General features: G+C 41.1%; 5 protein-coding genes and 1 long non-coding RNA gene across 13 annotated transcripts in view; 3 read left to right on the top strand and 3 right to left on the bottom strand.

The window, feature by feature from the left end:
• The window catches only part of LOC131686141 (rap1 GTPase-activating protein 1), a 521,880-nt gene extending 456,357 nt beyond the window's left edge, over positions 1-65,523 (bottom strand). Inside the window, exons 1-3 of one of the 2 annotated variants that reach the window (XM_058970317.1) lie at positions 64,562-65,523; positions 29,746-30,059; positions 29,202-29,557 (exon numbers count right to left, since the gene is read on the bottom strand). In XM_058970317.1, coding sequence (XP_058826300.1) covers positions 29,202-29,395 — 194 coding nt within the window. In that variant the 5' untranslated portion in view covers positions 29,396-29,557; positions 29,746-30,059; positions 64,562-65,523. Of the gene's footprint in view, positions 1-29,201; positions 30,060-64,561 lie in introns of both variants that reach the window. The other variant, XM_058970318.1, reaches the window with a different exon arrangement.
• Positions 65,524-82,589: 17,066 nt separating this feature from the next.
• On the bottom strand, positions 82,590-84,194 carry LOC131686144 (uncharacterized). Its single transcript, XR_009304940.1, has 2 exons — positions 83,365-84,194; positions 82,590-83,135 (listed from the first exon to the last, which is right to left on the bottom strand). It is a non-coding gene; the product is annotated as an uncharacterized LOC131686144 (long non-coding RNA).
• Positions 84,195-107,228: 23,034 nt separating this feature from the next.
• Positions 107,229-108,741, top strand: LOC131686140 (cytochrome c-like). Of its 3 annotated transcripts, none has more exons than XM_058970314.1 (2): positions 107,229-107,369; positions 108,020-108,741. In XM_058970314.1, the coding sequence occupies exon 2, from the start codon at positions 108,035-108,037 to the stop codon at positions 108,356-108,358; it is 324 nt and encodes a 107-aa protein (XP_058826297.1). In that variant the 5' UTR covers positions 107,229-107,369; positions 108,020-108,034; the 3' UTR covers positions 108,359-108,741. The 3 variants fall into 3 exon arrangements, with proteins under 3 accessions (XP_058826297.1, XP_058826298.1, XP_058826299.1); XM_058970315.1 differs by lacking the exon at positions 107,229-107,369 and adding an exon at positions 107,378-107,712; XM_058970316.1 differs by lacking the exon at positions 107,229-107,369 and adding an exon at positions 107,760-107,954.
• On the top strand, positions 107,232-109,806 carry LOC131686139 (cytochrome c-2). Its single transcript, XM_058970313.1, has 2 exons — positions 107,232-107,369; positions 108,748-109,806. The coding sequence occupies exon 2, from the start codon at positions 108,769-108,771 to the stop codon at positions 109,093-109,095; it is 327 nt and encodes a 108-aa protein (XP_058826296.1). The 5' UTR covers positions 107,232-107,369; positions 108,748-108,768; the 3' UTR covers positions 109,096-109,806.
• A 68-nt stretch (positions 109,807-109,874) lies between these two features.
• Positions 109,875-111,380, bottom strand: LOC131686138 (uncharacterized). The gene is made up of 4 exons (XM_058970312.1): positions 111,242-111,380; positions 110,556-111,188; positions 110,268-110,493; positions 109,875-110,207 (listed from the first exon to the last, which is right to left on the bottom strand). Exons 1-4 carry the CDS (start codon positions 111,275-111,277, stop codon positions 110,161-110,163), a joined length of 942 nt encoding a protein of 313 aa, XP_058826295.1. The 5' UTR covers positions 111,278-111,380; the 3' UTR covers positions 109,875-110,160.
• An 11,094-nt stretch (positions 111,381-122,474) lies between these two features.
• On the top strand, positions 122,475-141,811 carry LOC131686137 (AP-2 complex subunit alpha). Of its 5 annotated transcripts, none has more exons than XM_058970311.1 (8): positions 122,475-123,029; positions 123,131-123,440; positions 123,795-124,006; positions 124,061-125,742; positions 125,802-125,948; positions 126,003-126,419; positions 126,548-126,752; positions 126,826-141,811. In XM_058970311.1, exons 2-8 carry the CDS (start codon positions 123,377-123,379, stop codon positions 126,901-126,903), a joined length of 2,805 nt encoding a protein of 934 aa, XP_058826294.1. In that variant the 5' UTR covers positions 122,475-123,029; positions 123,131-123,376; the 3' UTR covers positions 126,904-141,811. The 5 variants fall into 5 exon arrangements, with proteins under 5 accessions (XP_058826294.1, XP_058826293.1, XP_058826290.1 ...); XM_058970310.1 differs by having other exon boundaries at positions 122,476-122,941; positions 123,134-123,440; positions 126,548-126,758; XM_058970307.1 differs by having other exon boundaries at positions 122,476-122,941; positions 126,548-126,758.
• Positions 141,812-144,179: the final 2,368 nt, after the last annotated feature.

Here is a 144,179-nt window from a genome sequence, read left to right as displayed (position 1 = left end):
GAGATTTTATTCACCAAAAAAAGGAGTTTGGTAGACTAATCTCTACTTCGATCGACGATTCCCTGGTCATCAACGGCAAACCTACAAATGTTGCGATTCGCGATGAGTTAACCCCACTTTGCTTAGAACTATTGAACGAAATGCGCGAGCGTCAGGAGTTTCTCAACATTAAATATGTCTGGTCCGGTCGAGGAGTTGTTCTTGTTAAGAAAAATGAAAAAGCAAAACCTGAAATAATTAGAAACCGGAATGATCTAAACCGCATAACTAGCCTATATTCAAATGGTTCTTCTGACGCTGCAGACTCGCTACCTGCGAATATTTCTCCATCACCCAAAAGAAAACGAACAAACAATATCCCGAGGGAATAGTGCTTCTTGCTTTTATAACATTTTGCTCTTTTACATATAATTTACATTTCATTTCAATGGCTTATATAGAAAATTTCTTTCACGATGATATAGACAGTTATAATGCGAGTGTTTCAATGAATAATAGTAAATCGCTGAATATTTTGCAATGGAATATAAGGGGTATGAATGAGCTTTGTAAATTTGATCAAATCTTGCAAACATTGGATCGTTGCAATAAATTAATTGATGTGCTTGTTATCGGGGAAACGTGGATCAAGTCGGGCAATGAAGATATCTTTAAAATTAGGGGCTATAATGGGATTTTTTCCTGTAGAGAACAATCGAACGGTGGAGTAGCTATCTACGTCAGGAAAAATATTTCTCATAGAGTAGTGCTCAACACTGTTGTTAACGGTTTTCATCATGCTCACATCGAACTCTGCATAATGCAACATTATTTCGATGTGCATTGTTTTTATCGCCCTCCATCTTACGATATTGGTCAATTCCTTGCCAAGCTTGAAAGTGTTCTCGCTTCCGCTTCAAATTCGCGCCCCTGTTTCATTGTAGGAGATCTCAATATACCGGTTAACCTATCGAATAACAATGTCGTCTCACGTTATAAAACTCACCTGGAATCGTATGGTTTCATATGTACGAACACATTTCCGACTCGCCCAGCTAGTTCAAATATTCTTGATCACGTTGTTTGTAGACTGGAGGATGCTGCTCGCTTACGAAACGACACGGTTTACACCATAGTTAGTGATCACGTTCAAATTATATCTTCATATAAACTTGCAGTAAAAAGAGAACCCGTTAATTTGACGAAATCAATAATCAATCATGAAAAACTCAATAACGACTTCCAAAATTTCATAGAAAACATCGAGTTGATTGATGATGTAGATGTATGTCTTTCAAATATCATCACAACCTACAATTCTTTACTTGCGGAAAACACTAGAACGGTCTCCAAAACTTTTAAATGTAAAGGCGTTTTTTGCCCCTGGATCAATTTCGATTTGTGGACACTGATTAAAATCAAAAGTAATTATCTGAAACGAGTAAAAAATAACCCCAATGATGAAAACCTCAAAGCTCTTCTGCAACACATAACTAAAAAAGTAAATGTAATGAAAAAGCGGTGCAAAAAGGCCTACTTTGAAAACCTTCTATCCAACACAACTCATTCAAAACTTTGGAAAAATATTAATACCATTTTTGGTCGTTCAAAGTCGGATGTTCCCATCAGCCTAATTTCCAATGGTATCAGAGTCACTGAGACTAAAGAAGTATGTAATGTTTTCAACGAATATTTCTCTAGTATTGGCAAAAATTTGTCTGACAATATTCCCACGAGTCCCAACTCAAATCCTATTACAAATATACAACACGTCCAAGAAACAATCTTCTTGCGTCCTGCAACCATAAACGAAGTGATCCTTTTGATTAAAGGCCTCGAAAAAAATAACAGTTGTGGTCCTGATAAGATCCCCGCTAGTGCTCTTAAGAGTAACTGTACCACTTTTGCAAATATCCTAACCAAAGCTTTTAATTTAATAATTCAAACCGGCAGGTACCCAGACTGTTTAAAAATAGCCCGAGTAATTCCAATTTTCAAAGCTGGTGATCCAAACCAACCTTCCAACTATAGACCAATTTCAACATTGTGCGTTTTCAATAAAATTCTTGAGAAATTGCTCATCACTCGACTACTCGAGTTTTTGAACAAACACAACATAATTTACAACTACCAGTATGGGTTCAGACAGGGCTGCAGCACTTTAATTGCAATGACCGAACTAATTGACTCCATCATTAGTCAAATTGATAGCAAAAGAATTGTTGGTGCCCTTTTTCTGGACCTAAAAAAAGCATTCGATACTCTGGATCACTCAATCCTGCTTAAGAAGTTAGAATGCTATGGTATCAGGGGATTGGCAAATCATATTATTCGTAGCTATCTGTCGCATAGGAACCAATTCGTATCTATTGGAGACTCGTGTAGCTCTTATAGACCAATAGAAATAGGAGTGCCCCAAGGCAGTAATATTGGGCCACTGTTATTTTTATTGTATATCAATGACCTAGGTAGACTCGGGTTAAAAGGGATTCCTCGTCTATTCGCGGATGACACCGCGTTGTTCTACCCGAACAACAACTGCCTGGATATTGTACGCGGCATTGAATCGGATTTAAAAACACTAACGACGTATTTCAACGAAAACCTTCTTTCCTTGAACCTATCAAAAACTAAATATATGCTGTTTCGTTCATCTAGAAGAGCTATAGGCGTGCATCCAGACCCAAGAATGGGACAGTCTGTAATCCAGGAAACTAACTGCTTCAAATATTTAGGACTTCACTTAGACCCCACACTCTCCTGGATTGAGCATATAACATCTATAGAGAGAAAAGTTGCATCGTTATGTGGGGCTATGCGTAAAGTATGCTCTTTTGTTCCCCAGCATGTACTTCTAAAATTTTATTATGCGCACATCCACTCATTGCTGAACTACCTTGTATCTGTGTGGGGCCGTGCCAGTATCTCGAATCTGAAAAAGCTACAAACGGTTCAAAACAGATGTCTTAAAATTATTTATAAAAAACCATTTATGTACCCTACTATTTTGTTATACAATAATAATGCCCATAACATTTTACCTTTGCTTGGGTTGACTAACTACCAAACAATAATGTACATCCACAATGCTTTGCATAATACTATTGCTCATAATAATCTAGAATTTACAACAGGCATTCGAGCTCACAGCACTAGACAAGCCAATCATTTATTATACTCCAGAGTATCCACGAACCTTGGTCAAAGACGCATTTCTTTCATCGGACCTAAGTTATTCAACCAGCTTCCTACGGATTTAAAGCAAATAACATGTCGCACTCGTTTCCAAGCAAAATTGAAACTAATTTTAAAAAATAAAATAGGAGAATTTTTAATATAAACTTCGTTCACCACCAATCGAGCTTATTCCTTTAGCTATAATTGGTTAACATTTTTTAAATAAAAACAATTGATAAATGCATTTTTTATAGCAATAAGTAATAAATAAATTTAAATTATTATGAGCTTCCTGCAAAGCTACGATGGGACCCTTAAAAGGATTCTTTTCCGCTGGGTACTCGCCGTAGCTTCTTGTCAAATTTTGTGTTTTGTCGGTCTCGTATTGTTTTTTTTTTGTTCTCAGCGTTTCCGCGATTCGTAACTTTGTTTTATTGTGCTGACCTTTTTTTTGTACGCTGAGAACTGATGTGTCCACTACCAGGGGGCTCCGTTTGTGAGCTTTTTGGTGTGGGGGTAAGAGGCGGGCTATTTAAAAAAAAAAAAAAAAAAAAAAAAAAAAAAAAAAAAAAATTTTAGATTCCAACCAAATGTGCAAAAAAATTCATTGAACCATTAAATATCCCAGTACAGTTTTCGATATAATTGAACTATATGAAAAATCTCTTGTCAAATATATCTACACATTGAGCAGGATTCAAAAATTTGATTGAGTGTAATTCTTGTATAACATTTCGAGACTACCTTAGAGGTGTTTTTCCACTTAACTCAATTATATTGGACGCTACCAAAACATTTAAATATGGACAGTTCAAGTTCCTCCAGGCTGTGGCACTTCTCATAATTCTCGTTCTGCAGCAACAACCATCGTAAGATATCGTTCAAATTAGACAGCCGTTCGTCAACAACAGGCTATCGCACTGTTGATCGACTTTTCAACTATAAAATTCCAGATTGGCTGCCACGTAGAAATGTATACGAAAAGCACCGTTCTTTCTCGCTTGTCGAATCTGCTCGGCTTACTTGCACCAATTATCGTGAAGCCCAAGATTTTCATGTCGACGTTGTGGAAGGCAACATTTCTGTGTGACTCCAAACTGTCCAGCACAAACCTGTGAAGTATTTCAGAAGCATGTTACACTGTTGAAGAATCTACCTCGGTATGTCCTGTCGTTCCGGAAACCTCAAGCAGTCGAGATGTAAGGATTTTACGAAGCATCTTAACTAGCGTTACTGCTCCCTTTTTCATCTTAGCTCCTCTATTCATCCCACCCATTTGAACACATTAGTTAGAGCAGTATCTGCTATCTCTATTCAACGCATTAGCTCAAATGGTAGGATGAATAAGGGTACGTTGTACTCGACTTTTCACATCGCTCAAACGCGAGCATTTTGCATTTTCCAGGCAAAATTTTTAACTGTGCTGCTTCTTAGAAACGAAACAAAGATGATGATAGCTATTTAAGCGCAATCCAGTCACTCAAAGTTGAGTTATCAACGAAATAGTGTGACATCCTGACTAATGAGATGCATAAGGGCTCGTCTACCCTATATCCGTTCCATTGCCTATGATGTATACTGTACACATCGATTTTTCGCAGCAAAGTTACGTATAGTTGTGAGAATCTCGTTGATCTTATCTCATCTGGATGCCAAGGACTTCTACAATAGTTTCCTATGGTGGAACCGCCCTCTACATCCAAGTTCTGGCTCGAGATTAGCTGTCTGAAGAAGTATTGGAAGTCTGGAAGCTAGTTTTGCTTTTGTTGCAATTGTCATAGAAGGTTTCGTAAAAAGCTGCTCATCCTAATACACAGGGCCGGCGAATAGCGTGGGTAGTATGGGTAGTACTACCCACTCAAAAATAACCGAGAGGGGAAATACCCACTCAAAAATTTGGGACAATCTAAAACCTGAAATTAACCCCATATTTGTCATGCGCACAAATTGCATGCATCTGAAATTTCCAGATGCACAATAATTTCATTTTTTATTGAGATACTAATGTCTTTTGGATAATAATTTAATTTTTTTTAAATATGGTATAATATCTAGGATTTGCTTAAAATTTAAGCTTATTTTTTTAGTAATACTAAGGGGAATATATTTTAACACATCTACATCTTAAAACAAGGAATTCAGATCTATATGTAGAATAATATATTAGTGCATTTTTATTCAGAATAATGGATGCAGTTAGAAATATTTTCAAAAAATAGATATACAATGTGTTTTTTAACACGAACTATTATTTGATTAACAATTGAAACAAGGAGAAACACAACTAGGCTTATTATAAGGAAGGCAAAAGAGGAATTGATTTCAGCATCAGAGTAGAGTACCGTATCAGGGAAAGTGAGGAGAGTCCGGACAACAATATTAGGGAAAGGAGAAATTAAATTTGCAGCTTTTTGGCAAACGGAATAATACTACAGAACATCATGAACCGGATCGCCGACTGCCCTCTTTGGATCCGCCAGGAACTTTGTAGCTGATAGCATATCAACGAAATGAGAAGAGATAACTAAATTTGGCTATCTATCGTGTTTAAAAATCTGTATATGAGAGACATATACGGATATCGACTATAGCCAGCACATCTCGGACTGGAACGAGGCCGAAGGGATTCATTTAACGGAGATCTGGCGCTGGGGCACTAGGCGCACGACCAGACAACATGTTTAATGTTGCGATAATCGTCATCATAAGCGCAGAAACCGCTCTCCACGACTCCACTACACCGGAGATGCTCATCCAATGTATAATGACTGGACATGACCCGAGATATCATCCGAATGAAGTCACCAGCCTTATCCATCCCCTTGAACCAAAGCTTGTTTGTGTCTTTGGGATTCCTAACCTTCCGTTGTTCCATGAAATTTCGAGCATCCTCTGACAAGAAGTACTGAAAAACGCATTGAAGCTACGTGATATTTCATGAATATCATCTTCTAATGCCTAACTGTACGCCTTTTCTCATTACCATTCTAATTTAAGTGTCCGCCTTCTCATTACCCGGAATGAGGCAATGCAAAAAAAACAAACTTAGGTAATCTGATATGATTTATCAGATAAAGAACTACGAAACTCCCATGTCTTCCCTAGAAAATACAAGGAGTGCATTCCACGCTCCATCGAATGGAGAGCATTCTTGGAATTCTAACAATGTGGACATGGTCGTTGATGGGTAAATAGAAAACCATTGGTTTTGTGGGGAGAATATATGCAGCACAGCTTCTTTTATGATCACCCTCATCACTACTGCAATAATAATTAGCATAGAAGCGATGCATATATGTCATCATCAAACGAACGCTACTGTGATATGCGCACTACAATGCTTAGCGCGAGCATCTTTACTGTCAGATAAATTTGGATGTTCAAAGAGCATTACGTTTAAATAAAGTAATATCATTTCATTGCGAAACATCAATTGTTTGAGTGTAGATCTATATGGAATGCGGTTGTCGCCGAAAAAGGATTCTTGGGTCCGTGCATTCCGGTTGAATAGAATACACAACGTAGGACCTAGCCACCAGATGAAACATTATTTCTCTCGTTAAACCTTCGACAAACCGGTGCCAATAACCGCGTTTCTAACATTGCGTATATTCGGAAAAAAATCAGGCGTTCTGACATTTAAAAAATCCTTATAGGAGCCTGTCACGTACAATTCTGAGAGCGAAGCGAGAGACCGTTCACTGCTGTTTGCGCGGATCTCGTTTCGTCTGATCTTTAATTGCAGTGTCGATAATCAAGTCAGTTGAAACCTTGTATGCTTCCACCAGAGGAATTTCTTGTTTTGATGTGATTTTTTTCGGATATGGTGGACGCGTAGCTGTTCCAATCACTAATTGAGGTCGAATACAATGCTTGGCCGCGGTGGTGGAGTAGTCATGATCATATTGAAATTGTCGCGAATACATTGCAGTAAGATAGATCGGTTATCAACGTGAAGACAATGCTATGACATACCGTGGGAGTTGAAGTCGTCTTGAACCAACTGAGGTGCGATGTATAGGGGTACAATGTCTGCCTTTGATTCGGACTTGACAACCGACAACTTCAATATCTGGTAGCGAGGATTAGCTCGGCATGCTTCGTGTTAAACCTAGGAAAACCATGGGAATGAAATATAGACACTTGGGCTTTTTGATGTCCCATGAAGAAATTCCTGTTAGTTTCTAAGATTTCCAAGACGAGGAGCCACCTACTTCGGTATTAGCACCCTTCAAATGGCACTCTCAGACCTTAACGAGGCAGTTTAGTAGAGGAAATGATTTTCCTTTATCGAAAATTTATAGACACATTGGAACATGTACCCTCAATGAGATTGTCAGACTCTCGCTCTTTAGTGGACAAGGGAGCGTAGAAATTAGTCGTGGTTTCTACGTTTCTACATTGGGTAGCTGTATGGCCTAATCGTTCGTAATGACGGCATACCCTGAGGCACAAAAAGGTGAACAGGTAGACGAGCCCTGATCAAAGGAACAAAGTTTAGAAGAGTAGATGCGGCGAACGTCTTGACTGATTGAAAATAAGTTATTATACTCCTCGATTTATGCTGAACGCATTTGTTTGCAAACCAGAATTTTTACTGACTGAAGCAAAGGGTTCTGGAAGGAGCCATTCCCCATATTTCGCAATTAAGACCCCTCCGGGAGACTACACCATCAATCTTTACTTCCCAGGCGGGTATGGAGACAAAATACTCCTTCGTACACGGTCGAGTGTTGTTTAGTTAGTTTACGCGATATACCGATGATGTTAAATGGGTTATATTCGGTCCTGAAGTAGACCTTCCGGGGGCCTGTTGTATTAGTTGAATATAATTTATATCGAAAAGAAGATTTATCAGCATTATTTTGCCACGGGATAAATATTCAAAACGACCTCGATTGAGCCAGAGAAGTTGTCTCTTGTCGGAGATACCTTTCAATTAGTCAACACTATCATGCGGGTTTCAGTACCTGTGCAAAGAAGATTTTATCGGAGGAAACAGAAAATTAATGCAACGAAATTTAAAAGAATAGAGTAATTGGTACTTAGCTGTGGAACATTTGTAGTATCAGTAATCAATAAACACATTTTCGCTAATGCGTCGGTCACACAGCCCGTTAACAAAGGGTGTTTCCAAATATCCAGGTATTATAAGGAAATGTTCACTTTCACTAACATACACCATGTCTGAACTTTCGTCACTACGAGTACAAATCACTCCGAATCTTACTACCCACTCGGGAAAAAAAGTGTTTCGCCGGCCCTGCTAATACATAACTAATGCGTATCAGATCACTCTGTCCACGTTTTCCTAGCAACAGTTGTACGAGTAGAGTTTCTGACTTCGGATCAATGTTTAACCTTGAAACACGTGAAACATTTTCGTTACTACTTCAGCAACGGAGCCCCTTGTTTCTGAATATCTCCAATAATCGTTGACCTAACTCGACGTTGAAAATTCTGAGCACAGAGGTTTCGTCAGCAATTTCCGCTAATTGTGATATGTCCACCAAAAGATATACTCATACATCACCCGGAACCAGCCACTCGTCTTAGCGGTCAAGCAAGACGTGTTACTTTTTGAGTTTAGTGCCTAACTGGCGACAAGACATCTGTCAGTTACTGACGAGGAGAATCTGAAACGCAAAAATTCAAGTTTAAATCAAATCCTTAATCTCAAAAGTGTGGCGATGGATTACATCATTGTTCGTTAGTAGAAAGTTTCAATCATTGTTCGTTAACATGAGGCCAATCTATGTCGCCATTCACCTCTGATACATAAATCCTATCCCTTACTTCTCCAACGGTGCCAACCGGGGTACAGGCCACCTTTTGCCGTTTTTGCTTTGCTCGGGACTGGTTCGGGTTCTATCCCGAACCGCTATCAATTCGTTCACTTCGACAGGTTGACGGATTGGAGCCTATCTCAGTTTCGTTTCGAGCGGGAGAAGCATTAGTGAAGATCGTCTAGAATCTGTGGTCGTATGCTGACAGGAAAGAGGGACAAACGACGCGCGCGTGAAACTACTAGTGTATCCGTCTTGCAAAGTGAAGTGGTTATTTTGGGCAGCTCAAAATCATTTCTTAGTTATTTTTGTAAGATCGGTATACAATCTTCGATTGATATTTTTTCACAATAAATAGCTCCAATAAGACTTTAATCTGACTAGTATCGATGATCAAGGCTCAATACGTATTGAAAATTCGAGGCGTCTGTTTTCATGAATCAAATTTCGAGTTCCGCTAGTGCCAACAAGCCCGTGCATCACGTAAACGATCCTTTGTTTTTCCCGTCAATGTTCGACATTATCGTTCGTATACGTGTATTTCACAAACAATCCGATTTAGAAAATATGAAATCCTTGATTTATGACATCTCGAGCTATTATAACTCTGTCTGTACAACGTGTCACTCGGTAGTTTTCAACCCAATAAATATATCGTAGAAAAGGAATAGCGTTTTTTTTTAATTCTGTCGCAATAAATAGTGATCCGGCCCATTACGCAGATAAGATTAGCTTTCCTAGGCAATACTCCCACGGTCAGCTGTGTGGAGTTCAAATTGCTCTAGTTTAGAAAAAAGGATACTCTCGGTAGCCGGCTGCCCAGAGTTTATAAAAGAACCAAAAACTAAATAAGATCTTTTATTTTTCGAGTGATCGTGTACTCGAAACCAACTAAACTACTACCTAATATACCATGATTTACAGGTCGCATCGCTTGCTTGAAGCGAATCCTGGACCTGATACCCTTCCAAACCACCAACTCCGCGACACCTATGGAAGAGCCTGATGAGTCGTCTACCTTTCGTTAAGTAAGTGGAGCATCAACACTTCCCGTCTACCTTATCCTTTATCCTTCCCCGTGAACGATGGAGATGGGGGCGGCCGGCAATGATGGCTATTATGCTGTTGAGATTTTAATTTGGGTCGGATTGGTATGAATTCTTACTTACCACTTCCTAAGCAACTCTTATTAGATAAGCAGCAGTCAAACATGATGAAGTCAGTGTACAATCCACCAAAATCATCGTCACAATGCAACGCAACAAGATACGAGACGGGTTTCATCCAGAATTACTCCCTCCAGCTCAGCATAAAAAAACGGTTACAAAAATACATGTTCATTCAAAATTTGATTCGTTGAATCATTCGCATGTTTCGTTCTTAACATATTACAAGACAGTGAGCATTGTTTTTATTTGTTCCTGAGTCAAGAAAATTACGAAAATAGTCCGACCATCCGAGCAATGTTGAAAAGCAGAATTTATCGCAAGAATTTACTATTTATCGGGGCAAGCACAATACCATTACTTTATTGAAAACGTTTTTAGAACATTAAATCTATGCTTGAACATAAGTGTCACTTGTAAAACGATTGACTTTTTTATCAAAACTTGAGTTAGTCATGTAGTGTGGTCAATTTTGTATTAGGTCAGATCCGTAGATTTTGAATCTTAATTAACCAATGTGAGTTTTGAATTTCTATGTTTCGGGCCTTTCATTTTGCCTTCTCACGTCAGAAAATCGTTAATATTTTGTTTATGAATCAGGAATTAGTTTTTCCTGCTTTAGTGGTATTATTACCAGTTCAATTAATTTCCTTTTATTATCGTGATTGTTTGGAAAAATTCGTATTTGTGCGATATGCAATATTGCCCCCTAAAGAGAAAAATTGATTTAAAAGCACGTTGTGCGTAAATGGCACAAAACCTAATTACATAAGTCAGGGGGTTTGCGTTTTGACTTCATCTCTTCAGAATCATGGCACTTGACTACTGCACAACGCTGACACTAGTCCAAAATTTGAAACACTTATGAAGACACCAAACGACTCTCAACTTACAATGTCTCATAAGGAAAGAAGTTCTGTTTGCTGTCTGTATTGTTTTTTTCATGAAATATAACACACAAACAATCGTTTAAATTAATTGTATTTTTTATTTATTTTGGTAGCGTACGGCTTGAAATTAATTAAATTAAAATTAATTAAAATAATTTTGGAAACGTCAATCGCGACTACGTTTTATAAAACGTCAATTTTAGCCATTTTTTTTTTTGAGAACGACTGGAGAAATTTCGTGTATAACGATAGATTTGACGTAGTTCAATAAACAAATTCCAAAGACATCTTGTTTAAAGCAAAGGTCTTCCAAATCTTGTGGTACAACATCCTTCCCTCGACAATGTCTCGATTTTGCTAGGCAGTTATTTTAACGTTGCCTTCAGCAACATTTTGAAGAAAACTGAGCCCAGGATACCATTCATGATCAATCCGCATAACACAGTCACTGTTTTAGCATGCAATGTGGTCTCTAGGATCTGTTCTGGATACTCCTCACACTCAATAGGCAGATTTGTTTGTTTACGTACCTTTTTAACCAAACATGAGCCACGTCTGAAAAGATAATTCTTTGGCAGAAACCTGCGAAAAGTTTGCTTGACCAAACGGTCATTTTTTATCCAAAATTCCAGAATTTGGAAGCGTTGTTCATGCGTATATTTTTACATGATGAAATTGCAAAGAAAACAGAAGTATTTAAAAGAACAATTAAGATCATGCGTCAACTCAGTTGTCAGTAAATCTCACTTGAAAAAATAAATTAAAATTTTTTTTTTTTTTTTTTTTTTTTTCGAGAGTTGTCCTACTGGAGCTGTAGAGCTAGGTTCTCGGAAGGGCTCCCCGTCAGAATCACATACTACAATTTGCAGACGAGACAGGCAATGTCGCCCAATAAAACACTGCAATAGGCCAATTGTAGCGGGCCGTGATTCTGAATGTGATATTCATTGTACGGTTCAGGCATGTGCGGGCGTAGGGACTCGGAATCGCGTGTATCATCGCGAAGGGCTCGAACATTTGTACGTTAATGTGCTCGATCGCGTGTGCGTTTGTATGTCGCGTGTGCTAACGTGTAACTTCGCGTGCATAAATTCTATTTCATTACCGTGTGCCTTTCGCATATTCGCGTGTGTTCTAGAATGATCGCGCGCGGACCGTGAATCTGATACTTAATTTTTGTGTACGGTTCAGATTCCAGAAGGAAGTGGGTTCTTCCATATCATTAGAGTTCCCAATCATGTCGTCGTAGAACGCGTGGTCTAGTGGATATGAGCTTTTTTTTTTTTTGATTGGTCCAACTGAATGTATGGACCTAAGTTGCTAGAATGAAGGTTAAAGATTTCCGGACGTGACCGATTCATGATCGCACATTTGCGGGTTGGCGTTTGAGATCGCGTTTGTAACTTCGTAAGTACTAAAACGTTCACACAATTGCCGCAGTGTTATCAAGTTTACGCGATCGCGGGCATAGGTGTGCGTAGATGATCGCGAAGGGCTTAAGCGTTCGTATGTTGACGTGTTTGTCGCGTGTGCTCGCGTGTATGTGACTTCGCGTGTATAAATTCGATTTTGAAACCCTGCGGCGATTCATATATTCGCGGACCGTCATTCTGATCTTTAGTTTTCGGTGTACGGATCACATTCTGACAGGGAGAGAGTTACCCCATATCACTAGTGTTTCCGGTCATGTCGCCATGGAACGTTTTGTCTAGTGGATATGGTAGTTATTATTCAATTTTATTATTTTTTTAATAATTAACAAGGACCTAGATTGTTTGTGCCGAGGATAGATACTTCGCGACGATCCCGATTCATGATGGCGCGAGCGCGGGAGTTTGTAGGTTGACACTTGAGATCGTGTTGGTAAGTTTATGAGTGCTGAGATTTTCACCTTATCACCGGGGTGTAACCATGTTTGCGAGTTCGTATGTTGCTTGGAAAATCGCGAGGGGCTCTAACGTTTGTGCGCTGACGTGATTTTGTAACGTATGTTCTTGAATGGTCGCACGAACCGTGAGTCTGATATTAAATTTTCGGTGCGCGGTTAGGATTCTGGCAGAGAGTGGGATCGTTTATATCGATAGGGTGCCCGGTCATGTCGCCATGAGACGTGTTGTCCAATAGGTATGGGCGTATTTTCTTAAATGGTCCAGCTGAAGGCATGGACCTAGGCTTCTAGGATCAAGGATAGACTTTCGGACATGACCGATTCGTAATCGCGTGCACGATGGCATTTTTGTAGGTTCCCGCTGAGACCGCGTTTGAGAATGTGTGAGTGTTAAGACGTTCACTATCACCATCTTTGTTGACCCAGCTGAAGGCGGGTGTAGAATGGCAGTATAGGACTCGAAAAGAAGAAATAAAAGACAATATATGAGAGACGTAATAGATTAGATAGGTACAAGATACAGCTGAAGTTATGATCATCACATGAGACATACATTAGTACTTCAAACACTACTAATACTTGAATAGCCAATCACCACACATAGCACATCCTTTCTCAATTATCTATTTGTTACTGGTTGATTGTTGGTTATGAGCTGGTGAATAGAGGAAAGGTATAGAACAGACAAAAGGCTCATATCAGCCCTCCCGGCCTCCTCGACACACCACTATCGAGGCGTATTGTAATCAACAACTTGAAGCGGGCTTCTTATATAAATCAAATCCTCAGTAGTCATAATGTTTGGTGGATTATTAACATGAGAACTAATTTTTTTTTTTTTTTTCAATTTGTTTATTTGATAAGGCACGTATGCGTTAGCTTAAAGGTGCCATTTTTTCATTGTTTTACATTTTGAATTTCTTAAAACTAGGGGGTTACACATTTCAATATTATTTTGTTTTATATAATGAAACTAAAAAAAAAACTTTACAGCTAACTTATACATATAAAAGAGGGTATAATATAATATTCGTAAGATTTGGGGGACGGGTCATTTTGTGTGTTCTTTGTATAGTAATTCACTTTATGATTTTTAGAAGGGAGATTGTAGGAGAAATTATTTATTAACTAAGCGGAACATTTTACAAGCTTATTAACTAGAAATAACTAGAAAGAGTGGTTCAAGATTAAGGGGAATTAATTAGGGCTATTTTAAAGTAGTGGTACTGTTGGGCATTTCTTAACGAGATTAAATATTGTTCAACTAAAACTAAGCACTTAAGTTTTGGGAAGATATTCAAGGGGAGAAGGGGTGAAGTCATACATCTGTGTATCAGAGACATGGGAGAGAGGGTGGACAAGGCTGAACAGGGGGGGGGATATAAACTTTCAGTTTCCGGCATCAGGAATCAACGACCAGGATTACAGATTCGAACGGATGTATCAAGTATTGGGACGCCGGGCGGTTTTCCTCGAGCCGGCAGGGGTTCCTCCAGACGATTTCGTAGTACGGCTCAGATACGGATCGGGAACACACCGCGCTGCGCGTGTGATGTTGTACTGTAGATCTCGTGTTGTTGGTTCATTCGACAGATGTTTTGTCTCGTCTTGGAGTCGTATCAAACCATCGTTGGGGTACGGTAGGCGGAAGAGGGCACTTCTGGGAATGATAAGAGAAAAGATAGGGGCATTTAAATTTGGATATTGATGGTTTTGAGGAACGTGTATATAAGGGACATGTAGAGAATATCGCGGCTTGCTAGTACATCTCGAACCGGGACATTGGGTGATCTTCCTCGGGCCCGAAGGGAATCGAATAGTTGAGATCTGGCAGAACAGTACTCGGCGCATGCCCAGACAACATGTTCGATTTCGTGATAACCGTTGCCACAAGCGCAGATACCGCTATCCACGAGCCCAATACGCCGGAGATGTGCGTCCAGCGTGTAGTGATTGGACATGAGCCGAGACATCACGCGAATGAAATCCCGACCCACATCCATCCCTCTGAACCAAGGTTTCGTCGATACCTTAGGGATTATCGAATGTAGCCACCTTCCCAGTTCACCATTGCTCCATGAAGTTTGCCAACTTTCGAGGGTTCTCTGATGAGTGATACTGAAAAATTCGCTGAAGCTAATTGGTCTTTCATATATGTCACCTTGTAAAGCGCCCGCCTTAGCTAAAGAGTCCGCTTCTTCATTACCTGGAATGGAGCAATGCGAGGGAACCCAAACTAAGGTAATCTTGTACGATCTTACAGACAAAGCACGCAGGCGCTCCCAGATTTTCCCCAGAAAATATGGACTGTGCTTTCTAGGTTTCATTGAACGGAGAGCCTCGATTGAGCTGAGGCTATCCGAGACAATAAAGTAATGATCGGTGGGCAAAGTATCAATGATCCCAAGGGTATACTGAATAGCAGCAAGTTCTGCGACGTAAACTGAAGCAGGATCATTGAGTTTGAATGAGGCGGTGAGGTTTTGATTGAATATACCGAAGCCAGTGGAGCCGTCGAGGCTTGACCCGTCGGTGTAAAACATCTTGTTGCAGTCGACTTCTCGAAATTTACTATGAAAGATGCTTGGGATCACTTGCGGACGTATGTGATCCGGGAATGAGAACTAATTAACCTCTAGTAGTAGAACTTGGTGCAAATAAAAACTAAAAAGAGCGAAGGTCCTTATATTTAGATAACTCTATTGAATATATTGTGGCTTGATGATGTTTACAATACCGTCAATCCCATCAACCTGCGGGAGGGAAAAAATAAATTAAAAAATTAAAATTAAAACCACCCTTTAGAAGTTGTTTTTTTTTTCGAGAGCTGTCCTACTGGAGCTCTAGAGCTGGGTTCTCAGAAGGTTCCCCGTCACAATCACTCTCTATAATTGCAGACGAGACGGGAAATGTCACCTACTAAAACCCTGCTTAAGACTATTTGTATAAGTGCTGAGACGTTCACCTAATCACCGGGATGTTATCATGTTTGCAAGCTCGCGCTCAATCATTGGTATGTTAACCTGTTTGACGCGTGTATGTGACTTCACGTGTATAAACTCGATTTTTTTGTCGCCATGGAATTTGATCGTTATTGTTTGTTTGGTCCACCTGTAGGCATTGGATCTATGCTACTAGGGCAAAGCATAGGGACTTCAAAAACGTTTGCTTAGTCACTGCAGTGCTATCCTACTCTCGAGATCGCGGGCGTACGTGCGCGTGCATGATCGTGAAGGACTCGAGCGTTTGTATGTAAAACTTTTTGCCGCGCGTGCTAGCGTGTATAAATTATTTTTCTTAACCGTGTGGCTACTCGCATATTCGCGTCTTCTTGGATGATCACGCGCGGACCGTTGATCTGATTCTTAATTTTTAGTGTATGGTTCAGATGCTAGAAGAGAGTGAGTTCCTGGTCATGTCACCATGGAACGTGTTGTGCAGTTAATATGAGCATCATTTTTTTTATTGATCCAACCGATAGCATAAGTCTGGTCTGTTAGAATCGAGGGTAGAAACTTCCGGAAGTGACCGATTCATGATCTCGCGAGGGGTGGGTTAATGCTTGAGACCGCGTTTGTAAATGTATAGGTACTTAAACGTTTACTTAATTACCGGTGTGTTTTAATGTTGGCGAGATTGCGGGCGTAACTATGTGTGGATAATTGCAATTGCATGTTCGCGTTTGTGACCAGTTTGTGTTATCGCGAAGGTCACGATTGTATGTTTGGAGTGAGAAAGATTGTGAGTGTAAACGAGAGAATAAGCAATTTCTCGTGTTAGTGAGTGTTAGTTTGAATCTACTTTAATATTTAGTAATAAAATGAAAAATAGCATGCCGGATAAATATAAAAAGAAAGAAATAGAAGCGAATAAATTGACCAATATTATTTTTGGTATACATGAGTAGTGAAAAATCAAACCACTAGAAGTACAACGAAAACAGACTAAAGAAATAGAATAAAAGAACACAGGTAACATGTAATCAACCTACTTGAAATCCCAGTAAATTATTCATATTTCCCATTAACGACAATTGCATTTTGTTATAAGTTTTGTCGTGCTATGCTGAACGGGAATGGCTGATTCACGTGCGTCAGCAAATTAATCGTACTTTAATTTATCCAATCCGATCTTCCCGAATGAATCGAATCGAATACACGAGTAGAACACCAAAAAATCAAGGATTACCCACTAATCTATCATATACGCCAGTTCTGCATCCATCCATCCAGCTGTCACAAATACTCAAACGAACAAATACACAGATAGATATACGACTAGCACATAACAATTGCACACTAGTACTCAAGACGACTTTGGTCGGCAATGACTGGGAAGTGCGTAAGCCTCTTGTACCTGAAGGCATAAAATAGACCCCACTTGCGGTCCTTAGCTTCCTGCCCAGTAACTCCTAGCCCTGGCTTCCCCGTGGCGTCGACTGGGATACGAGTAACCTTAGTGAAGATCGGGTAACCAACCCCGGTGGGAACTTTGGTCGTATGCTGATAGGGAAGGGGGGGTTACCCTTCTTCGGAAGGTGTAAACCTGTCCTGGTGTCCAGGTGGGACCTTAAGCAGTCCTGGCACGATGGCCCACCGGCGAGACAGGTGGTTGGCGTAGGCCCTATAAGCCGCCCCTTAAAAAACCCACATAACGAACAATACAGAAGAGAATACGACCCAGAACAATCGGCAACGACTCAGGCGACGAATAAAGGATCACGATTGGAAACTCGGAACATGGAACTGCAGATCGCTCGGCTTCGCAGGATGTGACAGGATAATCTACGACGAGCTACACCCCCGCAACTTCGATATCGTGGCGCTGCAGGAACTTTGCTGGACGGGACAGAAGGTGTGGAAAAGCGGGCATCGAGCGGCTACCTTCTACCAGAGCTGTGGTACAACCAACGAGATGGGAACCGGCTTCATAGTGCTGGGCAAGATGCGCCAACGTGTGATCGGGTGGCAGCCGATCAACGCAAGGATGTGCAAGTTGAGGATCAAAGGCCGTTTCTTCAACTGCAGCATCATCAACGTGCACTGCCCATACGAAGGGAGACCCGACGACGAGAAAGAAGCGTTCTACATGCAGCTGGAGCAGACATACGACGGTTGCCCTCTGCGAGACGTGAAAATTGTCATCGGCGACATGAACGCACAGGTAGGAAGGGAGGCAATGTACAGACCGGTGATCGGGCCTAACAGCCTGCATTCCGTATCAAATGACAACGGCCAACGATGTGTGAACTTCGCAGCCTCCCGTGGAATGGTAGTCCGAAGCACCTTCTTCCCTCGCAAAGATATCCACAAAGTCACCTGGAGATCACCGGACCAAGTAACAAAAAATCAAATCGACCACGTTCTAATCGACGGTAGATTCTTCTCGGACATCACAAACGTCCGCACTTATCGCAGTGCGAATATAGATTCGGACCACCACCTGGTTGCAGTATGCTTACGCTCAAAACTTTCGACAGTGCATAGCTCTCGTCGAAGCCGAACGCCGCGGCTAAACATCGAGCGGCTACAAGATGGCAGAGTGGCTCAAGAATACGCGCAGCAGTTGGAAGTGGCACTACCAACGGAAGAGCAGCTAGGCGCAGTTGCCCTTGAAGATGGCTGGAGAGATATCCGATCCGCCATAGGTAGCACCGCAGCCACTGCCCTAGGTACGGTGGGCCCGGACCGAAGAAGCGACTGGTACGACGGCGAATGCGAGCAGTTAGTCGAAGAGAAGAATGCAGCATGGGCGAGAATGCTGCAACACCGCACGAGGGCGAACGAGGCGCGATATAAACAGGCACGGAACAGGCAGAACTCGGTTTTCCGGACCAAAAAGCGCCAGCAGGAAGACCGAGATCGCGAAGCGATGGAGCAGCTGTACCGCGCTAAAGACACACGGAAATTCTACGAGAAGTTGAACCGCTCGCGCAGGGGCCACGTACCACAGGCCGACATGTGCAGAGATACAAACGGGAATCTTCTCACGGACCAGTGTGAGGTGATCCAGAAGTGGCGGCAGCACTACGAAGAACACCTGAACGGCGATGCAGCAGACGACGAGGATGGCATGGTAACGCACCTGGGAGCACGCGCGGAAGACATTACACTACCGGCTCCGGATCTCCAAGAAATCCAGGAGGAGATTAGTCATCTCAAAAATAATAAAGCCGCTGGGGTTGACCAAATACCAAGCGAGGTACTAAAACACGGTGGCGAGCCACTGACTAAAGCGCTGCACTGGGTGATTACCAAGATTTGGGAGGAGGAGATTTTACCGGAGGAGTGGATGGAAGGTGTCGTGTGTCCTATCTACAAAAAGGGCGACAAGCTGGATTGCTGTAACTACCGAGCAATCACCCTGCTGAACGCCGCCTACAAGGTACTCTCCCAAATACTATGCCGTCGACTATCACCAATTGCAAGAGAGTTCGTGGGGCAGTACCAGGCGGGTTTCATGAGCGAACGATCTACCACGGACCAGGTGTTCGCTCTTCGTCAAGTACTGCAGAAATGCCGCGAGTACAATGTGCCCACACATCATTTGTTCATCGACTTCAAAGCCGCATACGACACTATCGATCGAGATCAGCTATGGCAGATTATGCACGAGTACGGATTCCCGGACAAACTGACGCGATGGAAGGCGACGATGGATCGGGTGATGTGCGTAGTACGTGTCTCAGGGACGCTCTCGAGTCCCTTCGAATCACGCAGAGGGTTACGGCAAGGTGATGGTCTCTCGTGTCTGTTATTCAACATCGCGCTGGAAGGTGTAATAAGAAGAGCAGGGATCGACACGAGTGGTACGATTTTCACAAAGTCCGTTCAGCTACTTGGCTTTGCCGATGACGTTGATATTATTGTACGAGACTTTGAGAAGATGGAGGAAGCCTACATCAGACTGAAAAGAGAAGCCAAGCGCGTCGGACTTGCCATCAACACGTCGAAGACAAAGTACATGATAGGAAGAGGTTCACGAGAAGAGAATGAGAACCGCCCGCTTCGAGTTTGCATTGGTGGCGACGAAATCGAGGTGGTTGAAGAGTTCGTGTACTGGGGCTCACTGGTGACCGCCGACAATGATACCAGCAGAGAGATTCGTAGACGCATCGTGGCAGGAAATCGTGCTTACTTTGGCCTCCGCAAGACACTTCGGTCGAACAGAGTTCGCCGTCGTACGAAGTTGACCATCTACAAGACGCTGATTAGACCAGTAGTTCTCTACGGGCACGAGACCTGGACCATGCTCGTGGAGGACCAACACGCACTTGGTGTCTTCGAACGGAAAGTGCTGCGTACCATCTACGGTGGAGTGCAGATGGAAGACGGCACATGGAGACGGCGAATGAACCATGAGTTGCATCAGCTGTTGGGGGAGCCGCCCATCTGTCATACCGCGAAAATCGGACGACTACGGTGGGCCGGGCACGTAGCCAGAATGTTGGACAATAGCCCGGTGAAAACGGTTCTCAATTCCAATCCGACCGGTACAAGAAGACGTGGCGCGCAGCGAGCACGATGAATCGACCAGGTGGAAGACGATTGGCGGACCCTTCGCAGACTGCGTGGCTGGCGACGCGCGGCCATGGACCGAGTGGAATGGAGGAATCTTTTGTATACGGCACAGGCCACTTCGGCCTTAATCTGTTAATAAATAAATAAAAAATGAAGGCAAATTTGATTTGATCCCTTACGATGGACCGAAGGGATTGTGTTCCGAGTGTTTAATTGTTATGTGTCCGATGCGGTAACCGGGTACCTTTTCAGGTTTCAATTAATGAAATTCCATTCCATTCCACAGTGGTCCAGACTACAAATTTAGCAGGAATTTTGAGATTTTACTAAGACTAAACAACTTAGCCTTATTAAGTCTTTGGAGAAGTTTATGAGCCCCTCTTTTTGTTAAAACAACAGTTAGGGTGGTTCTAATTTTACCAAGATCAAAAGATTAACTTTTTAATCATTCTAGCTAGAGCCAAACGACCTTCAGCGAAGTTTTAGAACGACAAATTTTGGAAAAGTTTGCGGAAGACATGTAAGCTCTATCTGTCATACTTTTTATTTTGCAACAAATTTAAAGTTAGCTTAGGGTGTTTCTCAGCAATACAGTTTTATTCAAGTAACTTTTGCTGTATTCATTTAAAACTGAAGTAGTCTTCAGACATCGTTAAGATTGTTTCAAGGCGAAAAATTTGTTTCGTGGCACCATATATCTAACTATTTCCGTTGAAAAGTTATGAGAACTGTTTTCGCCAAAAATGGGGTTGTTTGGAATAACAATATCACTCATTTGAGGCAAATAAAAGATAATTCTTTTTGAACTATAAATAAGGTCATGATTAGAGTTATAAATGAGCAGAAAATGGCAAAAGCGATATTTTTTAAAATTTCATAAAATTGATTAAAAAAAATCTATATTTGAAATATTAAGTGCGTATATCTTCTGAACAATAAAAGCTAGAGTTTTGATGTATTAGAAGGAAATGTTCGTCTTGAAAACTGAAAAAGTTATATTAATTTTTTTTTTTTTTTAGGAATAATCTTTGTAATATGTTTAAATTACTTTCACCGTGAACAATATAAAAAATGTAGTTTCGTTTTCATGATACAGTATTGCACTTTACAATACTTTTCTATTATTTTAAATAGTGGTTCTAGATTTTTTAAAATCAGAAACTTTTTAATGGTTTGAGATAGAGTTTCGCTGACTTCCAGAAAATCGAAGAAAATTAAATTTAAAAAAACTTTGTCGAAGACACTGAAACTCTATGTCGTGTACTTTTGATTTTACAAGAAATTTACCAAAATTAGGGTGTTTCTTAAAAAATGGTTTTCTTTGTATGACTTTTGCAGTTTCGATTTTTCATTAAGATCACTTTAGAAATACTTTCAGATATTTTGAAGGAGAACAATTTGTCTTAATATATTGAACCTCTAGCTTCACTCGTTAGAAAGTAATATATACTTTTTACTAAAAATAAACTATTTTTTGAGTAAATATTGCCATGTAATTCATTTGGTTCCAGGGATACTATTTGTGACCTTCAATGGAATACTGGCAATATGGGTATCAAATTCTTGGAATTGCTTCAATAGGCTGTATCTCGTAGTTTTGGAACCATTTGGACATTCCGGAGCAGGTTCCCGTGGCGCCGTGAAGGACCATTCTGACGTCAAATTTCCATCTGGTCCCGTAACAATAAATAACAGACTTCCGAGACAATTTGAAGAGTTTTGATACTCATATTGCTAGGACATTATTAAAATTTACAAGTCATACCCTAGTACCCGAACATTACTCCGGAACATATCCGGATTACCAAGAACCAGATCCATTCATCCAGTTCAATTTCACAGCATCAAAAAAAGAGGACAAGTTCCTTTGATTTTCATTTTCATTTTGCAGTGTTTGGTGGGACAATGAGAGCGGAAGTCAGTCCAAGGTCGATGATAGGAGGGGTAATGGCAGAATGGTCCATGCAGACCACAAAAACGCCATGCGAGAGGATCAGGGTGTGGGTTAGGGTAGGGTTAATGAATTGATGCATGCTTCACGAATAATTGTTCTGCAGAATGTGATGAAACTGTGCATTGAACAGCACTACTGTTGGCTGTTCAGAAATAAATATAATATGTTTCTCCATAAGGTTTGATATCAAATGTATGTATTTCGTGATTATGTGATGCCAATTTGTAAGTGATGAAAGTTCACTTTATCCCGTGGTTTTATCAAATTTGTGAGACCGCGACCGTGGATGTGCTTGGAAGATCGCTAAAAGTTCAAGTGTTTGTATATTTACGTGTTTGTCGCGCAAACCAGAACGTATGTGATTTCGCTTGCATAAATTCGATTTTGTAACTGTGTTGTCATATGCATATTCGCGTGTATTCTTGAATGATCGCGTGGACCGTGAATTTAAGGTTTAGTTTTTAGTGTTCATGTACTAGATCGCGCGAGCAGTGGTTGTTAGCAAGATCGTGGGTGTAAGTATGTGTGGATGATTGCAATTGCATGTTCACGTTTGTACGTTTTGGATGAGATACTCTGAGTGTATATGAGGAATATCAAATTGATTGTGTTAGTAAGTGTTATTATGAAGATATAGTAATAAAAGGAAAAACATGCCGAATAAAAAAGAAAAAAATAGGAAAAGAAATTAGGTAGAAGCGTATAGATTGACTGATATTTTTTGGTATACATGCAGTCTTTGTATTTGTATTGTATTTGTATTTGTAGTTGTATTGACAGCAAAAATAATTCAATCTGCCAGTCGTCAGGATATCCCCTTGCTTCTATCCACCACCGGAAGCACGGCGCGTGTTGCTATTAGATTCTAGGGACCAACAGAATCTATGGTCTCTGTCTACGATCACGCCGATGCTAGGTCAACTAAACGAACGCAGCCAACACTACTATGATCATACTTATTGGTCACCCTATAATGTCGGAGCTCGTATACCATCTTCGGGATAACGAAACAGATGATCATCGCCATTACCTATCACTGAAATCGGATCAGTAGTCAGTCTCCAAACGATCACGGTCGGATACGGTCGATCAGGGCCAAGCCCTTTGCACGATTTTAAATTGTTTAGTTTTAAGAATAAATGTTAGAATAATGAAGTAAAGTAAATGTGTCTTTGGTGTTAAATGGAGTTTTAATGCTCCGAAATGCATGCGCGAATGAACGCTTGAAAAGCATCTAAGTGCCGTGGTGGTCGATTTCCCGTGAAGGTGCGGAGACAACGGAACGATCATCCATCCAAGAGAACCACGGCATCAAAGGTCGTCTGAAGGACATCGAAGGTAGGCTGCTGCGGAGCAGGATCCATCCCTTTAACGTACATTGCTGGTCCTTCGAGCCGGATTTCTCCGGAAAACGGTGGGATTGTATCCTTTTGGGACGAAGGCACGCCAGAAGGTCGCCATTACGAACGCCAGGACGCGGCGTCGGTACTATTGTGTCCCGAAAGAACAATCGGCCTTTCAGCAGCACAAAGGGAACCTATTGAGGCTATTGGGCGATCACCATTACTGTTGGCTATTGTCATCATTGTCCTGGACGGTTTTCTTTGTGGATTGGACCATCGTTACAACAAAGGGCAAGGAAGTGGCTCGGACTGCTGATTGGTGACATCACTGCATGGTCCGGAGAAACTCAACGCACGTAGAATAATCCGGAGATTATTCTACTTTTCCGTAAGGTTATTTGAAGGCGCTATTAACCAAGTTCAAGGGACAGCAAACTTCCTTCAATGTTGAGAACTTCCCTGAGGGTACCACCGCTAGTCAGATCAGTGTGCGTTTGGAACGGTTGGATGATTTATGGGAGAAAATCAGCGAATCCATATACGAAGTTGAAGCCCATGAAGATTTTACGGATAGCGATGTTTATTTAAAGGAGCGTACGGACTTTGAAAACCGTTACTACGATATGAAATCATTTCTACTCGATAAGGCAAAGGATTTGCAGGATGTCGTTCAGCTCGATCAATCAACCAGGGCCGCTGATGCGACACTTCATGGAGCCATGGATCATGTTCGTTTGCCACAAATTAAGTTACAGAACTTTGATGGCAACATAGATGAATGGCTCAGCTTCAGGGATCTTTTCACTTCGCTGATCCACTGGAAGCCAGATTTACCCGAGGTAGAAAAATTCCACTATCTTAAAGGTTGTCTAGGAGGCGAAGCGAAGGCACTCATCGATCCGCTGAAAATTACAAGAGGAAACTATTTGATCGCATGGGAAACCTTACTCAAACGCTACAATAACAGTAAGTTGTTGAAAAGGAGACAAATACACGCTCTTTTCAAACTACCTACGCTTGGAAAGGAATCCGTTGTCGAGCTACAAGGGTTATTGGAAGGGTTTGAGAGGAGTATTCAAACCTTAGATCAAGTAGTTCAACCAGCAGACTATAAGGATCTCTTGCTGATTGAAATCCTTCGTTCGCGACTAGATACAAACACCCGACGAGGCGGGGAAGAGCTTTCTTCTACGAAAGAACAGGACACATTGAAGCAGTTAACAGATTTCATTCAGAGGCGCATACGGATTTTGGAATCACTTCCTACCAAGACTTCAGACAACCGTCAAGAATCTGCAGCGACAATAAAAAAGAAACCGTGGGTTCGCGTTTCAAACAGTGCAATGCAGAGTACAACTGGAAAATGTCCTGCATGTCCGGACAATCATCTATTACATCTATGTCCGGTATTCCAGCGAATGGCGGTTTCCAGTAGAGAGTCTCTACTGCGTACTAATTCTCTTTGCCGTAACTGTCTTAAGCGAGGCCACCAGGCTAAGGATTGTTTGTCTAAATTCACATTTCGGAAATGTAAGGCGCGACATCACACCATGCTATGTTTCAAGGGTGAAACCGACACCAAACCGCAACACCCACAAATAGTTTTCAGGGAAGGTTCTGGGCACAGCGAGACGCCGAAAACTCCTGATGAGCGGGCAGCCAATACAGCTTCTACAAGTACGGTTTCCGCCAATATGGCACATGGTCGAAGCTCGAATATCCTTCTCGCTACGGCCGTTGTCCTTATCGAAGATGATACAGGTGCCCGTTATCCCGCACGCGCATTGCTTGATTCTGGGTCAGAATGCAATTTTATGTCAGAAAGATTGAGTCAACGATTAAGCATAAGAAGAGAGATGGTCGACGTTTCAGTGATGGGTATTGGCCATGCAGCAGCGAAGGCGAGACAGAGAATACAGGCGACGATTAAATCTCGGGTTTCACTGTTTTGTCGGTCATTGAGTTTCTTTGGTATTGCCAAGGGTAACAGTTGACCTTCCCACGGTGTCAGTACAGACAGCAGCATTGGCTATACCGGATGGTGTGGAGTTAGCGGAGCCAGAGTTCTTCAAATCATCTGTAGTAGATCTGATTTTGGAAATACAGGCCTTCTTCAGTTTCTTCCGCACGGGGAAGGAAATCACATTAGGTAACGGTCTCCCACTGCTCACCGAAACAGTATTAGGGTGGCTCGTATCTGGAGAGGTGGCTGACACAACTTCGTCTTCAAGAACTATGTGCAACATAGCTATCTCAGATAATCTGGAGAAATTAATGGCACGGTTTTGGTCCTGCGAGGAAGTAGGAGCCGTCAACAACTATTCTCCAGAGGAAGCGCGCTGCGAGGAGCAGTTTGGGCGCACGGTCAAAAGGGGATCAAATGGTCGATATACAGTAGCACTCCCAAAGGACGAAAACCTCCTATCGAAATTAGGAGAATCAAAGGATAGGATAGCTACCATGGGCAACTACAATCTTTAAATGAGCTATGCATTCCACGGTGTGCCATCATATCGAAGGCAGAAAACATACAACTTCACTGTTTCTCTGATGCATCGGAAAAGGCGTATGGTGCTTGTCTATACATACGTAGTGTCCCTACAAATCCCTAAGCATAAAAAAATGTAGTTTGGATTCCGCCGCCAAGGCTGCGGAGAATCAAAAAGTGGAAAGGTTCCTGAATTCAAAACATCTATTTTCAATTTGTGGGTACCCGGGTACCCTCGTCGGCCTGTTAAAGGTGTGTTTGTTGTTGGACACATAACGGTTAAAGAATACCGTTAGCAAAAAGTTCTTGGACCGGATTTGCATACTATGTTAGACCATCCCGACCCTCGCTCTGGACCAATCGAGCTACCTGCCTTCGTTTTTCGCACTGGCTAAGTGATCAGGGTTGATGAAGAAGACTCCTACAGTCAAACTTTGTATCTGCTACTACTGCTACCCATAATTTGTTTAGTTCTTTTGCTGAATTTCGAAAAACAATGGCTTTCAATTTTTATTGGTGGCTTTATAGAGGTTTTAACCTCTATAAAAAAGCATATTGCATTTAGCGGGAAAATCACAACCAACAGTAGTTCGTGGGCTCAAACACCTTAATGTGAATAAAGTTTCTGTTTATCGCACCAAATTTTTTTATAATAATGCTGACTACATTGTAGAACGCCATGTAGCTGGTCATCAAAAGATTGTAATGTTACGTGCCGACAAAGTGCCAATCAAATGGTTAAAGAACTGAAAATATCCGACCGCAGCATCTAACGCATATTGAAAATGAGCTCAAGGTCAAGCTTTACAAGTTCCAAAGGGCTCATGGTCTCACATCGAAGCTGCAATAAGTAAAACACGAGAGAGCGAAGGAGTTGCTTCCCTTGGCCGAAAGCGGTCAAATCGCGAACATCGTGTTTTCTGGCGAAAAAAATTCAAATTGAGCAATTCACAAACTCTCAAAATGATAGGGTTTACCTGACCGAATGAGAAATTGAAATTGAAACCACAAACAATGGTTTGGGTCGCTGTCACCGCAGATGGGCTGGAATTATGGGCCATAATGTATGGTTGTGTACTGTTCCCCAGTGAACCATTCTTCAGAACCAGTTTCCCAGATAAAATATTTTCCAAAAAACACTTGCCAGAATAGACCAATCCCAAAACTCTGATATCCATCATTGTTCAGCGAGAAAATGTTCAAATTGTCGAAAATATTGAAGTCATGTTTTTCTGATTCAAATATAATTTTATTGGATGTTTTGAAATCTTGCTTGCTCTCCTTGTTCTTTAATAACGTGTGTAATGTGCTTCCACCAGGATTCAAATTTATCTATGCAGATGATCTTAAACTGTTTCCCATTGTGAGATCTGAACTGAACTGCATTGAACTACAGCGGCAACTCGATGAGTTCTGTAATTACTCAAATACTCAGTAATTTCTTTCACACACAGATAAAAATCTAATTTCATTAAGTAACACTATCTCTAAAAAAATCACTTGAAAGAGAGTCAGTTGTTAGAGGCCTTGGTGTACTGCTGGATGCTAAATTGAAATAATGAATTAAGCAAGATCTTACTCCTTCTTATCTTAAAATGCGCCAAAAAAGACCAATCTACGAAAAATCTGATCATGATCACTTGTAATCAATATATTTGGTAACATTCAGTATCATTACTGCATTCTAAAGTAAATAAAATCAAAAATAAATACGTGAAGAAGCGAAGCACTCGTGTTTATGCGAAACAATACAAAATAAGTACCTCATTTCTCAACAAACCGTTTGAGCTAATGTGTAGTACAAGCAAAGCAGACACCGTTGTTCTAACCCACACGTTCTTCAGCAGATTTCCCGTTTCCTAGATCACATCAAGAATAACAAATCGTTCACATTTATTTTCCCTACCCTCGACACAAATGGAAAACAATCCGTCAAATCAGAGCAACACTCTGACGTCATCCAACATCCCAGCGCACCATGAAAATCTGTTATCTATCTTTTTGTCTAACCAAGCAGCCTTCGTCTTGCACCCTGTAAAACCAACCATACATCAACATTTTTTCCGTCATCCATCATTTTCCGAGTACCAAAAGCGCAAAAATATTTACTCGTAAACAAACCATTCTTTGTGTCTTTCGTCTTGGCACTCGGTGTACGACAATACCCGGGCGGGATTAGATGAAATCTAATCTGAAATAGCAACATCCAACTTCCATCCGTCCGTCCGACACAGATGCTAAATGCGTATTTTTAGCTTCCACCTAGGAATATTAACTTAAATATTTATCAGAAAATTCAAAATTCAGAACATCTACTCCAGTAGGCGAACGGACTGGGTTGACTACGCAAGGTAAGAAGAGTTATTGGAACGCATCCAAGCAAGCTTTGCTGTGTTGGACATCGAGACGCTTCCTATGAAACTGGCAGGCAGACAGCAGTCAACGATATGGATATTCGAATGTCGTAAAACACCAGTTTAGACACTAGAACCAGTCAAAATTGGCGAAGATCTCTGCAGGGTGAGGTTGGATACGTATGTTTCCAGACCACACCGTTGGAGACGGGGAAGAAATAGTAGAAAACGTTAGATAAAACAAACACATGTGGCGTGCTGCGTGTTTGTTTAGATCAGAATGTATTTAAACAAATCGTCGAAACGTACAAGAATCATAAAATCTGATGCCTGTGGTTTGCCGGTTTTTTGCTTTTTGTGGTCGATAGAGTGGGTTTCAATGTAAATAATATACGGAGGCTTTTACGATGCACAAAATATTTATACGAAATGGTGAAAATACTTAGAACACGAACAGTAGAATCGAATGCATCCGAAATCGATTTTTCGTCTACTCTATCTCTCTATCGAACTACATCCATCAGTAGTCGACATGAGAATGGTAAATGGGGAAAAAATAGTTTATTTTTATATGATGCGTATTCTAATCGAATCCAGATTTTCGAAAACGGGTAACCGTTGTCCAAATTGACAATAACAAGTAAACAACAACTTACCCTTGAGGTGACAGCCGGGTACCACTGTTCAGGCTTTTCGTCTCATCATTTTCATCCCTGGGACTGCTGGAGGGGCCAGCGCATTGACCACTACCAGCCCCTCCGCCCCTTCCGTTTCCACCGATCGCCAGTTGATCATCCTCGATCATGTTCTCGTTGGCAACGATTTGCTCCAGCATTTGAATTTTCAACATTTTCGCAGCTGCAATCGTTTACCCCTCTTTCCAGCGAACTGATTTTTTTTGCTTCTCTCTGTACTCAATTGATCTAATTTTCACTTCCCACCTGCTGTTTGCGCTTGAATCACATCGCACCTTAACCGTAATTCGAAATAATGGTCTATTCCTGCTCGTAACCTGCCAATACAACACAATTTTCCTCTCACAATCTTCCGTCACATGTTTCGCGTCGCGCCTCTTTCTCGCCAACCGGAGCGCGAAGCAAAATAAAAACCGAAACCCGCCTTCTTTGATTGGTTTTAAAAATGCGATTACACTTTCATTTCACTCTCTACGCCAGAAAACCGCAAAACAAGTTATATTACCGACTACCGTTGATTGTTGCAAACGACTTGTTTCAGTTTTGACGGATCGCCGCACCAACAATGCCGCGCCTCTTCATTACCATCTGCTGCTGAACGTCGTTCGACTCAAGTCGTGGCGCTTCCAACTGGAAACAACGGCAATACCACACTCATCACCTTCTTCATTTCTTCGGGCGGCATCAGCGCGGGCAGCTTCACAGTATCACTGCACGAATAGCCCATCAAAGAGCACATACACAGTTTTTGGAACACTAAAACATTATTGTATTGCAATTCGGGGCAGGCTCCGCTGCTGTTGGTGGTTTACAGTATCTCTGCAAGAAGGAAAACGAGAAGGAAAAGGTAATTTAAATCAATTCCGTACAAGGCATGCTATGTTGGTTCGGAACCGAGCTGCTATTCGTTATTTCTGTTTATGTTTCGACCAGTGAACGAATAGCGCGTGTCGATCGATCGATCGATTGAGTGTTTCGGATCAAACAACATTTAACTTTCTCGAATCGGTAACTAAGAGCGGAGACTTTGAGGTTAACAAAGCAAATAAAAACAACAAGTTGGTTGGTTTTACGTTGTTGATAATTGGACGTTGAACAAAGTTGAAAAAGGGATGCAGTGGAACATGCGAAATTGATTTGAATTCTGTTGGAGACTTGGTTGATAGAAAAATTGAAGGGAAATAAATCCGCATATTAGTGATGAATTGTCGCACTTTCCATCCAGAAAAAATAACTACCTGATTTTTAAATATTGGCATGACACTTGAAGAATTTTTCGGAGGTTCGTACAGCTTTTCTGTAATTCGTAAAAGAAATCCTCGAGATCGGTAAGACTTTTCTGAAATTGGCAGGAGTTTCACAAGTCTCTAATAAATGCTGAGATTTGGTAGGATATCCCTAAACTTTAGTTTTCAAGAATGATCTGAAATGTATTAAAAGTCTCTAAAGAGAGTATTTTTATGACTTCCCATTTGTATTTTGAGCTCGTTGGATCAGTATATCGAGTTCGAAGGCTTCCCGTAATGTCTATAGATAGACTCTGACGTTTAATAATTTAAATCCTTGAAATTTATTGTACTTCCCTGAATATTGTAGTAATGGCGTGAATATTATAGAAATTATCTGAAATTCTTTGGATCTATCTGAAATTTCGAATTCTCCTGACTTGTACAATTCCTCTGATAGGTTTCTCAGACATTTTCAAGGCCTCTTTGACGTCATTCTTTAAAGCTAGCTATAGTTTTATTCCATACCCAAGTTTACCATTTTCGGAATTGTTTGCTTGATTATTCAGCATGCCGCCTTACCAGGGTTGCGACACCTAACCTTGTGATGGAACTGCTATCGCAGATGCAGCGGACGTGGCACCATCAGCCACCTGTTTCGGGAAAGACGCTGTTTAGAGCCGCTCCTAACATGGAGAACATGCGTACCACGGAGGTGTACGGATGGGAATTCTGTATCAGAGGAGAATGGCCAAATAGTGGGACCTTCTGTTGCACAAGTTTTTAGCAGCTTGTAAAACCCTGATTACTATTGCGACCATTGAAAGGAACATTGTTGAATAATTCAATCCGATGTTATGCACTTTAACTTTAATAGATATATGAATAGCAGTAATTGTATTTGTATATCATTTCAGTTAGGATCAACTTATTTAATGACCTTACTAGGGTTTGATCTCCTAATCTCAGAGGGGGCTGTAGGAGCCTTTTTCAATTCATTGTATATCTATAACTAAGAAGTGTGCTGCAATCACAAAGTAAATGCACTGTGGTGTCATTTTCAAATTGTCAGAAACCGATCCGATTTGATCCGATTATAAGTGCAGAAGCGTTCATTAAATCGTCGGAGCATTTTTGTCTTAGCGAGATCTTCGACGTAGTTTTGCGTGGATGATTGCGATTGCATGTTTGTCTTCATTTATCATCGCCAGCGACTCGAGCGTTTGTGTGTTAACGTGTTCGATCGCGTATGCGTTTGTATGTCGCGTGTGTGTAACTTCGCGTGTCTAAATTGGATTTTATAACCGTGTGGCATTTCGCATATTCGCGGACCTTGAATTTGATACTTATTTTACAGAAGTTAGAAAAGAGTGAGTTATCCCGTATCACTAGTTTTTTATGCTGCTAGGACCGAGGTTAGATACTTTCAGACGTGACCGATTTATGATCGTGAGGAGCTCAAGCGTTTGTTTGTTAACGTGTCTGTCGCGTGTGCTAGCGCGTATGTGACTTCGCGTATATAAATGCGATTTTGTGACCTTGCGACAATTCGCATATTCGAGTGTGCTTTTGAATGATTGCGCGAAACGTGAATATCAGTGTGCGGGACAGATTCTAGAAGATAGTGAGCTATTCCATACCACTAGAGTGGATATGAGCGTTTTTTATTGATCCAACTAAATGCATGGATCTAGGTTGCTAGGACCGAAGATAGAGACATCCGAACGTGACATCCCTGATCGCCTGAACATGACCCTTTGTAGATTCACGTTTGATGCCGCATTTATAATGTTAAAAGTGCTAGACGGTTCACTTTATCATCGGGGTGTTATTATTTTTAGGGGATCGCGGGCGTATGATCGCCAAGGGCTGCCAAAGATCATCTGGTATATTATCATCATCGGGTGTTCTAGCATTAGAAAATCCAAGTTTAAAAGAGTTCCAAATCAGGGCTCATCGTCAAGCCTAGGGTACCCCAAAGCGAATTTGGCCTTAAACCAAGGGACGAGACGCTTAAAACAATGTGCCATACACACTATATCACCTACTAGAACACGATATAAGAATACAATGTACAGTAATACACAAACGTTTCACTCGTTATCACAATGTGTGGAACATTGAGGCACACTACTGTTAACCTCAAAACAGTCAACAAAGTCCTGTTAAATAATCATTGCAACAAGTAATTTTGTTATGAAGAACACCATGGCACACCGTGGCACATTGTGGCACAAACTATCACACTGTTTGTTTGTAAGCACAAATCGCTTTGCGCTAAACGATTCATCCCTTGCCTTAAACCAACTTTATACATTATTTCGACCATCGCATAAGTGGGTAACAAAAGTCGTCAAGTTAAGTACCTAATGTGATAACAATATAGCCAGTATCAGTATCATGCCGAAGTATAGCCATTTCCAAAGTTCCATATTTAAAGCACAGTTTGAGATTCCATAGAAATATTTCGGGTCTATGAACTCATAAGCTATCTGAAAAGCAGAAGATCGTGACGAATCTGTATTTCCTACTCAAATAAATATAACTCGTAAACGTACCCAAGAATTGCTTGAATGTTCAACTGAAACACAGCTGTACTATCTACTATTCTTTTTTGAATAATCTGTTAAAAGAATAGAGTCTGAACGTAAATTTGGCACATCCGTTTCCCACACGTGTCTGCTTGATACAGTCACATTATAGGGAATTTCGTAGTTTGCCTTCATATGCATCCAGTATATAACTATATGTGAAATAGGATTAAGGTTGAATCTTTCAAGGACCTCTGAATGTGCTATCATCATGGAGAGATGCCTGCAGCGAACAATGAATTAAGAAAAATATACACTGAATTCATTCATGTATGCATGCCAATGGGACACATGATTGAAGTGTCCGAGAAAGCAAATGAGTTGCAAACCTACTACATGCCCCATCATGCTATTTTTTTTTTAATTCATTTCGTTTATTTGATAGGCACAAATGCGTTAGCTTGGAGCTGCCGAATTGTTTTGTTTTTACATTTTGGATATTTTAAAACTAGGAGGTTACAATGTTGAAATATTTTTTTTAAAAGAGAAAAATTTTACAGCTATCTTAAGACTAGAAATAAGATTCTATGTACAAGAGAGGGGGCAAAAGATTTTTTTTTATGAAAAATTTTAAAACAAATTCAATAGTAATAGTTTTTTAGGAAATATTTACAGTTATCTTAAAACTAACAATATAGTTTGGTACACAAAGGGGGAACAAATATTTATGAGAAATTTCACAGGCATTTTAAAACTAGGGATACAATTCTATTTACAAGATGGGAGACAATAGTTTTAACAAAGAGGTAAAATTACAACTATCTTAAAACTAGAAATACAGAATATAAATTTAAACTTTTTTAGCGGAGACTTATGCTTGGTCAAGATATTCAGAGGGGGGCTGTAGAAGCAGTTGTATCAAGGACAGGGGAGAGAAGGCGTATATGGTGACCGGGAGAGAAGAGCAAAACTTGCAACTTTCGGGCAAACGGGAGATCAGCGAAATAAATTAGCGCCTCAGTCTAGTAGGTCGGATTGGCGGATGGTATTCTTCGGACCCGCGGCGAATCCTTCAAAAGTCATCGGACCTCGAGTCGCTCTCGCTTCAGTTTCCGTAGTGGTAAGTGCGAGGGCGGTTACATAGTTGCAGTCTGGAGCTGATCGGTCCCACAAGGCAGGAGAAAACTTCTAAAAACGAGAAATGAAAAGAGAGGAGCTAAATTGGGATATTTATCGTTTTTATGAAAGTATAAATAAGGGACATATAGGGGAAATCACGAGTTGCCAGCATATCTCGGACTGGTACATTGGGTGGTACCTCGGGCCCGAAGGGAATCCTTTAACTGAGACCTAGCGTCCAAGTACCCGGCGCATACCCAGACAACGTGCTCGATGTCGTGATAGCCCTCGTCACAAGCGCACAGACTACTCTCCGCGAGCCCAATACGCCGCAAATGCGCATCCAAAATCCAAAAATCTCGACTCACATCCATCCCCCCGAACCAAGGCTTCGTTGATACCTTTGGGATAATCGAATGTAGCCATCGTCCAAGTTCCCCATTGCTCCACGAGGTTTGCTAACTGTTGAGTGTCCTCTGACGACATATACTAAAAAATTCTTCGAAAAAGATTGGTCTTTCGTATACGTCACCATCTAAAGCGCCCACCTTTGCTAAAGAGTCGGCCTTTTCATTAGCCGGGATAGAGCAATGAGAGGGGACCCAAACGAAGGTAATCTGGTAAGATCTTTCAGATAACTTGCGCAGAGACTCCCGTATCTTCCCCCGGAAAATAGGGGAATAACATTTTAGGCTTCACCGCACGAAGAGCTTCGATAGAGCTGAGACTGTCCGAAATGATGAAGTAGTGATCTGTGGGCAATGTTTCGATGATCCCAGGGGTATACTGAATAGCAGCTAATTCGGCGACGTAAACTGAAACAGGATCATCGAACTTGAATGAAGCGGTGGCATTATCATTGAAGATACCGAAGCCAGTGAACCCATCGAGATTTGATCCGTCGATGTAAAACATTTTGTCGCAGTCGACTTCTCGTAATTTATTATAAAATATATTGGGGATCACTTGCGGGCGTATATGGTCCGGGATTCCACGAATCTCTTCCTTCATGGATGTATCAAAGAATACAGTAGAATCAGAAGTATCTAGGAGACGGACGCGGTTGGGATTATACGAAGAAGGATTGATGCTCTGTGCTATATAGTCGAAGTACAAGGTCATCAATCGGGTTTGAGAATTGAGCTCGGCTAGCCTCTCGAAATTTTCAATCACCAACAGGTTCAAGATGTCGCATCGGATGAGTAATCGATATGAGAGTTCCCAAAATCGATTTTTCAGCGGTAGAACGCCCGCCAGCACTTCGAGACTCATCGTATGGGTCGAGTGCATGCAACCCAAGGCAATGCGCAAGCAACGATACTGGATTCTCTCCAGTTTGATGAAGTGTATGTTCGCAGCGGAGCGGAAACAGAAACACCCGTACTTCATCACGGACAATATTGTTGTTTGGTATAACCTGATCAGGTCTCCTGGGTGGGCACTCCGCCATGTTCCAGTTATTGTCCGGAGAAAATTGATCCTTTGTTGGCATTTCTGTTGCAGATACCTAATGTGACATCCCCAGGTACCTGTAGAGTCGAACCAGACCCCGAGATATTCAAATGTGAAGACCTGATTGATCGTTACACCCATTAATAGAAGCTGGAGTTACGCCGGCTCACGCTTCCCAGAAAAACAACCAACTCAGTTTTCTCCGAGGAGAATTCGATACCCAGCTGAAGAGCCCAAGCAGACAAATTGTCCAAGGTATCTTGTAATGGTCTTTGCAAGTCGGCAGCTTTGGGCCCTGTAACAGAGACCACTCCATCGCCTTAGCGTGCATGAATTGGCAAGAAAATCGTCAATGTCATTCACGTAAAAATTATAGAGCAGGGGACTTAGACATGAGCCCTGAGGAAAACCCATGTAGCTAAATCGCGATGTTGATAAATCGCCATGCGAAAAGTGCATGTGCTTTTCAGACAACAGGTTTAGCAAAAAGTTATTTAAAATCGGTGAAAGACCATGCTGGTGCAGCTTCTCTGACGAATGTTGATAGAAACTGAGTCAAAAGCCCCCTTAATATCCAAGAAGACTCACGCCATCTGCTCTTTGTTAGCATAGCCCAATTGGATTTCTGTAGAAAGCAACGCAAGGCAATCGTTCGTCCCTTTGCCTTTGCGGAAGACAAATTGTGTATCTGACAGTAAGCCATTTGCTTCAACCCAATTGTCGAGGCGAAACAAGATCATTTTCAAGCAACTTCCGAATACAGGACAGCTTTGCAAGCGGCCGATACGAGTTGTGGTCGGAGGCTGGTTTTCCTGGATTTTGGATGGCGATGACCTTCACTTGCCTCCATTCATAAGGGACAATGTTACCCTCAAGAAACTTGTTAAATAAATTCAACAAGCGCCTTTTTGCAGTATCAGGCAGATTCTTCAGCAAGTTGAATTTGATTCTGTCTAACCCTGGGGCGTTATTGTTCATGACACCAACTTTCTACCTCGTCAGTATAAAAAGTTAATTTTTTTTAGTTCAATCATAGTAAACCATGTCTACTTTCAATTGTTATTAGATTGTGGGGAATATTCATATGAACAATTCCTCCAAAGACACCCTGTGAATATATTCGATGGTTTGGCCTCTAGTGAATTAAGTTCACGTTTTTGGCGTTTCCGACCACCGTGCAGTGGAGCTGGAGCTCTCAGAACAGTAATAGCGTTGGAAACCTCGTTGCTAGTGAAGCGAAGGTCCAAAAGCCGGTAGTTTCCATTCACTATTCCATTTAATTGCACTAAACCAACTGTGCAATAGTCGTCGAGTAACTGAGTGGCTGATGATCCAATAGTTGACCGGCCGACATCGGGAAAATAATGACCAGAGGAATGGGATTGCCATTTAACACCACTGAAGTAAAAGTCCCCCAAAACCAGCCTGTTATCGTTCGCTTGCATTTGAGATAAGGATAAGGATAAGGAGCACGAGTGTTCGCTAATAAGCTCGAAGTCATTGACGCGGTCTGGCGGGATGTAAACGACGCATATGTAAAGGATATGGTTTGGAAGGCTTTTTTTGCATATCATTTTCTATTTGATTATATTGTTTTGTTTGCATTACATTTCTAATTTAGTATATTGGGTGTTCAGCCACAAGTGGTGACTTTTCATCCCTATTGTTTACATGATTCGGTTAATTATTATTAAGATATAATATGCATCCGCAGTTAAGTATTTTTTTCAGTAGGATGTTGTAAACCTACTTGTCTTGTGAATAAGGAGCTAAACAAATCTTATAAACTAACTTATAAACTATAAAGAGAGCTAATCGTTGCAATTGAAGATTGCAACGATTTTTGTCGGAAGTTGCTTATAATACTGTTCGTCATAATTTCTAATGTTTCTATGTTTGCAAGTCTGTGCAACTCATTTGTGCTAAACCAGGGAGGACGCTTCAAAATCATTTTCAGAATTTTATTCTGAATCCTTTGAAGCGTTTTCTTCCTAGTAGCACAACAACTTGCCCAGATTGGCACTGCATATAGCACTGCCGGTCTAAATATTTGTTTATAAATTAATAGTTTGTTCTTTAGGCAGGAGCCTAGAATTCCTATTTATAAGAGGGTGTAAACATTTTATATATTTGTTGCAGTTTATCGTAAATCAAACCCAAGTATTTAACTTGATCTGAGCACGTTAAATTCAAACCATTAAATTTAATAATATGGTTATTATTTGGTTTAAGAGAAAAAGCTCTTGGCTTATGCGGAAACACAATCAATTGTGGTTTTGCCGCATTAGTGGAAATTTTCCATTTTTTCAGATAATCATTGAAAATATTCAAGCTTCGTTGCAGTCGACTGCAGATAATACGAAGACTCCTCCCAGTGGCTGAGATGCTAGTATCATCACAGAAAAGTGACTTTTTACAGCCTGTAGGTAGATTTGGAAGATCAGAGGTAAAAATATTGTATAGTATTGGTGCGACGCTTGATCCTTGAGGGACGCCTGCTTTAACGGGTAGCTTATTAGATTTATTCTGATAAGAAACCTGCAGGGTACGGTTAGTAAGATAATTTTTAATTATCTTTATTATGTAAATTGGAAAATTGAAATCCCATATTTTGGCAATTAAACCTTTGTGCCAAACACTGTCGAAAGCTTTTTCGATGTTTAGAAGAGCAACTCCAGTGAAATAGCCCTCTGAGATATTTGCCTTTATCATGTTAGTTACTCTCACAAGTTGATGAGTAGTTGAATGCCCAATACGAAATCCAAACTGCTCAGGAAAAAAATAGAATTCTCATTGATATGTGACATCATTCTAGTTACGATGATTCCTTTAATTAATTTACTAATAGAAGAGAGTAAACTAATTGGTGGATAGCTAGATACTTCTGCTGGGTTTTTATCTGGCTTCAAAATAGAAATAACCTTGGCATTTTTCCATCTTTCAGGGAAGTATGCTAATTCAAAACATTTGTTGAATATTTTGATCAAGTATCTCATGGTGATTTCGGGAAGGTTTTTAAGAAGAATGTTGAAAATTCCATCATAACCTGGAGCTTTCATATTTTTTAACATTTTCATGATGGAACAAACAAACTATGATGAGATCAATCATAGTTTGTTTCAACAATATCGTCTAGAGACAATACTTGATTTGAAACGTTTTCATATTTTTGTAAGACTTCGGTTTCAATCCTATTGAATCACAACGTTGAGATTAAAATTATGGACGCTTTCAAACTGCTGAGCAAGTTTTTGAGCTTTTTCTTAGTTTGTAAGAAGTATGTGGTCACCTTCCTTCAAGGCTGGAATTGGTTTCTGAGGTTTCTTAAGAACCTTTTGGAAGGCTAAGTGCTATCCATACTTGTTCAACAACCGAGCATTCGGGAGGAATGATTAAGCGGCTTTTGTAATGGGAGTGGACCGTGCGAACACCCCCACCACGACGTTTAAGACTGATAGAAGAAGTGCGACGGTATAAGTTGTAGCTGTTGTAAAGTTGGCTGGATAATGTGTCACTATTCAGCCACGTTTCAGTCAATGCATATATTTCAAACGCTTCGTCGAAGAGGGGCAGCGAGTAGTCAGTAACGGATGAGTTGATTCCATCTACGTTCTGATGGTATGTTGTAAGCTCGTCGACGTTCATGTTAGGGATGGAGTGAAAACTGTTGCTATCAGGAAGGAGCTGGACGTGTTCAGAGGACTGCAACTCTGAGAAACTGGGCTCAGTACCAGTGAATTGCTACTTGCGTTTTCTTGAGCTGAACGGTTTAACAACCCTAGTAACAACTGAGGTTTTATGATAGTTTTATAGCCACAGATAAAACTTAGATTGCACTTGTAGCGTGCTATAAAACTTCAATTGTGACTTGGGCTGGGATCCAGCAGCGTAAGGGGATCGCATTACTGCCCGATTTCCTGGGCGAAAGGGTATTTAGAGTTCCTTCACTCTGGCGGAGAAGGAATCTGGGTATTTCACGATTGGGATATCCTTAGTTTTTCTAGCGATTACTAAAGCAATCACAGCGCAGCTTTGACTGAAAAGACTAATCAAGCGGATCCCACACTCTCATCCAGCTTTGAGTCATCAGAGTGGATCCTGATGTGGTTAGGATACTTGCGATTCACTAGCTGATGGAATTGGGTTTGCGCTGTACTGGGTTGTGGTTCTGCTCTAATAGTACGGGAAAGGCTGGCGTCGAGATTCAGTTCACGGTTCCTGGCTCTATGATTTCTAGGAGAGAACGTTTGCAAAGGTGGCGTGGAGACTCCTGACCTCTTCGACAATTGTAACCGGTAATTTCTTCAAGGAAATTGATGGAAATAACCCTCATGGTCATATGCCAGCGACATGTGGGACGCCAGCCTCAACACAAGCGGCTTTTTCCGGGTTCTTGGGGCGAAGAATAGTTGCTTGTCGAATCGTCCTGGTTTATATTCGATGCTGTCAAAACTATATCTTCAATGCTGCTTCGGGATGCGAGTAGTTAGGCGCATTCTTTTTTTTCGGTCGGAAAGATTCCTGAAGGAAGTGGAGAAAAATAATTGTGTATGTTATTGTCGGTCAGGAATTTTATTTTCAGTAGAGGTTTCAATGTGACAGACACATTTCGAAGCAGATAGCCAATCTAATTTTGTTCCGTGACCATGAATAATAGTTCCGGGTGCCTAAATTATAGTATTTTTAACGATTTAAATGAGCCGGTAGGGTCGCGTTACGCCTTCCGAAGAGCTAAGTAATTGTGCAATGTTTTGAAGTGTGTGCATGTGATGAAAAATATATCCTCGAAATACGAGTGAGACAAAAATGCAGATTGATGGTAAAAGGATGACAACACCAATATGGAGTCCATAAATGACGGGGTGGATGTCGGTTGCATTTGAACACCTGTGACTGGAAATCAGTAGCAGAAAACTGACCGCGTTAACAGATCGGGTTGATAAGATAAGTACTTACTTTATACCTTTTGTAATTTCGATATCGATGCTAACAAGTTATTTTTGTTATTGTTTGATGCGTTAGTTTTATTCTCATTCATGCACGCGATTCATTCTAAAACATCGCATATTGTTTATTCTTGATATTATTTCTCGATCATTTCGCACTTTACTTAGTTTTTTTTTCACATTGCGCGCGATAGTACCGGTTAGCGATTATATCAGATTAGTCACTGTTTTAGCAATACTCCCACGGCTGGCTGTTTGGAGTCCAAATTTCTGTAGTTTAGGAAAAAGTAAATCACTCTCGATGGCCGGCTATCCAAAGTTTAAACACAAGAAAAACATAACTAAATATCTTTTTGCTCTGAGTATTCGTATACTCGGAAACTATCCATCCCACCGCATAAAAATGTATCCATTTCGTGGTCGCATTGCCTGCTTGTGGCGAACCGTAGACCTGTCCCTCAATCCAACTCCGTAATACTTATGGAAGCGTCGCTGAGTCGGTGGCCTTCCTTAAGTAGGTATTACATCAGCATTTCCTACCCATCCTAAGTATCGGTGAAGATGGTCGTGGCCGGCAATGACGACTCTCATGCTATTGGTTGACTGAACTCAAAAAGGATAAAGCTCATTTCCGATAATTCATCTCACAAGCAATATGAGTTAAACAACCTATAGGCAACATGATTATCGTTAGTATGCAATCTACGAATAGCACCGTGCTTCGCAATGCAACGCAACGAAAGATTCCTGAAGGAAGTGGAATATCTTCCCGTTGTTCTGCCAAGAGCACGCTACATAATCAGCTTGATCTTGGACTGGTATCACCGACAGCAGGGTCACAAGAATGGATTGTCGTGAATGGACTTTACCATTTCACGTCTGCGAATCGAAGCGCGACAAACAGAGAAATGATACCAGTACTATCGCGATTTCAATGCTATCTCCAAAGCTCCACAGATGTGAGCGCTTACGGAGTTTAGGGTGACACCTTTCGCCAAACCCTTTACATATACTTATCGATTATTTTGGTCCTTGACTGATTTAGATTGAGAGAAATTACGTCAAAAGGTGGGTTGCACTTTTCACATGTTTGTCGATTCGTGCCATCCACCTGGAGGTGGTCGTGAGCTTGACAATAGAATCCCGCAAAAAAAACAATACGAAGATGTGCAGCTCGTCGAGGAGCGCCACAGCAAAGATTCGGTGGTAGGGCGAAACTGTTTTGATATGTTATTATGCTGTTAGGTACCAATACTTCTGATAATTTTTTAACAGCATAATATCGTCTTGTTATATGAAAAAAATATTAACGTGTATACCAATTAAAAGTTATAAATATCAAAGCTTGTTACTTATGCTACTTATTATGATACAACTTAACATAGCAGATGATGGAAATTTATTCATTTCTGTATGATCAATAATTAACTATTGTCGACACGCTATGCCTCGACGGTAAAAATTGGCGCTTTATAAACGGTGTCACACCTTACTAATCGGGTTCGGATAATCTATATTAGATAAGTAGACGTTGTAGAGATACCGCCGTTTTGCATCGTATAGACTATGTAGTGAAATATCGAAGCCAGTGCAGGCAAAGACACCACAGACAGCATAACAATATAAATAGGGAAACTTGGCTCAATTCGACCCTAGTAAATTTATATGAGCTATAGAATTGAAACATGTCAAACGATTAGTCACGGTACGCCATGAATGAGACGGTCTAAATTAGCCGAGAAGTCCAAATCGAACCGGATTCCCCTACCTCATTCATCATTACCCAATATATTGCATTCAAACATACGAGTGGCACCCACTGCAATTATAGCGAACGGGCGTTATGTTACACAATAGCCGCCAATAGGCAAAAAGTGAGTATACCGACCGAATACCGCCAGTGATGTTAATGTGTGAACCATCAGATGACTGATTCCTGCCGCCGCGCCGGTGCGAGGTGATGCTAATATTCAGCCTTTGCTGGCGCTTAGCGTCACCTCGCCCTTCACTGAATTTTCCGGCAGCACCAAGCATGAGTAGAGAGGTATTTTTTAATAATTCGAATTTAAAAGAAAAAAAACTGCGCTATGCAGCTATGTGATCCCAGTTATGCCTTTCCCATCTAACGAGCTATAATGAGATGGGTGGTGAACGAACAGTTGATTGTCTATCTAGTAGGCATAAATATTGCTAATCTGTCCGCGGTCAGGTTGAATGGCGGTTCGTTTTGTTACGGGTGATATGAACAAGTACGCATGTCTTGCCTACTACGTTGAATGTGCACTTGTGCACCAACCAACGCGTTGCGATATTGCTTTCGCGTGCGAGTGAGCTGATGTTTTACATCTACTAATACCCATTTATGATTCGTCGAACCGTTTCACAGTCGCGAGGCAGGTTTCGAACGGTAGCTTGCTTGGTACAAAACGAATGCTGAGAGAAACAATTATTTAGTGTTTTTACTTTCGATATGCGGTGCAGTGCGTGCATATTTGTGGAATTTAAGACGCAACGATGAACACGGCTGTCGTTTAAAAAGCGCTTTTTGGGAGGGTTGGGGTGCGAGGGATATTCGAACGTAATTTAATACGATAATGCATTACAATAATCTGTCGAGAGTTAAATTATACTTTCATTGTTTTTCGTATCGAATTGCAATACATTTCAACTAACTTCACAACACATCTTGGTAAGTTAACTGTTTTCAAAAACTAAACTGTGAATAACAGTACCAACTACTGATCACCAAAAAAGGTTTCTTTACGTTACATAAATGAAAGTTCATGTAACTAAATTAAACCGATCTGCCTCGCCAAAGGTTTTTCCGTGTATCAAATTACTTTCGACTCAGCAGACAGCAGCACAGCACGGTTGCAGATCTTATCCCAAGTGACCATCGTGGGTAAAAAAATAAAAGCCTATTTTCAAAGAGCCGCTATATATTAGGTCCATTTAGGTTCCGCTCTCGGAGGCCAGCAAATTAAAAGATCAACAAAATTCACACCTAATTAAAGTTTTTATCGGCCCGCACTATCTCGCGTACCGTACACTATTGGCTAGTAGTATTGTTACCTTTAATAATATTTCGTTTCCTGTGCGGAGTGTGCCTTGTTCGTAATTCTTCGTTTCCTAGGATGTTCCTAGTTTTCTTTGCTATTCGCTTTGCTGATTTTTCGATGATTGTGTTGCTACTTGAAAATATCTGTAAACATAGTTTCACCTCGCTCGAAACGGCCTGCTGCGGTGGTAGGTACATAGAAAACCATCATCCGAGCATCGGTCGGTAATTGCTTTACGCCAGCTTTAATAAGCTACAAGCCCAGACTAGGTGCCGGCCGACCTGCTGTACCATGTACACCACTCAGCGAACAGCAAACTAGCAGCAACAATAACTCATTTTTTTCGTGTTACATTTTGCACGGGTTCGAAGTAATTTCGATTTCGAAAATATAGAAAAACAATATTCACTACATGGAATCGTATACGAGCTTCCATCGCCGGCTTCTTGGCCTGCTATTACAGAGCCCCACACTTGTTGGCGTTGGCCGTGTTGACCTGGTAAGTTCGGTCTTAGTAGGCTACAGTATCGATGTAACATCGTTTTTAAACAACGATTGCCGCCACCTTCTCGACTGGGGGGGGCAGAAATCCAAGAAGGCTTCGTGGTTTACTACGACCGACTTGGCGCTTCCTTGTTTGGCGAGCTACGTTGTTGCAGAAAAAATTCACGAAGTTTTTCTCGGTGGCATTTCATTTGAAGCTTGTTCGTTACTGTTCGGCTTGGAACGTGTGGAAATTCCGTACAGGGTGCAGTGTTTATTAGGTCTTCCAGCGAAAAGTACTGCGTTATATGTTTACCTTACCTAATTGTAGCTTATTATATAAAATTTATTGAAAATTATGATTTCTAAAATTTACGAAATTAAACAATAAAGCGATTTTCATCAATTCATAAATTGATGAAACAAATTATTTCAGATAACAGAATTTTTTTAATGAGCTCTTGTGAATTGGTGGACACTTCTTTTTGTTTTCCAATTAGAGTTCTACCTTCAAAAAAACACAACAGTATGACCGTCATCGTTTTAATCAAATTAAATCTCGACCACCACGGAAAATCATATACCTTGAAACTCCGCCAGCAATGCTCTCTCACACACAAACGCTCCACATTACGATCAGCCTGCTCTGTACGTACGCTGCCTAGCAACCTTGATGTGAACCGGAATCAACCATCACAGTAGGCCAGCGGCATGGCATACCTCACAGAGAACCGAATCGAGCAAAATTATGAAGATACGAGAAGCGTACCAATGCAAATTATTTCTGATTTATTTTTCAATTGTTTTAAACTTGCTACTGTGACGGATTCGTTGTAAGCTGCAGGGGTTACACTGTCAGCTGCGGAGTAGATTTTTAGAAACCAACCAACCGACCGGGTTGCTTGCGGTGGAAGGCAGAAGAATGTAGAGGACAACCGCATAAATCGCTGTGACTGCTAGCGGTGTGGTTTATGCTAAAATGCTTTCAAAATTGGCCCCACCCAAACCCTCCGGGTGATCTATCGGGGGTCAGTCAGCTGGTGGTATCATTCCGGAGCACGGAGAAGCTTGTCCGACGGTCAGTCCATAGTGACCACAATAACCGCTGCCACTCATGGACACAAATAAGTAATTCTTTTATTTTCGGCCTAACGAACGAACGAACGAACAAACGACAACGTAATTATTACCCACCACACCATTGCTTTGTTACATTGCAATTTATTGTCACCGGTCGCGGCGATTTCTTAGCTAACACAAACGGTTGTGCCTGCGGTACCGCGGCGTGAATTAATTTTGCACCCATAACAAAGAAGGCGGCGCGCGATGTGCGAATAACTTCACGTTTCGAACAAGCCGTGAAGCGGGTGTCTCTCCTTCGACTCCATCAATTTGTAGAGCGGTGGTGTATTAGCCGAAAATGAACCTTGGCAAAATGCGGTTTATATAAACGAAGGAATGTGAAATATTTTCCACCGTTTGGGGGTCGATTTCCGGATGTTGGGTAATAATCGTATCCATGGGAAAAGAGTTAGCGATGACAAAATACAGAAATCTAATAGAAATACTCCTTTACTTGTCCCCGCAAAGCGAAAATCCACGTAAAATAAAAATCTAAATCTTTAAGCAATTTTTTTCTGATCGATTTTAAATCAGGTTTAAATTTAACTCGGCATCGTTTTCAAAAAAAAATCCTGTTTTGACCTCGTTAAATATTTGATCAGCTTGATCAACGCATTTCTAAATTATCTGCAACAATTTTAACTTCATCGGTGTCGACCGAAGCACTCTCTCCTGTTAGTTTTGCGTTACGGATAGAGTTCTTCATAATAAAGCGGCAAAACCATACTTTGCTCGCGGTAAAACTTTTCGTTACTAGAACTTGTGTGTGGCTCCTCGTGCAGCAGACGGCTAAAAAATTGCAACTTTTTTTTCTTTCATAATTTCACCATCTAGAAGAATCCCCTTTTGAGAATAATCCATTATCCTTAAGAACAATCTCTTTTCCAGTTTACTTATTCCAGGATCCGCGGCGTATGATGAAAGTCTTACAAAACATCACAGTCATGTTCAACTGCTTTTGTTATTCTTCAACTTAAATACATAGTCGGTTCACGGAAGCTATCATTTGGCTGCCAGAAGTACAAACATTTTGATTATTATGTCCATTATGTTACCTACTGAAACACTGCTTAAGACCAGGTTCCGCAGGCAGTGATTCTGATTATGATATTGCCGTGTACGGTTTTAATGTGAGGACGTGGAGGTTTTATGATCGCGTGGGAACGAGCGTTTATATGTTCACGCTTAAGATCGTTTTTAAAAATTTATCAATACTAAAACGTTCGCTTGACTACCGAGAAGTGGTCGGAGGCCAAGCAAAACCTAAAACAGTTTTGTTTCAAGTATTAATAATTTAGACGCATATTCAGCAAATTTGGCTTTTCAATGCACACTGCGATGACCAAATCGACGAGCCGGTTTTTGTCGCGAAATATTATTTTACAGAAGTTGCTTCAGATTTCATCTACAGAATATCTCTAACCGGGTAAATTGTGGTACTAGATTCGAATAATCTTAGTGGCGAAAACGACCTATGCAACAAATCTTAAGTTTTCTAGCGTATCCAGTCCTAGAAGTCAACACCAATTCTCGAACGGTGGTAGGTTCACTGGATCCTGCCATTGTAAACTGCTAAAAGCTCTTATCACAACTTTTCTTTGGTTAGCTTCCATACTGTTTATCTAAGTCAAATGATACGGGCACCAAAACCACAACACTCGATTCTAAAATAGATTTAACTAGGGCGCAATATAGTGATAGAAAGCGCAGTCATCATAATGCATCCGAGTGCCTGCAAAGAGTGAGATTTAACACCCTGATTGCGCACATAATCTACCCATTACAATTTCTGACCCTGTATTCGTCTCACTTTCCCTATTCATCAACATAAAATAATCGACATCCTGAAGACAGAGCCGTAGCATGCGGTTGGCCGGGTTAGCCTCCGCCAAGGATGCCAAGCTTAGGGGGCTCTGAAATCATGATCTATTTTATCAAATACGTGAAGACAAATGATATGATAAGTCATGAGAGGAGTGCCATTTCCAAGCACACACTAACTTTTTGTTCAAAAATCGAACTGAAAAAGAAAGGCAATGTAAAGACCGAAGTAGTGCTTAACTGAGACCCCGCCAGAGCTTCCTCAAGCTGGTATATTTGACGGCCTCTCAAGAGAAAAATTTAAACTGTTATGAGAAATCTCACCTGCCATAGTTTTCGGAGCAGTAAAAGGTGCCCACACATGGAGATAATCAGAGTCACGCTCCTCCCAAGTAGCATTTAAAGTTTTATAGCATGCTACAAGTGCAATCTAAGTTTGAAGAGGCTCTTTAAGAGTACCTTAAAGTCACAATTGTTACTTGGGTTGCGTCAAGTGAGCATAATGATGTTTGGCCGTGAGTTGCGGAGCTCTATTTAGTATTTCTGTAAAATGAATTCTGAGAGGACACACTATTTTGTCCCGTCCAGTGCAGTTGCCATTCAAACTTTTAGCTCACCGGAGTAAGGAGTGTTTGAAACAACCCCGTACTTTAGTACATCCACGCCTGACAAACTCGAATTAGTGACTACACTGTCGATTTCAACTTTGTGAGCGGGCATGTAGACGTGGTAGTTCTTCTTAAAAGACAGAAAATCACAGTTCTGAGCTTATCTGGGCAAAATATCTGTTACCGATGAATAAGTCGTAGCTTTGTTCCACTTACATGTGCAAAATGATGGGTGGATAATTTCTGGCACATAACCGGAATGTCGTGATGGCACTTTGACTGATAATTCGAATGTAATGATATGCACCGTTCACAAACAAGCTCTTAATTTTTTGTATGTCTTAGATATGCAAGAAACTATTACACTAAATCTTGACGTTTTTTGACCATGTAAGCCATTTTGCATCAAGACTACGATTTTTTTTTTGAATATTCAAAGAGTGTTTTTTCACGGGTGAGTTAGTAAAATAATAGGTCTCGTAAGTTGATAAAATAACAGAAAATTATAACAAGTAACAACGCGAGAAATAATTTTGAAATCTTTTTGTTATGTGCTTCTGATCGGGATGCAATAACTAGATAGTTTAGCTGAGAGTTGTAATCGCTGAGGTTACAAAATGTTTTTTTTTTTTGTATAAATTTCATCCTGTATATCTGGATAATTTATATTAGTGCTTGTGCATGTAAGACATTTGTTAGGTTATTAGAAATTTTTTGTAGAAAACCGTATTGATTAGTGGGTACAACAGTGGATATATTTCTCAACAGGTGGTTATGTGGGTGGTTGGCTGCAGTTAGGCAAAACGGATGATCGCGGAACGGTTGTAAAATGGAATGATATGGGTCGAGTAAACATGATCGAGAGACGCTCGATCTTGAGGTTTCGATCGTGGAAGCGAGAAGCCGTATTGAAGTTCAGTGCGAGTTATTCGATCAAACCTGGATATGGCGAAACCGGCTTCCATAGCCCTGGTCGCTGGTTGGATCTTAGATGACCGGCTAAACGTTAAGGACCAGTCAAAAAGCGCCTGTCTCGCCCTGATCAGCTTTCAAGCTGGTACGGCTAATCGTAAGAGGAGATAGCAGGCCGTCGTCGCGGGTTCCCTGATTGTTAGTCGGTATTTGCTTCACGCGTTAAAAGCTAAGGACGACAGCGTGGCCCGTGAGACTGCAATCACAGTTCGATTGGTCTTACCGCAGAACGCATCTGCAACGTTACTGAGTTGTCCACCGAAATTGATCATCCCCAGAGAAAGCCACCATCGAAACCGCCGCCACCCCACCAGACCCGTAAAATAGAGTATAAACTAAATTGTGAGTAGGAATATATTATCTGTTCATAACCTTCCGAATCAGTTATCCAGATCCGAAAACCCTCCCTCAACTAAATACGACCCTGTGACCCGACGACCAAAAGAGGCCTTCCCTGCCCACCCCGGAACGTCCATATCAGGCGTTGGGGCTTAAGCGGGTTCCCTTCAGGAACTGCATCGACCATCCTCGGGGGCTGAGAGCAGCCGCGATCCCGTAAACGGAAACAGAGTGAATGTGAGCAAAGTAGAACATAAGCAAACCCTTTCTCGAGGAACCAAGCTACTAACATGTTTTAAGATTCCACACATAGACGAAATTTTTCTCGCAATTTCCTTGATATGTTTATCCCAAGACAAGGTACAATCTAGATGAACACTTAAATATTTAAATAATTGTACTTTCTCTATAACGTAATCGAACATCACTAAAATTGGAACACTGGGAAGGATTTTTCTTGGAGATCGAAAGATCATATATTTAGTTTTTTTTGCATATTAAGTGAGAGTAGATTATCGGAAAAATATTCCTGGAGATTTTGTAGATTATCATTCATGCTTGAAATAATCGATCTTGGGTTGACAATAGGACAAAATAAGGCCGTGTCATCAGCAAATAATCTTGGAGTTCCAGTAAGCCGAATTTTACCAATGTCTTTTATGTAAATGAGGAAGAGTAGAGGCCCAATATTACTCCCTTGAGGTACACCAGGTGCTTATTTGTCTTAGAGAACTAACGGATAATGTCGTTTGCAACTCATCTAATCCCGTAAGATTCCAATTTTTGCAGCAAAATACCATAATTCAGAGTGTCGAAAGCTTTTTTCAAATTCAAAAACAAAGCACCTACGCATCGCTTGGAATCTGTTTCCTCCGGTATTTTGTCTGCAAGTTCAGTTATAGCTATTGTGGTACTGCTCCCGTTTCGAAAGCCATATTGCATACTATAAAGTGTACAGTAACTGTTTAGGAAATGAACCATGCGATTTATCAATAATTTTTCTAACATGCTAAATGAGAGCGTTGATATCGGTCAATAGTTATCAGTTTTTATTGGATCTCCACACTTAAATATAGGAACAACTTTTGCTGTTCGAATTATTAGATTAAAAGAATCAGACAGAATACGAGCAAGTGACAGAGCATTATTATTAACTATTTTTGCTGGTATACGATCAGGACCAGAACTTTTATTTGTCTTCAATTCACTAATTAGTACTACAACCTCGTTTACAGATGATGCTTGTAAAAAAATTTAGTTTGCGATTGGTTCTATATGTCTCAATGGGTTTGAACCTGTTGGAATGATGTTTTCTGCTAGGTTGGTTGGTTCAACTGTTGCAAAGTGTTCATTTAATGCTTCGCAGATCATCATTATCAAGGATAGTTTTGATTTGTTTTGCGATTTCCTAAGAATGGTGTTTATGTTTTTCCATAATTTTAAGTGCGATGTAGTATTCATTGTTTGGATTTCGACGAGATTTTTTCAAATAATTGTTTTTAATTTTTATTAGTGTCCACAAATCAAAGCTCATTCAAGGGAACTGCATACTTTTGACGTTCACATATTTTTCAACTGTTCTGGTGCGTTCTTCCAATAATGTGTTGTACTTTGATATTATATTTTGCAAATGTGTGTTCACGTCAAGCACAGGTACAATACTATCAATGTATCTTTTGAAGTCGACCTCCAATTTATCATGGTTTATAACGTTTTTGTTCCAAATGTTGAATTCTGACAAAATCATGGAATGGTAACTTAAATCGCAATAAATAGTGCGTTTACATAGGCGATGAGCGTCTCCCATTTCACATAAAACATGGTCTAAAATATTTGAGGTAGATGATCTCGTGACGCACATGTAAAACCATACGACTCTGAAAAGTATTTATATTTCAGCACAAGATTGGTATTCGACAGATTCACTGGTACATTCATATCTCTGATAATTAAACAAGGATGATTGGTATTGTTTTTATTGCGCCAGTTTTCCATACGATCATGAAACATACTAAAATCAAATGACGGTGGGCGATACACACCATGAACATCTAAGGCTCCGCCGGACACAATTAGTTTAACATGAATATGATGAAATCCATCAATACATACATTTTCAATAATTTTATAATCAATAGTAGCCTTAACATACATTGTTAAGCCACCAATTAACCTCTCTCTGCTCGAGAATCTGCTTTTATAGCCCTTAATGTTATTCAGCAAAGTATTTTCAGTTTTGATCAATGCGGGTTGAAGTTATCATCAGTTGATTTCAATAACGGTACAGTTGAGTTGTATAACCTTATGCTTATTTATTTCACTGAAAAATGTACTGCCAAAATACTATTAGTTTGATGTAATGAAATCAATGCTTTATGCCTTTATGTAAATTCAAACTTTCTTGACATTTTCCTCGCGAAAAGGTATGAGGATCAATTGAATATTTAATGCCGCGGCCCATAATTCGCCTTAACGGTTGTCGTTTGTCCGTAAATTGAGGCAATGAATATAATACTATTTTTTTTAAATTTTTTTTTTATTTCGCAACACAAGAACGTTGTTCATGGTAAATTTCCCTTAATTCCAATATTCTCATATCTATATTTAATAAGTAAACTTCTAAAGCTTCAATATAGAAGCCTAATTTCAAAATGTCTGAGAAATTTTAGTCGGAAAAATGTTCACAGAGTTTGTATTTAATCTAGAAGTTTGCATATTTTGCAATAATAAAGCGAAAACTGATTTTTTTCTTTTTCGCGGAAATTCTAAAATCTTCAGCTTTTTCTTGGCAGTGCTCTCAATACGAAGCGTTATATAAAACCAACAGTTTCGTTCATTTTTAGTATAGTTAAACATTAAATTTATTAAGTATTTTCCGGTTCCAAAATTTTCAACAATCTTTTTAAATGCGACGAAACTACTGCTTCAGGAGAGCACACAAGTTAGATTGATTGCTGTTAAAATGTTGATGTCAATAACTTTGTTTAGTTCAGTGACTATGGCAGACCTCATATGTAATGCAAAGCATTCTTTCCGATTCAAAAAAAATCTGTATTAAACTAGAAAGCTAAATCGGAACTCTTAGAACATCAATTGTACCAATTTCAAAACATTGCATCTGTTGTTATGATGTGAAGTTGGGTTTCCTTTAAGTTAAATTCCACTATGAACTGCGACACCTCTTTTAGTATATGTTTATAGCAGTGTATCGGTTTGTGGTCTCAATTAGTTCCAAGAATCGCATTTTGGATTAATTGTACATTTACACCGTCCATGACTCTAGCTAGATCCAGTTTCATCGAGAAAAATCGAATTTTCAACTTCTTGGTAATAATTTCAATAAATTTCGATTTTGTTGATTCACGAAATGCCGAAAGGTTTGCGGGATTCATGGCCAGAAGCTGCAATTTAGTTCCGATTATATCCATGATACACCGCAAGCATTTCTTAGTGAACAGTTTAAACGAATAGTGGCATATGGTTACAAGCTCTACACGGTTTTGACCAAATTCCTGCCTTTAATTCATGTAGACAGCTTCTAAGGCTTCCGCAGTGAACCAACGACGATCTTTGGTCTCTTGTAATTATCGGATGTTGTCCGGCGTTCAAGGTTGAAAACAGCGAGGATAGCTGAGCACCCGCCATGTTCACGCTTTCTTTTTCCGTTACACAGTGGGAAAAAGTATCAAAAACGCGACTTTACTCAATAGCTTAATAGAAGGCTAAGTGTTGTTAACGAAAATGCATACTTCCTATGTAAAAATGTTTGGGAATCGATTGCAGGTATTTGAAATGACCGCAAAGTACGCTGTCATACCCGTTTTGCCCCTATTCCCCTTTTCATTAGAGTTTATGTTCAAAACTGATCATATAACTCGGAAGACAGTTGAATACCGCTGACGAAAATGAGTATTTTTATGGAAAAAAGTCCAAAGAATCGATTGAATATAATTAGAATAGTCTCACGAATCGTATACACACGTAATCCTGGATTTATATTTCGGTAAAAGAATATATGCGGATGATCAAAAGCGGTAATTCTTGTGTATTAAAGTTCAGGTTATAATTTTAATATAGTTAGACTGGCCACCTGAAACCTATATACCTGTTTTACCCGAATTCTTCTTATAACTCAAATATAAAGTTGAACTTGGCTCTACATTTCAGAAAGAGGCTGAATGCGGTTGATCAAAAGTAGTATTTCTTATGCAAAAAATTCTGAAGAATCGATTGAAGATAGTTTGAATGGCCGCACGAAACGTGTGTACCCGTTTTACCCTAAATCTTCCCATATCTCAAGTAGGAAGTTAAACCTGGCTGTGCTTCTCGAAATGAGGCTGAAGGCGGCTGATGAAAAGTAGTAATTCTTATGTTGAAAAATCTGAGGAATCGGTTGAAGATGACTAGAATGACCCCACGAAACGTTTGTATCCGTTTTACCCAAATTATTCACGTAATGTATATATGAAGTTGTATCTTACTCATCATTTCAGAAACAGGCATAAAGCGACTGAACAAAAGTAACTTTTTTATGTTAAAAAATCCAGGGAATCGATTGAAGATAGTTCGGATGACCGGACAAGACATGTATACCCGTTTTACCCCAAATGTCTCCCATATCTCAAGTGTGAAGTTAAACCTGGTTGTACTTCTCGGGAAGAGGCTGAATGCGGCTGATGAAAAGTAGTAATTCTTATGTACAAAATTCCGGGGAATCGATTGGAGATAGTTAGTATGATCTCACGAAACGTTGACCCCCATTTTTCACGTACTTACTCATCATTTCAGAAACAGGCTGACCGCGAATTTTTAGAGATGCAGCCAGATCTAACTGCACACTTGAGTTATGAAAGGAACTTAGGGTAAAACGGGTACACGTGTTTCGTGCGGATATTCTAGCTACCTTTATTTGAAGTATTTAACTTAAAAAAAAAACTTTTTATCAGCCTCTTTCTGAAAAATCGATTCCACGGAAGTTTTTACATAAGAATTGCTATGTTTTATTAGCCGTATTCAGCCTTATTCGGAGAAGCACAGCTACGTTTATCTACACGCTTGAGTAATGGGAAGAATTTGGGGTAAAACGGATTCACATGTTTTGTCCGGTCATTCGAACTATCTGCAATCGATTTCCTGGACAATTTAACATAAAAAATACTTTTGATACACCGCTTTATGCCTCTTTCTGAAATATTGAGTAAGATATATCTCCATACTTGCATTACGTGAATAATTGGGGTAAAACGGATACAAACGGCTTGGTACGGTCATTCTAACTATCTTTAACCGATTCCCCGGATTTTTCATCATAAGAATTACTACTTTTCATCGGCCACCTTCAGCCTCATTTCGAAAGACACAGCCAGGTTTAACTTTCCACTTGAGATATGGGAAGAGTTGGGGTAAAACGGGTGCACACGTTTCGTGCGGTCATTCAAACCATCTGCAATCGATTTCCCAGAATTTTTGGCATAAGAAATACTACTTTTGATCAACCGCATTCAGCCTCTTTTTAAAATGTGGAGCCAGGTTTAACTTCATACATGAGTTAAGGGAAGAATTGGGGTAAAACGGGTACACACGTTTCGGGCGGCCAGTCTAACTATATTCAAACGATAACCTGGACTTTTATACATAAAAATTGGCGCTTTTTACAGAAATATAAAGCCAGAATTTAGTTCAAACTTAAGTGTTGCGGAGAATTGGAGTAAAATGAGTGTATACGTTTCGTGAGATGATTCTAACTATATTCAATCGATTCTCTGAACATTTTTACATAAGAAATACTAATTTTCGTCAGCCGTATTGAACTTTCTTCCGAGTTATATATTCAGATTCGATCATAAACTCAAACGAAAGACGGAATTGCGCCAAATCCGGCATGATAGCGTACCGTGCGGTCGTTGTAAATACTAGCAATCAATTTTGCTGACCCTTTTACATAAGAAAAACCCTTCCTGGTAAACGTCATCCAGCCTTTTCAAACCTAGCGTCAACCTATAACGCGTTTTGGGTCCATTTTTCCCCACTGTGCGTTGTCTTAGCTGAAAATAACGACGGTAGTTGAATGTTTATGAAATTGAGAATTAAAATAAAAGGTTCAAAGTGAAATCCAATTCCCTCAAAATAACTGCTCAAGTAAAATAATGTTCATTGAAAAAAATGAGCAAATGAAATGATCGCGCATACAAAATCTATCAAGGACTACTAGTCGAAACACTTTTTATACATAAAACGTGAGAAGATACATGCGTAGATTGCCACGCAGATACGGAAAAAACTGGGTGACTAGGAATTCTTTACGCTGTTAAGCGGAAAACATCGTCAACTACAAGTCACCCCGAACCATTTTTGACTCGACAATTTGATGGAACCAGATGCATCGCCAGTCAGACTTTTTTGGCACTGATGGTTTAAACGATTGTTTCAAATCCCATTATTTTCAGTAGACCGATTGGCGGGATATCATTTGGGGGCGAATCTGTATTTTTATATTGGAAGTTTCTTATAATATTCACTTATTTAACAAAGTTTCTTGGTTGGAGAAAATGGTGAAGATTCATAAAATTTCCCATTATGCAGCATAGTTCTTTTGTATGTCGATTTATAAACCATGACATTTCCTTTCTTCAAATTTCTCAAAATATGCGCTTTTTACGCAATTTACTCGTTATATCACCCGCATGGAAAAGACTCGACTGTCATCCTCTTCAACTGCGCGATTCGTTCCGAGTGAGTGTGAACGCGTACATCGCAGCATGCCAAACCGGACGGATGTTGTTTACGACGAAGCGCCAATCGAGTTTAGCGGTACCAACAACAACAACAGCAATTCCTTCATATTGTAAACCCATCAGCGTGAGGGTCAGCAAAAGCCGCTGATAATTCTGCGGTTATTCATTAATACTAAATCCCATCAACGAAAATGTGAACGAGCGCTTTCAAAACATTACTGAGTCAGGCTGTGACATAGCGTTATCAGCGCAGCAGGCAGCAACCGATGCGAGCGCCGTTCATAAAGGACTAAACAGAATATTCCATCACTGAAGGAACTAAAAGTCCATGGATTACTAGGACGCTGCCTTAGTGACGAACCATTCTGTTCGACTCTACGTTTGATGAACTATGAACTGGCTACTAGGATTAGACGCAAATGTTATAATTTGAACCATGTATTTTGCAATTCTGGACATGTTCATTCTTGATTTTATTAGTCAATCGGTTGGAAAAGAAATCGTGGTTCAATTAAATACTACTACATATAAAATGTTAATGTTAATTCAGACCCATCCGAATTTCGGTGAAAGGTAAATCTAGTTGAATAAAATGTAAAGGGTTTACCACCAGCAAAACGACCCAGCATAATTAAGATGTTCCGAGAAACAACAAGAGCGTGAATTGTCATGAATGAGATGAAGGCAAAACAAAAAAAAACATCCACAAGGCCAGGGATGGCCGTAGGCCTTGCCTTAATTTTTCGGGTCACAACAGTAGAGGTATTCGGCCGTAGGCGATGCTTTCAGCAAACAACAAAATATGTTGTGTCAGCTCTGCTTTCTTTTCCGCTATAAATCGGTATGCTGATAGCGTCACACACTGGGTTACAATACCTCAGACAGACGATGACGATTTTGTTTCCGTGTTTGTTGCTTCTTTCCCATCGAATTTTGTCTACCTGTTTGGTTAGCATCGTTTACCGTCCGTCGTTGAATTGAATTTTGAAATTTTCATTTTCCATTTCCCTAATAAATGGCTCTTCACTCTTTCCCAGAGCTGTGATTATCAATCTACTCTGCCCTTCGCCTTCCTCACTTGTTACAACATCACAGAAATAGTTCCAATGCCGATGTTTAAATAACACAAAAGTCAGCCAGAGTACACCGCATCGGAAACGGCAAAATGAAATGCAATATTCATGTAAATGCAGAAGGAGAAAATACATAGAAATAAGTTACCACGAATCGGGTAGAGCGCTGTCACCGAATGAGCGCCAATCCGGCAATCAAAGCCAGAGAGCACATCAGATACAAAGTTATGAATTTATATGTACGTATCTATCACGGACTGTTATCGCATCAATCTGTCGTCCTCCGGCAGCGTTGTCATTCCTATCAGAGCGTGAACGAGTCCACGGGGTAGACGCAGAGAGAGGACGATAAAGAAAACCTTCCTTCCAATTTGAATATTCATGCGCTTCGCCTGCTTAGATATGGATGCATTTCAATCTTCATCTTTGTCTTCTCGTATCCGAGAAACGATGCTGCTGCTGCTGCTGCTGAGTAACGGCCGTGCGTGTTAAATTGTTTGTAAACATACATTTTTAAGTGGAAAATTTGTAGGCAGAAGAAAGTAATCACTGTTGTGACAGGGTACAGTGTTTTTTATGTTTGGCCTTCAGTGCTGGAATCTGACCTTCGCCAAGCGCTTACAATTCATGGATAACTTGATTGTTTCAATAATGTTTCGTTTCGAGTGATGCGCATGGGTACCTTTCCTGTACCGTCCATGTCAATTTACTTGGATTCGTCCAGAGATCAGAAAATAGATGTTCCAGCTATTTTCTGATCCCAATCGTATCCGCTCTACTACAACTCCTCTTCGTTGTCGGAGGGAATTATTGGAAACGGTCATCAGGAATTTCCTTTGACAATTAAGTGTACTTTCGTGTTACTTCGCTGATTCTGCTGGCACGAATTGTAGCCTTAAATCATCTTTTGAATATCCTTGTTCCTGTTAATTAAAAAAGTAATTATTTTGTTCGACTGATACAACTTCGAATTCCTGGGTGGTCACGGAGCACTGCTTCGAGCATCTTGTTTCTAAACGTGATTGGAATTATTTCGTGATTTGATTGAAAGAAACGTCCTTCATACACTGCTAGTTCATCCCCGAAGTATCATTACTTCGTAGAACTGGCAGAATATATTTATGACGATCACCATATTTGTCAATGATTGTATTTCTAAATCGTTATGAAGTTTTCTTTAACATCCGCAGTACTATATGCACCTATAACTTTGAACCTTGTCGCTGTTGTTTCCGTCCCAACTCAAAATCGCCGAAATGTCATATTCTTTCCTGTATATCACATTAGAGCTGTACTGGACAATTTCAAGGAGAATCCTTAGTCTTGGTGGTTCTCGGCTTCTTCAATATAGATTCCAAGGATTATTGGCAATTTCAGTTATATTTTAGCTATTTTCCACACAAATACTGAGGACTTCGCCTGGCGAAACTGATAGCGGTCACTTTCTTCTTAGTCTAACAATAAAGTTTTACTCGTATTGAGAGTTTTAGACGTGTACATTATTGGCTTTCCTGCACCAACATGGCTCTCAGCGCATTAGAGCTGGCGTTAACCGATAACACGAGAGGTGCGTTCACATCCTAGAAAGGTGGTGACCGGTGGTGACTACATTCAGGCCGTGCTATGTTACGTCACCCAAGAGCTTGATTTTAGGCACGCATATATCCTTATTTAGTTTGAAACCATTTTCATTCAATCTTCCAATAACATTTACAGTGATATCTTTCAGTCGGGATGAGTTCTCCGAGTAGGTAAGTACGTTGTCCATCGAAGATTGTTCAACTTGGGTGATTTTAATTGGTCGACTTGCTCCAACACTTTTGGAGCAATTGCTGGAAACGACCATAATATCCACACAACCTTTCGATGACACTCGAGACCGACTTATGACTTAGACTGCAGTCGCACCAGGTTTTCGTGAATCATATATCCGCAGGCTTCGATGAACTCTTTGTACAGTGCATAAAACAACAGCCACTACCTAGGCTTGCCCCGTTCGTATTGACTCACATCGACGACCTTGCTCTCGACACTCGGTGGTGTATTGTGCTCGATATTTTTATTCAGACTCGTCTGTTTCCACAAAATCATGCTTTCGTTGTAGTATGGGTATGGTAGTATGAAAATGTTTTAAACTGTACTGATTTTGAGAAGATCCATAAAGTCAGACATTCGCGGTCGTCGATATCGTAAGAATTCCTGGCATCTTGCATATACCGAGACAATATTATGGTTTGCAGATGGCTTTCAATCTACAAAGCATTTGATCTACGCTGCTTGGATCTTATCAGTACTGCATTCGTAGCCATCACTAAAGCAGTTTGTCGTGGTTTCCAGTGGCCATCTTAACTCACCTATATAGTCTTTAAAAAAACAGAGATAGAAATCATTATTGTTTACCTTGCTACCATCCATCACTTTGAAATGGTGGATTTTAAAATCGTATCCGAAAGCTGCAACAATTCGTCGGTTGTTTTTGAAGACATCCTATCGAACCACCGACTCAAATCTACTAAATAAACTGTCGTTATTACTTTCGAAAAGTACATTCAGTACTGCTGCGATAGAATAGTTACACTATTCGGTTCAGTTGCCAACTGTCATTTTGTCGTTCTTCGATATTTACGAATTTTTGAAGTCCACATCCGGAATGTTTTAGTTGTTTGTGAAAAATTCTAGAACTTTTTCAGTACTTATCTCGTCTAGAATAACTCCACAATCCATGTGATATTGTCACGTGAGATATTATATTAAGACGAGGGGTCTGGGCGCAATCCCAGCCGAGGTCGTTGAGATTTTCTGAGGTGCAAAACCTGTGTTCAAGTCTTCCTTCGGAAGGGACGTAGAGCCATTGGTCCCGATCCATTTGTTGATTAGCCGATATCTAGAGTCCAGTTGGTGGAATCTCCTGTTTACTCACAATCCAATGCATTGCCATCCAATACTGCAAAAGAACAAACACTACAAGCAGAATTCCTTCATTTGAAAACACATTATTAGGATCTGAAAAGTATAAAATTGCCATTATAGTACCTGTATCTAAAGGTGCCAACTTGACCTTCCCAAACAAGCATTTATAGCTTGGTAATGCAACATATGGCAGCTTTGGAACCTTGCCGTACCCTCGTTCACAAAGGAGCTCCATTTCCATAATCTTTCATCTAGCATTTCATTTGTCCATTTTCGATATTCTTTATAATCCTTAGAACAACGTCCATTTCAATTTTAATTCTTCAAAAGGGCTAATGAGATTTGTGTATTTTCGCTCTTTATTCCTCTGCCGAGTTAAATTTCATGAAAAATACACATTAATCAACATGTTTTCTCTTGATGGAATCAATTTCAAATGTTTTCTGTGTTGGAATTATAACAAATTAAGAGAAATCAGCAAAACAAAACTTTGTTTTCAAATCTAATTAGCCCTATTCTAAAGTTGATATGGATTTGATCTTTTCAGAATATCATTGGTTTTCAGTTTTGTTACCAACGATGCATTTTTTAACCACACTGTACTTTTTCTTTCTATAATAAGCATTCTATTTCCAGTTTGCCAGCTCTTGCTATTTGTTATCGTAAATTATCTATTTTTATTATATCTATCTCATATATCGCTCCAAGAATAGTAATTACCTTAGCACAAATTAGTTATGAAATATGCGTGTCGATTTAGTCTCATCAGAATCCTTCACTAACTTAGTGACGGGACTAAGTTGATGTTTTGCCTAGCGTTTTTGTTGATGTCGCCCAAAAAAAAGCACAAAACCACCACAACGATTCTGATTCCTATTTCTATAATTTTGTTTGCTTCCGTTTTTGGCAATTGGCTTGTGGGTGCTTCAATGGTTCCAACTAAATATTTCTTTAGTTTGTTTTGTAAGAAAAGATACTTCCTAATACATAATGTATCTGTTTATCTTTTAAGTAGAGCGAACAGTATTGCTTATCATTGTACTATAACAAATGACTATAGTGTATTATTCCAACAGTGACAGCACTGTATAAGACTTTGGAACTGATTGTGATGATCCTTAATTGTACAACCATAAGCCTGTGCAGCTATGTGTACCAAGGTAAAAAGCTACCCAAGTAACAATTGAAGTTTTATAGCACGCTACAAGTGCAATCTACGTTTTATGAGTGGTTATAAAACTATCATAAAACCTCAATTGTTACTAGGGTAGTGATCGGCACTCAAGCGCCATTGATGACTGTTGCAATGACTTCTTAGCCAAATCCAGTGGTAGAGAACCACACGTGTGTTTCTCCAATGAATGCTAGCTGGGTAAATACATCTGGAACTATCTCCAAACCGTAGATGGAAGCTTTATAGATAGGCGATTACCAGAATGTATGGACCCAGTCATTGGATATCTCACGATTCGCAATGCAACGACAGAACATTAGAAATCTACAAGCAATAGCATCTGATAAAAAAGATTGAGTATCTATTCGGTGGTATCGTGGATGGCCGCCCTGAAGTGAGAGGTTCAAGATACATATTCAAAGTAAGACAAGCTAAACAAGTGTAAGCATTGTTGAAATTTTATAAGCTTTTTGGTGGAAGGAAAGTAAATGTTGACTACCACCAAACTTTTAATATTAGAAAGTATACCCGAACATTCCCAACAATATTGATCACAATCCAAGGCACTGCAGAACCAGACTATCTTTACTTTGACTTCATAAGAATAAAGAGGAGATCGCACTAAAAATAATCTTTATAATCCGACGTTCAACGGTGGATTGGAGCCTTGCCAGGCCGGCACAAATTTCCGAAACATCATATTAAATTGAGCCGGAATATGGCAGACAATCCTCAAATTCGATATATCGGCTGATCAGTATACGTTAGTACCAAACCCCAGCATCGGGACGGCTCTGTCGACTGTGATCAACATATTCAAGGACCGCTTGGATAACCTCAGGATTATAATGGCAAGTTCTAAGCAGGCAAACGATATTGCTTGCTGCGAGCGTTGTGACTATGTTCCCGCTATGGAAGTCGAAACTGATGGCGTGGTTTCCGATAATTGTCGGACGTACGAGGATGCTGAAGTACGGGATTGATTGTTTTAGAGACCGCTTATTTCAACCGGTTAAAATACTGGATTGCAAGCATTTGTATTCGGAGCTAACCGCGAGGGAGGGAGCGAAATCATACCCCCAATGAAACTCTTATCGAGGGACCTTCGCTGGGTCCGCTTTGCCGAGCCACATCCTCTCGCACAAGGTTCGTCTACATGTCCGTCTGTCTGTACCGCGAGTCACGAACTGCGTTATTTGTAAATAATTTCACCATGCAGTCCCATACCCATTGTAGTAATAAGGCCGGTGGTGGGAAGCGCGGCGGGATTCATAAGGAGGGTTCTAAGAATAAGAATAAAAAGTGTCGCAGGATCTTTCGTAGAAATACTATAGTAAGCGATGTCGTCACTTTCCAAGAACCTCTGTGTTCTCTAGTGATTTGACGAGGGCAACTCTTACGACTCACAAAAGGAAACAGGAATCTTAGAAATTATATAAAGAGGAGAAACATTTCTGCCCTTAAACTTCCTTGTAAAGGTCTGAATTCCGGATGTACTACAAAAGCTCCGAAACAACTAGCTGCAAGTCTCAAAAAATAAGAGTTTACAAGGAATGTCCAGCACTTTCCGGAACAGCAAAAACCGCAGGTGTTTCTCATTTCAGTCCGAGAATTAAATCTTTGCTGGAAATATTAAAATTCTCTGACATTGTGGACTGAACACATTTCAATATTACCGAATCTAGAAATTTTTGTTAGTTTTTAAGCCTACAATGAGAACATTTTTGAAGCAGTTTACTGCAAAATACAGAAATATTTACTAAACTGTTCCACTTCGCTACAGTTAGATTTCACGAGGAAGGTAATTCTTGTTCCACACGGTAGCAATCATCTTCTAATCGTATTCTCATTCATCAACAGCTCAAGGCCGCCAAAAACAATCAATGTTTTGTAGGACCTCACACGAGTAATTCCTAAACTATTGTATTGAAAACTTTGGTGGTTTACCTTTTCATCTCGCACAGAGCAGAAGCTAACAGTATCAGTAAATCAGTAAATCACTGGGTAGGAAAAGTTATGAAAATTTAGAGCCATAATACTTGAGAGAAAGAATGTGAAGTATACAGATCGGAAAACTAGAAGTCATTAGAGACAGGCTTATCTTTTGTCTTCTGTTGGTGGCGGTCGAGCTTAGGCAGCATAACTACAAATCACTCAAGTCTAGACTTGTCTCTGCTTACCGTGAGAACCGACAAAAAAGCCACGTAAGATCACTACTGAAAACCTGTCGATTAAAATCGAGTTGAAATACCATTTAATATTTTTTAATGAGCGTTGAAAGTAAAAATGGCTGAGAATTGATCTTGGACGGTAGAAGGCGTTATTACTTCTCAAACCACGTTGTGTACATATGAAGGACAGATCCCTACGTGCCATTTCAGTAACAAGACACACCGTGGAAATAATGTCCCTTCTGCAACATTGATGTTTGAACATTTACTCCCTATCTAGCGCCTCTATTAACCATTATATGTCCGACGCGGTACCTGAGTATCTTTTTAAGTTTCAACTAATGAAATTCCCACGTTTTATCCATAACTGGAAATTGAAACTTGTTGATATCTTAGAACTTCACTAAGTCCAGCTTTTGGGTTAATAATATTGTTGATGTAGTAAGGGGGGAGTGATGAGGGGCTCCTGATTTTTTTATTGCCGACGTGGGTACCCGGGTACCCACAAAACTGAAATACCAATAACTTAGGTCATTTCCAACCGATTTTGATACTTTTTGGTTTCGGATTCAAGAACTCATCCACTTTTAGACTTGTTAAAGTGAATCGGGTTACTTATTTCCGGAAGTATGTTCCAGTGCTGGGATACTATTTATGAATTTATGTGGAATACTAGCAATATGCGTATCGAAATTCTTGGAATTGCATTAGTAGGTTGTATCTCGTGGTTTTTATACCATCTGCTGAAACAACCCGGGGACGGACATTCCGGAACAGGTTCCCGTAAGGATGTGAGTGGCAATTCCTTTCCAATTCATTTTTTCAAACTGGCGTAGTGTCGCGCAACAACAAATAATAGACTTCCGAGGCAATTTGAAGAGGTTTTATACTAATATAGCTAGGACATTATTAAAATTTACATATCATGCCCTAGTACTGGAATATTACTCCGGAAAATCTGGATTACCAAGAACCAGATCCATTCATCCGGTTTAATTTTACGGAATCAAAAAGTGGACGAATTCCTGAATCCAAAACATCTAAAAGTGTCCAAATCGGTTTAAGGAAGCCATAGTTATGAGCATTTCAATTTATGGGTACCAGAGCACCTTCGTTGGCCTGTTAAAGGTGTTTTTTTGTTAGACACATAACGGTTAAGGAATATATGACTGTTTCAACTCGCAAGTGAATAATTGTGGAATGATTCATTGATATCTTTTCCTGGAGTGGAAAACGAATGTTGAGGTTTTCTGTTAAATAAAGTGTTATTTAAGGTATAATCAAAATTAGATGAATTCAATTTAAATTTCAGTATAATTGACCCAAGGTAGAATATAAAAAACCCAGCATTGAGTTGTAATGTTTATCCTTTTTAAATGATAACTATTACCACCACAATCTGGCCAAATTTACCTTATTCAGCAATACCCCAGAATTGAGTAAAAAACAAAAAATCAGGCAAAATTTTGCATGCTATTACTTTTCAAGACAAGTAAAAATTGTCTAACTACTCAATGCCTACTCAGCACGGATCAAAATAGAAGAACCCCTTCCTCAATTACTATAAAATCATATACAAACCTTCAAAACATACGCACTGTTGTACTAAAACAACTGCTAACTTCGAATGACCCAATGATCAATATTTAAACCGGCTGTATGCCCGAAAAAGAACACTCAAACTGCACTCCTCTCTAATCGAATGCGACGATTATCAACTTCTTCGCGCTTGCTGTTTCTTTTGTTTTTCCTCCTCTCTGTTTTGCACTGTCCGCCACTATACTTATTGACGCTGTATGAATAAATAATTAGCACACATTTATAACACCGTCAATCACTGTTTTTTTCTCGATCTTCAGCGATTGGCATTCCGCAATATTTTTTTCCACTTCAACTGATATCACTTTTCGGCACCTTTTCCGCAAGCACACACACACACACTGGATTTCACCCGAAAAATATACCAGCTTTGCAGCAATATTCCATTTACCACCCTTCGAACACTTCTATTTTCAGTTTTACTCGTTGGTTTTTAATCACAGCAATCGTAAAACCATTTCAGCGATAACATCTAGCTCACACCGTCGAACTGAAATCGAGGAAGGCCAAGACAAAACGCTTCTTCTTTTCCACTTCCAGCAACGCGCTCACTGACGGATGCATTGTTTCAAGAAACGTCTTGAATCGAAAAAAAAACGTTTCGAAAATGTTGTCACCACACAAAACGAGATCCGGGTAACAAAATACTTTTTCCAATAGTTTGGATACTTTTTTCCAGAATTTTTTTTATCACAAGACAAAAACAAACACTGCACTGCGTTTCCACTCTCAGTAGGCTAAAACCGCGAGTCGGACACCTGTTGTTTGTTGGAAAACCGCTTGTTGCAGAGCACCGTAAATACCAACACATTCAACGTTTGAGCTCTGCAAGAACCACCAGCTGACCAGGACCTTTGGCAGGCTTATGGGGACACTAGCAGGTCCGCGTGTGCACAAAAGCTCTAAATTCACGCAATATGTCTAACCTCCTACACTGTTGTTTGGAAACTAACCGAAAAGCGTTCGTCGACTCGACCGTCGTGCATCCGCTGTGCCACGGACAAACCGACGGGTGTGTGCTTGGTTGTTGTTTTTTTTTATTCGTTCGCTTCACCGTGTGCAGAGAGCACTGATTTTCTGGGAGGCCAATCCAAACAAAAATCCCAAAGCCGTCTGCTGAAAATGCGTTTTGCGCTGCGATTACTAGAGAGCTCGGCGGCGTTCGGCTGTCGGTGGTCGCTACACTCAGCAGGCCTGGCCTGCTGCTTATTGGCGTGGTAAACTGTTCGGCGCAGATTGAGTGATGAGCCGAGTAAGTAGACAAGACACTCACGCTCGATTTCTTCTCGTGGTTTGGGGCTGTGGTTTGTGAGTGCCAGTAGTACATCGAGAGATTAATGAGAGAATTTCACCAGTTCGGATGTATACAGAGAGTGAGATCAATGCAGGCGAATTGCGATAAGCTTTGTTTACATTCTTATCTCTGGGTCCCCCTTTGGTCAATATACAGGTTCCACACACAGCTGCGGTAGGTTGGTGGGTGTTGAAAAGCGAATGATGCGGCATGTTTCACACCTCATGTTATCTGCTCTTTCAAACGTGCCGTAATCGTTCTAGCGGTATTTTTTCCCGTACAAACGGTAGACGATCAGTCTTAAGCTTGGCTAAAAGTGAACCTTCAGATTTCAAGTACAATCTCTATTTCGACTAAAATCACGGACTTTTTTCATGATCGATTTCATCATACCCTGCACAGCTGAGCTTAACACGGAATCAGCATATTACTTCCGATTCGAACACATTTCTTGAACGCTGTAAGTTGCTCCATCGCTTCGCTGGAGCCCGACATCACTGCTTAACATTTGCTTTTATTATTTTTTAATAGGATAAAACTCAGAACAATGTGAGGAATTGTCCTTTGGTACGAATTCTACCTGACATATGAGAGGAAACGATTCCCAAAACATTCCGCCATGCATACATTGTTGAACTATTGGTGAAAGTCTGCGTTTTTAGATGTAACTGCATATTCCTGGCCAAATCATAAGCTTGTTTTTGTATGAAATGGTCGAACCTTGCTCAGTTCAAATATTGAAGCATTGCTTCTCACTCACAAAATTAGCACAATTCGTATCGTAACAATACCGCGAATTAACTTACAGTTTACCTTTAGCGTTTGGTCGTGACAGTAGAAATCGTGACAATAAAATCTTTTTTTTTTCTATTCGCGCTACGAGAGCTTTACGGAACAAACTGCTAGAAACAAAGGGCCAACCAAGATGCTATACACTGCGGATCATCACAGTAGAGATTGATTTTCGATGCTGCAAGATACGACCTTCTTCAAGAAATGAAACAATTATTGATTGAATAAATAAATAATAACTAAAAATAACTTTTTAGAAATCGCCTATATCCAATTTCATCAAAATTAGAAATGTAGTACGGACAAATTTCCCAACGTCGAAGTACAGGAGTTTATTTTACATAAAAACTTAAAAGAATGTAGTGTGTGGAAATCAGGCCCATTCAGATTTATTCAGAGGATCCTCAAAGTTGAACTCTTCCTGAATCAACAGAGCATAATGATAGGTCGTGGGGAATGGTGAAGCTCTCTGTAGTGTTTCTGAAAAAGCGTGCTAAAAGTGTCTTTGAAGGGAACGATCCAGATTATCCGGGCGCCGTTTGTGCAAGCAATTAAAATATATTGGCTCAAATCGCATGTTTCCCGTATTTAATCGGGGATTTGTGCCTTGCCGTGTCTTCTCATCAATTCCTGAGCAGAAAGAGGGACGGAGTAGAATTCGAAGGGTGAGAAAAATAACAGTACACAAACAAACAGCAGATAAGTTAAACTCACAAGTAGTTCAAATCGCCTGCGAGTATGCCTAAAGCTCTTCACCCGAACCTGCTTGGAGTACAGTACAGTATATACCTAGCGAGTGAGATTGCTCAAATCTCATTTCACGACAGTAGACACCGCACGTCCCTCCATCAAAAAACAGTCTGTGTAACAAACCAGCTTTGTTAGCTGAATTCTCGGCTGTGTAAAACTCGGTAAAAATTGCGAAAAGGCTGGGATTCGGTAGAATAAAATATAGTGTGTAATATGAGCTCGGACACTCTAGAAACAAGTCGTTGAAGAAATCAAGGAAGAAACATTGCGAGTGTGGCTGGAATAGGATGTAAGTCTAGTTGGTCGGGATCTCTGGATCGGTTCACGTGTTGATAAGTTTCGATATTAGCAACGACAACTAAGGAGGAAAACCTCGAATGAAAAATACAAAAATGGGAAACTTCACCGTCGATGATCTCTCTCCGTCGGATGGCTGAGAGCTAAATAGCTCATGAAAACTGATACGGGAGAAATACCGCCGCAGAGGAACTCTCAGCACCAGCTCAGAGATAAATAGGAACAAGTAGCGCATAGAAGGATAAAAACCCTGCGAAGCCGGTTATAAAGAGATGTAAGCCATTATAGTCGGCACCTCTGGTTCGGTTCGCGTATCGACAAGTTACGATATTTGCGGCAGGTCAGCTATACCGCAAAAGTTGGATAGAAACAATAAAAAGCAGTAATAGAAAAGCATAAACTATTAACTCAAAATAAAAAGAGCAAGAACGCAATTCCTCCCGCAAGAGAGGTTTAGGTTAAGTCGGCAGACTTAACTACTATAAAGTACTGCAGTAAAAATCCGAAACTGCGAACTGCAAACCAATTTGACGCCAAGGAAAGCTAGAGTTTCAGGTGCGTACGCAAAAACTAAGCATTATCCAAGAAGACCAGTATTCTGGGTTACCTAAAATGAAGAAGTTGAGGCAAAACATCGAAGAACTCTCCTAATTCGTTTAAAGCAATGGCAACGTACACGGACAAATCAAGGACCTAATGATTAGCATCAAACCCGCCGTAGCAGCAGCCGAATACGAGCAGATGGCGTTACTAGAGTGACTTGGAAACGCCGAAAAGACACTGAAAACAACGGAGATAGCAAAAGCAGAAGCCTATGAGACGCTGAAGGATGACCGATGATCTCGTTTTCTGAAAAGAGTAAGGGAAACACTAGGAGAGGATGAGTAACCGAAGAAGCCTTTGGCTGCGCCAGGAGAGATATAGGAGAGACGGTCAAGTCGTCAAAGCAAACAACGGCATGACGTACGCTGCGATTCACAAAGCGGTGAGAAAGGATCCCAAGATGAAGCAGTTAGGAGAGAACGTAATAAGAACCAGGCGCACTCAGAAAGGCGAGATGCTGTTCGAGCTGAAGAAAGATCCATTGATCAAGAACTGGGCCTATCGGGTACTCGTGGCAGAAGTGGGGAGAGGAGAAGCGAATGTGAAAACTTTAGCTCAGGATGCAGTGGTCGAGTGCAGGAATCTAGACGAGATCACAATGGAAGATGAAGTGAGGAGCGCGCTAACGGAACAATGTAACCTGGAGAAAGAGCAGATGTCAATCATATTGAGGAGGACGTACAGTTGCACACAGACAGCAGTGATACGCCTATCGCCAACCGCAGCCAACAAGCTTATGTCGACCGGTAAATCCGACGAGTTGTCGGAAACTTTAGCGAGGGCGTGTGACGTAACAATGGCGAGGAAATTGGAGCCGAGGAACTGCCGACGTCCGGCGTATTGGTGGATTGAAACGCTCAGCATCCTCCGTGCGTCCTGCCTTATAGCCAGAAGACGCATTCAGAGAGCAAGATCTGAGGTGACATTCCGGACGTCTAGGGCCGCTTTGACACGCGAGATAGTGCTTAGTAAGTCTATCTGCTGCAAGGAGCTGTGCAGAGAAGCAGACGCTAACTCCTGGGACAACGCTTATCGTGTCGTAATGATCCAACAACGTCAGCGGAAAAGTGCGCTGACAAATTGAAAATTATCGTGGAGAGTCTTTTTCCGGAGCACGACTCAACCGCTTGGCCGTCGATGCAGACGGTGGAAATTCTGGTGACATCGAATCTCTACAAACGAAGCGAAGAAAGCTACCGGTTCGGACGGTATCCCCAACGTGGCACTGAAGACCCCGATCCTTGCGTTTCCGGATATGTTCAGGATAATTCTACAGAAATGCCTAGACGAAGACTAATTCCCGGATAGATGGAAGATCCAGAAGCTGGTGTTGCTGCCAAAACCAGGGGATCCAGCATCGTATCGATCTGTATGCCTGCTGGATACTCTTGGAAAAGGTCATTCTTAATAGGCTGATGAACTACGCTGAAACGGAGAAACGTGAGGAAGACAGTTCGGATTTCGGAAAAGGGATATCGGCGGTGGACGCCATCCGCACAGTCATCGCGAGCGGGGCCATCGCTACTGCGCCTTGGTAAAAATCAACGTGAAGAACGTGTTCAGCAGTGCCGGCTGAGTGGCGATAGCCGTAGCGCTGAACAGAATACGGGTTCCGGACTATCTGTACAAGGCTCTGAAAAGTTACTTTCAGAACCGAGTACTAGTCTACGAAACGAACATGAGGCAGAGGTCGATTAGGGTCACGGCGGGAGTACCTCAAGGTTCCGTACTTGTCCCAACGCTCTGGAATATAATATCCGACGGAGTGTGAACACTGGAACTGCCCTGGGGAGCTGAGATCGTTGGCTTTGCAGATGACGTGGTCCTGACTATAACCGGCGAGACCCTTTAGGAGGAGGTCAAGTTGCAGCTGGCTCACCACAAGATGGAGGTAGTGCTGGTCTTTTTTTTACAATGGAGAAGACCTTTACGTCCTAGCCCAGTACACGTGCTATTGGTAGGTGTCCAAGCTACCGCACGGGGTGTGCTGGGAGCGTGTCGGGCTCGAATGGTGACGCTGCCATTAATACCGACTAAACTCCATTGGGCTCCGCCATCGTCCCTCCAGGAACTACCTCTCGGTATTACTTCTGGGGGGATGGCTGTACTAAATGTACTCATTCACTCTCACTCACGCTTTCATACGTCCTGTATGAGGCTTATTTGGGTGCTCTCTCTATCGCACCTTGATTCACTCTCAAACACTCCCACATGAGGCTGACTTTTGTGCTCACCTTTTTCGTTCCTTGCGAGGCTGACTTGTGTGCTCACCTTTTTCATTCCTTGCTAGGCTTACTTTTGTGCTAGCCTCTACCATACCATGTGAGGCTGACTTTTGTGCTCACCCTTAACATGCCGTGTGAGACTGCCTTGGATGCTCACCCTTTCACTCCTCTGCAACGCCACGAGGCATCGATAGCTAAGTCCCAACATACTACGCTACGACCCTCCCATCTTGGCATGAGGCAGTCCACTTATACGCCTATACACTCGCTCTTCTGTCTTGCTTCGGGGTGGCTGGGTTTACCCCTTACGCGGTTGCCAGTCGCTGCGCCAAACCTGCCTCAGCATGAACAGACCATTCACTCCCTTTTTTGCGCTTGGCCTTTTTCGCTCCAGCTAACCAATCACTAATTAGCCGTGCCCGTCGTCTGTTTCTCGGTTCGCCAGATTACCTGTAGCCTACAGGAAATCTGGATAGTAGCAGCCGAGACTGCGTTCCACTTCTCCACCGATTGACACATCCGCTGAATAAGGGTATCAGGGGTTGTGTCCCAGCCACAGACGTCAAGCATTGCCCTTCTTTCGACGTCAAACCGAGGACATACGAACAGTATATGTTCAGCAGTTTCGTCTACACCTGGGCAGTCCGGGCAGGCTGGGACCTCCGCGTGCCCGAACCTGTGGAGGTACTGTCGGAAACAGCCATGGCCTGACAGGAATTGTGTCAGGTGGAAGTGAACTTCCCCATGGGGTCTTCCCACCCAGCTCGATATGCTAGGTATCAGCCGGTGGGTCCACCTACCTTTCGAGGAGTTGTCCCACTCACGCTGCCATCTGGCGACCGAGGTCACCCTGGTGCGCTCGCGGGCTCCTCTATTTCCACGTAGCTCGAAGCACTCTTCATCTCCCGAATGACCAGCCCAACTGGCATCATGCTCGCTATCACGCATCATGCATCGTGTGATACCGTGCGGTAGGCAGATATCACTCTGAGGCACATCACGCGGTAGGTGCTCTCCAGTTTCTGTAGGTAACTGGTTACCCTCAGTGCTCTTGACCATGACGGGCCGCCGTACCTGAGGATAGATACGGCAACGCCTGCCAGTAACCTACGTCTACTGGCGCACACCTTTGAGCTGTTGGACATCATCCTCGATAAAGCCGCAACAGCAGTCGACGCTCTCTTGCATGTATAGTTGACATGGCTGCCGAAGGTCAGCTTGTCGTCTATAATGACTCCGAGAGACTTCAGACTTCGCTTCTCCCACATGGATAACTGCATGTAGTGCCGACTTGCGGTTGTTGACGATAACTACCTCCGTCTTATGATGAGCGAGCTCCAGGCCTCTCGCGCTCATCCATTCCTCCACCGTGTTGATCGCGTGTTCTGCGGTTAGTTCTACCTCAGAGATTGACTCCCCGTAGACCTCCAAGGTTACGTCGTCAGCAAAGCCGACGATCTTGACCCCAGGAGGGAACTTCAGTCTCAGAACCCCGTCATACATGGGGTTCCATAGCACCGGGCCTAGGATCGAGCCCTGCGGGACTCCGGCGGTAATCGGAACCCTTTTCTGACCGGCATCGGTCTCGTATAGCAGTACGCGGTTTTGGAAGTAACTTTCCAGGATCCGGTACAGACCCACCGGTAGGCTAAGCCGGTGTAACGAGAGCGCGATGGCATCCCAGCTTGCGCTGTTGAATGCGTCCTTCGCGTCAAGTGTCACTAACGCACAGTATCGAATGGCTCGCCTTTTTCGTTGGATCGCTATCTCGGCAGTATTTATCACTGAGTTGAGAGCGTCCACTCTGGACTTACCCTTCCGAAAGCCAAACTGGTTGCTTGACAGATCGTCCGTAGCTTCTGCGTACGGGGTTAGCCTGTTTAGGATAATCCTCTGAAGCAATTTGTCAGTCGTGTCGATCAGACAGATTGGTCTGTACGCCGATGGGTCGCCTGGCAGCTTCCCGGGCTTCGGCAACAGCACCAATTTCTGCCTTTTCCATCTATCGGGGAAATGGCACTCGTCAAGGCATCTCTGCATAGCTAGCCTGAACATGTTCGGGTTCGCTATGAGCGCAGCCTTGAGAGCGTTGTTTGGAACTCCATCCGGCCCTGGAGCTTTGTTCATTGCTAGGGATTTAGCCACTGCGAGTAGTTCTTCATTCGTCACTGGAGCCACCATTTCGGCCGTGCCCGCACTGTCTCGTAGTGCAAGTGGCCAGGGGCTTGTGGCTCGAGACGGGAAGAGTACTTCGATAATCGTCGCTAACCGGTCCGGAAACCGTTCTGGGGGTGAAGAGCCCCCTTTGGTCTTGGCCATCACAATCCTGTAGGCGTCACCCCACGGATTCGCGTTGGCACTTTCACACAGGCTGTCGAAACACGCTCTCTTGCTGCTTTTAGTACCTTGTTAAGGGCCAATTTCGCAGCTCGAAACACTTCACGGCGGTTCTCTCTTGCATCCTCGGTGCGAGCTCTTTGCATCCTACGTCTAGCTCTGAGGCAGGCTGGTCGTAGAGCTGCGATCTCGGCACCGGGTATACCGGGCATCTGCCGTTTCTTGGCAGGGTTTTTCTCGGCATAGTGGCGTCGCACGCGCGTGATAGAACAGCTACCAGCGCATCCCTGCTTAGACTTTCGGTGTTGGCCTCCAGTCCTAGGGCCGCGGTGAAAGCTTCGCTGTCGAAGTAATTGGACTTCCACCCGCGTACCTGAGAGGGATCTCCCGCCCTCGGATGATGCACACCATAGTTGATTGTAAAGCGGATTACTAAATGATCGCTATGGGTGTAGCCTTCGTCTACCCTCCATTCCATGCCTGGAACCAGACTCGGGCTGGCAAATGTTACGTCAATCCACGCCTCCACCCCGTTTCTACGGAATGTACTAGCGGAGCCATTATTAGCTAGCACAGTATTGAGTTTCGCAAGCACCTCCATTAGAGCTTGACCCCTGCTATTTGTACAGCGGCTGCCCCACTCCACTGCCCAAGCGTTAAAGTCTACCGCTATGACTACCGGTTTCCGGTCCACTAGGTCCGACGACAGCCTGTCGATCATCTGGTTGAACTGTTCTATTGGCCACCTTGGTGGGGCGTAGCAGCTGCAATAGAACACACCATTGACCTTGGCAATCGCCACACCCTCGGCGGAGGAGTGTATTACCTCTTGAACCGGGAACCGTCCCGTTGTACAGATTGCCACCATTCCAGACCCGTCCGACACCCAATTGCCGTTGCCGGCAGGGATGTTGTACGGGTCTGATAGGAGGGCGACATCTGTCCTCGACTCCGATACCGACTGCCACAGCAGCTGTTGGGCTGCTGCACAATGGTTAAGATTTAGCTGTGTGACGTTCACGGCTTCTTCTTATTTAACTCACCGAAGGGACACGAAGGTCCGCCCATAGCATGTTTATGGGCTTGCTTCTTAGCGGTGCAGATAAGGCACTTGTGTGCCTTAGTGCACCCCCCCCCCCCCCCCTCTTTATGTCCCTCCTCGCCGCAGCGACGACATAGTTTGCTCCTATCTATGCCTTTGCACTCGTATGCTTTGTGGCCGGACTCAAGGCACCGATAGCACCTATCCACTGAAGGCGGCTGGGGTATACTAATAGGGCATACCGACCAGCCGATCTTCAGCTTCCCTTTCTCGGTTACCTTTTTGGCATCCGCTTTCAGTAGCCTGAGGTAGGCTACCTGGATACCAGAGGGTCCATCTCTAAATCGCACAGAGGCCTGCTCGATTGTGACGTCGCATTGTTCCTTAACGGCTGCGACGACATCTTCTGCGGTCGTGAACTCGTCCAGATGCTTGCACTGGAGAGTCATTTCCGCCCCTAGCGACCTGACTTGGGCGCCCTAACCAAGGACCTCTTGGGCCAAGGCCTTGTATACCGCACTAGATTGTGCGCCTCGCTTCAGCACCAGAAGCATTTCTCCCGTGTTGGTGCGTCTCACGCTACGCACATCTTGCCCAAGGGCCGAAAAGCTTTCGGCCGCCTTTATCGACTTTAGGACATCGGCGTATTTGTCCTTGTCGGTTTTTAACCGCAAGGCCTCGCCTCTGTCCTTGGCCTTCTTCGCGGGCCGCGGTACCTCCGGTGTCGGTGCCGGCTTCTTCTTGGTGACCAGCGTCCAGGGGTTTGAGCCTCCCTGCCCCGGTTGCCCCGGGTTGCTGGTACCAACGCTCTGCTCAGCGAGGTCACTCTCGCCCTCGCTTACCTCGCCCAGACGGCGTTTGACCTTAAAGGTTGCACGCCGTGTGGTGTCGCTTTTTGCACCCTCGCCTGGCGACTTCCTAGGGCGCTTCGCGTTCGACGACGTCTTGCGATTGCCCTTGCCCTTGCCTTTTCCCTTCGAGGGGAACTCGGCCGCCGCTTCGAGCGACGCACAGTGGCGGGTCTTCGAACAAAAGTCGGACAAAACCTCAAATGTTACCTAATTTGGCTGAAAATCACAATTTAAGCTAATTTTGAGGTGCTGAGCTCACTTTTGATGTCAAAAGTCGTAAAATATAAAATGCATTTTTCCATACAGTGTCATTGAACCTTTCTTATAACTATGATTCCGTTTTTATGATACATTTTCCGTTACTGTTCACCAATGTCAGCAACATCATAAAAAATGAAGAACATTACTTTCAATCCATTGTATAACGTGTTGGTTTACTGTAGATTGTCCAACTATTTTACACAAAACACCATGCGTCTCCATATCAGCAACAAAGCTTCAAAATCTCCTTAAACCTTTTTGCGCACCTAGGCGCAGAACGAGACCATGATATTCGAAAAGTAGAGGTTATTTCCCATAGAATATATACTATGTGACCGTTCCGAAATGATTCCGAAATTTGTACAGAATACATTAGTGAAAAAAGTATTTTTGATCTGTCCACCTCAAATATATTTAAACTAAAAAGTCATAGTTCCAAGCAAATTCACCAGACGTATTTTATTCACTAACCAAGCTCTTTCGTTCCTCTACACAATGAAACTAGTTGTGCCAAAATCGGACCAAAATCAAAAGAGCAACATGCATTTGAAGTGAACAGAGCAATGGTGGTTTCGGAAATGAAAATCATTAAAAAGTCCGGACTTTGCTACGTTTAAACTCATGTTAAAAATCGTGTTCTTATCCAATGATCATAAAAATTTGAATATACATCATTCAACACATGAGAAATTATAGAAAAATATAAAATATCAATAATTCAAAAATAAATTTTTGAGGTTTTGGCCAGCCTCCAGCCACTGTGCGACGTGGCTGCTCCATAGAAGGCGAAGGCCACTGTCTGAGTGCCCGTATCGACCTTCTCTTTTCCCTTCTCATACCAGCCCAAGTGTTGTCACTGACTGGTCGTCGGAAAAATCGTAAAATGGCTGAATTCCAAGCTCAGCTTCGGGAATTTCTGCTAGCACTGTCGATGAATTGGATGCCCCCTTCCGTAGTGGAAATCCAGCAGAATGCAGCATGGTGCTTACTTGACGACGTAGCTGGATGGCTGATTGAATATCATCTGCCCCGCTGATGAAATCGTCTACATAAAAATCTTCCAGCACCGCGCTCTTTGCCGATGGGAGGGCTTCGTCTTGGTCCTTGGCGAGTTGAATCAAAGTACGAGTGGCGAGGAATGGTGCAGAAGTGGTCCCGTACGTGACCGTTTGTAGCTCGAACGTGGAGATCGGGTCTGACGACTGTTCTCGCCATAGAATTTGTTGAAGTGGACGATCTTCTTGATGGACTTTGATTTGGCGGTACATTTTCTCTATGTCCGCCACAAGTGCGATCGGTCGAGTACGAAAGCGCATCACAATCGATAACAGGGCGTCCTGCACTACCGGGCCGACGAGAAGAAGATCATATGACCAAGTCGTTGATATTCGTCCATGAATTCGTGGTACGCAGTTTTTGTGGCCTCGTCCCGGTTAAGGCGTCATTCTAAGCTCATAAAGCGTTTCTCGGCGATGCTCCTTGATTCGCCTAGGTGGATATTTGGATTATCCGTTCGTGGAAGGCGGATGATATATCGTCCACTATCGTTGCGTGTAGTTGAAGACGCATAAAGCTCCTCGCAGGAAGATTCTTCTGCTGAGTACAGTCGGCCAGACTCTACTGCTTCTAATTCCCAGAATCTTTCCAAAACTGATTCTAGGCTACACGGAGTCAGGGCTGCATGGCAAACTAGAGAGGATGGTGGAGGGGTGCCATACCAACGGCCAATTACGGCCCAACCAAACACTGTTTCAACCAAGACTGGAGTTCCTTCGCCGAGGGTGATTCTGCCATTCTTCAGGTACTCGTGGAACTGCTCGATGCCAAGGAGTAAATCAATGCGTCCAGAAACATTAAACGTGGGGTAGGCTAGAGCAACGCTTGGAGGTGTTTTCCATAACGAGATGTCAACATTAGTAGATGGAAGCTGTGCAGTTGGCTTCAGGAGAACCAAAAACTCCAATTCACTCGAAAATTCTTCACTTTTGGAACGGATGGTGGAAAGGACGGATTGCGTGACCGTCACGTTTGCTTCCCCAATACCGGTTATGGGAACACTTACTCGTTCTGATCGCAGGCACAGACGACGAGCAAGCCTTTTCGAAATGAAATTCGACTGTGAGCCCGAGTCGATCAATGCACGAGCAGAGTGTGGTTTTCCGAATCTATCCTCGATCCAGAGTGCCACCGTGGAAAGAAAAACGGCGCTTGGAGAACTACGATGAGCCGGCACGCTTACTTCCGTTGGAATATTTACCGATCCGCTTGGATTTCCTTGTTCAACCGTAGGTAGGGCTGCCTTTTTATTCAATTCGTTTATTTAATAAGGCACGTTTGCGTTAGCTTAAAGGTGCCATTTTTTCTTTGTTTTACATTTTGAATTGCTTAAAACTAAGAGGTTACACATTTAATATAATTTTGTTTTATATAATGAAACTAAAGGAATTTTACCGGTAACTTATACATATACAAGAGAGGATAAAGGTAGGGCTGCTTGCTGAACCGATAAATTTGCTGTGACCTTTGGTGCCAGATTTGAGGTTGGCGAATGGTGCAGCAGTGTGTGATGCCGTTCATGAGTCCCAATTCCGAGCTATATGAGACGATTTGAAGCAGTTCCAGCAAAGACGTTTCTGTGAGATCAGTTCTCAACGTTGGCCGACGGTGAGTCCTTGGAATGTAGGACACTGGAACAACAGGTGCTTCTCAGAACACGCCAAGTAGGTGGGAGGATTTGCGCGGGAGCTCGAAGTCGCTGTATTGGTTGCCGACTTATGAGACTGAATATTTTTGGTTGCAGTATTTGAACCGATCATCTTAACCGGAGCTGCTTGAGAGCGATGTTGTATTTCTGACGAAACCGTTTGTAGTGTGCGAATCCGCTGATACAAAAACTCCACGCACGCATCATTTCAAACATTTTCCGATTTTGCAGCATATTCTTTCCAGGCTCTGAGGGTTATTGGATCAATTTTGTAGGACAGCATACATACCAGCGGTTTGTCCCAGGTTTCTACTGCCTCTCCAAGCTTCGATAATGTCTTCACGTGACGTCGAAAGACGTCCACAAGGTTGTGGAGATTCTGCGGGGATTCTTTACGAATTGGAGCAATATCATGGAGCGCAGGGAATAACTGCTTCTTGAGAAAGCGCTTGTTGTCATAGCGCTTGAGAAGTGCATCCTAAGTGGTTAGATAGTTTGCTGATTCGATATCCACCGTTTCATAAGGCTTGCGTGCCTCTCCTTCCAACGACTGGAGCAGGAATTGAAGTTTGGTAACTAATGGGATATCGGCGACATCATGCACCACGGATTTGAATGTGTCCTGAAATCCTAGCCACCGTGAGTAATCACCATCGAATTTTGGCAAATCATTTTTTGGAAGTCGCAAGTGGAAACTGGATGGTTGCGGTACGTTCATATTGGTGGCATTGCTGGTTGAATTCAACTCCACTGATCTGCAATTCATCAACCAACCTTTTGTGGCACAATACATGGAATCGAATTCTCTTCGTTCCTGCAGATGTTTCACTAACGGAGCATCTCCACCGTCCATGTACCCGGTCTTTCTATCTACGCTAGTAGCAGCGAGTGATCGAAACAATAGAACGCTGCTTTAACTTCAGTATAAATATTAGGCCCGCCTGCTACACTTCTGATGCGTTTAATGTTTAGTGATCTGAGTTCAATTCGTGATTGTTGATGTTCCTGGCGAGAATTCATGCTGGTCTGACGATATATAAATTTTGGTTTTCCGGAATAGCATATTGCTTACTAAAAATTCGAAGTTGGGGCTTGGAGCCTGCACAGAGTAAGATTGTGACTTGATCATTTGCTATGTCCAGCTTTTCGAAGATGAGATACATAACCAACTTTTTTCAACACAGGGAAACATCTCTTGCGATAATGATTCATTACATTCATCAGCTTTAAAGGAACAGAAAGTACACTCGCACATCTTTTGAATTGGTTTAGACCGTTTTTGCTATAACAATTCTTTTATTTAATCGCTAGCCAAATAAAATCAGCGATAAGCACACCACCGCCCCTTTTTTACCAGTAACGACTGGATCACGATTGTAACGGTAGACCGTATATCCAGGTCCGAGTAGCCGCAGCTAGTTGATGTCGTCGCTCAGCCATGCTTCTGTCAGGATAGCGACACAGTGTTCTGCGTCTGATTGTAGCCCGTTAGAGTAACTATTTAGCACTGCGTAGAAAATATCGTATTTTGTCTATATACTCCGTGGAGTGTATTTATGTTATTGCGCTGTTCATTATGCGCGTTCATGCTCAAAATTAATCCATGAACGTTGTTATTAGTCCAGATAAGTGTAGTAATTTTTGTTGTACATTTGTAAATGAATAGCATAGGGTTTAGATAGGTTACCGCTCTCCTCTTGCTATGGAATATAGCGAAGCAGTTAGTGGTTTGTTTTGGTCGAGCTAAAAGGTGGCTATCGAGAATAAAAAGTGACGGACCACAGCTACGAATAGACTTTCCAAAGTCATTCTTTTTCGAGACAGTTTCTCGCTACCGTAACATAGTTCAGTGTGCGTGTGCGACGACGAGTTAAATCTGTCGAAAAGTGCCGGTTTGTGGTCCGTCCATTCGCGGAAAATACGGTATCTGTTCGCCATTAGGAATTAGCTAAACGACAAGAAGTGTTTTTTCTGCCTCGACTGCTAGGGAGGTTCCGATAAAGGAGCCAAGCTCACAGGACGCGGCCGTTATTGTCCGTGCAACACATTTGCGCCACCAAGAGTATCCAGCAGAGGCAGCAAAACGCAACGAGGAGAGAGGGCAACAAAAGTAAAAAAAAAATCATATTGTTTTGTTTTCATTGTTTGTTGTATTTACGAAAATCCGAAATTTTGGTAGAAGCACCTTGGCCGCCCTGACATCTAGGGGACGGGCCCCTTTCTTACAAGATACGGCTACGAACAGCTCATCAATCTTTGAGCGAAGTCCTCCCACGTTCTGGTAGTATATTATAAGCTAGAAACAGTAATTATTTTCGACGGAGACAGTATCTATATGTTCAGCTTCGAATGAACATATACATTCCAAGGTTTTATCTGGAGGAACAGTTGTGATACCGTCATAATTTGGATTTGGGATGGTAAGATGATTATCAGCTATGGAGCCAGAAGTATCTTGTCCAATGGTAAACTGCAACCGAAAATTACTTTATGAGGGTGCAATATCAATATCTTTGGCTTTACCTGATGACCCAAGAACAAGTCCCCAAATAGGTTAGATCGAACATTAAAAAACCCACCACCACTTCAGAATCCTGTTTTGCCTTGCTCCACGATCTGAATTTGAGTTTCATTCATCGCATTCAAAAATAGTTTGTCGATTTGTCGGATTCCAACTTCGACAAAAACCTAATTATCTCTTTAAATGACCACTCTACTTCACTAATAGATGGTCGACTTTTGCAACCTTCAAACCAATCTCCATTGTGTCGATTCGAAACGACAATTACTCAATTTCGATTCTCGCATTCCTAGCTGCGGGAATAGCAATATAGCAATTTGTCTCCATTTATACCGATAATTGTTGCGGTAGGTTTTTTGTTAGAGATTTAGACAGACGTTTTGTACACTCGTGGTTGCGATCTGCACGAGAAAAAGTGGAAAGCGAACATGCTCTTTAAACCCTTTAAATATTAGGCTTAAAGTTTTAAATCTACTGTGGACAAACAATTCTATTACAGAAATAGTTCGTAACGGTTGAGATTTTTAACCATGAATTAAACACCCTGTATAGACGATTCACAATCGATGTGCGACTACACGATCTTGGGCACTATTCTCACAGTTACGTCACTCGGTGATTAGAAGAAATTTCCTTCTAGTTAATAGGTGACGTGACTGTGATGTCCCCTGGTACCTCTGAAGGCAGTATTAAACAGTTCATATCGAAGTACGGAGCAGGAAATACAGCTACCAGAGATACTTGGAGGAGCATTTCCTCAGATGTTTCCTACGGTGTTCGTTTGGCATGCATCCAACAAAACCTATCCCTTCGTACCTGTCCATCTAAAGTACTAAAACCAACAACTGCAAATCATACAGCAACAAACGCTCACTTGTTGATTGCGTCTAGTGCCTCCATACCAACAACCAGCCCCATCAATGATGAAGCAAACGTTGAAGATCAGTAAGGCAATGTAAATTGAAGGATGCATTGTATCACTCGGATCTTGGAAATTGCAAAAATTTGACTAATATCTACTTATATAATGTTCAATTTAACTGCAGTAACAGTAAATGGGTTGCTTCCATTCCTTGACTATTCCTGGTATGATTCGGCAGCTTATTTAGAAGTTATCCAAATGCTCCAACATTTGCAGAAGGTAATATCCTATTATTATTAATATCCTTTGATGTTCAACAGAAATTTGAACAGGTCCAGCGTATTTAAAACATTTTAGATTCACTATAGGTTAGGTTTATCCAAGTCAAATTTGTCATCCGTATCCAAAAGTGTTCTTTGATCAGTTCGTGAAATCACTTTTACAAACCAGCATTTAGATGGATTCCCTTTCCAATTTCATTTTAACGTAGCCCGTTTGCAGTATCGCTCTTAGAGCGAAATCTTCTGAAAAGTTATGAAGTATAGTGAATTCACTTGATCAAAACTGTATACAATTTTATGATATTATCAAACTTTATTAATATCCTCAGTAGAGCGAAAAAATGTGACAAATCCGATAACACGATGCACACATGCAGTCTCTCTAAACAAGGTCCTAGCATGCGTCAAAACTACTAGTGGTAGTGAACAGAGACAGCCTATAAAACGTGGTATTGATGACGTAGACGCTACTATTCACCCATAGAAACTGTCACACATACGAGCGCAGAGGCAGTTTTCGTTTTGACTCATGCTAGGACCTTCCTATATAATGACTTTGGCACACATATAAATAATACTCTTTTACGTTTGACACATTTTTCAAGGACTACTAGACCAACCAGCTTAAGAAATTTATGTCGTCTTTGCTTAAGGTGAAACTGAAGTTGTTTTCGCCTGAGCACCTAGAAAACGAACCCAGATTAGTTCCTTCAAACAAACATTTTTAATAGAACTCAGTCCGATTTTCAGTTCTTTGGCACCGTTTGGTCCAAAATCAGGTTCAGCTTCTCAGTTTCGAGATCAAGCAAAAAACGGCATTAATTTGTGCAAACTAACTAGAACTAAATAGGAAACATTTAAATTTTGAGGGGAATGCTCAGACTACAAAAGCTGTAAAAAAGTAAACAAGCTGAAAAGCTTAGCCTTTTCCAGTATAAATCATGTATGTAAATGTAAATACTCGACAGATTCATTGATAAAGTCCAGCGTTCACTTTATTCGGCAAATTATCTCAACAGGGACAAATAACATCTGTTTCCATTACTTTTGGATCGAGCAAGCAAGGGGAAAAACTAAATCGGTTAAATGCAGAACAAAAAGTGATGTATAAATCAAAAAGTGTGACATAAATATCGAGAAGGAGAAAAACTTTATTACACCAAAATCGGTACTTAAATGAAAAACTTCGCTTTTTACGTTATGCTGAATAGAATAATTTATTGATAGAATCTGTATTTTTATTAACAATCATGTTTTTCAAACTCTCTGGTGTTTACTTATTAGGATTGTTTTTTTGTTTATTTATAGGTACTACTTAGAATTAAACCTAAGAAAGTAACACTTCTTAGCTAATGTGACACAATCTTATTGCAATTGGCATTCTTCTAGTACACACCTTCTACCGTTGAAGAGGAATCATATTTATCATTTGGCCTGTTTAACACCCCTGCCTGATCATCAGGTTGGCAAAACGGAAGACCTTCAGCCAGCTGAAAAATCCATACGTTTCGGCCCCCCGTGCCCCGTCGAGGGGCGGCGAAGCAGCGCTAGTTCCCGCCTCCACAACGCCATTGCTGACCTCGGTCGCGTATTGCTTCGAAGTCGGCGCATTTGTTGCTGCTGGCTTGTCAGCTGAAATTTTCGGTGAAGTCATGCTAGTGCTGCAACACTCGTGCTCTCCGTTTCGGGCTTCTCTTACTCTCGAGTACGTTCGCTCACGTTCCGATATGCTTCCCCTATTATATAATATAAATAAAGAAAGGTTTAATTACACTCAAATGCACATCATCAATCGATCAATAAATTGTATCTGGAAATGGTCCTACGTTCGCGTAGTTTTTAATTACATACAATAGTTTGACAACTTTCACGATGCTCGTCGTTGGTACGATGTTTATCACAAACTAGCCAAACGTTTCGAAAAAAAACTTCCCTACATAACGTGTCGACCACAAAAACACGTACCTATCTTCTATCGCCCTTATGCAACACTTTCGATAAGTAGGCCAAACGATAATTGAACGACACACTGGCGGTAATTGTTGACACACGATCCGTGCTCCGCTGATAATCACTGCACTTGCAATTTCGCCCTTATTTCGTGTTTTGTGGGGATAGACCTTTATCAGCACTCGCAGCAGGCGATGCCCAAATGTGAAGTTGCAGTTCGTCACCGATGAAGCCTACTGAACGAATCAGGGCTCTCGTTCGCTGGTTCAAGATTGTTCCATTCGATGTCCTACACTAGTGCCATATGCTGGAATGAATCGAGAGTCCCGAATCATCCGCGAAGGAGGCGAACAGAGAGGTCAAGGTTCGCTCTCTCTAGGAATTGTTTGTCCCACTGTCACTCGCTGGATGGTCACTATATACGTTGTGTGGCGTATATGAAACAGGTGGAAAAACTGTTCGGAGTGCGCGCGCATGCGTTTTACCGACAACCTTGCACTGCATCAATATGTTCGCAATGGTCTAAGGGCAGAGTAAGAGAGATGGCGATGCGGAGAGAGAGAAATCCATTCATATTTGTGTGTTCCAGCTGATTAAAATTGCAGTCGGTCATCAAGAACGAGCGAACGGCTGTGTCGGGATCCACAGTGGATGGACAAGTTTTTGCACTAATCTTGTTCGTCACGACGTTTGTAGGTCACGTATTTATTGTTTAGTATGACACTATCTGATCATATTAATAAAACAGGTCGGCTGGTCGGAGTGAATTCAGGAAAGAACAGATCGTGAGTCCGTCCAGATAAACCGTTGAAATACGCTACGCAGCCATAAGCGTTAGAACTAGCAACAGCGAATACGAATCACAGCATGCGGTGCGTTTGGCTGACATTTTTTCTTTGTTTACTTTTTTTGTACAGTTTAAATTTTTCGTTTCCAAAATGACACACATTGAAAATGAAGTGAAAATCTTGGTTTTGGGTACGTGGTGGAGCGAAAAGGGTGAAACTATATGAAAGTTGGCAAAGTGCTTTAAACTCATCACGCGACTGTACAATCCATCATAAACAAGTTTAGGTAACACTATTCTTAGGACAATCTGCCAGCAAGAGGCAGAAAGCCCGGATCTTCCAGCACTAAACTAGACAAAAAAGTGGTATCTCTGATACGTGATTTGGTCAATAAAACTGGATGTGCGTTGGAATGATCCAACGTATCACGAAACAGAATAACCAGAGGACCTATAAAAGGCCGACAATTGCTAGACAAAGTTAAGAACAAAAGCCGCTAGTTTTGCAGCGACGGATATATGGATTTTAATGACCGAAGATATCTTTGTGTAAGACCCTTCCAGATTCACAATATTATTATGCCAACGTGGGGGAGTAAACTATGCGGACAGATCGATTCATGTGGAGAAATTTGGTCGAAGGATGCTGGCATGCCAAGCGGTTTGAAGTCTACTAGTGGAATCATAAAGACGGAACTCTATGAATCTGATGGTCAGCAGAAGAAATTGCTACCTTTATATGACAGGTATAGTACCTCTCTACTGTTTTGGCCAGATTTAATGTTGGCGTCGCCAAACCAATTCTCTCAAGTCTCTCACGAGAAAGGGTATAGATTTCGTTGAGAAAGACACCAATCCACCAAATTGCTTTCAGCTACGTTCCATTTGGTTGACCGCCATCTACTGTGAAAGACATCTCTTCATCCCGCAACCTTGAGAATCCCCACAACTCGTTGAATTCCGGTATGCTTCTTCTGATGGAAGAACAGACTTTCAGAAGTCGCCTTTCGAAGTCCTTCACTCAGCGCCACAGTGTAGCTATCCGGTAACAAGGTTCGTCTATCTCCAACAGCAAGCTTGTCTCAAAGCAAATTTTGATTCTCACCAAAATATCTCTCGATCTAGGTCATCGGCAGATTCCGTAAACCGTGATACTGAAACTCCTTTCACCCGATTAATATTCGAGGAACGCATTGCGTATAATCCGTCACCGGTAAGTCTCGAAGGTGCTTGTACTGAGTCTCAACTTTTTTGAAACCGTCTGTATCCGCAGTTTCAGCTCCCCTATCTGGAAGCACCGTGTGGAATCTAGAACTGACTGTACGGGGAACATTCGTCAAGGAACGCAATTGTGTCTACCGCGTACTTTCCGTTGTAAAGTGTTGCTGGAACCACGCGAAACATCACCGATTGCCGGGTGTAGAAGCGAATTAAATGGTGACCTACCTCGCATTGTTTTCCATTTTACCAGACATTCGCATGGTTCCGATTCCTTTGTGAAACTTATTTTCAACGGCGGATGGTGCCCGATTTGCTTTGGAGTCGAATGTTTGTCTGTTATCCAGGTTGTTTAGTCAGTCCGAGTAACCGTTATCTTAGCGAGACCGACGTATAGACGGAAGAGCCTGTTACCCCCACTCGGTCTATCGTGATGCTCCTTCCTTGATTTGTTGGTGGTGGGCACTGGAGGGCTACTGGAGTGAGCCATGGCTTTTCCCTCGAATTCGATAGCCTCCGATGGGATCAATTTGGTCAGCAATTCTCGCCCACACGCGCTGCCACAGAGTCCGCTTCCTCACCAGGTCATGGTCAGCGGGAGATAAGTACCAACCCGGAATCAGACAGAATAATGGTCAAAATACCTTAGACACGCAAAACTGATGACCGCAGCTTCTGCCGAGAAAACTGGATAGCTTGATGGGAGACGAAGAGTCAGTTGTGGTTCCGTTTACTACGAGGGGGAAGCCATTTTCTTTTTCCGCTGAGAACATTCACACTGGTCTTCGAAGCTTCAATGACCTTCCTTCGTAATATCTGCAAAACTCTGTCAGCCTCTGTTCCTTCATGCCAGTAACCAGCACCCGAAGAGCTTTGTTAGGATTTTTGATAGCTTGTATGACCTCCGGGTTCCACTAGTGAGTGGCTCGGGACGCAGCCTTGCTACTTGTGCAAGGAGCACTCGCCAGTAGACCTTTGCTGTGAAAAGCTGCCCAGTCCGACGGTGAGTCAGGGCGTACAATAGCTGAATCGGAAGATGGTCGCTATTTCCGGGATTTGAGAGATCGACCTAACCACAGGCCGTAAAGAGGTCCGTGGAACAGAAAGAGTATTGGCTTCGAACATAAATGGAGCTGCTTTGTTAAGTGCGATGGTGTTGTAATCTTCCATGACTTCAGCAATAGCCCCGTTGGTCGTTTCTACCAGATGCTCACAGCGTCTGGCGAAAGTTTCTACCAGATGCTCGCAATGCGTCTGGCGAAAGCGATCGGATAAACTCACCGTATTCCAGTACATACACGGTTTTAATGTAGAATACATTTAAGCTTTCAATATAGGGGTCCCGTTTCAAAATATCGGCTGCGGCACCGCGTCAGATTTTGAACGTTAATAACTTTTATCATACTTAACAGAATGATTTGATTTTTAGGCCAATTTGTTGAAAATATGTTCCTCTATGCTGTATTAAAATTTTAAGTATGTATAACATGCACTAATAACAAAAAATTGTGTTTTGAAAAATCTTTCGAAAACGACTCGGAAAAGTGAAAATTTTCAGCCCATCCCGCACAGAGCCGTCAAAATGGTGGACCAACCGAACAATAAAATAATGAAAAGTTTATATATAGGTCCACTACATGTTTGTTTTATGATTATTCGTATTTGGTTGCTTGACGAGAGCAGTTAGTGGGGGAAAGACGGCATACTCCTTTGGTTAGGCCATTAGAAGCCGGACGGAAAGGAAAGGCTCACGCACGGCACGAGAACGAGCGAGAAAGCGATAGTAGTGCATATTAGCGCGATTATATAAATATCTGTCGGTCGGTTTTTCTCATTCGTATTCGTTCAAGTACTAGCAAGCAGCCAGTCCACCGAAGTAAAGCAGTTGGCAATGACGACGGTCCGAAAAAGTGCCCCAGCTACTGGTGACTCATCGGAACTGTCGCCCTGCAAGAATTTCGCCCCAACTAAAGGGCAACTAATCTGTAGGCTATCGTTCCAGCGTCTATATAAGAAATACGATGTGTGGAACGAAAGAAAGAGAATTTAAATTATCCTCTCTCGCTCGTTTTCGTGCACTGCTTTTCCATTCCTTTCTGCTGCTAATACCATCATAACTTAAACGAATGTGCATGTTCCCCCACCATCTCATGGCCAGTGTTGCCACAATTGCATGTTGCTATTACACTTTGAATTATTTTATCGATCCTCTCTAGTATTGATAAAATATAGAACGTGCAAAGTACACTAGTCGCATGCTTTTATTCGAACTTTTTGGCAGCCTCCGTTGATTAACTGCATAAATCGATTTGTTTGTGCAGCTCCTTGCTAGTAGCAAACTAAATAGCCTTTATCAGCGCTAACAAATAACACAAAAGAATTTAAATTTGTGAAAATATTTTCCTTCCTTCTTTTCAAATCTGTAACATTCTTTGAAAATATTGTTTGAATGTTGTTATTGAAAAACTGAACATGCAAGTTTGCTAGCACTGGCCACTACATTGAAGGCGATGGAAAGACAGAATATTCGTTTTGGTTATGCTAGTATTGGTAGCCGAACGGAAAGGAAAGGCGCAGGAATGGAACGAAAACGAGCGAGAGAGCGATAGTAGTGCTTTCTCGTGTGTTTATATATGAATATTGGTCAGTCGGTTTTTCTCATCATTCGTATTCGTTCAAGCACTAGCAAGCAGCCAGTCCACCGAAGGAAAGCAGTTGGCAATGGCGATGGACGGAAACAGTGCCCCAGCTACTGGTGACTCATCGGAACTGTCGCCCTGCAAGAATTTCGCCCCAACTAAAGGGCAACTAATCTGTAGGCTATCGTTCCAGCGTCTGGTTCGTGAGATTGTACAGGACTGCAAAGTCGAGCTACGCTTACAAACCTCAGTCGTAATGATGCCCCGAGAAGCCAACGATGCCTACTGGTTCGAGAATGCAAAATAGTGCGCCTGGTTTGTTCGAGAATGCAAAATACTGCACCAAACGCATAACTTTCAGGCCAAATATATTAAACTGGCTCACCAATAAACGGTTCTTTTCAGGACCAATTAATTGTGTTCTAATAAGAGTTAAACTGAAATATCCATTTGAGGTGTTTAACAATTTTCAGCAAGTAGGTTAGAAATACGATATGTGGATAGAAAGAGAATTTAAATTATCCTCGCTCGTTTTCGCGCACTGCTTTTCCATTCCTTTCTGCTGCTAATACATCATAAATTAAACGAATGTGCGTGTTCCCCACCATCCCATGGCCAGTGTTGCCACAATTGCATGTTGCTATTACACTTTGAATTATTTTTTCGATTCTCTCTAGTGTTGATAAAATATAGAACGTGCAAAGTACACTAGTCGCGTGCTTTTATTCGAACTTTTTGGCAGCCTCCTTTGATTAACTGCATAAATCATTAGATTTAAATTAACGTCTCGAAGTGAAGTCACGATGCTCCGGTTATGTCACAGACATTACCCACCCATCTTTTTTTAGTTTAGTAGAGCGAATACGAATTACTATCGCTCTCTCGCTTGCTCGTTTTCGGGCTATGTTCCTTTTCATTCTTTCCTGCTACTAATACTAGCATAATCAAAACGAATGTGCGTCTTCCCACCATCCATTTAGTGAGCAGTGTTGCCAAACGCATTTTCAGTTTTTCATCAATAACATTTCAACAATATTTTCAAAGAATGCTGTAGATTCGAAAAAAAGAAAAATAGTTGGTGATGGAAAAGAATTCCCAATTAGAATTTTTAACCATAATTATAACGAATCATTTGAAAATTTCACATGCAAACGTAATTTCGTTGCATATCATTAGATTTGGATTAACGTCACAAGTGTAGTTACGACACTCCAGTTATGTCGCAGACATTACCCACCCATCTTTTAATGTAGAATATTTAGTCTAGAAATCAGAATGTTCCAATGGTCGTTTCAGGCGACTTCAACATAGATGTTTCAAAACAAGAGAATTTGAAATTTGTTTATTTTATGAATGAATGTTTCAAGCTTCGTTTGATCTCTGATCCATCACAAGCAACTACACTTGCAGGCACATGCATTGATCTTGTATTTGTCAAAAACGTCAATGCAGAAACCCGAAGATATATTTCGTACTTTTCATATCACAGACCAATACTTTTTTTAATTGATCCAGTGGTTTAATTTCAAATGTAAACAACGCTTGAAAAATTATAACCGGTTGACGACCTACACCTACACCAATCATGTCAGAATCACCTCCTGGACAACAGCTAAGCCCGGAAATAGTAAGAAGTCAGAAGCATCCAACGAAAATCGAAGCCAGCGCATCTCCCCACCAAGGCCAACAACGCCAACAAAAACGGTCCTTGTCAGGACCACCATCATTTTTGTAAAGAATAATTTGAAATATTCCTCGCCCAAATCACCTTTTGTCCGAAAATTCCAATGAATATCAACATATTTGAAGAACGTGTTCCTTATGTATTCTACATCTCTCCGGTTATGTCGCAGACATTACCCACCCATCTTTTTTCTGGTCTGATTGAAGTGATGTCCCTTGTTGGTTGCGCTCAGATCACAGAAAGTACAGCAAATTTGTTGGCGCACGGGTTGGAGAAATTTTAGAAAACACCGACCTATCCGAGTGGTGCTGAATTCCGACAAAACTAAATGTAGCCATTGACGGGCCGAAATGGCAACGGATTCCTGACCTTCCACCATCGAGCCGGTGGTTTAGAGGCCCCATGTTTTATGGCAACCACGACGTGCGTGGCCAGCCTAGCTAGCCAATCCTGAAACAACGAAACGCAACGGAAATTGCATTGATATCGGGTTTCAAGAATGTTTCCGGAGTGAAAGCTGATCCTATTCCAAAAAAATAGCTCTATCTACAAGCTATCGCCATTTCTCGACGAAGAAGGAGTTCTGCGCAAGCTTGGACGATCTGCTGGTTGTAAATTCATCCAGCCGACCACCGCCCATACCATTTGGCTGCCGAAGAAGCACCCATTAAACACACTACTGGTCCGTTTCGACCACGAGCGCTATCATCATCTGAACCATGAGACAGCCGTCAACGAATTACGTCAGAAATATCAAATCGAGAAGATGCGAAGAGTCTGCTTGAAGATTCGACAAGACTGTCAGGCTTACAAGAATGCTAGAGCTCGTCCGCAACTGCCCGGGCATTCTCGTATGCTGGGTCGATTATGCAGGTGGTCGTTGGCAGACGTGCCGATAAGAGGTGGGGTGTACTCATCACATGCTTGGTGGTACGCGCCGTACACATAGAAATAGCCCATACGCTCAATTCCAGTTTCTGTATCATGGCACTGAGGAACTTCATTGCGAGGCGTGGAACGCCGTTAGAGCACTTCAGCGATACAAACTTCGTTGGTGACAATCGAGAACTGAACGAAGCAATACGTTCCTTGAATCAGGAGAAGATCATAAGGGAGTTCGTGACTCCAAATACTAAGTAATCGTTCTTGCCACCGAGTAGTCCGCACATGGGTGGAAGCTGGGAGAAATTGGTACAATCTTTGAAGAAAATTTTCAACAACATGAAGCTTCCTAGACTACCGATAGACGAAGTCGTACGGAACACTCTACTGGAAATAGAGAATACCATAAACTCGCGCCCCCTCACCTATGTACCAATAGAAGACGAAGAAACTGAAGTTCTTACGCCCAACCACTTTCTGTTAAGCTCATCCAGTGGTTCAAAAACAACTGTTATCGTACGATAACAGGCCCGCTACGCTGTCATGGAGGATGACAAGCTCACGCTAACCTTTTCTGGAAGCGGTGGCTACAGGAGTACTTGTCGTTGATCCAGATCTTCCAAGAAACTCGTAACCCAAAGAACGTGTCGTGGATGTGAAATTGAAGGACAGCCAAGTTCGCAGCGCTACGGTGAGGACACCGTTCAACCTTTACGAACAGCCAACAGTCAAGCTGGTGGGTCTAGATGTCGGCGCAACAGCGAATACATAGAAACCTGGATCCTGTGTACTTGGAGGGGGAGCGTTACGCAACATGCGAACGCGCCTCCGTCATCAATTTATGCTCAACGAGATCAGCCGCCGCAGATGCAAGCGGGACAGTGGGTAACTGACAAGTCAGTGGTAAACATACGAAAAGGATAGCATTCGACGAAGAAAGATAGGTTGACGATGAAGAAAGGTTTTAAGACTGAAAGCAGAGGTTTGATAGTTATTGTGGCGAAATTAAATTAAAACTCTACTAGCTAGAAGTATGGTTTTAGGTTTAACGATTGTTTATGTATTGTAGGACGGAGTGGATTATCTACTCCGATTGGCTGAATATTCTGGACCCCGAAGATGTTGATACGGCAGTTCAAACATTTTCCAATATTTTGGGTTATTTTATTGACAGGCACGCCCCGAAGATAGTTCATCATCAACAAATCGGCCCTCCTTGGCCAAACGAGCATGATGCGACGGCTGAAGTCCATTAAGAGAGCTGCTCTGCGGAGGTTTACCAAGTATCGTACAATTCCACTTAGAAACTATTACGTCAGTCTCAACCATGCTTATAAACGAGCTAGTCTGGATTGTTTCTTTCGATATTCAGCGTAATCTCAATTCGCACCCAAAACGTTTCTGGAAATATGTGAATGAGCAGTGCAAGGAATCCGGACTGCGCTCGTCTATGGCTTTCAACGGCCGCACATCTACCACATCCCAAGAATGTGTTTCCAGATGTGGCCTTAACAGTAGATCAAATTGAAGTCGCTGTTAGTCAAGTTCCGGTTGTGAGCCAAACTCTAAGCGCTATCGATGTCAATGAAACGATGATTACCAGAGCTTGCTCTCGGTTAAAATTGTCTTTCAATCCGGGACCCCATGGCTTCCCTTCAGTACTTTTGAAAAGGCACATCGACGTTTGAGCGATTCCAGCATCTATTGCCAGAGGCATCTTTCAATAATTACCGGGGAATTACTTCATTGAGTGCTGTCTGGAAGTTGTTCGAGCTGGTGATTATGGAACTTCTTCAGGTTCACTGCAAGTAGTACCTAAGTGACGATCAACATGGTTTCACGTGTGGGCGTTCGACAACGACTAACCTGCTTTGCCTAACATCCTACACAACAGAGTATGGAACGTCGCGCTCAAACCGATGTTATCTATACAGACCTATCTGCCGCTTTTGACAAAGTGAACCATGACATAACAATCGCTAAAATGAAGAGATTTAGAATTAACTGTAGCCTGTTGCAGTTGTTTCGATCCTACCTGCCAGGTCGAGAAATAGTGGTTGTCATTGGAGATTGTCAGGCACCCACTTTTAGTTCTACGTCCGGAGTACCCCAGGGAAATCACTTGGGACCGCTGATGTTTCTGCTTTACTTCAACAACGTTCATCTAGTTCTGAAGATTCCACGCCTGTCCTTCGCAGACGATCTCAAGATGTTTCTTCTCATCCGCTCTACTGAAGATTGTAGATTACTCCAACGACAGTTTGAAACCTTCGGTGACTGGGTGTAACACGAACCGTATGTGTGTAAATCCAAAACAGTGCTCGGTGATATCGTTCTCACGAAAAAAGACCCGCCACAATCATTCGCAGCCGGTATAACGCCGCACTGGAGTCATCGATTGCTGTACCATCCAGGGGACACAACGACTATTCACCTCCTCGCACAACCTTTGTGGGATCCTTGCTGGACGGTACGGTAGCCGCAGTATACTAAACGGCAAGAGACCTTCCCGAAGCAGTCATACCAACCCCAGTACCCCTACGTCTCACATAAAGGAGCGAAACTGCATGCTAGACTTGCTACAAGCTATCGCTCGTCACGCACCTATTTACTTCGCCATTCAGGAAACATATAGGAATCAACCCTGACTCTTCGACCCAGGAACTCTGGGGGAGAGTTAATCTCTTAGTGGGAAACGAAGTCAGACCCGTTTTTTCCATCGCTAGCGGTTGTCGTCGGACGAGGTAACTGCCATTTCGCCACACGTAAGACCTGCGTGGATATACCGCCTGTATTGAGGCTGGCGTCCTTCCAAATCAATGGTATGTGGCCGTGACCGTAATGAAATGAGAGACTCAGCTTCCTTGAACAACTACACCGGTCGCCTTCTGGACGACCAGGAGTCCCCATACTACCTTTTCAGACGCCCTCCAGAAATCGTCGAAGTGTACAGAGCCAGGAACCGATATTGGTCCAATCGCATACTAAATCTCTACACCAGCTTATTAGACCGTTCGTCTGACTCCCGAATCAGATCTGCAAGAGATTTCCGAGAATCGACTATCAAGGATTCGTGCGAGAACTATGGCGGAAATGAAAAACGCAATATCTGTCAGATTTGAGGGAAACTTGCCTTATCCGAATTGGTGGATAGGCCGAGTAACAGAACTATTCACATACGAATGTGAAAACATTCGAGTTGTAGCTGTTTGGACCAAGGATCGACGCTTTAGAACAGGCATCTCAGAAATTTGCGTCTTTCCAATATGGCACAATAAGTTCAAGTCCCGGCTCCTTTCCAACGATAATGTTGCGGTCCTCGGCATCCCAGTTAAATATTTTTCATCATCTTCGGTGCAACAGTGTATCGGGCAGTGGTGCAGGAGTTCTTCCCAGGGGAGCCGCTGTCCACCCTGCTTCGCCCTCCTTGGCCATTAGCTGGGAAGCTAAGCTCGTTCGGCTTATCCTTCCCAGCGAGGGCGGATTTTTGCGTCTGGATCCTTTGCAGTTAGCCGGGGAAGCGAAATCTTCTTAGCACCACTTAGCTGCCCACTTCGGCGATCGAGCACCACACTTCCTTGAGCACCTGGACCACGGACCGGCACTTTTCGACAGATTTTTTCATTTGTTACGGTGGTGGGAAGCTGTCCCGAAAACAAAATAAATATTCTGAACGTCTGTTCTAGGTCATGGTCCATCACTTTCTGTCCATTTCATAATGGCCGCCTTCCATCCCAATCGAAAGCAAACACAAACCGCCTCATCGCATAGCTGTCATCTATGAGCAGCATAACAAGCGCACACGCAATTTAGCAAGAGGAGAGCGGTGACCTACCTAAACCCCAAAATTTACTACACCTATCTGCACAAAAATAACCGTCCACAAACGCGAAAATCTTGCGTGTTTTTTGAAAAGGGCCAATAAGCATACTGTCAAAATTCACTTTGAGAGGAAATTCTGGACAAACCATTAATCGCCGATTATAAATCACAAGAGCAGATGAAAGAGAAAACTTTTCTATTTCATACAATGTTAACATCCATTCTCGGTGAGCCATGGTTTGTCCGGAATTTTCTCTCAAAGTGAATTTTGACAGCATGCTTATTGGCCGTTTACAAAAAACACGCGAGAAATGAACAAAAAATTATAAGTAAACGTGAACGGTACAGAGCAGTGGTGAGCATAATAAAATTATTTTCGTAAACAAATACAATCTACGGAGTATATAGCCAAAAATAGGTATATTTCCACCCAGAGCTAAATTGTTACCCTGACGGGTTACAATGCAATGGAGTTCTTGTTTTCTAACCTCAACAACGTTTTTCGGATTTTGAACTAAAAAAATGTTTGCGCCGGAAACTTTAACAGCCCACCTCTAAAACGTCTTATTTTGCACAAATACAGTCGTGATTCGCTGGTTGAACATTTTTTAACTGGACTGCTTTTTAGTTGGACTTCCGCTAGTTGGACCATTGTCCAACTAAAAAGCATCTGAACGTCAAAATCTCATGTCAAATTTACTCTGGCAATCTATCTAACAATCTTTTACACTACTAATGTCTTCTTTGGAGAGTTTTTGACATTTGTCAGTCGGTCCAACTAGCGAATCAAATTCGTTAGTTGGACAGAGGTTGTGGCCCAACCAGCGAATCATGGCTGTACCCTATTCAATCCTACCATATCACTTTACCTTAAGCGGCCCTTACACGCGTGCGTGTTTTACCCCTTATAAGCTAAAATTCTACTCTCGGCTACAACAGTATTGGCGATTCTACGTTGAAAACGTTCACAGATAGCGCTAAAAGTAAAGTGTTGCTGATTTCATTTTGCTCTGTCATAGTGGATATATTTTCTGTATAAGCTTTGATAAGAAAATAACATTTAAACAACTTATATCACCTTTAAACATGTTGATAATTGCTTACGACAACGAAGGAAAATTATCATTTTATAAGATGTTGAGTAAACATCTTGCGAAAAGGGTGTAAACTATAGTGGTTTCTAATATTATTCGCAGAGCTACATGTGTGCGGTTCTGAAATGTAATTTGTTGAGCACCGTAGCCGCCGTAACATCATTTCCTGTCCCTCCTAAGTCAAACTAAACCTCCATAGGATGGTGTAAATTCATGAAACTCTCCTTATCACAAAAGGAAAGAATATATCAAGCTGATTGGGTAGTGTCAACGTTGCCGATTCTTCTCTTTAATAGTCCTAACAGAGTCTTCTACGTAGTCCACAATATGAAGGAGTTTAACATTGGTATTGATTGGGTCTCGGTTTCCAGATGAAGCTTTATTTATGGAAAGTATTTTTATAACCACCTTAATACCGCGATTACATTGCGAAGAAATGTAGGTGTCGCATGACTAGTTTTAATTTCGTCGCATATCGCCAAAACAAGCATCTCTGTATTTATCAACCTTTGCAATCGTTATATTTCTTATTCGCAAAATTGCCAACTTTCTTATTAATGTGGGCCAAATTACCCTATACTTCACAGTCCCGGCGGGTAGCCTAGAACAAAGTTTCAATAGTCTACCGATCGCCAGTATCGGTTTTAATGAGGGGGACGCTGTCTAGCAAGTATTTCGTACCCAACATCAGCTGGACCGGACCTGATTATCACGGTTAAACAGCAATAAATAATACCTTTTACAAATATGACAACAACTAGTACACGAGACATGCGAAACCGCTTACCCCATATTCTCATTTACACTAAGAAAAATTATATAGTAACCTTTACCATATGAGGAGGTTAATTCGACTTTGCAAGTATAGTGGTTTTCAACCGACTATACCATTAGGTCACTTTAACTATATCCATGTTCAAAATTACTATTCTACAGCTTTGGACCATAATAGTAATATTGAACATTCTATCGTAAGCATGACCTTTATAAGGATGCTCGATATAACAATATGCATAGTTATCTTGACCTGGAATTGTTTGTTATGACTAAACCAGAAGAATGAAATGTTTTACCATGCATTATGCATAATGGTAAAATTGAACACTCTGTTGTACGAATGACCATAAAATGTAGGATGCTTGGTATAACAGAGCATAATCATCCTGACCAATACCTGTTTATAATAACATTTGTTTCCTAGCCATTTTAAAAGAGATATCGTTGTTGTGTAAGGGTGGATTAATGCGAGTTTCAGTAAATTGGAAATTTTTCAAGCGTCTCCAAGTTTATTGATAACATATAATTCTTTTTAAACAATTATAGTTGATGATAATCTCTGAAAACGCATCTTAACGGACCACTTCAATGTAAACTGTGGTAATGTGCACCTGTACTATTCCATGATTTCCTCTGTTGTGGCCAGGTCTATTTTGGGCAATTTGCCTTGATACCTAAAACAAAGTGATTAGAACATTTAGAAACGCTCATCAAATCTAAATACTCATTCGTTACGTAGATTTCCTGTCCGAAAAATTTCAATCTCAGTGCAGATCGATCCACTATGTCTCTCTCTGACACTGCAACTCACTGGACACTATATCTCCGTAAAAACATAATAGAATAAATTCAACTTACCTTGACCCCTCTGCGATAAGTAAAGGAAGCTTTTCTATTTCACAGTTCCGCGAAAAATAGTCCCAGAACCGGAGTTTTCTGTCCGAAAATTTTTTGTTCGTACATGTTTGTTTACATGCACATCGGCAACACTATGACAGATGAAAAATTTATGTGCACTATGTGAAATTGGTTTGAAGGTGGCCAAAAGTGATTATTGATATTTTCGAAACACATATATTACATCGTAGCCAAGTGTGTATGTGACATAAGTCATCAAGCGTAAATTTTATGTCGGAAAAAACTATATAAGTAAGCAGTTGCCTCATTTCTATTGAATAAAATCATTAAAATAAGTCAGCATAATTGACCATTCATTTTAGATCGTTTGCTACAGTGTGACAACATGTTGCATAAAATCATATCTCATGGCCAGCTAGCATCAGTTTTGCTTGTTTGTTGAGAAAAATGACCTGACTTCCATTGACGTCAAACCTATATCTAGCCAGCAAATTGAAAAGGATTTATATCAATTTTGGGGAATCAATGCGGCAAAGTATGAAAAAATGCCATAGTTGTTTTTTTTTCTATTCTACTAAAATGAAAAGTTGAGCAGTGACCGTGAACAATTATGAGGTAATACAATAACAGATTTTTCACATTCTACTGAACATGAACATTATTAGTAACAATAGGTGCACTGAAAATTCAACAAATGTTTAGTTTGCGAACAAAATGAAAATAGTTTCATGCATGTTCGTTATTTAAAAAAAACGTAAAGGGTTTATTAATGTTGACACTGGTAGAACTATTCATCGACGCATGTTGGCAAAAAATCGTACATACTATGAACTCAGAAAAACCTTTCGGCCGAACACGGTACTCCACTCGACGAAAATAACTTTGGCGAGGTACCTTTACTCGTGAATCTAGGTATTTGGTTGGGTATAGTTTTCTTAATTTTCAATCGATTTGAATCATGCGCGTGATTAGGAATTCATTTCGTAATTATTCGGGAAGCGTTTCTGATGCAGAATAGAGAGTATATATCCAATATCAAACATCTCAGTTTTTCGTGTGGAATAAATGAGAGAACTGCATGTATTCCTGATCGCCTTTGTAAATATTTTAAAGCTTATTCTACGGAACCTTATAGTGAAAACATTGTAAATGGGAAACAGCATATAAGTGGACAATTTTATGGCCGTTTTCGTTGATTTCCGGTTCTTAGAACCATTTTTTTGTAAATATCTTCCTCAACAACCTATTGGCACATAACACTAACAATGCTTATTTCAGCGAACAACGTAGAATGTCGACATGGTGGTACTGTGAAGTTTAGTTGATGTAATTTGCTTTACCGCTTGACACGAATATTCATCAAAAATTTCGGATTCCTGAATCATGTGAACCTAAAGAAAAGTATCGACATGTGCCCAGATGAGTTCATTTTTGATTTTGAATTATTCAGATGACGATTGGGTAAATTTTTGTGCCACATGTCAGGTAGATTTAGATAGGACTTTTTCTCAGAGGGATTGTAACTTTCGCATGTACTTCCCTTCTAAGGTCCACCGGAACCGGTCCCATGACATCCCGAACGCTGTCAAAAATGATCAGGATCAAGTCCTAGACCTTCATTCACTACCCTCGAATATTTTGTGACATTTTATATACACGAAACAGGACACAATTCTGTTCTAAGGCTTTGATAGCACTTATTCCGCTACAGACAAACGATGTATAGCGGATGTAGACCGGACTTCAAGAACCTAAGTTGCGTATCCAAATTATATATCGTTAGATATTTCATAACGTAGAATTTCGCTAAACGTACATATATTATCGTTACAGTTGAAATCTGGAAAATCCAACCAGCGACAATCGTTTTTTCTCTTGTTTAGTGCTAATCCTTGATGTCGAAAGCAGTGCATCATTGTACGAATACAGCGCACTACTTCCGACGTGATTTCATTGTTTAGAACCAGAGAAAATACGATTGTCGCTGGTTGGATTTTCCAGTTTTCAACTGCAACCAGAATACGTTCATATACACAAGACTTTTTCAAATGTAACGCTCATTTTTTGGGTGAACCTATTTTGTCAAAATTATCACAGTATAACCAACAGTGTTCCTAGAATACATTCACTGTTAGCATGTTTTCTCCGTTGAAGTGGTCCCTTAATCTCCTTTTTTCTGCCTTCACGCATAACTAAAAAATCGAAAAATTTATGATTTTAGGACGTCGTGGTCCATTTATTAAATAAAATTGAATTATTTACTCACCTTGTGCAATATTTATAAGCAATGCAAACTGGCGGTATTATATTCCGTTGCGGAATATGAGCTTCTGTTTCGTAAGATTTTGAAACTGATTTTTAGTGTGCAATGACTTGGTACAGACGATATTTGTAAGGCAAGTGCTTATGTTTAGCCACTAAATATTCTTCCTGACTCGATCATACGATGGCTTATGAGGCCATCGCCTTACCGTAATATAACGGTAATGATATTCTTGTAATAATTAACAAATGAAAACAAAAAGCACGCCGAAGAGCACACTCGTATGCTATGTATACAATTTCTCACTTTAATGGTCGCATAATGCACTTTAATGGAATACATAATGGGAACGCAAACATTGACAATTTTACTGGTCGGTAGTAATACAAAGTATAGTCAGCTGAAAATCACTATACGCAAAAGGTGCTTACTACAAGGGTCATGTCCAAATAAACGGTGTAAATAGTTATTTCAACCTTTACATTCTTGTAACAACTATATATTTAGTGTTCATGAGTTATTAATATATTGTGCAGAGAACAATCAAACGAAAAGTAGTTATAACAATGGCACTGGTAAAATTCAAGATGTTTACCATGTTCATATTTTCATTTTTACCTTATTTTTAATAGTTATTTAGACTATTCCATTGTCAGTTTTTAAATGATCAATATTGTTGGAGTGAGCATGTTCAAATTGTTATAAATAACAACAGCATAGTTAAGCAGTAAGAGATTTAGTATTTTTTACGATATAGTAGTTTAGTATTATCGATCTCATGGTCATTACTGCTATTTCGGCAAATAGTTAAAACAACCACGAAAGTCGGGTCACAGATACTATGGTTTTTTTCTCAGTGTAAGGGTAACCAAAAAAAAACGGGGTCCAAAGTACTGGGGTGGCATTCCGCATCTCGATTCGAGTGACTTGATTCGAAACGTTTTGAAGTCGTTTCGACTAAATTGCAGCATTAAGCGCGATTCAAACGATACATCAGCTTCCGTCAACGTCAACGGAACGTCACCGTTCCGTCAGGATAAGTTAAATACTTTTCTCTTGCGTCCGTTCACACATGCCGTACGTCAAAACGTTCCGTGCCGTTGATGTTGTGTGTGAATGTCTCCATTTAACTGCATGTAACTTATCCTGACGGAACGGTGACGTTCCGTTGACGTTGACGGAAGCTGATGTATCGTCTGAGTCGTCCTTTATGTATCGCATTAGACGAATCGTTCGAGCTTGTTAGATTGCGGTACTAGATTTCGACTGCCTGTTCGAGCGCAAACTGTCAAATAAGAGTATACACTGAGAAAATTTATTTTTAATTTTGCTACGAATAAGTTTCATAAAACCTACTTTGGTAAAATTTAAGAATTGTTTTAATTTATTTAGTTTTTAGTTGGTTGTTATCGAAATATATATATCGATAAGTTTCGCAAAAATAACAATTTTTTCTAGTACACAATAGGCGTGAGAACTTTGAAATTAAATCGATATTGTCAAACATTGATCCAAAAAGATCCGATGTAATATAATATGTGGAAGCACGAAAAAATTTTTCCTATAAAATGTACGAAAAATAAATTTACCCTTTCCAAGAACATTCATACTATATAAAACAATTGATAAAAGAACGAATCATTTCGTTTCATTCACGAAAAATAGTTTAGACATCGATGATAACTTTCATGCACCGTACGGGCCAATCAACGTCAGATTTACATCTATAAGTTAAGCTCATTCCATTTTTTTTTTTGCATTCTTTACCTGATTATAATGTTTACTTCAAGTTATGAGCTACTTTTGAAGTTTAAAAAATTAAATATTTTTCAATCGCTGATAGCTCGGAAAGTATTCGATGCATGGAAAAAAATATTAAATATATAAAGTTGTATTTTCGCATGAGCTTACCGGAAAAATTGAGAATTGTTTTACAACTTCTGTATACCGCAATTATTATACAAAATTATTGTTTAAAAGTTGGATCAGTTTTTTTTGCTTATTTTTTCTTTAAATAATAAAAACCATGATAAAAATATTGTATAAAAATTTTGCTGTGGATCTTAAATTTGTTTTTGCGAGATATTACAATTCGATCGTGAACCGACAAATGGGCCTATATAACAAATGTACACAAACGGAGATTTGAGTAATATCTTAAAGAGGAGTAAAAATACTTCATAATAAATATAAAAACTCATTTATAAATGTTTCACACTTCATGAAAATCAATAAAAAACAAGACGGCGGATCCGACTTTCAACTGTCAACAAGCCGCCAGGCTGATTACGTCTCTGCATTTCTAAGGTAGTGTGTACGGGCGAAATTGACAGCATCATTGTTTACAAAGCCCGTAAACAGAGTCGCCCTAAACAAAAACCAACTGCTTGATACGCCCGGGGGGAAAAACAAATTTTCCCCTCCGGCGAGCACGGCGAAACCCACATTTGGTATTGTTTTCTGGCGACACTGCAAGGCGAAATTGTGAGTGGTCAAAATAAGAGGGCGACTCAAAAATGGCCTAATCAACATTACATAACAACACTCGGCGAAATATATTTTTTTTAATTTTATCAACGAAAACGTTATTGTATGAAATATTTTAGTAATGCTTCCGAAAACTAGTATTGTCTTGAAGTGTTTCAATACATTTGAAAGCGCAGTATGTAACATTGTTAAAATACGATTAAATTTTCTGAAGCGAATTTTCAAAGCTATTTTTCTCGATTCGATATCATTGCGTCTTCGGCCCTTTGGTCTGTTCATGATCGAATTATAACATTAAAAAGGGCAATTTTACATTAAACGCCATGTCATGGGCCAGTTTCAATTGAAATATCTTGTAAAGTAATATAGTTCTCAATATAATTATATTTATTATTCATAGAATAAAAAACTTTTTAGTTCAAGCTTGCTTTTTTAATTTGCTTCTAACATTTGCAGAATTTATAACATAAATAAAGAAAAAAAAACTACATCATATTGTTATTGGTGAGCTCATTCGAATACGCACTTTTTATTATTTAATTCACTTTTCCGTACAACGAACTTGGAAACTCAGTTATCAGTGGTTGAAAAGTGGTCCAATTAATAAAATTCAAAAACTCATAACTTGAAAAAAAATCTATCGTATACAGCCAAAACAAAAAATAAATGTCAATTATTTTGAATGCAAGAAATTTTTTTGGTAGCAATTAAAATTGTAGTTGTAAATTTGACGTGACCCGTACATTAAACATGTAAAACTACTCAACTTTTCGTTCATCAAGAAGCCATTTTTTCAGTTCGTGAATTAGACGAAACGAACTATTTAAGATGCACGAAAATGCTTCGTTGCAGAAAACGAGTAATGATTTTGTTCATCGTATGATAATTTTAATTCCATCTAAGAATTTTTTTCAGTGTAAACAAAATTGCAGTTTGTTTTGTTTTTTTTCCGATGAGCGTCAAATTTACAGAATAAAAATAGTGATAGTGGCAGCGATGCCACATGTTTTTTTGAAATGTCTGTAGAAGAATAACTAAAAGGACTGTAAAAGTCTGTAGATGGTTGTGTAAATCCTAGTTACACTAAAATTTTACTTTAAAAATAGATTGAAAGTAGAATTCTATTGTGAAGGAATCACTCGTATTCGAAAACAGTTCTTCTAGTGCAATTTTACTAAACACTATTACCCTTTTAAAAGTCTGTAGATCTCTGGCTACGTCTGTAGGAGACATCAAAGGTCTGTAAAATACAGACATGTCTGTAAATCTGGCATCGCTGGATAGTGGTAAATAAATTGACCCAAACATGTTCATAATTTGTTTATGTCACTCACCCTCACCACCTCATTTCTTAGGAGATTATTTTAGTTTGATATAACTGTATTGTTGAACTTCTTACCACAACCTTTTAATATATCTCGCTGTTTAAGGTGAAGCACCGACACATCGAAATGCCTAGCTGGTAGTGTATCTTATTCGAACTTCAGTCGTATGATGGAATTTATTATCTGCAGAATGAGTTGTTCACAATTATACTTAGATTAAGGGTTTCAGCAAGAAAAAAATCACTTTTTTGCGAATTTTTATAGAACTTCAGGTAAAGCGAATTGACCAAAACTTTTGTGTGTTATAATGTACCATTTCAATCACATTCTGTAATTTTTCCATTCAAAATATTAACAAGCGACTCGGTGATGAAGCTTTTTGTAGAACGTCTCTGGAAAAAACACGATTTGCGGTGTTACCTGCCATTCAACAACTACTTAACCAATTTATTTCAAATTTTGCATACACATTCTATGTGAAAACGCCTACCAAATACAAATATGCGCCTACGTTGAGTTTTATAAATTATTTTTTCGATTAAGGGGTTTCTTTACTCATAAAAAGGCGGAATTTTTCGTGAAAGATAGCAATTTTTATTTCAAACGATTAAGAAGCACACTTAATTGAAAAATTATTTCATAAACTCAACGTAGGGGTTAGGTATTTTTCACATAGAATGTGTATGCAAAGTTTGAAATAAATCGGTTTAGTAGATGTTGAATGGCAAATAATAATTAAATAACATATCTATCTATCTATCTATCTATCTATCTATCTATATATATAAAAGTCAAAGTTTGTATGTATATGATTTATAGACTTCCAAACGGCTTAACCGATTTCCGTAAAAATTTGCACACAGTAGGTATTTGGTATGGGGCGTGTTTGTGTGCTATTAGTTGGAGATTATCTGCCCGCCAGATGGCGCTTTGGAATAAATTGTGTTTTCCTCCTATTTCGCAGAGTGTCGCAGCAACGCGCGATGGGTATTAGCTAGTATAATAATAAAATTGACACATCAAAAATAATTGTTAAAAACAACACAACTTCGAAGCCGTTTTTATATCAGCTTCAAAATTTTTGGAAAGTAATCGTAGCGAGCAAACTGCCCTTTTCATTAAAAATGTGTAATTCTATATTAAAATTTTTATTTACATGGTTTTTTTTTCAAGAAACTGATAGCTTCCAAAAGCAGCAATTTTTTCAGCAATTGATGAAGCAAAAACCAAAAAACTAGTTCGTTAAAATAGCCATTTTTAGTTGAAATAATCAAGACAAAAATTCGTTTTTGTGTTTGCGAGGTTTTCCGTGTACTTGTTAGTTAATTATTTTGTTAAAGATATAGCACTCAACTAGAGGTAGGGAAAATGAAGATAATAAAATTTAGTGCTTCCAGAAATTGTAGATGGCATAATTTTTATTCGGTTGATGCATTCAAATTTGTTAGTAATTCAATTTGATTCACACCGAGCAAAAAGCATCTGAGAATTTCATAAGTCTCGGCATACGAGCCATCCTTTTGACGATGCCATTGAATGCTTTAGAATGTCATAGGCAGGCTTATGAATTCATTTATCTTTATTCATGCACTCCATAGACGTAAAAGTAATGTATTTCATAAAACAGTCTTATGACTTCGCTCCAATATATGCGTTTAAGAATTTCATAAGTGTTTTCTCATGAAACCCATATGAGATCTGTTAGGTCGTCAAACAAAATTCTCACAAGTTTCCTATCTCATGCCTCCACGCGAGTCTAAGTCTATTGATGACATTTGGTCCTTAGACCGGCGACGACTGGGTGCTATCAGCCTTCTGCCGATAATAGCAGAATAAGAGGGTGCGAACAGATCTAGTCGAGAAAACATTGCCGTAAAAATGAATAGTTGATCGGAAATTAGCCCCAATACGAATAATCTGACTAGTATCTATGATCACGGGTCAATACGTATTGAAAATCGTCCTACGTCCTACGCTGATCCACTTTGTTCGACGTTTTGTTAAATGTAGGGCTAGTTGTTTTGTAAGGTTTTGACGTATTGCACGCAACGCAAAGTACATCAAGAATTTGTATTTTCATGGAAAGAAATGCATTTAATTTTGCTGATTTTTAAAAATGCATCACAAGTGATCTGCCCCTAGGTCTAAGCCCAGTTTCCCAGGAAATATTGACGAAGCGTTGCTCATTATGTACAAATTTTAATATTTAATGAGAGTTTTCTCTTTAATTTTCTGAAGGGATCTACACTTGGCGGTTAATTTGTTCCGAATTGAGTTCTACAAGATGACCACACGAATGAACTCATGATGAATGACGTTCATGTTTGACCATTCTCAGTGGTTTGTTTACTTTGTCAGTTGCGTGAGCTTGAGTGCAACGGGTGCCCATCTGTTACATTTAAACTCACGTAACTTCCATGTAAACAAACCACATAGAATTCCATATTAACTTTTGAATAGGGCTAATAAGATTTGTAAACAAACATTTCTTTTGCTGATTGCTCTTAACTCGCTATAATTTCAACGCGGCGAACATTTGAAATTGCTTCTATGAAGTGTAAAGATGTGGAATAATGTGTATTTCTCATGAAATTTCCTTCGGCTGCGGGATAATGAGCGAAACACATTTGTTTATAAAAATCTCTTTAGCCCTTTTGAAGAAATAATATTGAATTGTCAAACGAAGTTCATAAGGCTCATTTTGTGGGGTTATGTTGGTTGATGTAAAACTTAATATCCTCTCAAGGCTGATTTTTTGTCTACTAAAAATGCTCGAGAAATATCAGCCATGTTCTATTTTTTATATAATTGCATAATAATATCCATAAATAAAAAACTTATGGCATTCATTTGAACATTGTGATGACTTTCATAAGACTGTTCTATGGAAATCGTTATTTCTACTATGTTTTCTGCTTATAAATGTCAGCAATTTTCATAAATGGGCAGTGCCCATTGGGCACCTATGGCGTTCATTCGGACATTTTCATAAGACTGTCTTATGAAAATAATAAGAGATGGATTTGGAAAATTTCCCCTCCCAATCATAAGACAGACTTATAAAATCCATTCAAAATCTTTATGTCTGAAAGTCATAAGACGTTTTTATGGAAATTCAATGTAAATTTTGCTCTGTGCAAAGTTCTTTGCTATATAAGATCATATTCTATGCATTCATGCATTTAATACAAATGACGATATAACACCTAATCATGATTAAATCTGTTGGTGTTTGAAACGTACATTATGGCATTGAATTCAAGGCTACATTGTCGTGATATTGAAAACAATTGAGGTACAGCCGTCAACATATGCATCAATTAGAATATAAAATTGTGTAAATCACCACTTTGAAATCAAAAATGATTATGATTCTATGCATCTATCAAATAGCGATTAGACAAGTCAAGGTGTCTTCACTTTGCTCCATCGATTTGTTTTAACACTTTTTATTATTACTTAGTGTAGGATAATTTATTATCAATATTTAGTATTACTTTTTACAAAAAAAGTATGTTCCTGATAGTGAAAATAGATATAACATAAAGTAGCTCAAAGTACGTGGGAACTTTTTACACCTTTTGGTTATTTTATATCCTCTAAGTATTCCGTTTGTTAACCAATTTGAAGAATGGCATGAAATAAATACACAAATCATAATCTCGAACGACAGTCGACAGCAATAAAACTATCGAGCAAATACGTTCGACTCGAGTCGCTTTCGAGTTCGATTGTTTTGGTTGCATAATGCCAACACTTCTCCATAATCTAGTACTTCTTCGAACGAGCTCGAACGAAAATTTACTTTCGAGCTCGGTTCGAAATACATAATGCGAAACAAGGTCGAGTCGGTAGAATTTTGATCGAATCGAGATGCGTAATGCCACCCCTGATTTCAACCCACCTATCTGCCTTTTCGTTTACTGGGAGTGTACTGACGGAACGTGTAAATGGGACTTAATATGGTTCGGGCTCTCGGTTTCTTTTCTCTGACAGAGTGACATACGAAGTTGTCAAAGACCAAGCGCGCGTGTCAGGTGTGTCATGTGCGATCGATTTTTCGTGATTATTCGTCTCTCGTCTCTGAGCGTTGAGTGCTGCTGTGCTTGAAGAAAGTTTGCCGTGGTTGGACGTGTTGCTAGGTGGCCGTAGTGCATTTTTGTGATCCCCATTCTCGCTAAGTGGTAAGTGGAATTTTTTTTTACATAAGTGTGGGATAATTTTCTTCCACCGATTTTCGCGAAGAGGAAATATCTTTTGTATGGAAAAATGTAGATTTTGTCGAGTCTTTGTCCGAGTGTTAGTTTTTTTTCTTCTCGTCGAATATTTTATCGACGATTGATTAATCTCAGCAGGTTGGTGATTCTAGGAAACGATTAAATTGAAAAATTCCATTGATGAAAATTGCTTTTCCTGCGTCGGTATCTCAAAGTTAACGCAAAATTCGATTGTGAGTGAAAAATCTTGATTCGATTACGTAACAAGATATTCTCGATCATCCCTTTTTGGATGCGTTGGTAAATCCAGGTCAGTGTCAAGAGAAAATTGGTAACTTGCTCAGATGCAGTTATTTTTATCAGCAGTGCGCCAAAAGATCGTCAGCTGTTGTGATTTGAACTCTTGCCTTTAGAGATTGTGATGAGTACGTTGCATCAGAATCGCATCAGTTACGTCATGGTCACAGGAGTAGGAAGTTAACCTTCAGACTTTATTCAAGCACGTGTGACGCATGTGTGCTTGGGTTTGCTGACCTTGAGTTTTACAATTACGTATATGTTACTGTACTAAGCCAGGTTCAGTCACATGATTGAAAGAAATATTTCCTTTTTTACAGCCATCAAGATTCGCCATGGGAATTCCTGACGGAGACGTTGAGAAGGGAAAGAAATTATTCGTCCAGCGATGCTCGCAGTGTCACACTATCGAAGCTGGCGGCAAGCACAAAATTGGTCCGAACTTGCACGGAATGATTGGACGTAAGACTGGTCAAGCGCCCGGATTTTCCTTTACAGATGCTAATAAGTCCAAAGGAATCACTTGGACCGAAGACACTCTGTTTGAATATCTGGAAAATCCGAAGAAGTATATTCCTGGAACGAAAATGATTTTTGCTGGTATCAAGAAGCCAAATGAACGGGCTGATCTGATTGCGTACCTCAAAACGGCCTGTTGAATCAATCGTGCTGTGGTTTTACGGACAGTCGGTTGTGACCGCTGGGGTTTGGGAGAAGTTGATCTCTATCGTCGTTTTGACTGAATGCAAATCAAAATTGAAAAATTAACTGAATAATTTTAATTGTATATACTAGATTAAAGCTACGTAACCCAATGTGCCGTTCAGTCTATTTTAGCTTGTTGATTTGAATAGTTAGCGTCCTTCGCTTCACTGTTTGATGAAAACGGTCAATCTCGATGGTTGCCAATTTCTCTAGGTTGATTAATCTTAGGCCTTGCTATGCTGAAACTTAAAAAAAAGTTCCTCTGTGGATTTGGCATCCAATACTGAACTTTATCGTAACTGTTTATAAACCTGATTGATAGGAATATTATTTTATTTTTCAGAATCAATAGTCAATTTCCAAAATGGGCATTCCCGCTGGTGACGTTGAAAAGGGAAAGAAGCTATTCGTTCAGCGATGCTCGCAGTGCCACACCGTCGAAGCTGGTGGCAAGCACAAGGTCGGTCCCAACCTGCACGGAATGGTTGGACGTAAAACTGGCCAGGCCCCCGGATTCTCCTACACAGACGCTAACAAGGCCAAGGGAATCACCTGGAACGAAGACACCCTGTTTGAGTACCTGGAAAACCCGAAGAAGTACATCCCCGGTACCAAGATGATCTTCGCTGGTCTCAAGAAGCCAAACGAGCGTGCCGATTTGATCGCCTATCTCAAATCGGCTTGCGCCTAAGCAACGCCATTTTAGTTTTAGCATCAATTGAAATGATAGCAACATCCGTGCTAGGATTTCACCAACAATAGACAAAAACTTCAGAAGCAGGAAGAAAGATGAAGAGCAATGCCCTCGCCCCCCCGATTGAACACAAATCCGATTAGGAAAATTTTCTTAATTTTAACTTTATTTATATGCTAGATTAAAGAAAAGCGTAACAAGAAACGGGGCATCAAGCTGTTTCGCCGTTAGGTCCATGTAATTTATTTTCAATAACCCGTTGCTTTCTCATGTTAGGATTCAATTCTATTGAATACAGAAGGATCACAGTATTATATGAATGGAGGAAATTAAAACTCGAAAGGGAAGATCGAGCTTCGTAAAACATCCGTTATATGATTGAAGGATACAAGTTGGATAGAGTGAAATACTAATTCATAATTTTTACATTGATGGTTCTTTTCGAAGAGAATTTACAGAAGCTTTACAAAACAGGATCTTCCCCTCCGATGTTAAATTTCAGCTGCTTATATGATATTAAATAAAATGATACTGACGTATTAGAATCATCTCGCTGTGATTGAAAATCGAGACAAACATTTGACACGTATAGACTAAGAACACAGAAACACTGTTTTTTATTGTGTTGCCGAGGACGAGTTATCAAAAATTCCGGTTAGAGATCTGCTGCGGAATAAATTACGGAAATGGCGTGAGTGCTATTATAAATTTGTAAATGTTTTAGATTAATCCGAAAATCCTGTAAACTCATGAAATTCAGAATACGAAAAAGCATGGATTGCAATGACACTAGTGTACTAGCAAATATAAACAAACCAAACTGAAGTGTATGTTTTTCGTTTATTAGTATTATTCAAAGTAATCAACGTTTCAAACGTTTGTTCAATTCAGTTATTTCAACAATTAACGCATTCTCAAATAACAACTCAAACTAAATATAGTAGTTAAACAAAGGTCAAGTTAATTTGTCATTTTTCCCCTTTCTTGGAACAATTGGAAACCGCAGTCAGTTCATAGGATTGAAATCGATCGTCATGTAATCTGTAAATGAAAACGAATCTTCTACGAATACAGCAGATCCCACAGGAATGCAGCACACCAGGATGAACCTGCCGAAAGAGGAAGAAAAGAACTGCCTTTTTAGTTCCTATATCTGGCAAAACACTCACCTTTCTCGATGTTGTTAGCGTTCAGCACTAGCTTCTCGGCGTGTCCCCAGCGTTCGCGCAGTTGCTCCACGTCCAGCACATTGGTACAGTTACTGACGGTGACAAAGCGGATGTTGGGTGGCAGTTTGGGCCAGGTTTTGAATCCCGTTGAAAACCGCGATGAATCGATCGTGAGTTCACGAAGTCTTCTAAGTCGCTTCAGCTGGTGTAGCGAGTGGCCTCCGATCTAGAAGTCGAATGGAAATAATTATCAATAACTGTTTGCGGGACGCAGTACCAACAGCTTACCGAGTACACTTCATGCAGCTCAAGGGTTTCCAACTCTGGCATCAGAGTTGCCAAAGATTCTACGTAGGCGGCTTGCAAGCGCACTTTCTGCAATGACAACTTGGGCACGTTTGAAAACATTTTAATCAGGAGGCAAAAATCGTTTAATGGTGTTTCCCAAAGAATCAGTTTCTCGAGAGTATTCGGAAATGTTTTAATAATCTGATTCTTGTTCTTCATAAGCCTGACATTCAGCTGCAAGCATTTCAACTTTGGGCAGCCAATCAGTATCTGTCGCAGAAAATCGACGTGCGTGTTCTTGATCTTTTGATCGATATTCAAATATGTCAGTTCGCTAAACTTTCTGAACAAGCTTCGCATTGAATTGATTCTCAACGTTGTACCATGTTTATAGTGGATGGTCATGGCTCGGTACTTGCGGTCGCTTTGGAGTAGGATACTGGTGGTGTAACGGAAATCGGCTGGCGGTTTTTGTATAACAGAAAATATACAGTTGCAATCGGTTTCTACCTTGATCAGAACATGGTTATTCATAAATGATCCACTCATCGCCAGACGGTTCCAGGTCTTACAAACCAGGCTGCACTCGATGCGGGAGCGGAAATCTAAGCAGTCGAAAATACTTAACTGAAGCTACAAAGAAAAATATAAATAAGGGAATCAAATTTTAAAACTTAGAATTCTACCTCCGGTGGCAGATCTCCAAACTGCAGATTATTCATCTTTTTAAGTCAATTTTTCTAATATTTGTCAGCTTCAAGAAATGATTTTTCGCCGAATTTTCACTCCATTTGGGTATACGTTTTTGCTTGAAGCTAAATCCGTTCAGTTTCAATCAGAGTTGCCATATTCGCGGACTTTTCTAATGCTTCCAATAAAAAATTTGACAGTTGCGAATTGTACAGTAAAGCCGAAAAATCCGACCTAATTGGATCCGCCCTGGATTCTTTTTCCAAGCAAAAAAAAAATAATTTTCCGTTGAAAGTAATACAACACTGTTTCCGATATGTTGGTTTGTCCTACACTTAATTTGTTTGGATTTATTATTTATTCATACAGCTTTAATTAACTTGGTCATTCGCTGATGTCAACCTTTGTACTTTTACTTTTTTGTGTTTCTTTATGGCATGGCCTGGCATTGCGCTTTGGGAAACCTTAAACCAGTGCAAGTGTAGCATAGTATAGTTACTATATTCATAGTTAGGCGGAGACACTGAGCGGAGCCAATTGAACACGTCAAATGGCGGAGCCAATCGAGCATGACGTCACATAACATGTTCTCTTTGGATGTATATGGAAAAGGTATTGTAATTATGGTCATAATTATTTTACTCTTTTCTTGTGTTATCGAGTGTAGAGAAACGAGAAGATCAAGATTTTTTTGTAACACAAAGAGATATTCGCACAAGTATGAAATCATATCATCAGATCTTCGAATTGGTTTTCTATTCGTACATGTAAAGTTCGTACTCACGACGACAATGAAATCGACATAGATCTTTCATTAGGGCTTAAATCGCAAATGTAAACAAACTGCGTTTTCGCTATTATGACATTATGCGACAAAAATACTACAAGATTGAGGTGAAAATTCGAGGGGAACGACACTCCTTGATTTGTTGATGAAATGAACATAAAATTTATATTTCTGAACGGATTGATAAAGATTAACATTAGTTAGTTCGAAATGGATTCGCATTTTCAACATTGCCAAAAAAAGTTTCAATTGGCCGAAGATGATTTGAAATGTGTCATGAAAAACAAAATGAAATGCTCGAAATTCACGTTTTGACAGCTTCAGTGCTCGATGAACCCAAAACAAAACATTACCAGCAGCATAACTGCATGACCAAATCAAAACAAAAACATAAATTTTGTTGCCAGAATTGTTGAAAGATTCAAACATTGAGTATATAGAGTTGCCAGTTCCATCAAAATCGTCTAAATTCGAGCAAAATTTGCTTGAGATTGGATAGATTTTTTGTAATTTCTTTGATTTTTCTTAACAATGCTCGATTTGTTAGAACATTGTCAAAATTTTCTAAAATTACCGGAAAAAGTACGAATTCGTGTAAAACTGAACGGAATAAAACAATCATTCTGAAGTGACGTTCCCCTCGTGAAAATTAGTTAAAATGGTTTTTAGTTCGATTTATAATTAAAGAAAACAAAACGGCGAAACATGCATTTTCTTCGAGATTTCGACTTAGGCCCTTCTTCTCATATGGAATATAAAGGCTAAACTTACATTTTTTGACAAAACCGGGCGTACGGTTATTATTCACAAAATTATTCTTTAAACGGCGGTTCTATTATATAAATGATAAGCAATATCTACTAGGATCATGTCTACTCGATAGTTGTTGCACATAAACATTCGAATATTTCGATATTTTCATGAAATTCGAAGAAAAGATGCACGCGCCCTATCATTTACATTGGGTTTCTATGCGCCCATTTGCTGAGCCCTATTAAAAAGTATACTGTCAAGCTCGCCCATTTACCCAGCCCTACCCAGCAAGACAGAGTCAGTTTAGCCCTTTCACCGCGCCCTTATGAAAATTATGTACACCGTTTAGCCCTTCCGCAAATGGTGGTTGCTGAAGGGCGAAATCACGACTGGGATGCAAATTGGGCGTAAGCATTTTTTTAGTTTCTACCCACTAAAAGCACATAGAAATTAAATTCTTTGTTATATTGTCATAAGGTTTAACCATAGATGCTTCCGGAAAAACATGGTCATAAAGTAATTTATACCTACAATAAAAACTACATTTAGAAAAGCATCGCCGTATATTGAAACTGATTTTTCTCCATTTGAGTACATTGCGACTTTAGCCCTATTGAAAGATCTGTGTCGAAATCATTAAGCTAGAGCTTGAACATTTGCATGGGTTGCTAGTGTTTTTTTCCTGGAATAAGAGCTGCCAGTTTTCCGGCTTTTGTGTCCGCCTAACTCTATATATAGGAACTCTATAGCATAGGTCCCACGCTGGGACGGGACGTGCAAAGTGAAACAAAGTAACTGTCACCGCGAACCGGCAATGGCTTGTCATTGCGAACCGGACCTTTCTTAACGATTTTCATTTTCTTGGAATGGACAGTGATAGCCGACCGTATTCGGCCTACATGCGCACCTTGCATTCCAAGACATTGGCCTTCGCACACTAACTCAGTCAACGTCGTGCTGTCAAACTGTCATCGCGGTGAGTAATCAGAAAAGAATTTCATTGTAAACATTGAATATACAACGTTAGATTTCATTTCAGCATCCCTAAAATAATTGACTTAAGGTTGGACAGAGAAGGCGCGAAATTGGCAAACGAAAAAAGCAGTTTTTTCCACACCGTGTGTCAGATCTTCATAAAAATTAATCAGCGTATGTAGAATGTTGTTACAGTACTGCTAATTGATTTTCATGAAGATGTGACACACGGTGTGGAAAAAACTGCTTTTTTCGTTTGCGAATTTTACCCTTTCTCTGTCCAAACTTAAAACTAGCTTAACCTAGTGTACAATTAGTGCTTAGACATCTATCTTTCTACTTTACACAAATCGGTTACGATAATTGCTTTTCAATTAGCAGAATACGCTGCTTCGTTCCCTGCTACAATTAGGTAAGCGGTTATGATATAAGTCTAGGATTAATAGGATATATGTAACTGAATTTATTCGAACAGTTCCTCGACCAAAAACCCATCAGAGTTTCAGTATCGCATACGGATAAGTGAAAACACAAAGGGAACTAAACGTGAGTAATTTAAACCTAAAGTGTATATAGTTATTTATATGATACTTACGTCTAGCTTATCTTAACTTATATCTAGGCAAATGTAATTCCAAACTGAAATTGAATTTATTGTTTCATTACCAGGAAAATTATAATCTCCCGTTACGAAACCCGAGTGTTTTATTGGAGATTACAATTGCTGGATCTGTTGCTGTTAATCCGTTGGCCAAAGTCTGGGTAGTATCGTGATATCCTGGCTATACACAAGGTGTTTTTAGAAAACATATTTTACATGTAGTTTAGATGCATCTAAATGCACACAAACAAATATGCAAAATGCACGGACGGCACGTGCAATTTTAATATTCGGCACAACAGTTATGTTTAAAGTTGTTTTACACAGTTCACACAAACGATAACATAGTTCATGTCATGTTTGAGCTCTATTATTTTCGGCACAAATCAGTACCTCATCGGCAGAAATCTATTCCGCATCGGCACAACACTATCATCGGAATTTGCTTGAAATTGTTTAGCAAGCGGATTTTCCCTGCAAAATAAAATCAACATTGGGAGGGAAAAAGAAGACCGTCTTCGCATGTCCCGTCCCAAGTCCCACGTTTTTAGCTAGCATTGAATCAAATGATTTCCTTTATTTTATATTTATTTTATTTTTTATTTAGCCTATCATATTTCCTACATAGTGGAACAAGATCTCTGACCTAAAGTCTAAATGAAAGTCAAATTGTGATAAGTTTTGGTGTGCAATACGAATTTCACCATCGATTCTTCCTATTGTTACCTAGTGTACTGATAAATTTATGTGAGTATATAATGAATCCGAAAATTATTATTATTTTTAATTTTCGTATCAGGCAATTAAGGGCGATTAAATGGCGCGTTCCCTGGACGATTTAAGGGCGGGTAGAGCGGCAAAAAAATGACGGCGGCAGCAAATTGTGGGGCAATTAGCGCATCCGAGTTGGCAAATAGCCCCCCGCTAGCCAGTAACTTGCCCTTTTCGGGAGAAGATCACGCAGAAAAAAAATTATGGATTGGATTCAATAAAAAAAATTGTTTCCTGACCAATAATATTGTTTATTGAATTTAATGAAACCAACCTGTTTTTATAAAAAAAAAAACGAAAAACCTGTGTAAACATTTAAATAAAAATACGTTGAATATCACCATCGCCATTGTATCCAAGTTCGCACACAAGTCCCGTATAGCGATTGCTGGTCGATCGAAACGCTAGCCAGTGGCAAGTTGCTACTTGCTGTTGTCATTTCAAAGCGACAGTTTTATTTCTTACACAAGTTGAAAACTTTAGTTGTATGTCAGTTCTTAGTGAATATAATATTTTTGGAGCTATTTTTTTATTCGTTTAAAGCAATAAATAGAAATCGATTGAGTTTGAAAACAAATATGTTTGTTTTGAATATGCTAAAATTTTCTGCGTGTCGGACAAGCCGTGTTCTGGACCTCATTCACACGGACGTGTGTGGCCCGATGGCAAATGTTACACCAGGAGGTTGTAGATACATTCTTACTTTGACTGTTGATTTTAGCTGTTATTGTGTTGTGTTCTTACTCCGGCAAATGTCAGATGTAGCGGGGTGTGTTAAGCGATGTGAGGTCCATTCAAAAACTCGATTCGGACGGGTGCCTTGCGTTATACGGTCAGACGGAGGAGGAGAATTCATTAACCGAGAATTGAAAGAGTTCTACGATCTCGAGGGTATCCAGTCACAGGTAACAGCACCGTATTCCTCCCAGCAGAATGGCGTTGCGGAACGAAAGAACCGAACCTTACAAGAGATGGCATCGTGTATGCTGATGGACAGCGGGCTCCCAAAGAAATATTGGGGAGAGGCAGTCATGACGGCAACTTATTTGCAAAACCGTCTGTCGTCTCGTTCTGTGGACAGTACACCATACGAGAAATGGTTTGGCGTTAAACCACAGACTAACAGACATTACACTCAAAAACAAAGCTTCGCCCGCTTTAACGGTCATTTAAAATATATTTGTAGTTGGGACTGTGGCCACATTTGAAATTATGGCGCCACTGACATATGAAGAAGCATATGGGGGATATACTACTACTGAAAAATTGTTCCCAAACCTGAGGGGTAACCCACCAGCAAATGAGTGTTTGGGACCGTGAATAAAAGGTGGAGCTAGTGTTCTGGGAAAATTTTTGGATCGATATTTTTTAGGGAATTCCCTCATAGTGTTATGTCTGTGGTTAAACCAAATTTAAAGCACCTCCGCGTATTTGAGTCAGAGCTTACGTTGTGTTCCTGAAGTAAAGCGTGTGAAACTTGATCCGAAAGGTCGAAAAATGGTGTTCGTAGGCTATTGTGACTATCGAAAAGCCTATCGTTTTTTTAGATCCGGAAAATGATAGCATTACCATCACTCGTGACGTCCGTTTCATCGACCTTAATAACGGGTCATTGTCGAATGATCAAAGCGGCTGCAGCAGTAAACTGGCGTAAACGATTATTGTCAAAAAAGGGCCATTAAACGTATTACGAACTGAACAATTTAGACCGCCATTATGGCACGTAAGAAGCTGGATAGCGGAATTACAGTGATTTTCATTGTTACATTATAACGAAAAACGATGTAAAAAGATTAGATAGGTTGGAAAATGTACAATGAATATACAATCAATTTGTTGTTTCTACAATCAATTTCATTGTAAACTCGATTTTTACATCGAAAAAGGGGGGTAGTTAAGCGAAGTAACAATGAAAAAATTGGCTTTTTTCTATACATTTTGAAAACACAACGATTTAGGATGTTATTCTGTTGTAGATTTTGGAAATCAAAACGTTGATTTACATTGTTTTCACAACAATTTTACTTGTTTTTTTACAGCGGATTTACTGTTAAATATTGCAAAATTGTGATTCATAAACATTTCTTTTTATTTGCATATTTTTATTACATGTTACTATAAAAAATACTGTTAACAACAGTAACTGTTGTAAATGCAATGTATCGACTAACAATTCCGATGTTCCGTTCTGTTCGGATAGTCAAACAACATTGAGAGTCTTATTTACGATAGCGGGTCACAAGCAAATGGCAGTGCACCATTTCGATGTAAAGTGCGCTTATCTGCACGGCAAACTGTCCGAAGAAGTTTACACACAGCAACCGCCAGGTTTTGTGGATCGTGGAAACGGGAAAAAAGTTTGTAAGCTGGAGCGAAGTTTGTACGACTTAAAACAAACTGCGCGTGTTTGAAATGATACGATTCATGGATTGTTAGTTGAGCATGGATTTACGCAGTCTAAAACTGACCCTTTTTTGTACACTATGATGACAGCTAAGGGAGTTCGTACGTATCTGATTATTTATGTTGACGATATGGTGGTTGCCAGTACCGACGCTAGGGAGATCACTAGATTGGAGGAAAATTGAGTTAACTTCACTAGGGGAGATAAAGTTATTTCTTAGGATGCGAATCACCAGAGATAAGGAAGGATTCGTCAGTCTAGACCAGCAAGCGTATATCAATAAAGTAGCAGTACAGCTCGGATTGGAACATGCCAAAAACTCGAAGAGTCCTCTCGACGTAGCATATTACAAAAACCGCGAAGGGAGTAACAAGTTACCGGATAACAATCGTTACCGCAGCCTTGTTGCTATATATCGGACTTAACACTCGTCCGGATAGCGTGACGATTTTGAGTAGACAAACCAATGAACCAACTGAAGTGGACTGGAGAGAGTTGAAACGGGTTGTACGGTATTTGATGAAGACGAGCAAGTACAAGTTGAAGCTCACCAGCAAAAGGAAGGATTTGGTTACACTACATGATTACTGTGGCTCAGAATGGAGTGATGATACGACAGACAGAAAATCTACTACAGGGTATTTGTTCCAGCTTGGGGACGCTTCAGTATGTAGGGTAAGCCGCAAACAAACCAGCGTGGCTCTTTCAAGCATGGAGGCAGAATACGCAGCATTGTCGGAGTCGTGTAAGGAGTTACTTTGGTTACGCCAACGGTTGGACGATTTTCAGGGGCATCTTTAGGGGTGTGCGGGTTAAGGCATATTCTGATGCAGATTAGTACCGTGAGTTAATATCTCAGTCCTTTTTCAATTTTTTGGCCCGAAACTATTGAAAAAAACATTTTTTAGTTTGTTTCCTTTTAGGATAATAACACATCCAAACCCATGCGACTTGCACGACCCTATAGGTTGCCTTATCAGATCTACCATAGTTTGCAGATGAAACTTGGGAAGGCAGGCTGCTAGCGGATTGAAAAAGTACCAGATCATGCTGTGTGGGGTGCTGTCCCGGTTAACAATGAGGCGAACTAGATATTTGCAGATACGTCATTTAGTAGGACAACTGTCAGTTTGCTGGTTGAATTTAATTTGGTTTTTTTTAATTTAAAAATCATATAAGAATAATTAAGGTTTAAGAATGATATGAGTGTACTCGTAAGGACACCCGCTATCAATACATATGAAAAACTGGCACAATTTTTCCAAATTAAAGATCCCTATAGTATATCACGCAGAAGAATCAGGCCTTTTTGAAACAACAAAACGTTTAGTTGAATTTCAAACAAGACGAATGACTGTTTCAAACTAAAATGGGCGTTTCTTGAAACCAAATATGCCATATAAACCTAATGTGTACAAGAAATATTAATCTTACATTCACATTTCATAACTATTAGGCACATAAAACCCCATTTATAACAAAATGCACATATAACTTATGTGTGTGCATACATAGTTTACACAGTTGAAACATAGAAGGTATGTGTGCGCGTGATAAAAATAGCATTTCTTTTCATATGAATTTTAAGCGGTTCGAGGCAAATAGAATTAACGTTTGGATTTTTTTAGTGTATTTTCGAAACTTTCAATAATTCTGGCAACAAAATTTATGTTTCTGTTTTGATTTGTTCCTATAGTTATGCTGCTGGCAATGTTTTGTTTTGATTTTATCGAGCACTGAAACTGTCAAAACGTGAAATTCGAGCAATTCAATTTATTTTTATGACACATTTCAAACTATCCTCGGCCATTCCAAACCATTATCAAGTAATGTCGGAAATTCGAATCCATTTTGATCTAACCAATACCAATTTTTATAAATCTAATCAGCATTTTAAATTATAAGTTTATTTCATCAACAAATCACGGCGTATCGTTCCCCTCGGGTTAAACTTATCATGATTTTGTTGTTTCAAACGAAATATTTGTTGGAACTATTGAAAAGCCAACAAATGAATTTGTTGGTAATTTCAAGCAACAGTATTGATTAAATCAAACCTGAATCTTGTTTGTCACTACATCAAACAGGAAAATTGTTAACTAAAACCAAAATTTGTTTATTCTTACTGATTTTTTTTCTGCGTGCTGTTGAAAACTGGAAAATACAACCAGCGATAACCGCATTTTCTCTTATTCTAAACAATGAAATCACGTCGGACCAATTAAAAATTCTATGGAATTGCGGACTGCATTAATTATTTAAACCAACTATCCTTTTGCGTTAAAATTCACTTCATTTCTGGTAGTATTTATTATGCGTGTTGTTATTGCCCGTCATTTTCTTGTTATAAGGTCAAATTTGACCACGACTATGGTAAAATTAAATGCAATGTACCGACAAATTTCAGCTGACTATGATTTCCGATTAAATATACTAGAAACATAGTATTTCTAAGTGTCAAGAGAATGTTGATGCGCGCTATTTCGATCCTATCAACTTGTTTTTGTTTTCCGTTGCAATTTGTATTGCTTATTTTATTGTGAGAACCAATTTTCTACAAAATAAATGTAATTTATCATCCACATTCACATGTCCGGAAAACAATGCTGGAAAGTCTAGTGGTAAGTTTAAAATTAAATTTTAATAGTGGTATGGCAAACTATCGATGTAATTGATTCTTTTAGGATGACCATAAACCAGACTAGTTGAATTCTGTCTGGAATTTGAGTTCAACGTGAGAACGTAATGGCCGTGCATTTCTTGGGATTTAGGGTCATTCGGTTGATTTCGCACCATTCCGCAAAGGTTACCAGTTGGCGTTGAAGGAAAGCTGCATCATCAGTATTCCGGATTCTGTGGTATAACTTGAGGTCTTCAGCGAAATACAACCGTGCTCCTTCTAAACAAAAGTTGACGTCGTTGAAATACAGAAGAAAAATCAATGGACCGAGATGGCTGCCTTGCGGAATACCAGAACTCTTTGGATACACAATCACCTATCTTGACTGTCAGACGACGATTACTGAGATACGATTGCATCCAGCGGAGAATATTAGTACCAAAGCCAAGTCTATCCAACTTTGCCACTGCAATAGCGTGATTAAACTTGTCAAATGCAACTGAAAGGTCCGTGTAAATAACGTCAGTTTGAAGGCCGGCAGACATGGCATCTGTCACATATGTTGTGAACGACAGAAGATTCGTAGATGTTGAGCGTTTCGGCATAAATCCGAGTCTCGGAGATATACTGTTTGCAGTGGCTGAAGATGGGTTCCAGCACAGTCATTTCAAACAGCTTTGGGACTGCGTTTAGCGTTGTAATACCGCAGTAGTTGTCGACTTCCTTTTTATCGCCTTTTTATGAACTGGAAACATGAAGGAGGATTTCCAGAGTTCGGGTAATACTCCGGTTGTTAGTGACAGCTGAAACAGATGACAAAGAGGTTCGATTAGACCGGCAGAGCATTTTTTAAGAATAATATTTGGTATACCATCTGGGCCTGCCGAGGTTAAGGCCTTCATTTTGCCGCAAGTTGTACCATATTATTGTCGATATTGATAGAGCCCAAATATTGGTATGATTGAGGTACATTGAGTGCCGCGCATGAAACCTAGGTCTGTGCCAGTTTCTCGTTGGAGAAAACACTCGCGAACTTTTCAGAGAATAGTTGGCAAATTTACTGTGAACTAGAGCTCGTACGCCCTCCATAGCTCATCATTGAAGGCAACCCGGATTCCTTTCTTTGCTCGTTTACATGCTTCCAGAATGTTTTTGGTTCGGACTTCAACTTACGTTGCACATTTCGAAAATAATCGACATGTCTTTTTATTAGACTTGGTTAACATGCACATAGTGTGGTCGCAGCACGTAGCCCCCGAACTTGGACTACTTCTTCAGAGCGGCTCTTTTAGTTGTTTTTAATCGTTTCAACTCGGCGGTTTGCCACGCGGGGTGCTTATATTGAAGGGCGCTTCTTTTGGGTACATAGCGATCGATAGCATAGCTCATAACAATGGAGAAGGTCTGTACTGCAACATTGACATCATCATTGTCGAGAATTTCGTTCCAGTGGATATTCGGCAGGAAGTCAATAATGCTATTATAGTCGGCTGTTCTAAAGTTATAGCTGACGATGTCAGAAACATTGCAGTCATGCTTCACACGAAACGCTTCAAGCACTATATGCAAGGGAGGGTGGTGTCTAATAATCTTTACCAGGGGGAACGGTGCTGCGGTAATTTTTGGCGCGAGTCAGGTTTGCTCGAGAAGCAGAGATCGAGATCATAGTCATCCGTAAGTACTCGTAAATAAATTATATTTTCTAAAAAACTAGACCCCTCGATGCATTCATAACTATTAGCAGAACGACGCACTTCTTTGTTACATTATATTTGTTATATAGCAAAATCTTACTGTAAAAGGTATATCGTGTGTGGTAAAATTTACTATGAATTCAAATCATTACGGGAGAAGATTAGTTCTCAACTTGACTGCTTTCACAGTAAAACCGAATACCATACGGTGAGATGAAAATACTACAAACATAGTGAAAACTACAGAAACCAAAGATATATTAATATAATATGGTAGAAATGATTGTTTACGTGGTTAACCCTCTAAAATAGTAATTTCAACCGAAACTTTTTTGCGTTTACAATGATGGGCTATAATGCGCACTACTTCCGACCTGAAGGATTAGTACTGAACAAGAGTAAAAACGCTGGTTGGATTTTACAGTTTTCAATAGTAACGTTAATACTAAACATTTCGCGAGTTGCGCATTATTTTCAACTTATAATTATGCTAAAAAATTATGCCAAATAATCGTTATGCCAAAAGCGCTATTCCCCCTAACCATAATAAATTAGTACAGGTGTAAACGATTTGACACTCAGCAATAAAAAGTGGCAACACTGGTCGCGAGCGGACGTTTTGATGGTATAAATTAGTACTGTCAGCGGACGAAGTGCAGAGCGAAAAATCGATTGATTTTCATCCGTCGTAATCCCGCAGCTAGTAGTAAGAATCCTTTCTGTGGCCGTTTGACCGGAGTTGCCGTGTTGTGATCAACCCTCCCGACAGAAAAAGTGGACCGTTTGCGTAGTCGAAATCCACCTAGCCTAGCAAATCGCGTTCGTGGGTGGTGGTGACGGCTTTTTGCGGATTGCAAATATTGTGTGAAGTGAATTTTAGGGCGTCAAAAGAAGTGATTATCATCATCGTTCGCCTACTCCGATTGGCGACATTGCTGCTGCTTCTGCTGCTGCCTGCTACTTTTCTCCACCGAGCGAGCGACAGTCATTCATATATTATTTTCAACGCATCGCAGACCGCTGGGTGGGAAGGAAAAAGTGCCCACGTCGAAAGTAAGAAGAAGAGCGTTTTCCTGTGTGCTCCGCTGGATGTAAGTTTTGATCTGTTATCAGATAATTGAGCTAAATTCTTCTTTTCACTGACGACGACGACGACAACGAGTGGTTGGATCGGAAGTGGTGGGTCTGCGCTGTGCATTGCAAAAACATTTTTTTATGCTGCACTGAAGATGGGAAAGTTAACCTCTTATTTATATGTACCTACTGTTTTCGTTTCTCAGCAGCGCCAGCGGATGTAACTTCGGAAGGTAGTGCATTGCGGTTGTGTGGCTTGTGTTCCCGGATGTGGTGAAGCATCGGGAAACTACAGCCGGGTAATTGAAGGAAATTTGTTGGATTGGAAGTAGTCCAAAAAGAGTAAATTCTAACGGTGACGGACGAATTCGAAATAAGTTTCCGTAGAGAAGAAAATATTCGAAGGTTCTGGGACAAGAGACAGACACTAGTGGAAATAGCTGTTCGCCAAAATGGCACCAGTTCGCGGAGACGGAATGCGCGGCTTAGCCGTGTTTATATCGGACATACGAAACTGTGAGTATCCTTCAAAAATTGTCTCATGTATTTGGAATTCCCCAAGTTCATGAGACAATAATTGTTATGCGTAGAATGGTAGCGTTGCAGTGTACTGTCAAAAACAAGAAAGCCGTAAATTATAGACTGAGTAGGCCATCATAATCTTTTAAAAGGTTGAGTGTGCAAATAAGAACCTCTCTTTGTTTACTTTCTCTCCATTCCAAATTCAATATGTACTGGGATTTTTTATATTAGTAACATAATCACCGAAAACGATTCAGACTGAGTCTCATTTGCACATTGATTGTTTTCAAAATCGATATTATTGTAAACCAACGTTGTTCAATGAGTTTTTATCGTCACTTTACGCAGGTAAAAGCAAGGAAGCGGAAATCAAACGCATCAACAAAGAACTCGCCAATATTCGGAGCAAATTCAAGGGTGATAAAACGCTGGACGGTTACCAGAAGAAAAAATATGTGTGCAAACTGCTGTTTATATTTCTGCTTGGCCACGACATCGATTTCGGCCAAATGGAGGCGGTCAATTTGCTGTCCTCAAACAAATACTCCGAGAAGCAGATTGTGAGTAATAAATGCGGAAAAAATCAAATTCTGATAGTAATTATTATTTTTCAGGGTTACCTCTTCATTTCGGTGCTGGTCAACACGAACAGCGATCTGATCAAACTGATTATCCAGAGCATTAAGAATGACTTGCAATCACGTAATCCGATTCACGTTAACCTGGCGCTACAGTGCATCGCCAACATCGGTAGTCGTGACATGGCCGAGGCCTTTTCGACAGAAATTCCCAAATTGCTGGTCTCGGGAGATACGATGGATGTGGTGAAACAATCGGCTGCTCTCTGTTTATTGCGATTGTACCGCACCTGTCCGGATATCATTCCCGGTGGAGAATGGACCAGTCGAATTATTCACTTGTTGAATGATCAGCACATGGGAGTTGTAACGGCGGCAACCAGTTTAATCGATGCTTTGGTGAAAAAGAATCCCGACGAGTACAAAGGATGTGTTAGTTTGGCCGTTTCCAGATTGTCTCGTATTGTTACAGCTTCCTATACCGATCTGCAGGATTATACATACTATTTCGTTCCGGCACCGTGGCTTTCGGTGAAACTTCTACGTTTGCTACAAAATTACAATCCACCAACGGAAGACCCCGGTGTGCGAGGTCGTTTGAACGAATGTCTCGAAACCATTTTGAACAAGGCTCAGGAACCACCAAAGAGCAAAAAGGTGCAACATTCCAACGCAAAGAATGCAGTTCTATTCGAAGCAATCAACTTGATCATACACAACGATAGCGAGGCTAATTTATTGGTACGAGCTTGCAACCAGTTGGGTCAGTTTTTGAGTAATCGTGAAACTAATCTGCGCTATTTGGCCCTCGAGTCGATGTGCCATTTGGCTACCTCGGAGTTTTCCCACGAAGCGGTTAAGAAACATCAGGAGGTGGTCATTCTTTCGATGAAGATGGAAAAGGATGTATCGGTGCGTCAGCAGGCGGTTGATTTGCTTTACGCCATGTGCGATCGTACCAATGCCGAGGAGATCGTACAGGAAATGTTGAATTATCTCGAAACGGCTGACTACTCTATACGTGAAGAGATGGTGCTGAAGGTGGCTATTCTAGCGGAGAAATATGCCACAGATTTCACATGGTACGTGGATGTGATTTTGAACCTGATTCGCATTGCTGGTGATTACGTTTCGGAAGAGGTTTGGTATCGTGTCATTCAGATAGTGATCAACCGGGAAGAGGTTCAAGGCTATGCTGCAAAGACAGTTTTTGAAGCCTTGCAAGCACCAGCCTGCCACGAGAATATGGTTAAAGTAGGTGGTTACATTTTGGGCGAATTTGGTAATCTGATTGCAGGAGATTCTCGATCCGCTCCGATGGTTCAATTCAAGTTACTTCATTCAAAGTATCATTTGTGTTCGTCGATGACAAGAGCTCTGCTGCTTTCAACCTACATTAAATTTATCAACTTATTCCCGGAAATTCGCACCACAATTCAAGACGTTTTCCGACAACACAGCAATCTCAGGTCCGCTGATGCTGAATTGCAGCAGAGGGCCAGCGAATATCTGCAGCTGAGTATTGTCGCCTCAACGGACGTGCTGGCAACGGTGCTAGAGGAAATGCCATCCTTCCCGGAACGCGAGAGCTCCATTTTGGCCGTACTGAAGAAGAAGAAACCTGGTCGGGTGCCGGAGAATGCGGAAATTAGAGACAACAAAAGTCCGGTGCCAAACGCCCACAATGCTCATAGTGCTCAAAATAACCATATTTCAGGGTATGTGCTGTTTTGATTAGTTTGCTTTTGATTGTTACTAAAATTTTCTTTTTTTGTAGAGTAAACAACGCAAATACCAGTTCGGATCTTCTCGGTCTGAGCACACCGCCAGCCTCGCAATCACAGACAGGAACATTGATTGACGTCCTTGGAGATATTTACAGCACTGCAAATGGCAATAGCGGTGTTATCAATAATTCAAAAAAGTATAACCTTCCTAAAATAAGCTAAACTGTGCTAAAGCAGTTCTTTTCCTGTAGATTCGTCTTCAAAAACAATGGCGTTCTGTTCGAGAACGATCTGCTACAAATCGGTGTCAAGAGCGAATTCCGACAGAATCTGGGCCGCCTTGGGCTGTACTATGGCAATAAGACGCAGACGGTACTGCAAAACTTTGTCCCCACGCTGCAATGGTCGGCGGAAGATGCGCTCAAGCTGAACGTTCAGATTAAGGCAGTCGAACCAACACTGGAAGCCGGTGCTCAGATCCAGCAGCTGCTGACGGCGGAATGTATCGAAAACTATTCCGGTGCACCGTCGATCGTTATCAGCTTCCGAGTGAGTGGTGGAGCACCGCAGAAAATTACCGTCCTGCTGCCGTTGACCATCAACAAGTTCTTCGAACCGACCGAAATGAATGCCGAGTCGTTCTTCGCGAGGTGGAAGAATTTGGGAGGGTAAGTCCAGCTACGGCTGTGGTGTCGGTTGTTAAGGTTGATTTATACGAAGAAATACTATTGTGGCAACCTCATTAAATACTCAATTCAGAATAAGCGAAATTCATCAAATTTCCTTTACCCCACAGCGAACAGCAACGGGCGCAGCGTGTTTTCAAAGCACAACAACCGCTCGATCTGCCCGGAGCACGAAACAAGCTTATCGGGTTCGGCATGCAGTTGCTGGAAGGAATTGATCCAAATCCGGACAACATGGTGTGCGCCGGGATCATCCATACCCAAGCTCACAAGGTCGGCTGTTTGCTTCGTCTCGAACCGAACAAGCAAGCACAGGTTTGTGTGTGTACCAAATTGCAAACCTCACAGTTTTCGCGTGTCATTGATTTGTCCCCTTTTTGCCTTGCAGATGTTCCGTTTGACCATCCGTTCCAGCTTAGAGAATGTTACGCAGGAAGTCTGTGATCTGCTTGTGGATCAATTTTAAGCGTGCGTAATTTAAACGATTGTGTAAAATCAGACAAAAACACAGATGCGATTGTTTTGACCGAGGGAGAGTTCGTTTCGTTTCATTTTGTTGTAAATTATGCTGGTAGCAATGTTGTCTAGTGGTAGGAAATTTTTCGTTCGGGTAGTGAAAGACCAACATATAAATACCTAATTTCGACTGTCCCTATCGTAAGGCGAAAGTACGAGAAAGACGTGGGATCATTCGTCTTAAATACACGCAGAGAAATGGAAATTAAATTCTTAAATAAACCGCTTGGAGTTCTTATCAAGCACCCATATGACTATGTTTTTTTACAGTGCACTACACCGGTATAGTCGGTGCTAGCTTCATTCAAATGTTTCAATGCTTCATGAGCTGAATATATTGAAAAAAAGAGTTGTTTTTAAACGAGAAAAAACATTTTTAAGTCTGTCCTTGTTGAGAATTTGCGATGTAATGACAAATTCTCTTACGTGTTTCAGAAAATAAGGTTGCTAAGATTGTAGCATTACAACTATAAACAACTTTTATGGTAGCCGTGGTTACCGATTAGTTCAACACAATTGTTGATTGTCAGGGGTTGTTACAAAAGACGTAGTCGGCGGTGATACAGCTAACGACGGAAAATTCTATGGATTGAAATTGTTTGAAATTGTTTGATTCGTTTGTGAAGAGCGGTGTTCAGTCTCACCAGGTGTTTCTTCATTAGTGATTCCATGGATGTATTTCGTCCTTTCCGTTAGAAATTGTGGCATTTTCCGTTTGTAACAAGATTGAAAGTCAACTTGTTCAGTTAATCTAAAAACAGTATATTTATTCCTAATTGTAATATTTTTTCAACAGAATTCTTGAATAATATGACATTTCTCTGCGTGTATGCTCACCTTTTTGTTTTATTTTTTGGTTCTGATAGACCCAGTACTATAGTGTTGCGTATTATAATCAACGACCATGCGTTTGCGACTGATTCTGATCACTTATACATAACTTATGTATGTTAAATCTTACCGATAAAGCTACTTTAATATAGGCGGCAATATAGGAAACAGTTAATAGGGACAAACCACGATGTCGGATTGCCGGTGAGAGTATATATAGATAATCAGCAACTGTTAGATTTAGCATCAGCATTTTGTCTAAGCTCTCGTCGTACTCCTCTGCTCTGGTAACATCAATAATACGGTTATACTGGAAATGTATTAATTCCTCAAAGGTCAGTATAATTTTTTGATAGTAGAAAAGCACTTACATTTCTTGCGTTCGAATATTTGTTCTCCAGTTACTAACACGTTTCCGAAATAGCATTTTAATTTCAGAGCCTGCTGTGCTTGAACCAGTTGTCGCATGATTTCGGAGATTTTTCCTTGTGCCATGTTGGACCATAATGTGGGATATCAAATGATTCTTGTCATTTCATTAAGTAAACCTTTTTCATTTGCATTTCATACTGCAGTAGGTAGCACACGATAATAGTGGGGTTTTCAGATACCGGACAAGTTCCTTCAGAATTATTTTCAGGCCATTATCGTTGGTGTTAAGAAAACATACGACGCGGATCGTTAATACTCATCTATCTTTTGAATGATTATGAATAATTAAGTTCCTAAAACGATCAGAGATAATATGGCCAAATTTTGGTTGCCAACTCATTTCTATTGAAGTGAAGCAAAAAAAAAAAATAGATTCCCCAGACAAAAAATCAAATTAATCTAAAATTGATGATCACGAACAACTACAGCAAACAGGTCGAGTCGGAGAAGAATGCGGCACATATGCGGTTCAAGAAACAGGAATTTAAGAAAACAAAATGGTCTCAGGAGCGTACAAAATAATTTGAGTTAGCAACGAAGATCCCGCGAGTATGTTTGCAGCAAATGAATGCTTGTGAAGGGATCCGTATTACCTCCAGTGATTCAATGACGGCAACAGTATTTGTAGGGTGGCAAGTTTATTGAGTCACGTCAACCGCAGAGCGCACCTTAAAAGTTTTCATTGAACACATTCAAACCTAACGGTCCAGTTAGCACGGTAACAGCGGTAGATTCCTGCAATGAGCGTACAAGCGAGCATTACAATGATCTTAGGTATAATGGTTCTCGAAACTCCGTCGCAATTTTTTAGAATCAAGTCCAGTTTTCGGTTTACTTTCGACAGAATATCATCGTAGCGATGTCTAAGAACCATTTCACGAGTCAGAGTAATGTCTCGATCCTTAATGTACTCTTGCGTTGGAGAGCTTATGCAAACTTGCTAATCGTATATTTGATCATTTTCGTATCATCCGCATAAAAGAAACGATAGCTGCTCGATGGTAGCAGCAAGGAGACGTCTTTTATAGAAAGCGAGAACAGTAACAGACCGAGGTTTTTGTCTGTCTTGGAACTTTGAAACGGTTGGGGAACGATTCCGAAGTTTGTCGAACCGATTTTAAACTGCACAGAATGGTTCGTCGAGTATGACCAGAATCTGAACTACACCCAGCACTGAGATGCCGAGTCGTCCCAATTTCTGAAGAAGACCTCCAATGCTATCTGGAGATCCTACATACATCCCATCGATTTGCCATGTTTTGCAGGCAGTTCGAAGTAAACTGCACAATGTTAGTAGATCGATTTGGAAAAAAACATGTTTCTCACTAATATTTCAGTGGACAAACAGAAGGTCGTTCACAATTGTTTTGAACAGACGCATTAAAAAGGGATTCCTCGTCAATTGGAAACAATGGGCGGATGGCCATTTTTTTGGAAATCAGGTGGTCACTTTTTTGCCCTGTGATTTAACGTCTAATACCGTGATCAGTCCATCTCGACGCCTCGGTGTGTTGGGAGGGTGTACGGTGCTGCTCGAAAGTCAACCGAAGAGCCAACCTTATGTTTATGGTGCAGTTTGTTTTTATTGGTGTGTTTAAATTTGTAGTTTAGTTGTTTTGATGAATTGTGTTATTTGTGTAAGGTCACTTTTTATATTTTGCGGCAGAATTTTGCTTAGGATTCAATTCCAGCCGAGATCGTTGAGATTTTTCTGAGTTGAAAAAATCTGTGGTCACGTCTTGCTTCGGAAGGGAAGTAAAAGTCAGTTGGTCCCTGGTCCACGAGTCGATGAATCGATATCTAGTCCAGATAGTGGAGTCTCACTCCTCTGGCGTCGGTAAAGAAGAAGTAGAATACAACTTCTATATAATTATCCGCCTCCCGTGATACTTGTGGAGTGCGCAGTAGTATATACGGCCTCTTGCAAAAGCAAGTATCGGACTAGCAGAACTCCACTCTGTGTTTGTTGAATTTTGGGCATTGGTAGAGTGAATGGTGAAAGTTTTCTTGCACTTCCACATGTTTCGCATAGATCGACGGATTCCCAACCCCATCGCTTAAGTCGATCCGCGGCAAGGGTGTGCCCCGAACAGATTCGGTTTATGATTCTCTTCTGTTCTTTTGCCAGGGTTAGTTCGTGGCGGTGGCACCAAATCTTTTTCCCTGGTTCTTTCATGGCATTTTTTTCTTTGAAGATTTCTTGGTATTTTCTGGTCCATCCGTCCAAATGTCTTTTTCTGTAAGCTTCAGGGTAAGTGAATTGTATACTGCTCCCGTGTCTGCTCTTTCATTTCCGGCTATTTCTTGATGGCTTGGCATCCATTGAATCCTGATGTCCTTGGCTTCGAATGCTCTTATCTCTTCCCAGATCATCGCTGGCAGCTGGTTTTCGTTTACAAATAAGTCATTCAATTATGTTTGGCATGCTCCGGAGGAGTCCGTTATAATGATTGGCTTTGGCGCATTCCTTCCTTGTGATCATCCTTACGACGTGTACGATACCTAGCAGTTTCGCGTTGCTAATGGAGAAATTGTGATTGATCTGGAAACTTTCTACCTGATGATCCGTCGAATCGTACGTTGCTGTTGGTGTTTCTAGTGGAGATTTCGAGCCATCCGTATACAGTAGGTGGAATCCCGTGTATTTTTCCGCCAAGGTTTGCAGGAATTTTTGTTTCCACTTTGTTTTTCTGTTCCCTAAAGAACTTGCTAGTTATCTTTGCTTAGTCGCATGCATGTCTTTCTTTGGTTCTTTGGGTGTAGTTGGCTGATGACATCGTTGTATTTACTGATATTGTCGTCGGAAAGGAACCAACCGACAAACGGTTGCATTTTAGTAAGTTTAGCATTTCGATGCTGTCCTTAACGTGAATTTGTCCGGCTTCAGTCAGTATTACGTGCATCGGCGTCGTTTTCGGGAAGTACATCACGGATCTGTGGTAGGTGCGCCGTAGATTTCAGCTCCGTACTCCGTTTTGCTACTGATGATGGCATTTCCAATCTTCACTAGGTTGTCCGGGCTTGCGTTGCAGTGCTTTTGGCCTAGTAACTTAATTGTACTGAGTTTCGCCGTCCCTTGGTTTGTGACCTGCTCGATGTGCCTCCTGAATGTAAGGGTCCTATCCAAGGTGAAACCCAGGTGCTTGTGGGTGTTGTTGATCCTTATTGTTTCTTGCCCGACTTTAGTCTCCAGTTTTTCGTAGTTTTTATTTGAGAAATCGATTGCTGCAGTTTTTTGTACGTTGAGTTTGAAGTTCATAGCGCTGAATGCCGTGCCTAGATTCCCTTCTAGGTTTGCGTCTGTGGCCAATACGGTGAAATCATCTGCGAACTGGACTAGTTCGCAATCCTCTACCACCATTTTGCAGTATTTCTGTATGGAGGTCGAACAGCATTGAGGAAATCGGGTATCGTTGTGGGAGTCCTTCACTCGTTAGTACCGTTGTTGTATTGGGTTCTGTTATTAGGATCATTTTCCTCCTGCTTAGGTACGTGTGTAGCCATCTCAGAAGCTTGTTTGGGATTTCGGAGCAGGCCAGTACTTCCATAAGGTTGCTGTGGTCTACCGAGTCGAAATCTCCTGATAGGTCTAGGTGCTTGTTTTCCTTCGACTTTGGTCTCTTTTACGCGATGGACTACATAGTTTACACAGGTGGCAGCCGAGTAGTCCTTCCTGAATCCAAACGAAAGCTTGGGTAACAGCTTTTCCTATTTCGCTATTTCGTTTAGTCTGTCCTTTACGACTGTGTTTATCAATTTGATGCCAGTTTCCTTGAGTCGCCTTTTGTCTTTTGAATCGATCGAACGTCCGTGATTCTCCAGCGTTCGGGGATTTCTTCCGTCTCGATTACTTGGGTCAGCATTTCGTACGCTTTGAGTTACAACCGGTGTTAAGACCTTTCATTAAATTCCTCCGCTATCAGAGACGATTAGAATTTTTTAAGGTATGGTGTTGTGCTTGTCAGTCGATCTGATGGCTTATATTTACCATCATAATAGTGTTCAATGAAAGCCACTCCTTCCTCTCTCTATAATTCGCTTTTTCCCACCACTGTTTTGTTAGTGCAACGTCCAGGCCTTTTATTATGGTGTTCGGCTGGGGTTGCTTCGTTTATTTCCTTCGTTAGTTGTTTGCAGTATTCCCTTTTGGGTTTGGCCCCTTTGCAGGGTGGAACGTCGTTGTTTGTTTTTATAGGCAATATCTTCTGACCACAATTTCTTCAGATAGTTCGTTTTCTTGTTGTTGATTGTGTACGTTACGTGTTTCATGCACTCCTCGTATATATCTTGCATCTGCTCTGGGTTGCGGATTTCGATCGGGTGAATTTTGTTCAGTTCGTTGATGACCTTTTTCAGATTTACGTTGGTCGTCTTGCGGGGAAAAGCGGGATCGAACTGCTTAAAGTTGTCAGTATGCAGAGGTGGGAATTTCCGAACTCCTGGTTGATGATCTTTCAGGATGCCTTTCTGATCAGTACTGGGGTTGCTGGGGTGAGGTCTGTTAATGAACTCGCTCTGTTTAGACTCTGCTTGGTTAGACACGTTGTGCTTCCGTCGTTGAGCAAAATTGGGTTTGCAGCGGCAAGGAGATCATTGATGAGGTAACGAAAGGTAGTAAGCGGGACGAATTAAAACGCGGCGGACTACAAAGGAAAGAAAAAAATGGACTGTATTTAATCTGTTTTTAACATTTTGTTTAAGCACGTTTTTTTCTCGACTGGTTTGTCTGACGATTATATGATTGTGTGTCGTGACAAAAAACGGTTTTTTTTAAATTTTATTTTATGTTGGGAGCGCGCGGCGACGATGGTTCATCCGGTCGTGTGAGGAGTAAGACCTCGAACGAAAGTCTGGTTGAGAGCAGAATTGAACTGCGCGCGAACATCCACTCGGCCGTTGAGGCGAATGCCTCAATCCAGGGGGAGTGGAACTAGCTTGTGCACCGGTCGCTGATATTCATTTTGTCCTCGACGTACAGTGACAGTGCGAATGACACCGTAATGATCCGGATGGGTGGTGACAATCCTGGCAAGTTCCCACGTCGCGGGTGATCTGGTCTCATTTTTAATAATTTTTAATAATTTTTAATTTTTAATAATTGTCCGGAATCTAGATTCTGTTGTACTGCCTGCCACTTGTTTCTAGGTTGTAGTGTGGCAACATATTCGTCCCTCCATCGTGTCCATATCTCATCAACGCAACGTTGAATGCGTTGCCATCTGTTTAGGCGGCCTTCTTGGATTTGGCTGATATTTGGCTCTGGCAGCAAGTTTAGAGGTTGATTAATGATGAAGTGCCCTGGAGTGAGGGCTTGGTAGGAGTCCGTCGATATGGAGAGTTGACACAAAGGACGTGAATTCGAACACGCCTCCACTTGTGTTAATCACCTCGAAAGGTCCTCGTACGTCAACATTGTGTTTTTAAGAGTCGCTCGGAGATGCTTCTTCGTGCTCTTCACCGCCGCCTCCCAAATTCCAACCTTTTTTTTGGGGGGGGGTGGGCCAGCGGGAGTCCATTTTAAGGTCAGACAGATACTGACTTACAGCATGGTTGAACTCGGGTGATTGCAGATGTTCCAGGATGATTCGGTCTGCACTCACAAAATTGGTTCCGTGGTCAGACCAGATTTCACTACAAAGTCCGCGTCGGCCACAGAAGCGTTTAAGAGCTGCTAAGAAAGCGCTTGTGGACAAATCCGAAACTGCCTCAAGGTGAACTGCCTTTGTTGCGAGGCAAACAAAAACAGCCACATAGCCCTTTATTGTTTTTGCTGTTCGTAGATTGGACGAGCGGAGAAATACCGGGCCCGCTTAATCCACACCACAGTGTATGAACGGACGAGCTGGAGTCGTCCGGACTGCAGGCAAACTTCCCATTAATTGCGTTGCAGTTTTCCCCTTCATTCGACAGCAGTGCGTGCAGCTCGCCACACAAAGGCGCACCACCGCTTGGCAGCTTACGATCCAGTATCTCTGGTTTAGCGTTGCGATCATCAAATTTGGCCCTGCGTGCAAATTTCGAAGATGAACCTCTGACAGTAGCAGGTTGGTATATCGGCGTTCCTTGGGTAAAATCACTGGATGGCGAACGTCGTACGGTTGGCTGAAATTTTAAAGTCGACCACCAAGTCGCAGAGTGCCGTCAGCGTCGATGAAAGGAAATAATGTTCTCAGCTTACTATTGCCCGGAAGAGGGAGGTTCTTCATCAGACTACTTATTTCCTCTTTAAAGCAATCTTGTTGGGCTGCTCGCGCCAGTTGCAAACATGAGTCATTGATTTCCTTCGGAGTCAGTGGTCCCTCCACTCGGGTAGTACCGTTTCGACGAGCCAAGCCGTTTTGTCGCATTCGGTTAATCTAGCACAAAATGCGCCGAATATGCGCCAAATTTGAATAACGATTGAGCAGGAATGTCAGTGTTGCATGGTCTCCCCTGGCAGGTGGTGTAGCACTGACGAATAGACAAATCACCGTCGTCCGTTTTTCTAGTAGGTGCTCCTCATCAATCGAACGTACAGAGCGTACTGACCACCTGTCTTTCGTTTCAGACAGCCAGCCCGGGCCCCTCCACCACAATGGATGTATCAATAGTTCTAAAGGTGTGATGCCTCGTGAGGCGCAGTCAGCAGGGTTATCTCTTGACGACACATGGTGCCAACGATTTCTCGGAAGGTGCTCCAAGATCTTAGAAGTGCGATTGGCCACGAATGTCTTCCACTTTTTCGGTAGCGACGAAAGCCAGTGGAGCACGATCTCCGAATCGCTCCAAGCAAACAACTCTACTTCTAGATGTGAAAATGACTCCAACACCATCATCAATTCGACAAGTAGTTCGGCTGCCATCAGCTCTAAGCGTGGCAGTGAAACCTGACGAATAGGAGCTACTCGAGTCTTGGCCGCCACTAGATTCGTTTCAATCCTTCCATCTTGGTCAACCGAGCGTGCGTAGACGACAGCAGCATACGCGGCTTCAGACGCATCTGCAAACCCATGGAGTTGCAGTTTTCCTTCAGAGTGTGGAATCCATCTCTTGATTCGAGTCCTCCCAATGTGATGCAGCGTTTCTTTCAAAGTAATCCACTCCTCCAAAATGTAGGCTGGAAGTGGGTCGTCCCAATTCATGTCATAGAGCCATAGGTGTTGAAACAATATCTTTATTCGTATGGTAACCGGTGCGATCCAGCCGAATGGATCGAAAAACTTCGACGAATCGGGTAGTAACTGACGCTTAGTATTCGCGCTGTCGATGTCGAAGGTGATTTTGAAGGTGAATGTGTCTTCTTGAGGAGTCCATTTGATACCTAAAGCCTTGACGGAATCATCCTCTTGTGCTAAGTTCAACGGAATCGGTTCATCTGTTGTAACATCGTACTCCAAAAGTTGCGGTACGTTTGAGCACCACTTTCGCAGAACAAAACCACTGCTTGCCAGAACTTCAGTGATGTCGCTGCGAGGAAACTTTGCTTCGTCGATGGAATCCGCCCCGGAAAGCAAATCATCCACATAGAAATTTTTCAGAATCCGCTCGGCTGTCAGCGGGTGTGATTCTTTGTTGTCCTGAGCGACTTGTTGCAAGGCAGATATGGCTTGGTACGCTGCGCTCGCCGTACCGTAGGTAACGGTCAGCAAACGATAATGTTCTAGAGGTTGTTCCAGATTATCGCGCCGCACCACTCGTTGGAAATCGCAATCTTCCTTGCTAATATGCACTTGCCGATACATCTTTTCTATGTCGGCACAAAATGCAATCTTGTACGTACGCCAGCGGGAGAGTACGTTGAAGAGCGGCTCGTTCACATTTGGTCCCACTAGCAGACGATCATTCAATGACACTCCGGAAGCACTCCTGCTCGAGGCGTCGAACACGACACGAAGTTTCGTCGTCATACTGTCCATCTTCCAGACAGCGTGATACGGAAGGTAGTACGATTTCTCCGGTGCGACTGCCACCTCGCATGGTGGTACTTTCTCCATGTGACCGAGAGCTACATACTCAGCCATAAACTCTTGGTAGTGTTGTTTTAGTTCTGGATCGATGCTGAATTTTCTCTCCATTGCTTTGAACCGCCGGATGGCAGCATTGGCCGATTCGCCCAGTTCCGGCTTGGTACGGTCGAAGGGTAAGCAAACTACAAACCGCCCTTCTTCGTTCCGGGATATGGTGGATTAAAAATGCTCAGCAGCACGAAGCTCGTCTGGGGTGAGCTGCTTGGTTTTAGGTACCTCTTCCACTTCCCAGAATTTCCGTAGTGTTTGGTCCAGGTTGATTGTTGTCGTTAAGCCGAGTACCGCACGGCGTTTGTTGGTATCCGATGTGTTGAAATGACCACCAACCAGGTAGCCAAAAACGGAATTCTGTGCTATTGGTATGCCTCGCCCGTCATACAGTTTGCCCGGTTCTAGGATGGAAAAAAGAGCTTCTATGCCCAACAGAAGTTCGATCTTACCGCACTATCGGTCAAAGCAGTAGTATCGATGTCAAACTGTTGACTCGGTTGATCCGGAACCAGATGATTTAAAATTAAGGCATCCACCACAATGACGATACGATCGTCGAATCGTGATATTTGCAGCGTGACTGCACCAGATGTCTTGCTGGGTTTCCCGTTGGTGATACCCTTCACAAGAATGTTAGCATTGCGTCTTTCCAGGCCAAGACGTTTGAAGGTTTGATGGCTGATCAGTGAGCACATGCAAGCAGAGTCGATCAATGCACGTACTTCGTGGAAGACGTTGTTTTTACCCAATACCTTAATTACAGCCGTTGGCAACAAACTAAGAAAGTTCACAGCGCAGCTAGTTTTGAGATTCGTGACGTAAGCTGCTACAGAATCCGCTTGTTTCACTTCTTCCACCTTGGTTGACTGTTGATTCTTCACAGTTGCTGATTCTTCGCGGACCTGGCCGGAATCCGAGGGAGAGCTGCTACCACTTGTGTAAAGCATTGAATGATGCTTTTGTTTGCATTGTTTGCACAGTCCCGCCGACGTACAGTTCCTTACAACATGAGTAGCTTTCAGACAATTGAAGCAGAGCTTGGTTCGCTGGATCAATTCCCGACGATCATTTACCGACATCCTCTTGAAACTGGAACACTGATATATAGTGTGAGCCTCTGAGCATTGCGGACAGGGTTGCTGGGTGCTTGCGTGAAAGCTTTGGATTGTTCTGCTTATCTTCGGATCTTGGTTAGCTCTTCGATCATGTTCCTTCTTCATTGTGGTGTCAGTTCCCTTCTTGTAGAAGGACGCACAGGTCTCAATTGCATCGCATCTTCGCTCGAGGAACCTGACAAAATCTTGGAAGCTAGGATAATCTTCATCGACTAGCTTTTGGGCCCACAACGAACGGCTTTCACGGTCGAGTTTCTCCAATAACAGATGAATTAACCACGGAGCACGACTCTCGTACTCTTCGCCTAGAGCCTTGAGTTGACGCACAACTTCATCCGAAGTAGACACAAGTTTGCGTAGTCCCACGAGAGATGGCGCATTAACCGATGGTTGTTCCATAAATTCCTTGACAAGTGCAGCAATAGTGTACTTCTTCTTGTCGTAGAACTCGTTCAACTTGTCCCAAACTTCCACGTAATTAGCGTCGGTGATAGTGAAAGTACTAACCAACTTTTTCGCATCTCCTTCTAGGTGGGAAAGTAGGTACAGCAGCTTTATGGAATCCTTAAGGTTTTTTGAATGTATGCAGCTTTCGTAGAGATCGTTGAATGAGGACCATTGTTTTCGGTCGCCCTTGAAGACCGGCAATGTGATGGTAGGCAATCGCACCTCGAATGGAAGTTGGGCTCCGGGTGCTTGAGCATCGGCGAACGATCGGGAAAGATTTGCGGAACCAACTTGGCCAGCCATTTGCGACATAGTGTTAGGAGCTGCAGCCTGTGACGTCATCAGAATTCGTTGCGAATCGAGAAGCAACTTGATTGCCTCCTTCAGATCGTCTGTTGGTTCGACGATTGTTCCTTCACTGCTTCCGTGGAGGTTATGTGCACTGAGTAGCGTGATGTAGCGCCCCTTCACATGGTAATACATTTCCTCGAATTCCAACCGGTGGTTAAAAATCGAGTTTATTTCTTCGAGCGCTTCAGAGTGTTCCTCTACTTCAATTTGCACTTTGTCGAATTGTTCACAAAGATCGGTAAGTTTATGCAAACGCTCTTGGATCTCGCTAGCAGGTGGCTTTCTTTTTTTCCACCTCACTGGAATTCTTGTACTCCCATTCCATGCGCTCGTAAAGCACATCGCGACGTTTCTGAATCGCTTCCATAGTGGTTTCGCAAAATATCCGGCGACGAATGTCCAACGTCTTTCAACGAAAGATAGTAAGCGGGACGAACTAAAACGCGGCGGACTACAAAGGAAGAAAAAAATGGACTGTATTTAATTTGTTTTTAACATTTTGTTTAAGCACGTTTTTTTTCTCGACTGGTTTGTCTGACGATTATATGATTGTGTGTCTAGTGATGTCTTTTTTTACTCGATTAACGCAAATAATCGATTAGTTTCTAAAATAATCGAAAAATCAATAATCGATTACAAGCTTTCGGTATAATCGAGCAAATCGAGTAGCTGCTATCAATTAATCGAGAGCATAATTAATGAAGGGTGGCATTGAAAATGGAAGTCGCAGGGCAAAAAAATATGACCAAACTTCTCCCAATTTTTCAAAATGTGTCGAGCGACCTTTTTTTTTTTGGTTGACAAACTAGGATTTACTAAGTAATCGATTATTGATTTTACTCGATTATATTGGTCGATTAATCGAATGAATTAATCAAGCTCTCAAAAATTATTCGATTAACGGATAATCGATTATTTGCAAAAATCGGACATCACTATGTGTGTCGTGACAAAAAAAGGCTTTTTTAATTTTATTTTACGTTGGCAGCGCGCGGCGACGATGGTTTGACATCCGGTCGTGTGAGGAGTAAGACCTCGAGCGAAAGTCTGGTTGAGAGCAGGATTGAACTGCGCGCGAACACCCTTTTTGGCACGGTTTAATATGGGGGTCCTAGCTTTGGTAGTAACTGTTCACCCCTACCAATACTTCTCCTTGCAGATCTTAGAGAACTTCGAAGAGGTCTTCTATTTCGTCCATACACTCCTTGTGTACGTCTTATCCCGGAGATACGTAGATGGATACAAACGTTATAGGATCGAAGCCTTTGATTATTTTGATCCCAATTGCATCCACCGGTAGTAAGTTGTAGAAGGTGATTGTTTCGTATTCAGGACTTTAGTGGACACCTCCGTATACAGCTTTCCATAGCTCGGCATTCGAAAGTGTTCCTCCTTTTTTAGCCAGATCTCTTGCAGTATGCCTGTTTGCTATTACAGTTTCGGGTATCGTGTCCGAATTTAAGGCAACGCTGACACAATATGGTTCCCAGGGAATTACGACTTAACTAAGAAGCGGCAGTCCGGAAAGTTTTTACTGTCTCCTTGAAGTGAACTACAGTGACAGTCGGGATAGGTTTAAGCGTGCTCATCTCTTCTCGTCATCAGATATACAGCAGTCAGAAACAGCTTGGAACGGAGCTTGATTTCAGCTTCGATTGTCTTAACTTCGAAACTTGGTATTCTCCTGTTGATTATACCGTGAAAGAATGCGTGAAGTATTCTGCCTTGGACAAGCTTGTGTCAAGATTGGGTCCGCAGTCGTGCCAGGCCCGGTCACGAACTCGGTGTAGACGGGCGATTGGTTGCAGGTCTACGTCTGTATATTCGCGATGGATCTCGCTGACCGTCCGTAACAGAAAGCAGTCATCTCCGGCTGTCCGCTCCAAAAATTCCAGTGCTCTTCTGGCGATGGTGAGTGCAGGCGCCCAACGAAGGGGTAGGATCCCGGCCTCCACGTAGGCCGCTTCTGCAGGCATGTGGGGGAGCAAGCCAGAAGCAGTGCGGATTGCTTCTTGATATAGGGGCTTAAAATGTTGATAAAACCTTCCATATTACAGGACGTCCACCCCGTCCAATATCTTGCTGTGGATAAGTGCCTGGCTAATATTCAGCGCAGTGCGACGGTTGCAGCGCTTGTGGCGGGAACTGATTGTTTTATTTAGCCGCAGCCAGCTCCGGTACTCGGCTTTCATCCGTCGAAAGTGTGGTAGGAAAGTAAGACGACGGTCTATGGTTATCCCCAGAATCTTCGGTTCTTTGCGGTAGGGGACAATCACCCCGTCCAGCAGTATCGGCTCCCTGTTGTGATATGGTTTGTGTTGCAGCAGTGCGTAATCATGCTTTTAGTAAGAGACATATTAAAGCCGACTGATGCAGCCCATCGGCTCATCGCACTTACGGCGGCTTGAAGTTTACGGCGGGTTCATCTGGTGGTCCTTCCCATCGCGACCAGCACGATGTCATCGGCGTACACGAAAACGTTGATCCCCGCCGGTAGGCTGGCGAATAAAGAGTTCAAGGATACCAGGAACAGTGGGACCGCGAGGACTGACCCCGTTGTCCTCCGGAAAGGTGTCGGATTGGGCACCTCCAATTCCCGCCCGAAAGGTGCGTTTAGATAGGTAGTCACTCAAGAAGTGGCCCATGTTTTCAGTGATGCTCCAGTTGGCCAGTTGTTGCAGTACTCTGTGACAGGACACGGTATTATAAGTCTTCGCCACGTCGAGTATGGCGATATCGGCGTGCAGGCCATCAGTTACGGATTGACGCACCACCTCTTCAAAGCTTGCGAGAAAGGCACCTCCAGTAGGTCTATCAGTCGTATGTTGACCATTCGCTCCATCGTCTTAGCGAGGCAGGGGAGCAGGCTGATTGGGCGGAAGTCATCCGGCGTTCTGTTCCCCTGGCAGCGCTTTGGGACAGGAATTACTAGAGCTTCCTTCCATGAGGCGAGCATCGGTTCACCACTCCAAATGCGGTTAATGCTGTCCAATATCGCCCGCTTGGCTACCGGTGGGGAATGTTGCAGTAGGGGATAGCCAACGTCGCCCAGTCCGGCAGACTTACCGTGTACCGATTCCAGTGCCGCACGAAGTTCACTTCCGGTGAAAAGCTGGTTGTACACTTGCCCTCAATCGAATTCGAAGCTGTTTTCGGCAAGTTTAACATTTTTTATCAAAGTTGGATTAGATACCTCGATTTTATTAGTCGAGGTAAAACAACTACAGATTCCGCTCGTTTTGCACTCCGCCAACAACACGAATAGCGTTTGATACACATACACGTTTACTGTACGTGGAATTTGTCTGACTCCACAGGAAATCTTTCTTATATCTGATGTTAGCATTTTGGACTAAACGCGTATCTCTCAACATTAACGTCCGTCGCTTGTAAAGCATAAAGGAGTTACTGGAAAAGACTTCAATCGGTTCAGTAGTAGTTGGACCAGTCCACTACAATGTGCTCCCTAAAAATCTGGAGCTCCGTAGGAGGTTAACAGAAGCTGAATTTTGCTACTACACCGGACAGAAATATACACGATCTCCTGAACGTTCTACATGGTGAATCAATATTTAGCATAATCAGCCTTATTCTGCATTACGACGGATCGCTTTTTCGAACGAATATGGTTCGATCGAAGTAGGCCCCCATTTGATTTTGCTGTCGTTATTGAGAATGCAAATCACGTTCGTTCGAAAAAGCGATCCGTCGTAATGCAGAATAAGGCTGATTCAGCCTTATTCTGCATTACGACGGATCGCTTTTTCGAACGAACGTGATTTGCATTCTCAATAACGACAGCAAAATCAAATGGGGGCCTACTTCGATCGAACCATATTCGTTCGAAAAAGCGATCCGTCGTAATGCAGAATAAGGCTGATTGGGCTGAGCAATGCATAAGTCTTTATCGACGACATATGCGTCGCTTTATCTTCAATTGAAGAATACTATCAGCTCATGTGAATAGTTTTGATCGAATTCGATCAGAAGCCTAATTTATAATTTTGCAAAACGCAAATTTCGGCAACAAGAAATCATCTGACCGATAATGATGGTGTGAAAACTTTACCCAATCCAGTCGCAACCTTCCTAGATTTTTAACTCTCGTAAATGGATATAAGCGAATCATTCATCAAGCGACTGATATGGTGACAGCAGTGAGGTGCTTCATCATAGGAAATATGGAAAATGGCCTTGAAATTTAAATTTGTTTGCAAAATTAAATTTTGTTATTTCATTTGGGAGGCCAGTTTCCATATTTCCAAATTTTGTTGAAATTTTCACACTGTGACCCAACACACTGTGAACATCGGACTATCTCCTGAATCATGCTCCAAGCAGTATCGATTTTTAAAATAGAATACTTTCGGGAACTTGTAAAAAACTGACGAAAAAATATTGAAAAACAAGCATCTTACTGTAGCTTAAGCGCTTTTTCGGTAACAAGAAATTATACCTGACCTTAGAGGACTGGAACACAATCTACACCGTAACGACGATGATTCCAAATATTTGTTGAATTCGTTTAGGAACAAGTATGAGCGTTTTGACTAAACAAAAGATAAGTTAATTGTATTGCAAAATAAAGATACAAAGAAAATCTCATTTATGGCTTACAGATATACATACCTAGATTGTAAATGTAATGAATAAACAAAACAGATTTAAATGAAGTTAGACTGTACTAAAAGAAGATAAACAAATGCGTAACAGATTCCGCGAGCAACGCGAATCGTCACTCTCACATTTTGTTTTGCGCGCTGCGAATCGTAAATTTCAACTTTAGTACTGCACAAACCATCATCCATCACCCGTTGGCTGGCAATAGAGTTTTCATCTTTCACGAGTGCTTGAATTCCTGCTAACGTTAAACCGAGACACCCCTTGGACCTTGTGCTAACCAACCTGAAAACGCCTATCTTTTTGGGGGCGGTGACATTCGATGATCGCCATAGTTTTTTTTTTATCTTCTACTCATATATTATAATACCGTTGCTAATATATTATGTTATATTTGTATATCATGCAATATTACTTTATGAATTGTCCGATGTAAGAGGCAAACAGAATAAAACTACAAAACCCATGTGTATATTTTAGCAGGCATAACTATTTCCGTTTTCTTCGAAAAAAAAACATATTAATGACATAATCATTCACGCTACCATACTCATCAATCTCGCTGAAAGCAACTAAAAATCAAGATAAATGTCGCTAACTAATCGCCCGAAGTGAACACACAAAACAAATGAGTAAAAAACAACCTTAGCTTTATTAATCTCCAACCGGAGACAGAAGAATAAACGGAAGACATCCTTCTGTGGGACAAGCGAAAACTTGTGACCCTTTAATCGTATCGTACTATGAATGAAAAAAAGAGGGCGGATTGAACAAATACATCAATGCTATATTGAAACTTTCTCCATATGACAGAACATATGAAATCATGAGGAAAAATATACGAAAGTTATTGAATGAAGTCACATGTTTTATTTTTGTTGCTGTCCTTTTCTCCCATAATTTCTTGCCGCGATGAATCGCCGATCATTATCAGTCTTATTCTGCATTACAACGGATCGCTTTTTCGAACGAATGTGATTTGCATTCTCAATAACGACAGCAAAATCAAACGGGAGCCTACTTCGATCTAATCATATTCTTACTTCACTTTTTACTCCGGCTCACACTTGCTTTACAGTGGAACATGAACGGCCTCCGGTATTGCTTAGGGGATCTACAGTTGCAAATTGCTTAACTTCAACCAATATGCTTGGCTCTCCAAGAAACTTATATCCGGGACGGCACCAATCCCGGACCGTGGTTGGGCAACCGGTACTCGTGGGAAGCTAGAAGCAGAGATAACATCTTTCAGACCATTGGCCTCGGAATCCGGACTGACATCCGATCAACACCGATACAACTCAATACGGAACTTATAGTCGTATCCTCTCCGGTCATATGTACAGTGGACATGTCTCCGCGGAACTCGCTGGGGTTTGTGGTTGGTCCGTTCTCGCAGACACCGGAATTAGCGATCACTTTCCAATTCAAAT

This window comes from Topomyia yanbarensis, chromosome 2, assembly GCF_030247195.1.
Source record: "Topomyia yanbarensis strain Yona2022 chromosome 2, ASM3024719v1, whole genome shotgun sequence".
NCBI lineage: Eukaryota > Metazoa > Arthropoda > Insecta > Diptera > Culicidae > Topomyia > Topomyia yanbarensis.
Note: the sequence above shows the minus strand (reverse complement) of the source record. Positions and strands in the feature narration are given on the sequence as shown.

What these genes read in the sequence shown, in the direction of transcription:
- LOC131686140 (XM_058970314.1), top strand. Translation starts at nt 108,035, where the DNA reads ATGGGAATTCCTGACGGAGACGTTGAGAAGGGAAAGAAATTATTCGTC.
- LOC131686137 (XM_058970310.1), top strand. Translation starts at nt 123,377, where the DNA reads ATGGCACCAGTTCGCGGAGACGGAATGCGCGGCTTAGCCGTGTTTATA. An exon ending in AATACTCCGAGAAGCAGATT is followed by an intron (nt 124,007 to 124,060) that starts GTGAGTAATAAA and finishes ATTATTTTTCAG; the next exon opens with GGTTACCTCTTCATTTCGGT. An exon ending in ACAAGCAAGCACAGGTTTGT is followed by an intron (nt 126,759 to 126,825) that starts GTGTGTACCAAA and finishes TTTGCCTTGCAG; the next exon opens with ATGTTCCGTTTGACCATCCG.
- LOC131686138 (XM_058970312.1), bottom strand. Translation starts at nt 111,277, where the DNA reads ATGAATAATCTGCAGTTTGGAGATCTGCCACCGGAG. An exon ending in TTGGAGATCTGCCACCGGAG is followed by an intron (nt 111,189 to 111,241) that starts GTAGAATTCTAA and finishes TTTTCTTTGTAG; the next exon opens with CTTCAGTTAAGTATTTTCGA. An exon ending in AGCTGCATGAAGTGTACTCG is followed by an intron (nt 110,494 to 110,555) that starts GTAAGCTGTTGG and finishes TTCGACTTCTAG; the next exon opens with ATCGGAGGCCACTCGCTACA.
- LOC131686139 (XM_058970313.1), top strand. Translation starts at nt 108,769, where the DNA reads ATGGGCATTCCCGCTGGTGACGTTGAAAAGGGAAAGAAGCTATTCGTT.